The 118,390-nt window shown below is 41.6% G+C and overlaps 1 protein-coding gene across 1 annotated transcript; it reads left to right on the top strand.

The window, feature by feature from the left end:
• Positions 1 to 5,565: 5,565 nt before the first annotated feature.
• LOC111870352 (sn1-specific diacylglycerol lipase alpha) lies at positions 5,566 to 116,145 on the top strand (the record flags this gene model as incomplete). The annotated part of the gene is given in 13 exon segments (XM_023862559.2): positions 5,566 to 5,880; positions 68,005 to 68,216; positions 73,468 to 73,569; positions 82,252 to 82,429; positions 82,778 to 82,862; positions 83,190 to 83,324; positions 89,088 to 89,290; positions 92,639 to 92,864; positions 97,071 to 97,148; positions 100,649 to 100,872; positions 106,445 to 106,586; positions 115,057 to 115,289; positions 116,122 to 116,145. Coding segments are annotated over 13 exon segments (1,937 nt in total), but the record flags the coding sequence as incomplete, so codon positions are not given.
• Between the last annotated feature and the right edge of the window lie 2,245 nt (positions 116,146 to 118,390).

The following is a 118,390-nucleotide window of genomic DNA, read 5'->3' as shown; positions in this document are numbered from 1 at the left end:
CTGCTGTGTTCGGCTGAATTACGTGCTACCGACGTCGCATAGGAAGGTAACTCCTGTGTTCAGCTGAATTACATGCTGCCGACGTCCCAGAGGCAGGAAACTGATGTGTTCATCAGAATTACATGCTACCGACGTCGCAGAGGTAGGTAACTGCTGTGTTCAGCTGAATTACATGCTACCGACGTCGCAGAGGAAGATAACTGCTGTGTTCATCTGAATTACGTGCTACCGACGTCGCAGAGGAAGGCAACTGCTGTGTTCAGCTGAATTACATGCTACCGACGATGCAGAGGAAGGTAACTGCTGTGTTCAGCTGCCACTTAAGCGCATAAATAAACATCCATTTCTAATATAGAATCTGAGGTTCTCACAGCCATGGTTATGAAGAGTTACATCTTCTGGGATATAACGCCATGTAGTCCGTTGAAAGCCAACCAACGTTTCGGAAGAACATGTCGCCTCCATGTTCAGGGTGGAAGAATAAGCCAAGCAGGAAACCAATGCGAAGCAGATAGCAAGAAGCTTTGTTCTTTTGTTTCAGATCTTCACGGCGGTTCAAGTTTCCTGTTGTTATGACGTCTCATAATGTCATGGGCGTTTGCTAACGTGTAACGGTGTCATAACCCAGGGAAATATCCTGTTAATATTATTATAATTGCTATTATTATTATTATTATTATTATTATTATTATTATAACGCTGTGTGGCTGATATGCGTATCGCAGTTCGCATGACACGAACGCGGAGCCATCACTACAGTACGTATTTACAGAAATTAGCAAGTATGGAGCTAAGCCCCACGCCCGTTCTGTTACTGGTGTTGATTGCTGACGTTTGGCCCCCTCCATCGGTCCTTAGACGGAGTCTGTGAACTCTTAGGTACCTACTCTTGATTTCGTTGTTTAGTTCGGAATTGTCTCAATCTGCTCTGCTGATCACAGCAGTCACGCTGTCCTGACATCTCTTCATCAAATCCCGCGGCACACCTGAGCTTCTCTGTGAGACAGGCCGGATCCAGCGTGGATTCCTCTGAGGCATGATCCAAGGCATGACTGCGAGACTGCAGGTCATCTTTGGCATTCAGCCCACTAGGCGTTCCAGCGAAATGCAAATTCCGCCCACTGGGTGCTCTCCCGTCGATGTCTCCTAACAAAGCATGAATCCCTCGCACCGGATGCTCATAAAATGCCGTGAATTTTGCCCACTGGTTGCTCGTAACAGTACGCTAATCCCGCCTGTTGGGTTCTCTTAACAAAATGTGAATCCCCTCGCTGGGTCTCCAAAGAAGTCGGGAATTTCGCCCACTGTGTGTGTCCAATAAAACGTTAATTCCGCCCACTGGGTGCTCCCAACAAAACGTTAATCCCTCCTAGTCTATTCTCCGTACGAAACGTTAATCGCACCACGTGGATGCTCCCAGCATATTGTCACGTGTAGAGTGGTACGCGTGATGAAATTAACGGGTTTTAATTCGGATTATTGGATTTATTAACACCTTCCTTTACAAACACTCTTAAGTACAAGCAATACAGCGCTTTCGCTGATTTACAGAATTTTCATTTCACCGTTGCACACGCACTAGGTTTCACAGTTGCCATTAGTCGTCTCCTAGCAACGGATCTCAACACAGAAATTAGCAATTCAAATCACTATGAAGTAACGGGTTGCATAACTCCTTTGTTCCACCGCTAATCGGCGCGGACTACATAGAAAACACAGCCTCATCTATTGTTGCGTTTTCGACCGTGTTCACAGACCTCTTGCCTGGCAACGAGTTGATCAAGTCTGCTGCAATATAAACCGCTAGAACAAGCGTTGTTCAGCCGTTGTATTTACAGGTGACAGACGCGACTACGGTTAATAACACCAGCCAGCCTATTGGCTCCAGCACAGCTGAAGCTGACAAGTGTTTGCCGAAAGAAACAGGGTTTCGCATGTTAGCACAGTTGGACCAACTTGACAAACACTTGACTGCTAGGAACACTGTTTTCCGCCGTTGCTCCTCAACGGGGGGCCAATCATTTCCATTAAGGTTTAAGGGTTTTCGTACTATCTGTCTCAGTATTACCCCTCCACCGAACAGATAAGCCAGCCATGTAACTTCCGGAAATGGCCAGCTCAACTCTTGAACACAAGATAGGTTATCGTTAGCCTCTTACGGCATAGTTACATTGGTTGACAAACAAAATGTCACAAGTTACCCGCTCATTTCAGACATGGTGGTCAAATAACTCATGACTGAATCAGTCAGTGTTATTGCCCTATCTCGGTTTGCTCCATCAGCCCTTTAATCTTCAGTGATTATTATGTGTACAGCCTGTCTCAACATTAAAGGAATCAGTGTGTTAACACGTTGAAGCCCGTTACGGGGAAAACTAATAGTTTCCAGTTTCAAAGCTTCCCAGGCAGTGCGTCGCCCTGGTAAGCGTGGGTTGCTGGAGTGGGTGGGGGGGAGTGGAAAGTGCCCTGCAGAGCAATGAAGAACTGAGACGATTTGGAAGATCTAGGCGTAAATGAGGGGATAATATTGGAATGGATCTTACTGAAATACTATGGAAATGCGTGGACTGAATTCATCTAACAGGATATTAAAAGTGGCGGGTTCCGTAAACGGCTGAGATTATTTTATGTAGCTCAGCAACTATTAGCTTTCAGAATTACTGGATTTTGTCTAAGAACTAGAATCGTTTCCGAGACTGAATTTGTTTCTACCCTCAGGTGAGGGGGTGACACCTACTTTGTTGGGTGTGTTACAAAGAGCTAACCTCAGTCACTGGACCGACTGCTGTCAGCTCTTTCTGAGGGACCCAACACAGTAGTTATCTCTCACCCCCTCACCTGAGGATGGACACAGACCCGGTTTCCGAAACGTTGTGTGCTTTAGTTTTTAGAATACCGAACGATGGACAAAGTCCAGGAACCCAGTAATTCTGAGTGTTATACACCATCGTCACAACCTTCAGAATCCAGCTGCCAGCTTCCCAAGAAAATCCGTTCTCCATGGACTTAATTACTGCCCAGGCCACGCCATAGCTCAAGCGGTTAGTCCCTGGCTTCCAACCGCGGCGGCCCGTGTTCGATCCCGGGTCTGGTCAAGTGGGATTTGTTGTGGACAAAGTGGCGCTGAGGCAGGTCTTCTCCGAGTACTTCGGTTTCCCCTGCCAATCTTCATTCCACCAATTGCTCCACAATCACCATCACCTATCATCTGGGGCTGGTACAACAGGCCAGAAGTGGCCGCAGTACAAGGGGCTTAGTCACACCCCACTAACAATAAAAAAATAGTTACTGCTCAACGCAATAGGTAAAAATGGCTGTGAGATTTGAATCCCTCACAGTTGTGATACTGGAATGTGATCACGTATAGTCTGGTAAAAATTTACCATGAATCACATCCCAGGAGAGGGTTTCAGAAAGCAGCAGAGTTGAACGCAAAATAAAAATAGTCTAGACAGCTGCTTGTCACACGGCAGTTCGTCTTGTGGTTGATTGTGAGCAGTATGAATCCACCTGCAGTTCCCGCATTAACTGTCTTCGTCTGCTCGAACACTGGAGTCGTGGGTTCGAATCCCATTGAAGGCATGGATGTCTGTGTGCGTTTGTTTTGGGTGTAGGTGGAGTCCTACTGACTGTGTATAGGATTAAGAAATTGAAAAAGCGGCCAAGGTCCAAAGTACCAGGAATCTTCTTCGGGTTTAAAGACGGCCAGCCGGCGCGGAAGGCTGACAACCTCACCGCCATCTGTGAGTCGATTCTCTAGAAAATGTGGGACTCTCGGCGTCTCACAACACTATGGACCTCCAGGGCCTGTTACAGGGATACAAAACACTCCGTGGCTTTATTCCGCAAACGAACTATACCGACCTGCCGTTTGTCGACGAAGTTAGTGCCAACTTCAGTGGGTAGAGGGTGTAGCGTGGTCAGCGCAACAAATCCCCACGGCCGTTAATTTCGGTTTTATAGACCGAAGCCGCTACTTTCCATTGAAGTAGCTCCTCAATTATTGGGTGGACCCCCTTCCAGACCCGCTACTTTTCAGAAAATCTGGTAGCGCCGGGACTCGAGCTCAGGAACTCTGACCACTAGACCACAGAGGCGGTCGTTACAAGGATAGCTTTACCATTTTTGCAATGAGTAATAACAGTATGGGCCGGTCACGGTAGCCGAGCGGTCTAATGCGTGCACTGTCTTCGCTCGCTCGGAAGCCGGGATCGTGGGTTCGAATCCCACTCAGGGCATGGCTGTTTAGTTTGTGTGTGTGCGTTTTTCTGTGTTTGTGTACAGGTAGAGGCCTTGCGACGAGCTTATCACCCGCCCACGGAGTCCTACCGCATGTCTAAGATCTAGAAAAACCGAAGTGAACGGAGAAGTTCATGGAGGTAGGCCTAGGCCCACTGGGGCTGTAGTGCCAAGGAAAAAAATAACAGCATGGTGGGCGTACAATATGGTGAAGGAGGGACGGCACTAGCGCTAATCACTAAAATTATATCAGGCTAAAAAAGGTAAATGTATCCCTATAACAGGCCGTAAAAGCGCTTAGGGTTGTGAGACGTCGAGGCTCCCACATTTTCTAGACAATAGGCCCACAGATGGCTTGACTTTGGCAACTTTACACCCTGGCTTCCTTTATCCACAGAAAGATTCCTGATATCATTTCTGCTAGAGGCTAAGTCGACACCAGGCTCATAGTGCGGCTGGGAGGATTAGGGAAATTGGAATATCCAATGACTCGAAAATGTAATATAGGAGTAATTTGATTTTTGTAGAATGCAAAACCGAATGGCAGTCATGCATAAGTAATATATGTTACAATTTGATAGCCGTAACAAAAAACATATATAGGAATACATTACATGTATAACACAGTGACGCAGTGAGATTTGTGGACTTTGTGAAATAGCAGAGCAGTGTCTATGAGTACTGCCTGAGTCAGTCTGGAAAGCAAATGATAAGTGAAGAAGATCATATTATCTGGTTAGCGGCTAATTAAGACGGAAAACAAGTTTTTTGGGGGAGGGGGCTTACACAATACGCAAGAGACTTGGCTTGGAGCAGGATAATTTATTGCAAAATAATCAGCAAGGTGCTTCTCGCGCTCACTCTATTCCTGTGGCGTCGAGGCGCATGTGCAGACGTCAGGCACCGTTGAATGAGAAAGGAGTTTGGCTGGGGAAAGAGAAGGAAGCTAGGTAGAGCGCAGGAAGCCAGTCAGTTTCTCATGGACTCGAGGAGGAAAGGGAGGGCGCGCTCTAATTTAGACCGGCTAGCAACATAGGTTTCACAGGAAACATGTCGAATGCATTATGTAAAGGTAGCGTGAGGACGACGACACGTTTTTCAAAAGCAGTTGTTTTAAGCGAACCGAAAGGAACTTGTTACTTTCAGGAGAGAAACATCAACAGTGTGTACATGTTGGCCTTTGGTGTTTTATGCAAGTTCTTAATAAGTGTTGATATGCTTTAAAACAACTCAACTGAACTAGTAATCCTTATATGAAAAGCTGTACATTTTGTATACTCCCACCTTACTTGTTGCAGTTTGTGTGTAACAATATTGTGTCTTTAGCCGCGTGTTCTATGTCGCTGTGATAGAAGTTGCGCATTTGCTATTAAGTGACCGTCGTTTTCGAAATATTGGGGCTGAAGTATTATCTTAAGTATATGCCAGATATATGGAAAGCCATTGTAGGAAAATGATAAGTGGAATTTATGCTGAAGATGACGCAAAGGAAGTCATATTCTCAAGACTGGGTTAAAGCAGCAAGGAGCAGCGGCTGGCTGTCACCATGCCAGGCATTGTCGTGTTCAGAAGGCGGTGGGGTGTCGGAAGTGATGACCTGGTGGTGCCAGGGGTCTTCCTCTTCGTTCTGCACCTCATTTGGTGAGCAACCCTCTCAACATTTCACATTTCAGTAGAACACAGGGGTGTACAAACGCGGACGGTTCACGAAGCAGTGGTCCTGCGAGGCTCCATTGATACGAAGCGAAATGTTTGAAATTCGTGCGAGAATCACAACGGCGTTAATTGCGTAAACCTTGTGCCGGTTTTGTAGTATCAGTTTATAGACCTACCGTTCCGAGGTTTGAAGACGCGTGTTTTGGGCGAAAGTTTGGTTTGATTGTTTCGACTTCGATTATATGCTGTTATTATTGTAGCCGAGATTTCAGTCCAGTAGGTCTGTTTTCTAGACTGCGTGGAATGCAAGATTTCTATTGCGAATGTGGCACCCTAATACATGGCCATCTTTCACCGGTGCCAAGAATTGTATCTAACCCATTTAAAAGCAGAAATTCATCTACATGACAGAAAACACACTTGGTCTAGGCTACAAAGCCCAACCGGTTTATTGTGAGAATCATATGGAACACACAAATACACTCTGTGGGCAGAATGAAGAGTTTTTTAATGTTAAACCGTCGGGTTTATGTATGTTTATAAATTGTAATATGTATCAGTGAATACAGACAGGGTTCGGATTGGTAATTGGATTTACAATTTACAATTAATTATTACACTAATTCATTCACACATTTTACAATTACTCCGAAATAATCTTCTCAGTCTAGTTCCATTGTTCTTCACTATCCGTTTCCCAGCAACGGATTTATAACAGGAACTGTAAAAGTTTCACTAATTATACACTCCTGATGTCGACGTACTACAGCACATGTAACGTCACACAGTAAGTCTTATAATTCTTCTTCTGGGCAAACTGATGTTCCCTTGGAACTTCGGAACTCAAGTCTAGTCAATTCCCACTCCCGTATGCTCACATATCATCTCGGCACGGACCACGCACAGAAAACACATCCCTGTATTGTTGCATGATGCAGATCACACAGAAAACACGTGTCATGTCAGACTGCGAGTTAATTGGTCCGTTAGCAGCGCTGGATGTGGCGCGGACGACACAGAAAACACAACTTCATCTATTGCATGCTGGACCGTGTTTACAGAGCTGTTGCCTGGCAACGCATTGATCAAATCCGTTACAATATATAATATTAAACACTGGATAATACGGATTATTTAGCCCTAAAAACAAAACAAAAACCATTAGAAAACAAATAAATGGAAAATTGAATAATATAGGTAGTGCTGATTAAATTAATAAAAAATATCATTGCAGCAATTTCTTCCTCTGTCAGAAGCTGAAATCATGGGTCTTCTTCATCCAGCTCAAGCCAGTCTTTGAGATTTTCTTGCGTCTTTTCAGTCTCTCCAGCTGCCCTCAACACCGTCTTAAAGTCCTCTTCCTTTAATCCCTCTTGCCCCTAAATCCCACGTGTCTTTTAAAGCATGTACTCAACTGCGAGGAGAATTTTTAATTTTTCATATTTCGATCCGGATTAACTGTAATCGGAGGGCCGTGCCATAGCTCAGGCGGTCATGTGCTGGTTTCCCACCGCGGCTGCCCGGGTTCGAACACAGGTCAGGTGTTGTGGGATTCGTGGTCGACAAATTGGCACTGCGGCAGGTTTTCTCCGAGTGCTTCGGTCTCCCTTGCCAATTTTCATTCCACCGAATGCTCCATAATCATCATCATTATCATCATCATCTACCATCCGGGGCTGATACAATAGGCCAAATATTGGCCGACGTACCAAGTAGATTCAGTCTCACCCCACCACAAAAAAAAAACCTGATTAGCTAGGGATTGCTGTATATATATGCCAGTGTACTTTAAGCGATTACATATTAACACTTGGATAACAACAGCGGGGAATGGTACAAAACTATGCATGTTGAATCACTCACTCACTCACTCATGGAGCTGAGCCCTTCTGAAGGAGCCGCCAATTGTGCAGCTACTCAAGAATTTCCCAGCATTTTATGGAACCCGAAGGTTCATTACCGTGTTCACAAGAGCCCCCCACTCTGTGCCTATCCTGAGCCAGATCAGTCCAATCCATCCCATCCTATCTCTCTAAGATCCATTTACGTAATATTGTCCACCCACCTACGTCTTGGTTTTCGCTTGGTCTTCGCTTGGTCTTCCGGCTTTCCCTCCAACATCGAATATGCATTACACCTCTCCCCCATTCTTGTAACATGCCCTGTCCACCTCATCCTTCTCGACTTGATCATTCTAATTATACTTGGAGAAGAGTACAAGTTATGAAGCTCCTCATTATGCAGTTTTCTCCAACCTCCTGTCACTTCATTTCTCTTCGGTCCAAATATTCTCCCCAACACCCTGTTCTCACACACCCTCAGTCTATGTCCCTCCCTTAATGTCAGAGACCAAGTTTCACACCCATACAGAACCACCGGCAAGATTATAGTTTTTTATATTCTAATTTTTAAGTTTTTAGACAGCAGATGAGAGGACATAAGGTTCTGGACTGAATGGTCGCAAGCATTGCCCGAGTTCAATCTCCTCTTAATTTCCTCCTCAATCAGGTTTTGATTTGTTATCGTCGTTCCCAAATATCTGAACTCTGCAACATTTTCGAAACATCTGTTACCTATTTTTATGTCATAAGTTTGCCCTGCATTTTGGTCACGAGATAGCAACACATACATAGTTTTCTTTGTGTTTACTTCTAAACCAACTTCCTTACTAGCGGCAAATAAAGTGTGTGTGTTTTTCTTTATGGCAGCTGTATTATCACCCAGTAGATTCACATCATCAGCATAGACCAACACCTGATGTGTCCTATTAAATTTCAGTCCCACCTGGTTTCCCTGGACCTTCCTAATAGCATATTCTAAAGCAAAGTTGAAAAGGAGTGACGATAAAACATCTCCTTGTTTTAGACCATTGTGGATAGGAAATTTATCAGACAAATGTTTACCTGTACGAACTTTACCATACGTTTCGTTTAAACACCTTTTAATCAGCCTGACTAGTTTCATGCGTATCCCAAGTTCTTATCAGAATATTATACAATACGCATGTTAGAACACAATACCATAATTTGCAACCCATTGCAAGGCAGTTCTCACATGTTATCAGGTCGCGACTGCTGCTTGAGGCCGGTATTATCTCCTTCGAAATTTTGAACTTGTGTAGGGCCAAATGTGAACGAAACAGGCCCATCAGCATGAAGCTTGCTTCCTACCCATTGCTAAGTTGGGTTACCCCTTGACCCCTATAACGTCGTGTAGTCCGGTATAACTTCATTGGCATCTAGGAGGAACGGTCTGCGTCCATCTTCAGGATGGAACAGTAATGGAAGCCGGACTGTGCGATTAAAAATGGTTACTATGAGAGTTCATCTTGTTTTTTGTGTGGAAGATGATTTTTGTTTCATTTTTGAGCATTTTCCCACGGAAGTTCGCCCTCCCCCCCACAATTGAACCCAGTCTATCCGTGCATAGGCCTATTCTTATGGAGAGCAGCGGATTCTGAAACACGACGAGCGAAAGTTCGGCGGCTAGGAAGTACTTGTGGCTCATGTCTTTTTTGCAGTGCTGAATTTTACATAAAAATAGGTTGATGAAGTCGATGAAAAGAAACGAATACAAGTGACCGATATTCCGAAAATTAAACGCGACTAAATATAAACCTAACATGACCTTGAACATAAAAGCCCTGCAAGAATGAGGGAATATCTTGTCACCGAAAAACATAAAAATTGGTCATGTCCGATTTAAGTTGTACAGAGTGGAACAGAGTATGCTTACGCCAAGAAAACAGGTCACTTCACACAACTAAAATATTCCTAGTATGGCACGTAGTTGAGCACTATTAGTAGATAATATGCAGAGGATAATTTTTATGCCGTAATTTTAATTGAAGATGGTATTAAACAAGGAGATGCTTTATCGCCATTGCTTTTCACCTTTGATTTAGAAATATCATTAGGAAAGTCCAGGAAACTAGGTGGTAGTGAAATTAAATGGGACACATCAGCTGCTGGTCTATGCTGATGATGTGATTCTACTGGGAGATAACATAGATACCACAAAGAAAAACAACTCTAATTGACGCCAGTAAGGATGTTGTTTTAGAAGTAAACGCAGAAAATACCAAGTATATGCTGTGTCTCATCACCAGAATGCACAGCAAAATCATTACATAAAGATAGCTAACAGATGCTTTGAAAATGTGACACAGTTCAAATATTTGGGAACAGTAACAAATACAAATTTGATTCAGGAGGAAATTAATAGGAGATTGAATTCGGATAATGCCTGCTACCATTCAGTCTAGAATCTTTTACTTCTCATGTGCAGTCTAAAACCGTAAGAGTTAGAATATAAAAAACTATAATTTTGCCTCTGGTTCTTTATTGATGTGAAATTTGGTCTTCGACAATAAGGGAAGTGAAAGACGCTTGCATATAGGATTTTGGTGGGAAACCCAGAAAGAATGTGTAACCATTCATTGTAATTTGTTGGACTCTTTCGTATTAATTGAAATTGTATTAAGATAAGATCACGTAATATACAAACAAAGATCCGGCAGATGGCCACCTTTTTTACACTGAGAAATGACATAGTTAAAGTTTTGCTATGTGGACAGGAAGTAACATCTGGTACATTTCCTGGAATACTGGCAGTTTCAGCAGAGTCGGAAGGCCTTTGAGAATTCGAGAGCTGACAGTTTGGAACGGCTATAACTTAGAAATGGGAGTGCCTGAGTCTGATCCCCTGATCTTAATACATCAAGCCGCTGTCAACTTAAGCGTTAGGTCAGTAACTGCCAGAATCACATAGCAAAGCAAAACGATTGGAAATTCACCAATTTAGGGAACCTCCTAGTTTTAAACTAGACCAGTAACACATGTTTAGAGGAGTGGATTTCTCTTTGATGCTGTGGTTCGTGGACCTCAGGATTTAGAGAGAGATCATTCTCTCTGGAGAGTCTTCATCCAACTTTCGACTAAGTCAGAAACAAAACTACGTTACTTCCTCTGGTGTTATAAGCTAAATAAAGTTGAAAGTTTAAGCGTGAGAAAATTTTGGTTGTCACACACAAGTATTTCTTTTTTGTGCAGTGTAATTGACCACGGCATTTATATTAATATGAATTCAATTATCAGTAATTGGCACACATTACATATTGTCACGTGCAGGATGGTACGCGCGACGAAATGACGGGTTCTAATTCAGATGATTGAATTTATTGGCACCTCGGTTACAACCTCTCTTAATCACACCTAAATTATCGCCACCGTTGATTTACACACACTTCATAATTCACTGTTACACACATACACTAGTCCTCTCCTGGTAACGGATCTCAAAACATAAACTAGCGCTTCAAATCACTCCAAATGTTATACATAATTAAAGTCTTCCAGTCACACTTTAAATCCTTACAGGCCGACTTCCATTATTCTTCTGTACTGTGGTTCCACTTCGCTCCGTTCGCGTGCTTCCGCCGCTACTATTTCTCTCTCGTAACTGCTCCCAGCTGAACTATGGCACTCACTTGTATAGCCGCCAAGAAACCTACGTCGACCAACAGTAAACACGTATCACGTGACCCCTATTCACCGTTGCTGTGTGACAACGCACATCCGCAAGCTAACGGACACGCAGGAAACATGTCACGTGACGGCTATGTACTGTTGTGTTACTTCACAGCGTGCGCTTTACATAGCAACGGTCCGTCCGCGGACACTGAAAACACTGTTCCTGTCCTGTTGGCCGCGTGTGTGTTGTGGGCATTGTCTAGCAACGGCCGACGTTTATAGATTCACTGCTTAGCAACGGGTTTATGCGCCACAATATTATAGGCCCATGTCTCATCACAGCCAACACTGCGGCGTGTATTAACTTTTTAATATAAACGTGTAATTGCAATGTTATGATCTAGAGCCAACCTCTGAACATATTATCTTTTTAACAAGTCAGGTTAATATAAAATTAAATTGTCAGCTTATGAAAACATATATATCTACTTGTAACAGAGAAGTTAGGTTCCTGTGTAAGTATATCCGAACTTTCCGTATGAATACAGCAAGTATATTAGAAAAACATTATTTTATTTTTTCTAGTGGTGACGTAACGGGCTGCGTCACTGACTGATAACGCAGCCTTATTCCCGAGGTAGGTCTAGTTGTGATAACATATAGGAACGCTTGAAAATGGTGGGACAGATGGTGGCGTGTGCCCAGCGAACTGTGACATGTTGGATGACATTACAGCGTACGTATATGTGCAGCTTTGGTTGTATGGCGAGTGTACGATGTAATAAATTGGTTTTATGTTATGTGCTTTGTAAGCTAGCTTGCTGTGCGTTGAGGCAGGCCTCGCTAGTCCGTCGGACTAGCGGACGGATGAATTGATGTGAATCAACCTGATACGCGCAAATCTCGGCAAATGGTGCATATAACGGTTCAATGAAGCGCTGAGTTACGACCGTTAAGAGAACTGAAGTTAAAGGAAACTGATCGGGTCGCAGGCCGACGTTTTATGAGTCTGGCAGTAGCGCCGTCTGTATCGCGTCAAGTGCTATAGTGACTAATGAATACTGACTTGAAAAGGATGTGGAAGGGACCGGCCGTGATCTGATTGGACGCGCTCTCCAACACTTTTCTAGAGGGACTGAGGAAGGCAGGGAAAGTCAGTCTTCATGCTGAGGTTTGAAGCCAGAAACTCTCAGACACAAAGCAAGATGGGTACTCACTTGATAGTCATGAGAAGAGACCATTTTTGTGGAAACGTTTGTAACGTATATAGAAGTGATCAGAGATTCATATTGTCACATGATAGATGACTATAGACTGGGTTTGGAATAGTAACCGGATTCATTGCACACTTAAACCACTCGTTGCTACACTTCACAAATCACTGTCGGTCATACTAGGTCTCCTCAGTCTGTTACAGTCTTCATTAGCCATTGCTTGTTAGCGGCTTGTAACTGTTTTCTGTGTTGTCAGTGCGGAAGCTACATAACAGGAGAATTACCAGAGTAACCAGTCAGTTGCACCCCGTGTGGAGGCGGGGTCGAATACCTCCACCGTGACCCTGCGAGTCGTAGGAGGCGACGAAAAGGGAAGTCTCAATTCTGAGACAGTAAAATATGGTCGCGAGTCCCAAGGGACTCGGACCCGAGAACGACTGCGCTGTCAAGGGCCAGCAGCATGTACAAATAACAGACCCGTCCTCTCGTCAGAGAGAGTGCCCCAAAAAGAAACAAGACTGTAACTGTCAAACAGTAATATATCTGGTCATGAGCCCCAGATGGGGTTCGACACCGAAACTTACTGACTGACTGATCGTCAATCGCAATGTGACGTTGACTTTGACTCTGATTACGGAACAGTACCGAGATTGCAGTTAGAATAGTAAGAGGTTGGTGGGAGATGGTCAACAGACTGCGAGGACATGATACCGGGAGCAGAGGAGCGTCCATTGTTGGAAGCCGCTACCACGCATCACAGTAAAGACCGTGATTGAGAACACTAGCTTTTGTATGATAGTGATTTGTAAAGCGTAGTGGCGAGTGTAAATATCGAATAAATCCAGTTATCAATCCAAAATCTGTCTGTAGTCACCGTGTCGCGAGACAGTATTATGTTGACATTTTTTCAAAATTTTTAATGGGCAACCGCTAGATTTTTTTATTGCTGGTGGAGTGGGACTTAAGTCCCTTGTACTGCGACCACTTCTGGCCTATTGTACCAGCCCCTGATGATAAGTGAGGGTAATTGTGGAGCAATTGGTGGAATGAAGATTGGCAGGGGAAACCGAAATACTCGGAGAGAAACTGCCCCAGCGCCACTTTGTCCACCACAAATCCCACTTGACCAGACCCGGGATCGAACCCGGGCCGCCGCAGTGGGAAACCAGCGACTAACCGCTTGAGCTATGGCGCGGTCCAACCAGTAGATTAGTTGTTTAAAAAACACACTATAAAGTGAAAGTTACTGTTGCAGAGTACGTTAGAGCTCAAGAAGAATATCCGAGAAAATAAAATGTTGATGTCCCTGAAGAATGTGAAATTGTGACAAATTATAAGTTGAGTGAACAACTCCAGTTTAACCTTTTATAGACTGACTTTCTTCTGAGTAATGTATATAAATTCAGCTCGTACCTCACAGTAAACACATTATGCCTCCGCTACAAAGTTCAGCCGGTTAATGCTGTTTAAGGAAATACTCGCTGTTTACTGTGAGAACCATAGGGAACACATAAATACACTCCTTGGGCAGAATTCAGAGTTTTGGTATGTCAAAGCTGGTGGTACGTATGGTAACCACTGGACTTTAATGGGTTAATAAGATTATTAACCAGTCGTACAGAACCAAGTTAGTCGTGAACCACACTTTCACTGCTTCCCACTTGAAGCGGGAACACAGCCCTGCTTCATACACCCGCGTGAACAACCAGCGCTCTGCAAGTATGGCGAAGCAGATCAAAGGACCATGATCCATCCACTTTCGCCTCGTCGGACCGCGAATCTCTCATCTACGGCATCCTATTGTGAGCCACCATAACGTAGTTCAGTAAAGTGCCCCTTAACACTCCGCATGTTATGAACGAGATATCTCGTTTAAAAATCCGACTGAGTCTACTTGGAATGTCATTCCGATGTCAACAGTGTCTCTCAAACGAAAGTTCATCTGCAATTTCTTGCAGTTTCTGAAACACTGGTTCCTTATAACGAAGAAAAGGCGTATCGGCTGAAGTCAGAACTCTGCCAGAAAAGGGCCGATGTGAGACAAAGCGAGCGGAAATCAGAATGGATGCGCAGAATTTGCTGTAGATTTGGTGATTGAGTTCCGAGGCACACGTAACGGGACTCGTGCTGTCGCAGGAGAAATGGCTGCCTACTCTTGCCATTCGAGCACATTTCGATGACAAAGAAACACGAGCCATTATACTTCCCACCCTAAATCTGAGAAGCCTGTCAATGATGTAATCAGACATCTGCCTATCGACACCCGCGGAAGACATCTGCAACGGATTAATGGAACTTCAAACGTAAACCCATTTTGGCAAATGATCGGAATATTATTTTGGTGTAGTTAAGTTTAAAATCCTTCAGACAAGAAAGTAATGGCTTTATTTGTCTTGAATGAATCCGAAATTTTGGCGCCACAATGCCCCACTCACCTGCGGGAAAAGGTGACGTGCTGGATATTATGGGCCATCAGAATATCAAAGTGTCACATGGTCATTGTTTCTGGCGTCCTGGGCTCAGACCACCTACCAATTGTATTCCACACACACTGGATCATGTCAAAATTAGGAATCTTTTGGAAGCTGTTGAAAAATTCACAGATTAGGATTCTGCCCATTCATTGTAATATGAGTCTGAGGGGGCCTAAGTCCATGAGAAAAATAGATTGCCTGAATTTTATCTTCATTGATTTTTATGTACCAGCGCTCACACCACTTCTCAATAGCACTGAGACCTCGCTGCAGCTTTCTGAGAACATAACCCTCTTTTATACAGGTGTCGTCAGCAAAGAGACCTAGATAGACTCCAGGTGTTTGGGGCGTATCGTTTATATATTGACTTTACAGTATGAGGGAGAGAAGAGAACCTTGTGGCACTCCTGCTTGGTGTAGACATATCACCTTTGGCTGAAACTCTGAATTTTCTTTGAGAAAGGAAAGAGCTAATAAACTTGATTAGACTTATCGAAAATTGTAATGTAGGTAATTTATATAGCAAGCCAATGTGCCATGTTGTATCAAAAACTTTTTCAATATCCAGGAATACAGCAGCTGTAGATATGTTATTGTTGAAATTTAAGGTCAAGTGGTCCATAAGCCTCATACATTAATGTGTCGTGCTATGACGGGCATGGAAACCAAACTGTCTTGAATTAATTAGGCCTTTTTCTTCAATGCGCCTTTGAACTATTTTCAGAATAAATCTTTCGAATGTCTTGCCTGTTGTAGACTAGAGGCTAATCGGGCATAAATTTTGAGGAAATTTTGGGTCCTTATTGGGTTTCGGTAACATTATAACCTTTGCTTCCTTCCAAGGCCTTGGGAAATGGGACAGCCAAAGGCAGTGATAAATAGATGTGTCAGATGTACCAGTGGTCTTCTTGAAAGATGCCTAAGGCATTCATTTGGAATACCATCAAGTCCACAAGCCTATCTCAATTTTATTTTTTTTGTTAATTTATGTATGGCGGGTGGTACGTATAGGAACCACTGACCTTTAAATAGTTGAGATTTATTAAAATGATTAAAAGCGGAAGACGTAATGGTCAAGATTTTGAGATGTAAAACCATTTGGATTCAGTATATGGACAAAATTAAAAGAAACATACTTCCGAAACTATTAAAATATTACAAACCGCGTGAATCAAGGAACCGGTGGAAGACATTTGAAGGGACGGCTGGACAAACGGGGCCGGAATGGCCCAACAAATTGTCTAACTGCCTGACTGGGAGTTCACTATTGCTTCTTGTTATTGTATTGTTTATTTCTATAATGTCGCTTTACATTTTATTGTGTTCTGATATTTAATATTGACCGTTACAAACAGTATGTTATGCCTTGTTTCAGTTGCGTTCGGTTGATTACATTTTCCGTTCTGTGTGCATGAGATGCATGGGGAGGGCTGCAGGAACCAAATTTCATGATTCCTCACTCCGGGTGGAACTGGTTTGAGGAAGGCTCTAGAGTCAGGATTATCCTTTATGTTACAAGTATCCGTTCCTCGTTCGGTATATTGTTACTTCTCTTGCAAGCATGACAGCTTATAGTTCCTAACACTTTAAAGAAGAAATAATACCCAAATTAAGAAACCGGAAGTTTCTCGTGTGATTACTCCACAGTGGAGCACACATCATTATCCATGGCGCTGTTCTTTACGTATACATGAGAACAAAGGAGGCCAAATTAAAAGTCTTCGATTTCCAATGTCAGTAAAATCCATGGAAAGCTATAATGTATGTAATGCGTGGGAATTTTCACTTACCATCTTCTACAAAATCGAGTTTATTAAGTATCAGCATTGCTCAAAATCGCAACTGTGCGATAGCGTTAGTGAAATTCGGTTGCATCGCATTTTAAGTACATCTGTCCAACGGTACGAATATGTGAGCTGATGCTTTGTGAATGACAGACGGACATGACCTCCACGTAAGGCATTCTTTTCTGTTTTGTAAGGAAAGTTAACAAGGAAGAATGTACATAAGGTCCAGGTCCGCTGTAGGAAGGAGACGAAAGCAAACAGTTATATATTTCTGGAGGTGTCTTGTGGGCAGAGATCAGTCCACGGCCTGGGTGAACTAGGGAGTGCATTCTGCTGATTCCGTAAGAGGCGTTCTTGGACCCATTTGTATTTAGAGCGGGGGTGGAGCAGTTGACAGAAAACCTCGGCTGTGACCATTCACTTCAACGAAGTGAATGGTCAGCAGACAATGCCGGACAATTGACGCCGTCGCAGAAGCTAACAGGACATGTTATATGGCTTGTGTGCTATGTTGCCGTTATGTAAACTTCCTTCCTAGTCAAAATGGTCCATAAGCAAAAGTTCTAAGTAAAGACATTTTTTACGATCTTGAATATTGAGATCAAGGTTTTTTAGTTGTGATCCTGTGTCACATGAAATGAGATTCTTTTACGCGAATACTAAATCATAAATGATAAGTACACCAGGATATTCAGGAAGTTTCCACTTGTTCAGGCCTCGGAAGCTGAGCCTTGCTTTCAATCCTCAGTTCGTGAATTTCAGCGCGTTTACATCGGAACGCTTTCAGCCGATCCAGATGCCCCCCTCCATCCTCCTCTGGCTCCTGGCGTTGTATCGACCCGCCTGTGGGATGCTGCATTCAACTCTGACATTTCGAAACGCAGGCTAAACTTCCGATTGAGGGCATGGCGAGGAAAACTGCAGCGAACTTGGAATTTTCCGAGGTTATCCTGCACGTTCAGCAGCCCCTCTGGGGACAGCAGGCTTTGAACTTTGAGGAGGAGTGGTGTCAGTTGCTGCAAAACAGTCTGTCCCTTTGAAGGATGATGCGCAACTAAACAGGACACATTCAGAGATGTCGCATAGTGTCGCCATTGCGAATGCTGCTAACAAATGCTCCGTTCTGTGCAACGAAACAGTCACTGTTTACTATGAGAATCACACGAAAGACATTGCAGGGGCAGAACGCAGATATTTGTGCTGTGAAACAGCTGGCATATATACTCTTAATAATGCCTCTGCTTTAACGGGTTGACTAATGTTCAGGGACATTCTTGTATGTTTAAATTGGCCTTTAGCAGGGAATTGCACCCCCCGCCCCCAAACAGCAATTATTATTTTGGACATGCGCCGTACAGTACAAGTTGTGCGCGGAATTTCAGTCCGCTGTAAAGCCACTGTGTGTAGGGGCACTGTCCAAACTTCTTGCAGTCGGAGAAACGAATTTTTGTAACTTACGAAACAAAGCAAATCATCATACCGAAAACAATGTAGGATTACAGAACCCACACCATAAATTCTGCAATTGCTAATTTAAAAATTGTCAAGTAATATATAATTTGAAGATTTGTAGTTTTCGTGCTGTAAATATTTATATATTTTTGTCAGTGGGTTCGATTCCCAGTGCTACCAGATTTTCTGAGAAGTAGTGGGTCTGGGACGGGGTCCACTCAGCGTCGTGAGGATAATTGAGGAGCAGTTTCAAGGAAATAGCGGCTCCGGTCTAGAAAACCGAAATTAACGGCCGTGGAGATTCGTTGCGCTGACTACGCGACACCCTCTATCCGCTAAAGTTGGCACTAACTTGGCCGACAAGCGGCGGTCGCTCGGTCGGTGTAGTACGCTTGCGGACTACAGGGCACGGAGTTTGATAATGACACCTCGCGGCCAAGTAGGTGTGCTGCAGGAACACAGTGGCTCCTCCGGCTTGTGTTGTCGAGTACTGTTGTGTTGCCTAGCAGCGCGTTGTAGCACTGTCCACAGAGAACACGGCTCATATTCTTGCGCGTTCGCTGGAACGTGCACACAGCAATGGGTCGATGCATCACAATATTCTAATTTTTGCGTTTTTAGACAGCAGACAAGAAGACAGAAGGTTCTGAACTGAATGGTAGAAAGCATTACCCGAATTCGGTCTCCCCTTAATTTCCTCCTGAATGAAATTTTGATTTATTACTGTTGATCTCAAATATTTGAACTGTGCCACATTTTCAGAAGATATGTTAGCTAACTTTTTTTAGTTTGCCCTGCAGTCTGGTGACGAGACAACGACATATACGATGCTTAGTTTCCTCTGCGTTTACTTATAGATTAACGTCCTTACTAGCGCCAATTAAAGTTTCTGTAAGATGTAAAAGTTTGTGACGATGGTACATAGCACAAATATTATGTTTTTGAACATTATCCATCGTCTTGTCTTTATCTAAAAATCGTCCTGTTCTTCTTTGTTGTATCTATATCATCTTCCAATAGATTAACATCATCGGCATAGACCAACAGTTGATGTGTCGTATTTAATTTCAGACCCACCTTGTTTACCTGGACCTTCCTAATGGCATGATGTAAGCAAAGTTGAAAAGCAATGACGATAAAGCATATCCTTGTTTGAGACCGTTTTGAATAGGAACTCACTCACTCATGGAGCTGAGCCCTTCTGGAGGACCCGCCAATTCTGCAGCTACTCAAGAATTTCCCAGCATTTTATGGAACCCGACGGTTCATTACCGTGTTCACAAGAGCCCTCCACTGGTCCCTATCCTGAGCCAGATCAATCCAATCCATACCATCCCATCCTATCTAAGATCCATTTTAATATTCACCCACCTACGCCTTGGTCTTCCCAGTGGTCTCTTTCCTTCTGGCTTTCCCACCAATATATACGCATTCCTCGTCTCCCCAATTCGTGCTACATGTCCTGTCCACGTCATCCTCCTTGACTTGATCATTCTAATTATACTTGGAGAAGAGTACAAGGTATGGAGCTCCTCACTGCAGTTTCGTCCAACCTTTGAATAGGAACATTATCAGACAAATGTTTACCTATACGGATATCTCTATATGTCTCATTTGAACACATTCTAATCAGCCTAACTACTTTCATGTGTGCCCCAAACTCTTATCAGAATATTGTACAATACTTCCCACCTAACTGAATGATAGGCTTTCTTGAAGTCTACAAATAGCTGATGTACTGTCTCATTGTACTCCTATTTTTTCTCCAGTATCTGACGAATGCAAAAGGTCTGATCAGTAGTTGTTCTGTTATGTTGAAACCCACACTTAGTTGTTCTGTTATGTTGAAACCCACACTGATGATCCCCAATAATTTCATCTATATATGGACTTAACCTTGAGAGAAAAATGTTGGATACAATTTTGTATGAAGTTGATAGCAGTGCTATCCCCCGATAATTAGTACAGTCAGTTTGATCACCCTTCTTGTGAACTGGTACAATAATACATAGATTCCTTCCATTGATGAAGAAATTCTACCTTATTCCAAATAGAATTAATGAGTTTATGGATCTCAGACCTCAATGTTTTACCTCCAGCTCGAGTAACTTGTGCCGAAATTTGATAGCTACCTGCAGATTTATACTGTATTTAGCTCTGTCTGCCTAACATCACTGACCCCATGTACTTCTTCTTCTTCTTCTTCTATGGCGCAACAGCCCGATGTCGGGCCTTGGCCTCCCTTATCAAGCCCCTCCATTCCTTTCTATCCTGCGCTGCTCTCTTCCAGTTCCTTACGCTCATTCACTTCTTTGCATCTTCTTCCACCACATCAATCCATCTAGTTCTTGGTTTCCCCGCGCGTGTCCTGCCGCCTGTTGTACTGTATAATATTTTCTTTGGGATACTCTCCTTATCCATTCTCTGTACATGCCCAGCCCATTGCAATCTTTTAAGCTTTATCGTCACTGAGAGCTCTGGCTCCTTGTATAATTTGTATAACTCTTTATTATATCTTATTCTCCATATCCCATTGTCTTATTGGTCCATAAATTCGTCTTAGGATTTTCCTATCGAATGAATTGATGACTGATTCCTCTTTCTTGTTTAGCGTCCAACCCTCACATCCATAATAAAGCACCGGTCTTATCATTGTTTTATATATTTTTGTTTTAATCGCTCGGTGTATATCCTTTGATGTAAAAACGGATAGTAACGAGAAATATACATTATTCGCTAGTTTTATTCTTCTTGTTATTTCACGATTTTCCTCTCCGTTTTTGTGGAACTTCGATCCTAAATATATGAAGTCTTCAACTATTTCTATCCCATCCCCTTCCATGTTAATTTCTCCAGTTTGCCTTGGATTCCTTCTGGAGTGTATCAGCATTTTAGTTTTATTTACATTCACCTCTAAGCCAGTTGTTTTTGATATGGCTTTTATTTCTTTATATGTCTCTTTCATTGCTCCTAGGGATCTCGATACTATAATAATATCATCCGCATACGCCATTCTTTGCGTTTGTTTACACGCTCTTGTGTTCCTTGTGTCTACATTACATTTCCTAACTATATATTCCAATACCAAATTAAATAGTGATGGTGCCAAACTGTCTCCCTGTTTTAATCCTTGATTTGTCTTAAAGCATTCCGTTAACTGGTTCTGGATTTTAACTTGATTGATTGTTTCTGTCATGGCTAAGTTAATTATTCTACTTAGTTTTGTTGTAATACAAAAAGTGGACATAATCATCCATATTATTGTATCATATGCTTGTTTAAAATATATGAAGCATAGGTAAATATCTGTATTAAATTCCCAGCATTTCTCCGGTATTTGTCTCAGGGTAAATAAATTGTCTATTGTTGACCTATTGGGTCGAAATCCTGATTGATATTCTCCTATTGTTTTTTCTATATATGGATCCAGTCTCTTTTTTTAGTATCCTTGTTAAAATTTTATGTGCTGTCGGTAGTAGTGATATACCTCTATAGTTACTACATGCTAATTTATCCCCCTTTTTAAATATGGGACATATAATGCTCTTTCCCCAATCTTCTGGTATCTTCTCTTCTTCCCACACTTTATTTATGATTCTGTGGAGTGCTGTTATTCCTTCTTGTCCTCCTGCCTTCAATAATTCTGCTGGTATGTTATCTCCTCCTGGTGCTTTATTTAGTGTTTGTTCTTTTAATGCTTCTTCCACTTCTTCCTTTGTTGGGGGCTCTATTACCTCTTCCTCTTCCCCTTCTCCATCATCTGTATTTTCTTCTTCATTGTCCTCGTTATCTTCCATATTCTGATTTTGATTTAATAATTGTTCAAGATATTCTTTCTATGTTTTCATGATCTCTGTTTTATTATTTATTAGAAGCCCTTTTTTGTCTCGGATAAATTCTGTTTTTGGTTTGAAACCTTCTTTGATATATTTGATTCGAGCAAAGGCATTTTTTGTTTTGTAATTTTTGAAGTCTTCTTCCATTGCAGTAATTGCTCATTTAGAAAGGCCCGTTTCTTTTTCCTGCAAATCTTGTCTGCTTTCCTTCTTGCTTCTTTATACGTCTCATTTCTTGCTCTTGTTGGTCTTTCCATATATTCCATATATTTCATATTCTTGAAGTTTATACTCTCCCTACATTCGTCGTCGAACCATTCTCTGTTATCCTATTTCCCTTGATATCCCAGAGTCCTGTCGGCTTCTGTAATTATTGCGCTTTTAAAATCTACCCATATCCCTTCTACCTTTACTTCTTTATTTGCTCTACTGTCATTAATTTCTTTAATTTTATTTTGAAATGCTTCTCTCTTATCACTCTCCGTAATCTTGTCAATATTAAATTTCTTACATTTCTCATACTGCTTAGATCTTTGACAACTTATTTTACATCTATATTTAACCTGTACTAAGTAATGATCACTATCACAGTTGGCCCCTCTTAATGTTCTTACGTCCAGGATATTCGTCGCAAATCGCTTCTCTATGAGGACATGATCTATTTGATTGAAGGTTACCCCATCCGGTGCTGCCCATGTCCTTTTATGTATATTTTTGTGCGGGAAGTATGTACAGCTGATGATCAAGTTCTTAATTTCTGCAAAATCTATTAATTTTATTCCATTATGGTTGGTTGTATCATATAAACTTTCTGTCCCAATTACTCCTCTGTATTCCTTCTCTTTGCCTATTTTGGCTTTAAGATCCCCTAAAATAACCTTTATGTCATTACTTGGTATTGAATCATATGTCCCTTCCATTTGTTGATAGAAATAGTCTTTGACCTCCTCCTCTTTTTCTTCTGTAGGTGCGTGCATGTTCATCAACGTCATATTGAAAAATTTCGTTCTAATTCTCAAAGTGCAAATTCTTTCACTTATTGGTTTAAAGTCTATTATTGCGCTTTTAAATTCTCGTTCTATTACAAAGGCTACACCAAATTCCTTATTGCCTTCTGCTTTACCACTGTAACATACAGTATGTTTCTTTAAGTCCATGATTCCTTTACCCAGCCATCTAATTTCCTGTATGGCTGTGATTTTCATATTGTACTTATCTGTTTGTTCTAGTACCGATTTCATGGCACCCGGTTTATTGAGGGTTTCCACATCCCATGTACCTAGAGAGTAGTCCATATTCTTTGCCAAAAGTCGTCTTCCATTCTGTTGAGGTTTCCGAGGCTTGATTCCAGGTTTCGAGACATTTGTATTTTTTTTACGGTGAGAGGTCGTCAACCTCTCGCCCAACCCCCAACCTGGAGGACCAGGTTATCTCTTTTAGTCCCGGTCATCCCCTTCTACCTGTCCGGCATGGGTGGCCCTACCAGTAGCTATGCTACCGCCGGCATAGCTCCCAGGGTCATTTGACCATGCAAGCCCCTCCACTACGTCAAAGTAGACACACCATCGGGGGGGGGGGGTGGACCCCATGTACAGTATATTCAATAACTGAGAGAAGTAGCTCCTCCACCTATTCAAAATTTAGGAATCTGCAAGCAGATCAGCATTCCCATCCTGTGCTAAGTTGCTTCTAGGGTGGTAATGTAAACAGTAATGTTGTTCCTATGCATGTATAGTTAAACACTATACGATGATGACGTTTCGGGAGTGATCTGTAGTTCCGCCATTTTTTACGTCGGCAGTAGATGGAGGAGCTTCACGCCTCGGCCGCATTACCCACGGGGAAGAAGCCCCCGGTACCCATTGGATAGGATCATGGGTGAGCCGCAGAGAAATACAATTAATCACACACAGGAAAGGCTCCTTCGCTTGACCCCGGTCACACGCCTGTCAGAAAGAATTTCGGAGCAAACCAAACAGCCGAAACAGAATTAAGAGCAGTGTATCCACCAGGATTTTACACGACGAAGCTTCGCTCGAAAGAAGCGACAGCGCTGGAAACCAGTGACATTAGGAGGTGAAGAGGAAGGGGCGCACAATTCGATTAAAAGATGGGGTGACGCGAGCCGTATTAGGAGCGAAGGAAGGGCAGGAGTGTGTCACGCCGCGGAGAACGGAGTGGCTAATGGCTTTACGAGAACAGGGGGTCGAAAAAGTCTTAAGTCTACAGTAAGTCCTGTATCATCACAAGTCAAAGGGAACGAGTCCAGCGTAATGAGACGCAGGTGATCTCTCCATTCTAATGCCTTCATCATCTCGTAAGGCCTCTGTCATCAAACACCAGGTGGTATATGTCCGCTTTCAGGCCTCTGCCATCACAAGGCACGAAGGAAAGTGCATCGTCAAGTAAAGACACGCCGTTAGGCCTGTGTGAACACAAAACACGATGAAGGATCCGCCTTGAAGTCTCTGCCATCAGAAGACACCGGGAATGAGACAATATCATCTTATGATACGGGAAATGAGCCCACTGTAAGGCCTCGATTAACGCAATATGTCGAAATTAGTTCAACGTCAGAACTCGTTCATAATACGTACATCCACCACAATGTCTCTCTGTCGTCGACAGATGCGGCAACCAGCCCACAAAACGACTTCAGTCATCACGCGAGACGGAGAATGCGTCCACCATAATGTTTCTATCACAAGAACCTTGAAAAAAGTCCACCATAATTGCTGGATCATTACAAAAAGACGGGCAATCAGTCCACCACTAAGGTGAATCCGAGGAGAACCATATTCTTTTGAAGACAAAAATTACACTAAATCGTATTTAAAAAGTCAGACTGCATCTAAGGAGATACACTGTATATCCATCACATACACGAACCGGTTAATTCTATGTTGGTAATAATCGCTGCTTCGTGTGAGAGGTTGGACATGTAGAGTTACCAGTGTGCTCTGGCAGATAAAAGGAATAAATAGCTGTTGTGAACGAGTTCACAGAACGAAACGACGGCCATTCCAAACCAAGGAGTTGATGGCCTCCTCCCTTGATTCACTTCCTAGGCGCAGTTCTGGTTTATGTGATCGTGTTTCAGTCTGCATGCGCGATGTCCCTCCGTCGTGTGTCCCTTCGACACCGCCACTGAAACGCTTTTGTCCTTCAGGCTAACGCGAGGAATAGCAGGATACGGGGTCAGCTTACGTTGGTAAAGCATGTGAGTCTGCCTTCGTAATGTTATTTGTCCGATTAATGGGCGTGGATAGTAGTGTTGGAAGACACCAATATTTTCATAGTTTCCTTTCACGATTTGTATTTTATGCGTCCTAAAAGCAGACAAATTATATTACATTGGATCATCTTCGATATAAATGATCAAGAGTGTAATATTTTAAAATGTACACTTTGCGATAAAAGTGAAAAACTCAGATCGTAATTTTGGAGCCCATGTTACACAATGAAGAGCTTCATAACTTGTACTCTTCGCGAAGTATAGGAGTGATTAGAATGATCCAGTCAAGGAAGATGAGATGGGCGGCCCTTGTAGTACGAATGGGGGAGAAGGAGAATGCATGTAGGATTTTGGTGAGAAAGCCAGAAGTAAAGAGACCGCTAGAAAAACCTAAACGTGGTTAGTTAGTTAGTTAGTTATTTAGAGAGGGTGGGTTTCCCCATGCACCGCGACCAGCTTGATCTATTGTGCTTCCCTCTATGATATTCTACCAGTCTCTTTACCCTACCGATAAATGGTGCGTACCATCAGTCCCGCCGAGCAAGCGAGTTCGGCCACTTGCTTAGCGGTGTCTATAATGCTTCCCCAATCTATCAGAGGCCTTAGAGACTGTTGTTGGGCGGGAAACGTCCTGAAATTTGGCTCAGTGATCCCCTTTGGGGAAATGAGGTTCTTTTACGTGCCGTAAAGTTACGACACGGGACACACAGCTTAAAGTCCCTCCCCGAGGACTTGTTCCCTGAATTTTTCCGCCCTTAAAAATTCGACGACCTCCGCCGGGTATTTGAACCCGCGTACCACGAGTCATGAGGTGGGAACGTTACCTCTAGACTACGGAGGCCGCTAGCCTAAACGTAAGTGGAAGGATAACATAGTCTCGTATAGGGGGTACACGTGACGAAAATATATTGTTCTAGATCAGATAATTGGATTTCTTGGCACTTCTATTACAGATTTTCTTAATCACGCTTAATTATAACACTCTCACTATTCTGCACACTTTCAATTCACATGCATTGGGATTCTCCATCTTCACTAGTCGTCTCCTGGCAACGGATCTGAACACAGGAACTAGCACTTCAAATTACTATGAAGTCTTCTTGTTATTTTGTCTTCAGTCACTCTGTACTCGTCCTTATACTCTCGAATGCTGAAATAATCTAAGTCAAAGTCACATTAAAATAATCTAAGTCAAAGTCAAAAGTCAGAGTTACTTTACGACTGGCGGTTTACCGCCAATGAGTAGTTCGTCTTGACGTCAGACCCCTTGAGGCTCATGACCAAATTTTTTTTTTTTAAGCTGAACAGTTGCGGTAATAGTTTTTATGTAACGTCCTCTCTGACAAGAAGGGGTTTGTCTCTTATGGATATGCTTGGTTTTCTGTCAAGTGTATATTTTGCACATATGACATGTTATTGAGAATTCTTGCAATACACACAAGTCCTCTATCAGTACAGGCTTTACAGAGCAGACCATGCCTAACTTACTTATGTTATGCTACAACGGCAGCTTAGTCATTTAATTGTCGTAAGCTTGACCACCACCAAGTTTAAGCCTCTTATATTTTCGATGTCTGGGTTCACCTTGTCCTATACCGCGAACATGTTCATTCTCATGATTTTGTATGAGTTCTGTTTCTCGCCTGCACAATTTTGTTCTATAATCGTATACATACGGAAAGGTACAACACTACATGGGGGGGGGGTAAGAAACTATATCTCCGATTTTTTAAGGTTCCCAGGTAGTGCCCGCTTGTCCTTCTGGTAAAGATAGAGCATATGATCGGATTTTTTGTTTGTTTTTTGTTTGTTTTTGCTAACGTTGGGAGGGCTATATTAAGGCGAAATTTTGATGTTAACAATGGGAGGGCTGCATGTGAGGCATGCAGTGCAACGTGGAATTTGGGTACCAACTCAGCATTTGCTCTAGTACCGAGGAAAACCACGGAAAAGAAAAGGTACAACAGGCCCTCGTTATGTACATATAGGCTCCGCACGGACCACACAGAAAACACAAGTCACGTAATTGCTACCCTCTAGTTCATTGGCGCGCTGACTGCTGCATAGAAACGAGCTATAACAGTCGTTCACTGAGACACAGTTTCCATTGTTGCGCGTTGGAACTTCTTTATCGAGCCTTCGCCTAGCAATGCTTTGAACAAATCCGTTACAATGTGCAGGACTTCTCTACTCAAGACACCTACTTAGAACAAATTTACTTATTACTCCATATTGTCGAGAGTAGATTGTAAATATGCTGTTAATTAAATAATAAAAAGAAAATATTAAGATGGATGTTTCCTATAATTGGAATGATTAAGTCAAGGAGGATGAGGTGGAGAGGGCATATAGCAAGAATAGGGGATACGAGGAATGCATATAGTAGGATATTGGTGGGAAAGCCAGAAGGAAAGAGACCACTGGGAAGACCAAAACGTAGGTGGGTGGACAATATTAAAATGGATCTTAGAGAGATAGGATGGGGTGGTAGGGAATGGATTTATCTGGCTCAGGATAGGAACCAGTGGAGGGCGCTTGTGAACACGGTAATGAACCTTCGGGTTCCATAAAATGTCGGGAAATCCTATAAGTAGCTGCAGAACTGTCGGCTTCCCAAGAAGGGCTCAGCTCCATGAGGTTATTTGTGTTACTGACGAGAAGTGCAATTAAACCCTCCCGTATCGAATTCCCGATTGAAAGCTGCATTGAACGTCCGTGTTTCTGAAAAATCAGTAACATGATCGTGCTGTGCATGTGTGGCGGGCTTGCCGTGTCTCTAGTAAGGATGACGAAGGATCGCGACAGACACTGGTCTCTGAATAGTGACACCGTAACGAGCCTGGAATAAGTTCCGTGTTATGGTTTAAAGGCGTGTTTCGTGTAATATGTCTCGCATTTATCATGTTAATGATAGTCTCTGGAGGCCTAATGACATAGCCAGTGCCTACAACTCTTGCCCCTTACTCGGATTTCCTAGGTTCAAATCTCATGCCTAAAATTGGCTAACATGACAAGGATTTCGGGTTTCCAGCAACCCATTGTCGGGATGTTACTTCATCGCTTGCTGTGAACGCTCCCTTCCCCATGCTTTCCAATTTAATATTCAGTAATCAACTTATCACTGGACCTGCTGAATAATAAACAAACAATATGGCGGTCGTGAGATAAGTTCTTTCGCTTGCGGGTTGAAGACGATAGCTAACGAACCACTGGAGCTAGGCTCGCGAAATTTGCAGCCAACACGCCCACACATTAAGCATACATTTTATTATAATTTTAACAGTTATAAATATGGCGACGGTAAGGAATTTTGGGGTTATATCCGACAAATTTACCGCATGAGATTTCAGGTTCTCAGGCTGTGACACCGTGTAGTCCAGCAGATGGGTGCCATTGCTCTCTCTACCTTCCGTAGGGAAATCTGTGCCCAGAAAACATCTTCAGGCATAACGTAATCAGAATCTGTGCTTATGTGTTCAGTTCGTCATAAAATTGGCTTGAAATAGCAGTAATAAAACATCAGAAAATTTCAGCTCGAGGCAACTTCTGCCATTGACGTAGAACAGGCAGACATGAGCGTAAAGGCGCGTATCCACACGGCCTATGTCGTGCTGTTTTCTGAAGGACTCGAACTTGACTTCAACTGAAACAGAGCAGACCCTCGCTAATCCGGATCGAAATATGAAAAATGAAAAATTCTGTTCACAGTTAAGTACGTACTTTAAAGCGACACATGGGATTTAGTAGCGAGAGGACTTTCAGACTGTGCTGAGGGCAGCTGGAGAGACTGAAACCAGGCAAGAAAATATCCAAGATTGGCTTCAGCTGCATGAAGACCCTGGATTTCAGCTTTTGAAAGAAGAATAAATTGTTGCAGTGACATTTTTTATTTATTTTCATCAGCACTTCTCATATTATTAAATTATCATTTATTTGTTTTCTATTTCTTTTTTTTTTTTGTCTTTTAGGGCTAACTTCTGCTTCAGTAATCCCAGTTAATCCGGATTAGCGAGCTGGTGGAGGCGGGTGTAGCCTGATTGCTCGATCCGAAACGAACGATGCCAATGCGTTCCGTTGCGCGACGCGTGCGACCCGTGTTTCTCGCGCGGCCAACACTGTGCTGCTACAGGGAGAGAGAGGGTAGCACGCTCGAAGCAACTTAATGAGAAATTACCCCTTAAGGCAAATACGCTAAATCCCCCAACACTGTATTTAATATATTCTACATGCAGAAGGGATGTCTACACCCATCAACCCCCTCATAATGTTCCATCCCCCCAGAGCAGACGAGGACGTTGATCTAGGAGACAGATGAAGGCGCGCACAATGCAGCCAGCGCATTCCGCCATATTGCAGTCGCGATCAGAATATAGATGCGCACATTTCACAGTATTTTCGGCGCCGTATAGTCTGATATACAGATACCAGCTTTGTGGAGGAACTATCTGTCTCTACTTTGAGGGTTTGTAAATACTGTAATATAATAATAATGTAGACAGCTCCTTGTTTTTCGGGTTTATTCCGGTAACCCCCCCCCCCAGAGATAGTACGGTGGCAGCGACCAGTGCAAATATGCTAAATTAAGTGTAAGCCCTTCCTGACCCTGAAAGGTCACCGACTCTATACTCAGGCCCCCCATACACACACAGTTTGGCCTTCAGATCGACCTTACAGGCAAAACTGTGACAGTTTACCCCCTCCCTTTCCTCCCCATACACGCGCAGATAAAGCGGCAGGCTTCATGCCACAATCACGGTCTTCCAGCCTATAATGTTGAGTCACACACGTCACGTGCTACGGTCCTGCAGTCAGAACTGACGGACTGACGGGTTTCCCACAGGCCAACAGTCCAAACGATTGGCCGGCCGGCCGCACCACACACATCAGTTTTGCCTTTCAGTCTTCAACTGTGCAGGCCGAAGTGGAGGCCAAACTCTGTGTGTATGGGGGCTCTCACCCTTATGAGAGGTCAACCGGCTAGCGGGGTAGAGAGAGCAGCTAAGTAGAACAGGGAGCAGACCTCTCAGCTATAGTCTCGAGGTAGCTCAGATACGCCGTACCCGAGGTGTCTCCATGTTATTGCCCATCCACCAACGTAGCCGTTACCTCTTCATTGAAAGCGCTGCTGTGTAACGTTAGAAGAACCTTTTATATCCTGAATATGAAGACGAAGGTTCATGCAAAACAATGATACGTATGTACCAAACTACGCGGCGGCACATCCCAGTGATAGGGCTACTCATCTGCATGGGAATGTACTGTGGGTTACAGATTTTCGCATTCCTCTTTGACCCGACGAACCGTAACATGACGCTGGTGGGATGCAAGGACACCTGTACGAACAGGTGGGGCGGCGCCCCGACAGACCTGTCATTGAGTTCCCTGGCTCAGCAGAAATTCCAAATACGTGTGTATGGCTCGTGTAAATTTAAACTGCTCTAAGTTTCCATCATGTAAAAGGCAAAAGTATCCCTATAACAGGCCGTTGAGGCCCGTAGAATTGTGAGACGTCGAGGCTTCCACATTTTCTAGACAGTCGGTGCACAGATGGCGGTGAGCTTATCAGCCGTACGCGTCAGCGTAGCGAAGATTCCTGGTACTCATTCCTGTTAGAGGCTGAGTCGACCCCAGGGTCATAATGCTGCTGGAAGGATTAGGTCAATTGAAAAATCCAATTATCTCATCGGGAATGGAACCGACGACCTTGCGGCTTGTAGAATAGAGCCTAACCAAGTACGCTACCGCGTCCCCCGTTCTGCCACCTAACAGCATCAACATGGCAAGATACGGTGGATTTATGGTTCAGTTCTTAAGCAGGTTCTAGTTAAGGTACCCTGCAGTCTCACAGCTAACAACACATATTCCTTGGTGTGACTGTGAAACCCTATTCAGTGGTGACCCAACTTTTACGTTGATCTACGACTTACAGGAATAAAACTTTTTCGTTTTAAAAAATCTTCATGCATTCCATGAACAGAGAAATGATTCAGATATTTGTCACGTGCCCCCTTATGTTGCTTATCATGCCCCCTGAACTAACAGTCCCAGTTTATAACCCTGATATGATGTCATGGTGATACTGATACGATAATCACAATCATGCTACTACTAACTGCATGGAACTGAGACCTTCTTGAGAAGCTGCCAGTACCTCAGCCATTCTGGAACTTCCAAAATTTTACGTTATCCTAAGCTTTATTATCGTGTTCACAAAAGCCCTTCACTGCTCTCTATTCCTATCCAGATGAAACCAATCCATATCACCTCATCCTATATTAGTTTCATTTTAAATCATCTTCCCATCTATGTCTAAGTCTTCCTAGTGGTCTCTTTCCTTCTGGCTTTCTCACCAATATCCTGCATGCACTCCTCTTCCTTCATTAGTTTTTTGTTTTTCTTTATGTTATCACTTAGTAGATTCACATCCGATGTGCCCCGTATAATTAAGAGTCCCACCCGGTTTTCATAGCCCTTCCTAGTGGCATATTCCAAAGCAAAGTTGAAAACAATGAAACAATGACGATAAAGCACTTCGACTACTAGTCTGAGTAGTAGTAGTAGTAGTAGTAGTAGTAGTAATAATAATAATAATAATAATAATAATACTTAATCATGGAGCTGAGCCCTTCTTGAGGAGCCGCCAATTCTGCAGCTACTCAAGAATTTCCCAGCATTTTATGGAACCCGAAGGTTCATCACCGTGTTCACAAGAGCCCTCCACTGGTCCCTATCCTGAGCCAGATCTATCCAATCCATACCATCCCATCCTATCTATAAGATTAATATGCAAATACCTTGTACATTTCGACAAAGACTTATTATAATTGTCATTATTGTTAGTTCTGTAATGTGTATCGCAGTTAGCAAGTCTGAGGTACTTGCAACTTCACGGCAAGTTAGCCAGAAAGTTGAGCGTTACAGGACAATACAAGTCTCCATGCAGTTTCACTACACCCCCGCCAAGCTTAAGAATTGTCTAAACTCTAGCTTCGTGCCACATTTTATATTCCTAGCTGCATTACTGTGTCAGTTGTCGCTATCAAGTTTGGAGCTAAATGGAAGTTTCGCAAAATGCCATGTTGCTTCGTTGCATTCTGTGAAAATGTACCCTAAGGGAAATTATATATGTAAAAGATGCGGTACCGTACACAGTTTCATGAACCTGTAGCAAGTGACTCTGGTGTTCGTGCGTCCGCCATGTTGTTTATTGGTATAAGGAATTGAAAGTATTCGATTGGAGTGGAGCCAGAGGAACAGCCGTTGCTAAGTAATGCCTGCAAGCAACAATAGAGGAGGTGTCACGATACAAGATGTGACGCGTACAACCGTTGCTGTGGAGCGAGTGGGTAAGCACATTTCCGCGGAGTTTCACGCAACAATAAAAGAGCTGTGTTTTCTGTGCGGTACGTACCGAGGGGTTATAAAAAGGACAAAGAAGACCGTATAAGGCAGTAGAGTTCCGGAGTTGGCAGTTGCAGCAGAGAATTGACGGCATCTCCGGAGTTGGCAGTTGCAGAATAATGGCAAGAAAGGAATTAGGCGGTGCAAAGAAAACTTCACGTGTGAGTTAAAATGACTGTGAGACTATTAAATCCGTTGCCAGGAAGGGACCAGTGCACAGTGTAATACACTGAGGACACTAGTTTGTGTAACAATTAACTGTAAACTGTGGAAACAGCGATAGCGCTATAATTAATTGTAGTTCCAAGTTGAGTATATAAGGTGTCAATAAATACAATCGTCCAATCCAAAACCCGTCTATAAGTCACGCAGACCTACACGTGACAGTATTAAGTTTCATTAAAATCAGTCGCCTGGTTCGAAAGTTGGAAGATGAAACACAAAGAACATGGAGATACAGTAAGCCTACTTTGGGCCGCGCCACAGCACAAGCGGATAGTCGCTGGCTTCCCACCTCGGCGGCCCGGTTTCGATCCCGGGTCTGGGAAAGTGTGATTTGTTGTGGACAAAGTGGCGCTGGGGCGGGTTTTCTCCGAGTATTTCGGTTTCCCCTGCCAATCTTCATTCCACCAAATTTTCCATCATTATAATCACCCGGTACAGGTACAATAGGCCAATCAGTGGCCGCCGTACCGAATGGACCCAGCTGGATTCCACCCCCCTTCCCCACTAAGCGAAAATCGAAAGCCTACTTTTCCCCTGAAGAAAAGAGAGATGAGCTAAAATATTGGAAATAGAGAAAATGAAGGAGACAGGATGAAACGAGAAAGCCACAAATGAACCCAGGGGAGGAATGGGGCGGAGAGAGGCTCGTGGGGTCGTGTTATGTTGGTTCCAGAATAATCGCCGAGTTAAGTGTATTTTGACAGCCTGTGTTTCTCTTGGAATGAACTGCACGCACATTGTCGAGGCTGCCAACACCAACACTTGCGCTCCGTCATGAGGCGGCTCCTGCTGGAAACACTTCTGTCTCCTGAGACGCGAGGCTAACATGGTGTTAGCTACGGGACGTGACGCCGTGTAGGCTGGTATATAATTACCAACATTTTGGAGCAGCTTTCCGTCTGCATCTTCTGACCTGTAGATGCCTGCCGCAGCGTCGTCAGAAAAGTTGGCACCTCTCTACCAAACTTCATATCACATCCCAGTCCACCATAACCTTCATGGTTTTTCTTCTGTTTTCATCTCTGTCTAGGGCACGCGGTAGCGTAGTTGGTTGACACAATATACTACAAGCTGGAAGGTCGCGGGTTCAAGTCCCATTGTGGTCATTGGATGTTCAATTGACCTAATCCTTCCATCCGCACTGTGGCTCTGGGGTCGACTCAGCCTCTAACAGAAATGAGTACCAGGAATATTCTTGGAATATTCTTTGGGGTAAAGAGTGGCCGGCGCGTAGGGCTGACAACCTTGCCGCATCTATGAGCCGATCGTCTAGAAAATGTGGGAACCTCAACATCTCATAACCCTATGGGCCTCCACGGCTTGTTACAGGGAAACCTTTACTTCACTTTACTTACTTTCATCTCTGCCTTCCCATGTTACTTTCGCATATAAGTACGCGAACAGTATGTCAGAACATACTGTGTTGATGGATCTAGAGGTTTTGACGAATTTGCACGCTTTCAGCTCTCCTGGACAGGAATAAGTTGCTTTTTCAATACCGTCTCTGTCTTCCTCTCTGTCTGTGCCCTTTGCTAGCGCCGGAACGGTTGAACGGTTTTATTTCCACTCGGTATTCAGTAGTTTATCTACGAGTATGTTAGCTCAATGCCGGTGAATGTGAATATCCCAGTAAATTCTAAATCGTTCTCACGATAGCGCTAACATAGGAATTTCTGGGTTTTAGGACTTTGTGCATCGTACGGTATTCTAAAGAGCACGATGTTTCAGAAACTGGAACTGCTTTTTGTATATGTGACAGGAAGACAGACGAGTTTCATCGAATTTTGTCAAATATTTTTAAGGCCATGACACAGGAGCTCATGGCAACCCATTCCTTCACGCGTTACTGCCCGTGATGCAAAGGTGACAAGTCATACTGGCATCTGAGATGGTAAACACGTCTAATAAACTGCTGGATTTCTTTTTGATTGATGTGTTTTAAAAATATATATCACTTTATCGAGTTTAAATTTGATGTATAATGTAAGATAGTAACGCTGGCGTACTTACTGTACGCAAGAACTGTTGAGCCACAGAAACAGCCGTTGCTAAGTAATACACGCACGCAACAATAGAACAATCCGTTTCAAGGCAACGGCTCGGTAAACACATTTCCCTGTATTCGACCGTGCTATGCAACGCGGTGACGTCATCAACAGTACGGATTGTGTTTTCCATGGAGTCTCTGCGGAGTGCTTATAAGAGAAGTGAATTCACAAGCTAGGAGCACTTGAAAGTACGAGGGCGAGAATGGAGCATGTCCTTAGTGAACTGTGAAGATTAGTTGAGTACAGGTCAGGTCAGAAGAGCATAGAGTGATTGAAAACAAGAAGACTTCATAGTGATTTGAAGTGCTAGTTTCTGTGTTGAGATCCGTTGCTAGGAGCCGACTACTGGAAACTGATAATCCTAGTGCGTGTGCAACGGTGAACTGGAAATTGTGTAAACCATTGATAGAGCTGTATTAATTGTAATTAAGAGAGATTGTAACCGAAGTGCAATTAAATCCCATCATCCGAAAAGGAACCCGTAATATTCGTTACGCGTACCCCCTACTTACTTATTTACTCATAGAGCTGAGCCCTTCTGGAGGAGCCGCCAATTCTTCAGCTACTCAAGAATTTCCCAGCATTGTATTGAACCCGAAGGTTCATTACCGTGTTCACAAGAGCCCTCCACTGGTCCCTATCCTGAGCCAGCTCTATCCAGTCCATACCATCCCATCCTATCTCTCTAAGATCCACTCTAATATTGCCCACCCACCTACTCCTTGGTCTTCCCTGTGGTCTCTTTCCTTCTTGCTTTCCCACCAATATCCTATACGCATTCCTCGTCTCCCCCCATTCGTGCTACATGACCTGCCCACCTCATCAACCTTGACTTGATCATTCTAATTATACTTAGAGAAGAGTACAAGTTATGAAGCTCCTCATTATGCAGTTTTCTTCAGCCTCCTGTAACTTCATTCCTCTTCGGTCCAAATATTCTCCTCAACAGCCTGTTCTCAAACACCCTCAGTCTATGTTCCTTCCTAAATGTCAGAGACCAAGTTTCACACCCACAGCGTACCCCCCTTCACGTGACATAATTATTTCACTATTACTGTATGTGAGCCGTGATAGCTCAGCAGGTATAGCGACTGCCTACTGCCTGAACGACTGATGGGTGGAGTTCGAGTCCCGGTGGGGTCAAGAATTTTCACTTCTCCGCGTCGTCCAGACCGACTGTGGTGTCCATCCAACCTCCTATCCAATGGCTACCGGTGGCTCTTTCCCCGGGGGGTAAAGTGGTCTGGGCGTGAAGCTGACCACTCATCTTTAACTAGTGCCGAGGTCAATACATCCACCCCCCACACGCCTTCATGGCGTAGTGTTTAATTAGTTAAGCACAGGAACAGCTTTACCTTTACCTATCTTCAGATAAAACACTGATTGGCTGATAACAGAGTTTGAAGTGAAGTGTGTTGCCCTCTTGCGTTTATCAGCAAACGCCACTCGACCCGGGCAGTAACATGGTGTGGCCCATGCATCACCCAGTCACAACACAGTACACGTGACCTCTCCGACGACAGCGCCAGAGCACCGAACGTCGCGACGGTCGAGTCATTATACACCTCCGCATTTTGTAGGTGTCAGGTTCAAACCAGGCGGAAGTTTTCATTATTTCCGTCCTGGAAAATGCGGGAATATCTCAAATCAGGCCGCACCGCTTCCTTTGACATCCCTTTCAATTCATTGTTCATTTATCATTCTACAGTTCGGCACTATAATGCGAGCTATTTCAGTATCGTTAAGTAATTCGTTGCTTTGACCATGTGACACCCTCTATCCACAAAAGTTGACACTAACTTTGCCGACAACCGGCGGTCGCTCGGTCGGTATAGTTCGCTTGCGGACTAAAACCATGGAGTTTGTTTTTTGTTTAAGTAAGCCATTTTCCGTATTCCGTATTGAGGGGGTGGGTTTCCCCATGCACTTAGACCGGTTAGTGGTCCATTGTGCGTCCCCCTTTAATTTCTACTGTCTCCATACCCTACCGGTACTGGTGCTTACTATCAGCCCCTTTCTGCCAGCAAGGTTCCAACCTCCTCTGGCAGTGGTACCTAATACTTCCCCCCTCTACCGGAGGAATTGGAAACTACTTGGGCAGGAAATGTTGCCTAATTTTGCTCAGAGCTCTCCTAGAGACATGAGGTTCTTTTACGTGCCGTAAAGCTACGACACGGGACCCACGGCTTAAAGCCCCTCCCGGAGGACTTGTTCCCTGAATTTTTCCGCCGGGTTTTTGAACCCCCGTACTACGAGTCATGAGGTGGGAACATTACCTCTAGACTACGGAGGCCGCTTAAGTAAGCGATACTAGTAAGAAAAGTAAACACATCCCAGAAGATTTTTGTCTCTACGAATTGAAGGTTCCGCATTGTGTCAGGTTCAGAATACGGAGACTGCACAAGTCTTCAGGATCAGTTATTATCATACGTAAACCGGAACTCTGTTCTGCATTGGGAACGTGCTATTTCACACTGAAGCGTAGGGCTTTTTTTGAAGCTGTTTCCATAAAACCTTTATGTTCTGATGGTGCAAATAAATGTTCATCCCTTCACATACAAGAACCTCCGCCCCATTCCCACTATTAATTTTATGTTATGGCACGAACCCCCCTACGCGGCGTGTCCGTTATTATGGGGCCCATGTACTGAGCTCCCAACCCTTCGTATCCTCCCCACCCGAGACTGTAGCCGACATGCAGGGGCAGCAGGGAGAATGCTTCTTCGCTGCACATTGCTATTCTGCCACGTTCACTGCAAATGTATCCGTCTTTGCAGAACTCTTTCAAGACTCTGACATCAGACACTCCTGCCAGAGTTTTCTTCTAAAAATTTTCACTGAAATTTCAAAGAGTTTTATGACATTCTGTAGTTCAGCGTTTTGTGTAAGTTTACAAGCTCCACGGTCAGACGTGTGAGAATGTGTCCAAACTGAAGACGGCTATTTTGAACATTTGAGAAGCTGAATTTACTGTTTTTTTTAATGAAACATTATATCTCCACAAACCATCTTGAAGTCCAAATATCTAAGGTTCCGTGACCGTTGAGAATTGTATGACATTTCTGAATAGGTGTGACCTCGGAAAGAAGATATTGAAGTATTGGCATAAACTCACAGGCACCCTCTTACGTCTGGGATGATTAACTGATATGGTTATATTAGAAGTACAGCTGAGTGTTTATCTATATAAAGGGAATCATTTTTGGTGCGTTCTCAGCGGAAGTTATGAAAATTCCCCTATTCGCTTAACTATGTCTGTCCGGATGTAACAACTCAACTTCGGATGAAGAATTTGTTATTGAATCGATGCCGGGTAGTCTCACTAAAAATAAATAGACACGTTCCAAGTTTGGTTAAAATCGAACAGCAGTAACGGGCTCTGTACATGAGGATCGTGTACGTTTTTTGGACGCATCTTGAGCCTACCTCGCTAAACACTTATGGGGGCGAATACTGTTTTGAACTGAAGTCGCCGAGAGGCATTACACACATGCTGTGCACCATATAGTGTTTATCTCAAGTTTGGCTGTTTGCGAGACCACTAAACACGGGAGCGTGGGAGTACACCACAAGTTATGACATTCGCACCCTTCCTAACGTGTTCTGCCTGAACCAATCTTTATGAAACGTGGTATGTATATCATGACACCTGAGTCTCAATTGCATACTTCATAATTCCTTCCCATCTGTCTGTGTGTCTATGTGTATCCCTCATATCGTTACTAAGCAAATGCTAGGTAAACACGTTCGCGCGGCAAAGAATACACGCAACGGTGGAAGAACTGTTGGACGTGTGTCTATGGGTCGGCCTGTATATTTCCCTATCGTTTCTTGGTAACATCTCGTAGAGACGTTCCCGCGGCAACTAAATATTGTTTAAGGCTTCGTTCTCTATGTGGACCATATCTTATAGGAAAGTCAGGTTATTAGTTCTTCCCAGAACTTCTTGTTGTTAAAGGGATAACTGTGACATACGATACAAAATCAATTACGTGAGTTTACTTGTACGTATAATGCACGCTGGATTGATTGATTTATTAGACTGATTGGTTTATAATCGATACAGCTGGAATTATAAAGTTGCATTAAACTCTGAACTTCAGCATCTGAACCCGTTTCTGTTAGTCTCATTAAACTTCACCAGATGTAATGATTAGCCTTCTGGAACTTAAATAAAATGGAAATCTGTCATAGTTCGATTGTCGGAGTCCCCTATGAGCGGTTCATCTAAAGGTCATATCAGCTGTAAACTGTGCATGATGCATTGCAACAGAACGCACTGTACGATAATCATACAGCAATTAAGATGAGAACAGAAATATTTAATTCATTATTCCATCTTCTCTTTACATTAAAGCCCCTGATACGTGTAGCATGTAGAGCCGTTGCTATGCAATAGGCGAATATACGACTGTTTCTGAGCAACGGATTCTTAAACACGTTCCCTCGGAAACGAATATGCTCGTAACAGTAGACTTACTGTTGGAAACGGGGCGTTTTCTATGTGGTCCGTGCCGAGATATTATGAACAGGACAGGTTTAAGCAACGAGTTCAAGACCCGTCCTTTCGTCAGAAAGGGTGCACCACAAATACAAGACAGTAACTGTCAGGCAGTAATAAATATCTGGGGCTCGCTACCGAGACTTGCTGACTGACTGACCGTCAGTCGCAATGTGACTTTGACTTTGACAGCGAGTTCAGTTGATCTCTGCATGGGAGGCTATGATAGCGCTGTAATTGGGGGTTAGTTGTCAGTTGTCACTTGAATGTTCGTCTGTGAAGAGAGGGCTAGGAGGTAGGTGTGTAATGGCCGCCAACCTGGAACCCAGTTGGCGGACAAGTGTTCTATACGGGAGGCTGTGAATTTGCAAGTGCGGCTGTGAAAAGAAGAATTTGTGTGTGATATTTGGAGTCTGTAATTCAGATAGACTGTTATAGTTCCTGTGTTATAAATCATTTGCCAGGAAACGGCCACTGGAGACTGTAATACACTGAGGACCATAGTCCATGTGTGTCAGTGAACTGTAAAGTGTAATTAGGAGTCATGTGTTAACGTGGTCCATAAATCCAAGATCCGATCCAAAACGCCGTCTATAGTCACTCCTAAATCGTAACAGTATGAATATATGAGTGACGAGACGCAGGAAATTTCAATATTTACGAAATATGTAAACGGATTTTAAGTAAGACCAGAGTAACGCCTGTTGAGAATTAATCAGATATTCTCATAATTTTTAGCGTACTTTCCATATTTTTAAACTGTAAAAGGAGGCTCATGAGGTCACCTTGCTGCCCGTGTGCCCTGCCCGTAACGACTAAAGCCCGGAGTAGTGAAGCTAGAAGAGACGGCCTTTGTAGAACAAATGTTGGTCGCGGTGTCTTCTATGTGGTTCGTGTTGTAATCGTACAGTCCTCGCCTGAAGGCATTTGTTATTGTTTATGATAAAAATTACACGCATATGTCTCCCATGGAGTTGAAAGGATTGTGTATTCTCCGTAAGCTTTGAAATATTAATGTTATGTAAAGTTAGATTTTATTTTATTTTATCTACCATTATTCTTTTATATTCAAGAGATTTTCTTGGATACAGACATGTTCTTCGTATGCCTTTGTTGTTATTCTATGAAGGGAACATAACTGGTGCCATGAACATACACAATTTGTAGCAAAGGGTGAGAGGTCTATAGTTAAGCCTTGCTATAAATATGTGACAATTGTCGCATAGAGTGGACCTTTCAAGCAAGGAACGGAAATGCAGGCGTTTATAATTTCAGAAGTTAAGAAATGAATTGGGCGGAACAGGATGTGACTTCAAAGGAGCTGTTACATGGAAGAGGAAGGACCCTTTCACTAGAAATACGTATGAAATTTCATAATAAGGAACGTGTGTTTGAAGATTAACTTTATTTCCTGGCAAGTTGGACGAATGTCCATTGTCAAAGCTTGGCCATGAAGCACACCCGAGAATGGTCCCCATTGAGCCAGACATAGAGGGACATCTGGATGTCAAATCGTCCTGATTGGAAAAGGATGAGTCGAATTTCGACCCGTAGCCTCGAACTGTGCACTGCAGGACCCCAATAGGGAATTAGTGATATCATTCTAGGCTGTTTAGGGGCACGGGTGTTCAGGTGAAACGTGCCCTCGTGAAGATTCTTATGTCTTTGGGAGTGACGTGGGAGGGAGTTGTGGGTGGTTGATCGTAACTACGGAGGGTGAAGGTGGAGAGAGGGTTAACGAGATGGAAGGAAGCTAAAGTAAGGAGATTTTATATGTGAATGGGACATTTTTTAAATGAGAAGTGGCGAATCTACAGGTGTGTAATGACTGAGATTTCAAAGCTCTACGTGAAATACAAGTCAGACCTACGTGTTTAACAGTGTAACCTACCCAACTCCTGCCGTCCCGGTCGCTGAACGACTCAGAATTTTCTGAGGTAAGAACCTATGTCTGCTGACTAGGAGAGGCCACCTGAGGCAGCTCGCGTGAAAGATGCTGGAGGCCGGAGGTGAGCTGAAGATGGCGGGACAGTTTCATTGTCATTTCAAGAACTCAGCATGTAAAAAAAGGTAAATCTGTCCCTGTAACACACCTTGAAGGCCCATAGGATTGTGAGACGTCGAGGTTCCCACGTTTTCTAGGCATTCGGCTCACAGATGGCGGTGAGGTTGCCAGCCTTACGCCCCGGCTTGATCAGCTTTTACCCCAGTAAGATCCCTGGTACTCATTTCTGTTAGAGGCTTAGTCGACCCAGAGCTATAGTGAGGCTGGGAGGATTAGGTCAATTGAAGAATCCAGATCTTCTCGCTGTATAAGCTCTTAACTCTCCTTGCTTTCCCCTACATTCCTTTACGAACCAACATGTTATCGACTGATGCATGGAAGCTGGCGTTTAACGGCGTCTCCCACGTGTGACACAAATAGTCACCCGTAAACCGACTCTTCTGCATACTCTGGCATGTCTGCTGAAAGCCAGAATTTGAAGCCAGCCGAGACACCCGTTGCTAGGGAAGAGCTCCGTAAACACGCTCTTCGCTAGGCGATGGCTCAGTAGCTGTGACGGGAAGGCCGCAAGAACCATGCACATAACATTAGTGGACCTGCTGGAAACGGTGTTTACTGGGCGGCCCTTGCCGAGGCTTCCAACCATCTTTGTGTATATAATTACTTAGTTACTTACTTACTTACTCATGGAGATGAGCCCTTCTTGAGGAGTCGCCAATTCTGCAGCTACTCAAGGCGTAGGTGGGTGGACAATATTAAAACGGATCTTAGAGAGATAGGATAGGATGGTATGGATTGGATTGATCAGGGTCATGATAGGGACCAGTGGAGGGCTCTTGTGAACACGGTAATGAACCTTCGGGTTCCATAAAATGCTGGGAAAGAGGGGGCTGGAGTAAACTACAGAATGAGGAGCTTCATAACTTATACTCTTATCCAAGTATAATTAGAATGTTTATACGATTATGCGAAGGAAAGTCAGAAGTTATCCGCACTTTCACCATAACACATCTTTAGGTTTGTCACACTGCCTTCTGCGCACCCATGCTTAGAGTTGGTACTACTGTGGTCACGTGATCGAAGTTTGACCTTGATCGCATCATTTTCCTTGATGTGACAGTGTAAACATGGCCGCTCCGCTAGCAATGTGCACCAAGGAGGAACAAAGAACAGTGATACGATTTCGCTGGTTGGAAGGTGTGTCAGGGGCTGAAAGTCATCAGAGGCTTTCAGCACAATACGGGGACACTGCTCTACCGCGTAGAAGTGTGTATGAATGGATCGAGAAATTTAAAAGTGGCCGGAGAAGCGTGACGCACGAAGAGGGAGCGGCACGCCCGTCAACTTCCACCACTGACGAGAAGAATCAGCAACCTCGAGAGATGGTACTGGCGAACCGGCGGGTTACCATCGATGAGGTAGCGTGTTCTCTGCAGATTAGCCATGGTTCTGCCCATCAAATCATTCACGACGAGCTCGGCTTCCATAAAGTGTGTGCGAGATGGGTGCCAAGAGAGCTTACCGCAGAGCACAAGCGGAAACGTGTTGAGATCTGACAACGCTTACGCGACCGCTACAACAATGAAGGCAAAGAATTTTTGAGCAGAATGGTCACAGGAAATGAAACGTGCGTTCATCACTATGAGCCAGAATCCAAATGCCAGAGTATGGCATGGGAAGCACCAAGGATCGCCAACGAAGAAGAAATTTAAGCCTCAATCTTCCGTGGGAAAGGTGATTCTAACCGTTTTTTGGAAATCAAAAGGGCCTATACTGGAAGACTACCTGGAAAAAGGGTGTACGATCAACAGTGCAAGATACAGTGATTTTCTGGCCAACAATCTGAAGCCAGCAATTCACACAAAACGCCGAGGCCTATTGTCTAAGAAAGTGTTGTTAAATGGCAATGCACGCCCACACATGGCCGGCCAGACCGTTGGAACCATTAACCATTTGGGTTTCGAGGTGCTGGAACACCCTGCCTACAGCCCAGATCTCGCCCCTTCCGACTGTCATCTCTTTGGACCGCTCAAAGATGCTTTACGAGGGCGTCGATTTTCTACGGACGAAGAAGCGGTGCAGAAACGGTTGCGCGACCAAACAAATAGCTTCTTCTTGGAGGGAATACGCAAGCTTGTGGAGCGCTGGACCAAGTGCATCGAAAAGGAAGGAGACTATGTAGAAAATGATGTACTTGTTCAACCCCTACTTTTGTGTATATAAATTGGAAAAAACAAGAGTGCGGATAATTTTGACTTCTTTACGTACAACAAAATTGTGCAGGCGACAAGCACAAGTCATGCAAAGTCATGAGAATGAACATGTTCGCGGTATAGGAGAAGGCGAAGCCAGACATAGAAAATATAAGAGGCTTAAACTTGTCGTTAGGCAAGCTTACTATCATTAAATGACTAAGTTTTCATTGTAGCATAAGATATGTAAGTTAGGCATGATCTTCTCTGTAAAACCTGTGCTGACAGAGGACTCGTGTATAGTGCAAAAGGAAGAATTTTCAATAACGTGTTATATGTGCGAAATATACACTTGACGAAAGGCTTAGCGAATTCATAAGAAACAACCCCATCTTCCCGTTAGAGAGGATGTTACATAAGGACTATGACCGCAAGAGTTCGGTTGAAAATAAAATGTCCACTTGTGTGTCTCAAGGGTTTGACGCCAATACGAACTGACTGGTGGTTAACCGCCAGTCGTAAAGTAACTTTGACTTTGACTTTACCAGAGAATCGAGAGAGAATCTGCAGGCAGACAATCAGTTGAAAGTTGCTGCAGCTGCGGCTGGGGACAGTTCAGGAACCCAGAAGAAGGTTAACTTTCGCCATTGGAAACCACTACCAAACAACGCAGCGAAGACTGTTACAGAGAAGACAAAGCTGTGAAATGTAATCACGAGTTGTTTAGGAGTTAAATAAATCCGATTACCAATCAAAATCCCCTCTATCGTCACTTATCACGTGACTGTAGATTAGTACATTTCACATACGCTTACAGTTGTCACATACATGCGCGGCACTGAAACAGAGTACTGCTTGCTCTTTCGTGACCTACTACGTAACTTCTGTTCATGCAACATATTTAAGCTATATAATTTATGGCCGTTGTAACCCGAAATATACAAACTGCCACAGGCGCCGCCTCTGACCGTCTGTAGTGTCCAGAGCCCAGGAGAGGGGTTCCGTTCCGCTGTTCGCTGTTTGCAAAACAAAATGAATGCATAGTGCGGAGGCTTGTCTGTCCGTCTCCATATTTCAGAATCAATCTAGTGGATGGACTTGAATGAAATTTGGCACTGAAGATATGCACCAGGATCTGTGGTATCTGATAGCGTCCGAAGCAGAAATCAGATTTCCCAGTAACAGCTGCTTTTTTAAGGGCGGAAAAATTCAGGGAACAAGTCCTCCGGGAGGGACTTTAAGCCATGGGTCCCGTGTCGTAGATTTACGGCACGTAAAAGAACCTCACGTCTCTAGGAGACCTCTGAGCAAAATTAGGCAACAATTTCTCGCCCAAGTAGTTTACAATGCCTCTGGTAGACNCCGCTTTACACCGTGACACCCTTCACCTTTAAATGTTACTTGGACTGTTGTTATTTCAGTGGCCAGTCTTTCGTGAGGTAGAAAAAGTCTGGCGTGTCTGTTGCCTTTGATATCTTAGACTGACCAGTTTTACGGTTTTTTTATTGTAAAAGATTGGATCCAATTTGTGTTTACTTCTATGTCACACTCGTAAGTTTAACCTCATCACAAACGTATGTTATCCACTTTTTTTTTGTTTATTTCTTATTATACACTACACATTTCGACAATAAAAATTCGGCATTAGTTGATGCAGTGAATAGGCTTATACACTGTAAGTAAGAATTTTGTACGATACAGATTAGTGGGATGTAGTTAAAATAAAAATGAATGTGGTGGAATCCGGCTTAATTTTAAACATATATGAATATAAAGACGGCAATATTTGTCTAAATGTAATATGGCATGTAGATCCATCGCTAAGCAACGACCACGAAATAAGTAACCCCTCCGCCAACAGACGCGAACGGAACAATCCCGCGAGAGCAACAGAAAGCAACAATAATGGAAAGTGGTGTTTTTAAGCGGCCCGCGCCGAGCAGCACGAGTTAGCTAATTAGAGCCCAACCCGTGTGGAGGCGGGGTTGAATACCTCCACCGTGACCCTGCGAGTCGTGGGAGACGACGAAAAGGGAAGTCTCAAATCTGAAATAGTAAAATATGGTCGCGAGCCCGAAGGGACTCGGACCTGAGAAAGATTGCGCTGGCAAGGGTCAGCAGCATACGAGTATACAAAGAACAGACCCGTCCTCTCGTCACAGATGGTGCCCCACAAAAACAAGACCGTAACTGTAAAACAGTAGTAAATATCTGGTCATTAGCCCCAGATGGAGCTCGACACCAAGAGTTACTGACTGACTGACCGTCAGTCGCAATGTGACTTTGACTTTGACTTCGATTAGAGAGGGGTCGGTCGAGGAGTATCTGAAAGCTCCCAGAGCTATCAGGGAGTAAGATACGCTCGTGGGTCCCGTGAGACTCTTAACCAAGAATAACTGTGCTGGCGAGGGCCAGCAACAACTTTTTAGGCAGGCAGCTGATTAGATCAGTAATGATTTATTATTGCGCTGCCTGGGAATTACTGTTGCTGCACCCCGCAAAACAAGGTTGTCCGCACGACTGGAAATTTTCCAAGATTCACACCGGTCTGTTGTTCAGGCAACACGCAGAAGTCATACAGAATCATGAGAATGAATATATTCGCAGTAGAGGACAAGGCGAAGCCAGGCATAGGAAATAATAGGCTTAAACTTGGCGGCGGTCAAGCTTACGACAATTCAAGTGACTAGACTGCGGTTGTAGCACGAGATAAGTAAGATAGACATGATCTGCTTTTCAATGCCTGGACTGGCAGAGGACTTGTATTTAGTGCAAAAACGGAATAATATTCAATAACATGCTGTATGTGCGAATCGTACACTTGTACTATCTTCTCGTCAAAGAGGATGTTACACAAGGACTATAACCGTAAGGGTTCAATTAAAAAAATCTCTGGTCATGAACCTCAAGGAACTTGTCGCCAAGACGAATTGATGGGCGGTAAAGTAACTCTGACTGACTCTTACTCTAACTCTGAGTCAGTAAAGAGTTAGTGAAAGGTTTGTTGGTGAGTGAGTTAGAGGCCCGCTACGGTTCAGTCATAGTGAGCTGTTGCTCTTAGAAGCTGGTAGCTGAGGCACGGGGACAGTTCGAGGGCCCAGAAGAAGGGGAACATCCGCCGTTGGAAGCCGTTACCAAACAACGGCTAGTGGAGACTAACAGATTGAGAACACTAGTCTGTGCGTGACAATGATCTACAAAGTGTAGCAACGAGTTGTGTGTTAAAGAATTAAATAAATCCTAATACCGTCTATAGTCACTCCGTACACGTGACAATTGGTCTACATAGTCACTAAAAATCACGTGACAGCAAGTACTCTCCAAAGTACACAGCTATGTATTTATCTTCCTGTCCTGGTTTTTTAAAATCACTTGGCACTTTACACTCGTGTTATGATTTACTTTTATGTATCCGTCGTGCTTATTCTAAGTTGAATTGCAACTTTTTAACTTCACATTTTTTTCTTGCGGGTACCTGAAATTGTGTGTTTTTCTGTTGGAGGGCAGGAGGAGGTGTCTAATGTAGTGCATCCTGTATGTTTGAAGAAGAGGTGGATTCTGATGCGTTTGTGCGCACCCTCCGTTGCTAGGACGCCATGTCAATACGAGTTTGGCACATGGTCTCCTGGCGTACCAGATGCAGCAACTCTCTGTGCCGTTTTCACTTTAGTCTTTTTATGGGAAATTTAACGACTCTGTGACGATTGATTAACGATGAGTTGGAAAGGATCGGGAAGGATACCGGAAGTTGCCTGGAGGAGCTGAGAATAGCGGTGTATTGTCATAGGTTCGAGCAGAATACCCCGACACTGCAAATACAGTGCGTTCAGATAAAGAGGAAACTTCGCAACACCGCTGAGCAGGCCCAACATTCCTCACAGATTGCTGCTGTAACTGCCGATAGCAGAATGAGTCATTAGCCCTGACAAACGCGCGCTGTTACAGTTACAGCAGCAATCTGTGAGAAATATTGGGCCCGATCAACGGTGTTGCGAAGTTTCCTCCTTATGTACACTTAGCTTTAGGATATATCTACCAGTTATGTTTCTTTTTCATATTATGGTAATGTTCTTTTGGTTGGAAGTGTGATACATGCCGCACCCTAATTTTACTGATGTTACCCAAAGTCCTGTTGTGGAGATATTGCACTTATATACGATCGAAGCGGCCTCCGTAGTCCCACCTCATGACTCGTGGTACGCGGGTTCAAACCCGGCAGAGGTCGTTGAATTTTTAAGGGCGGAAAAATTCAGGGAACAAGTCCTCCGGGAGGGACTTAAGCCGTGTGTCCCGTGTCGTAGCTTTACGGCACGTAAAAGAACCTCATATTTCCAAAGGAGGTCACTGAGCCAAATTCAAGGACGTTTCCCGCCTAACAGTAGTCCCTAACGCCTCTGATAGATGGGGGAAGCATTATAGACACCCCCAAGCCAATAGACACCGAACTCGCTGGCTCGGCGGGACTGATGGTACCCACCAATATAGGTAGGGTATAGAGACTGGTAGAATATCATAGAGGGAAGCACAATGGACCAATACTGGTCTAAGTGCGTGGGGAAACCCACCCTCTCCAATAAATAACTAACTAACTAACTATGTACGATCGACGTCTTCCAATTGACCTAAAGTGAAAAACAGAGGCCCCTTCGGTGGAAGGATCCTCATCCTGTCATAGGCGGGCTTATTAGCCCAGTTATCACAATAGCTTATACAATACTGTAATTCTGATTGCTATTTAAGTAAAAAAAAGTACGATGGTCGCTGCTTTCCGTATGAAATAGTACGTCGACGTTTTTCCATTTTGTTAGCAACCAGACACGCTTTTTCAGTGTGTTCACACACAACACGTGTACGTACTTTTGTCATACGTTTCTGTTCGAATTCGCTGAGCTTACCCGTTGCCCTTATACTCTTATCATAAGTCTTAACAAATATTTTCACATTTTCTTCACGAGTCTCTGTTCCTGTTACTTTCAATATTCATCGTATTTTCTTCTTTTCCACAAGATATATGACACGTTTCACTCTATACTTTGCTTTCAGGCGTGTCTAGATATGTCTTCTCCACACAGGAGGCATTTTCCTCTTTCAATTCTGCCTCTTAGCCAGGATGAAGGGCAGGAAATAGAGGTACGAAAATTTATATTCACTAAATCCTCACTAATCCGGATTAATTAGCGGGGGGGGGGGGCAATGCGGACGAATGAAGCAAATGATAGTCCTAAAAGACAAGAACTTAGAAAACAAATAAATGGAAAATTTAATAATATAGGCAGCGCTAATGAAAATAAATAAAAATATAACTGCAGCAATTTCTTCCTCTGTCAGAAGTTGAAATCCAAGTTCTCTTCATCCAGCTCAAGCCAGTCTTGGAGATTTCCTTGCGCGGTTTCAGTCTCTTCAGCTGCCCTCAACACCGTCTGAAACTGCTCTTACTCTACTCCCTCTTGCTCCCAAATCCCACGTGTGTTTTAAAGCATGTACTCAACTGTGAACAGAATTTTTCATCTTCCGAACCGGATTAACTGTAACCGGATTAGCGAGCGTTTACTGTAATCTATTCTCATTTAATCTTCACGGCTGTTACATTAGTCTGTTTAGAACCCGAATTCAAATTAGCCCTGTGATGCGTTTTGCAGCGACTTGTCAGAACGTTGCAAAACTGCCTGTAGATGCTGGGCGTGAGGCTTTGCACACGTTAGATCGATATACGGAGGCGAGATGTCTCTAGGCTGCTGGAACCAATGGGGTCGCGTTCTGCAAGATGAGGGCGCCACTCAGCAGCGTCCTATGGCCCTTTAGGCTGCTCGCGCCTTGTCACTCGGATGCACTACACAACCTACGTAAATCACGACACTTAACTGAGGCGTGAACAGCCCTTCAATGGATTTGATATTTATCTGATTTCTCGACCATCTGAACGTGTTTATTAGGCACTCTGTCAGTATGTGTATATCCGCCATTATTGCTAGGCAACACTTCGGTAAACACGTTCCCGCCGCAACGAATGAACACACAACAATAGAAGAAATGTTGAACGCGTCGTTTTCTATGCGATCCGTATAGTATCAAAGGAAACTATTTGCGTGTGTCTGTATGTGTACGGCTCCATTTCGTTGCTAAACAACGGTTCGGGTATCCGATAAACATTTTTCCGCTACAATAAGATTTATTTGACGTGTGTTTTTATATGTAGTCCGTGTCGTAACAAAGGAAAGTGGGCGACTAGTTCATCACCGAACTCCTTGTTTCGAAATAAGGAAAGTAGGCTGGAAAAGGTGGACTTGTCCCTCCGCTTAATTAAGGATCGTGCCACAAAGACGTGTCAGATAATAGAGATAGGCTCTCGGCAGCTGGAAGTCAGTGGTCAGCTTCACTCTTCTTAGGTTTGTCACCGTGAAAAGTCCCCTCTAGCTCCGTTGGACAGGAGGTTGAATGAGTCATTCACTCTTGTTTGTTCCCTGTAGAGAAAAGTACTTCAACCCCTGCCTGGAATCGAACCCCGATTAATCGGCTGTCTACACGTAGCTTAGTTGCTATACAGACTGAGTTGTCGCTGTAATTCCCACATTAAACACCGATATTTCTCTAAACTGAACTTTTTTTATGTAGTCTGAATGAAGAAATATTAGTTACATAAGTTTACTCGTCTAAGAGGTAATGGAATTCTACCTAGGACTGTTTAATGAACATTCTAGTCAAACTACGCATGTTACTTTAATAGATTTTAATGTAAACTTGAAAGGATTCTGACGATGGTATATGCTGTACAGAATTATTTGGCTTATTTTTGACTCTATCTGTACAGATTTTAATGTGTTCGAAACTCATAACCTTCGTCGCTCTTATTGCATGAAGTATCAAATCGAAATAAAAGTGAAGATGGTGATATTTAGTAATATTACCTAAGTGTTGATAGTAGGAACCGGTATAGCGCAGTCGGTACAGCGGCTGCCTATGGGCTGGACGACCGAGGGGTCGGAGTTCTAGTTCCGGTAGGGGAAAGAGTTTTCTCCACGTCGTCAAGAACGGATCTGGGGCCCACCCAGCCTCCTACCCAATGACCTCTTTTTCAGGATACACAGACAGCAAGGCGATTTCCTCTTATTTTTCAAAGTAAGGACAGTAGACTGAAATTGAGAAAAATAACGTCCAATAATAGGACAGTAAACAAATCGGGAATGGAATAAGAAGGGACGGGTGATCCAGAAGAAAGTAAACAGAACAGAAATAGAATAACATAAAGGAAGAGCCCGAAAGATAAAGCAAGAAGAGGGGTGAAATGAGCTGGCTGAATAGGAGGAGGAGCAGTTAATTTATTAGAGGAAGTGAAGCTTATGTAATTTTCTCTTCAGAAAAGCACTATCTCCCTATGAAAGCTGCTGACTTAAGTCGCGAAGAGTTAAAACTTGCGGCCGCTCTCGGATGGAACTTCTAAAATGAAAAATTAATATTCAAGGCTGATGTAAAATTAAACTGACTGAGGAAGATCTAGCCAGTTTGGCGAAATGCACCCACGCTCCGTAAGTGTCCGTGTTATCCTACTGCAGTCCTTCGCACGGGTCTGGACCGTATCTGCCCTCATCTGTGCAAGCAACTGTTTGTGTATATGCCGCTGCGCACGCGCACACGCGCTTGATTCGTTATAGAACTGTGGTGATTTCTAGTGCTGGCATTTGATTTTATTTTTCTGGAAGCTACTGATGGTTGTATTATTCTGTTCCACATAATAAGCTTCTAACCAATTTGAACGGCGTTTAGATGCATCCATTAATGTGCTCCATCATCATCATCAGTAATCTGTCAAGACGACAGGTCCACAGTCTCTTCCAAAACAATTCCTCCACTTGATGCGATCTAGAGCTTTCTCCTTCAAATGACAGTATCCTCTTCTGTCCCCAAGGTCATCCAGCATCTTCTTACGTCTTCTTCCTCGTCTTCTTGTCACTTCTATCCGCCCATCTATCTTTCCTTCGATAACTTCTTTTAGAAGGCAGTTTCTGCGTAAAACATGACCAATCCAATTAGCCTTCCGTTTTCTTATTTCGTGTAGGATATTCCTCTGCTCACTGACTCTAATTAACACTTCTTCATTTCTCACATAATCGGTCCAACTGATCTTCTCCATCCTTCTCCAACACCACATTTCGAAACTTTCCAGATGTTTCTGATCTACTGCCCTAAGTGTCCATGTTTCAGCCCCATACAGAGCTATGCTCCAAATGTAGCATTTCACTAGTTTCTTCCTCAAATTTAAGTCCAATTTGCTGGTAAAAAGATTCTTCTTCTTGCTAAATGCAGCTTTTGCCATGGCAATCCTGGATTTAATTTCACAAGTACACCTTCCATCATCTGTTAACAAGCTACCCAAATATTTAAAACATTTCACATTCTCCAGTTGTTTTTGGTCTATCTTTATTGTGACTGGGGTTGGTTGTCTCGAAATTTTCATTACTTTTGTTTTCTCCACATTCATTTCCATGCCATAGCACCTTCCAATTTCAATTAGTCTATCAATCATGCCCTGTAGCACAGTTTCTTCCTTAGCCATTAACACAAGGTCATCTGCATATTTCACAGTTTGAATAATTTGCCCTCCTACTTTGAAGTCTCCGAGCCCATCCAGAGCTTCCTTGGTAAGGCATTCGCTGTGCTCCATGACAGAATAAACAATACGTATTTTGTTATTTGAGTATGCACCCCTCTTGGCAAGAAAACTGCAGGCCAAACTTCTGGCTGACGTCCCAGTAGCTAGACTATATAGAGGATTTCCCAGTAGGAGAGGTCAGTATTCTTAGAGGTCAGAATATCGGTCATTATAATAAAAAATGTACATATATTCATGTGTTATATTTCGAACAGTTTCCAAGATAGATCTATATCACTGTACAGTTCCAAAATAGTTGATAAGAAAGAGATATTATGTACTGTTTCTAATACCGGTATTTATTGTTCAAGTGACAAAGTTAGTACAGTTTACTTAGTACAATACATTTTCGAAATTTCCACCGTCAACATCAATGCTCTTTGCAGCTCGTGTGAGGACATGGCATGTTGCTCGTCTGTGCTGTGTATTGTACAGTGAAACAGCTCTATCTCTGAAACCGTTCGGAATAGGACACGTGTACATATACACCTTTTTGCTTAGAATGACCGATACTGTGACCTCTCAGAATATTGACCATTCCTACTGGGATAACTGACGATTTGGGAGGGAGCGGTCGTGGGCTAATATAGGTACCATGCAGGCGTTTGCCTCAATGAACTGAGGAAAACCACGAAATCCTCTTTTAGGATGGCCGGTGTTCCGCCCAAAATTTCAACCTAGCGTCTCCCGAATACGAGTCTAGACTAGCTGTGCCGCTACACCGACGCTGTCGGCGTGACGCTATTGATCGGCGTCAAGTTGCTGCCACGTGCAGACTCGTGTGAGGCTGATGAAGCCATGCGAGAGACACTCCGCAGCTTTGTGAGCCTGTTACTGTGACCTTGGCGGATCCTGCACTTCGCCACCCCCGTGGAAACATCCTGGCATCCCTTCTCTCGGCAGAGTCCACACAACAGAGACACTTTCCTGAACCTGTGTTGGAAGTTAAACACTGCGGCGCCGTCGTGACAGTGTGAAACAGAACGCAATTTTCTGGCGCCTTCTCACGTGTCAGATTTAGGCCCAGTGTTCTGATTGTTACCGTTTTTTCTTGTAACATTTGTAGCCGTTTTACCTCTTTCGTTATAACACTTCAAACCTCTTTCTTTCACTTCGAGGTAAGATCTAATTACATTCGATTACTAAGCTTTTCGACTTCATCCAAATTCCGGGATTCTAAAAAGAAAAGAACCACGACGATTCGGTAACTGGACGCGCTTCCTACCTCATGCGAAAGTGTGGGAGGTTCCTGCTTTCATAGATTCATTAGACGGAGGCGTCTCAGTCACTGTGCAGTCTATGTCAGTATAACTATATGTATATATGCATCTGATATCACGTTTTGTTAAGGAGATATTCATTCATTCATCAGTAATCTGTCAGACGACAGGTCCACAGTCTCTTTCAAAACAGTTCCTCCACTTAATGCGATGTCAAGCTTTCTCCTTCAGTTAAAATATCCTCTTCTGTCCCCAACGTCATGCAGCATCTTCTTACGTCTTCTTCGTCTTCTGGTCACTTCTATCCGCCCCTCCTGTTTGTTTGTCTCCAGAGGAAACTTCTCGCATACATGGTATCTCTGTTTTTGGAAAAAGACTATCCAGGAAAAGTGATAATGTGGTAATTTTTCCATTTGCTTTCCACATCGCAGTACAACAGCCGTTCAAACCACTCTGGTCACGCCTGTTGCTATACGAACTTGAACCATCTCGAGCATCATTTGCTCTGTGCTTCAAGTTGCTGATGACGCTGCTTCCGGCATCAGTTTTTGGTTTTTGGTGTCTCTCTTCGTCTGATGCCTACCCTTTGACCTGTCCAGCAAGGGAGGCCCTGCCAGTAGCTACGCTACCGCCGGTATAGCTCTCAGGGTCCTTGGCATACTCAAACCCCCTCATCACGATAAGGTGGAGACACCAACGAGGGGGAAAGAGAGATGACAACAAAAATTGCGGACATGAACATGAACGCTTAAAATTAAAACAGAAAAGTAAGTGAAAATTAAATGCATCAATCAAGGCCAACAATTAAATCCAGAAACAACAATGCAGGAGAAAATCTAATGAATTTTTCTGTACAGATCCACATATCTTTGTGACGCTTGTGGAACAAGAAAACTGAATCCCGAAATAGATAACTCATGAGAAGTGTCTCTGATCATACTGGGTTTCCCTAAACGTTTCCAGACTTTTTGCTGATAGGGGAATCCAAATGGGAGAAATTTTGAAACTTGAATGGCTGTTCGAATTTCTTAAACACAAGGACTGAGGCCATGTGGATTGTTTAAACAATCCGATCAGGCAACCGAATTTTGTAAACTTCTGTGTCAGACATTGAGTGTTCGTCGGGTTGTGTTAGACACACTGAAATACATGCAGCTGAAACATTTGTAGCTGAGCCTATTTTGAAGATGTTATTACTGTTGTAAAATTGTAAAAAGGATAAATTATAGGCACTGATAAAATTCCGGCATAACTAATTCAAGCGGGAGGTGAAATGTTGCGTTTTGAGATCCACAAGCGCATTCCGTTACGAATGAAAAGTAATCATTAGAGGACGAAGAAGCCTGACGCTGTATGGAGCAGTACCTTCTTCACGCAACATTTCATTCTATTATATTCTCTCAAGGTTGACTAACAGCGCACGCAGGGGGAGTTATTGAGCATCAGTGTGGGTTTCATCATCAGAAGGAGAGACCCCTGGGTTCAAAGGATTCCGTATTTGGAATCTTATTTTTAGGCTTTTGTTAGGAATCCTCGGATATGGAGTCGACTCGCCGCAAGGCCTGTACCTGTAGAAGAAACCAAATCACAGTAAGAAGGAGACATATGTGCCCCGTGTGGAATTCGAACTCAGGATGCCAGTGAGCGAGTGTTAGAAGACAACACGTTACGGCAGTGGGCCGCAAGGCAATTTGTCGAACAGGAGCAGAATATGGTAGCAGTTTTCCTCCGTGCAGAGTGTGCTTAGGCGCAATTGCAGTTCCCACCTATACTGACAAAGAAATCTAAAGCCTACCTCTAGATAGAAGCAACGCTTTGCATGCAGATGTTCTGTGAAGTTCAGTTTACGAACTGCTTTATTGAGACTGATATATTGGGTTTTTGGACTTTATCCATCGACCTGGTTTTTAAGATAACTAATAAAAACACGACGTTTCGGAAACTGGTTCTGTTTCCATCCTCAGGTGAAGGAAAACGCCTATTCTGTTGGGTCCGTTAGAAAGAGCTAGCCTCAATCACTGGATTGAGGCCCAAAACCCAATATATCAGTGTGTTATACACCATCGTCAGAATCCTATAGTAACTACTTGCTTTATTGAGGTTAGATATTTTTGGCTAAGTTTGTTTTTGTAGGCAGAAGATTCTTCGTGTGCACAGGTTCCTCTCCCAATACATTTTATACCACAATTTTCCGTTGAAACGAAAACTGCCCTAAGGATTATGTTCGTGTGCTCATATAGTGCTTGGTTCATTAGAACGTGTGTGCAGTATAATGGTACACGAAGGCGTAGCCTAGAAACAATATTAATCTTCTCCATCGTGAAAGCTCTCAGATCTTGTAAAGGCAGACGGAATTTTGTACACATAACCTACGTGATCTACTCATGTGCAGAGCTACTCACAGTTGCAATACATTTATATCTATCGGTGTTAACCTTCTAAAGCCCAGTGGTCACTATATGTCCCACCCGCTTTAACATCCTAAAACTCTGTATTTTTTTCCGCAGAGAGTATTTATGTGTCCCGTATAATTCTCACAATAAACAGTTACTCTTTCCCCAAACAGCTTTAACCGGTTGGGCTTTGTAGCGGAGATGTAATGTGTTTACTGTGAGGTACGAACTGAATTCTTATATATTATTTAGAAGAAATGTCCTCTCGTGAGAGAGGGTGCCCCACAGTAACAAGACCTAAACTGTCAAACAGTAATAAATATCTGTTCATGAGCCCCAGATTGGGCTCGACACCAAGATTGACTGACTGACTGACTGACTGACCGTCAGTTGCATTGTGACTTTGACTTTGACTTGTGTCATAGAGAGAACGTCGTTCCTCAAATGGGGTAGACGAGGTCACCTGGTTACCTGCCATGCTACTTATGTGGCTCGGCGGCAGGTTATTTTAACTGAGGGATTTCGTCATTTTCCTCAGTCCTCCATGCACTCTACAGAATGTGTTAAGTTAGGACACAACACCTTCCCAGTTCATTATTCACTGATCATGTTCGACACTATGTAATCTGATGTTTTGAAATTGTCATTAGAGAAATACAGCGAATATACAGAACATGGATCAACCGACGCCTAAACAAGTACGCGAAAAGGAAGTCCAAAAAATTATTGAAGAAAGATGGATCCAAATTTAGGGAGCTTAACACTTTCGAGATGGGGAGGCCCCTGGCGCCGCCGGGTCTGTTGTCTGTATGTGGAATGCTCGGAAGTCGCGACGTACATAGGTGCTTACTGTACGCACACGAAAAGTGTACACACAAAGGAGAGGATCGAAAAACAAATCGACCACTAGTCTTTAAATAGAAGTTTCCTGAAGAAGGAAGTTCCCTTCATGTGTCCCAGTCCGTGTTGTTCCTAAAACAGTATCCGTCAGTCACGACCCTTCGATAGCGCAGATGTCTGCCGTGGTAACTTCGTGACATCTGTCTTGAATGTTTCAAATCGCCGTGGAATCGGGGACTCTGGGCATAGAGTGAGTGCGCGTACGCAATGTCACATAGGTACTCGAATAGCTTCAGGAGAGGGGAATGGAGATGTCTTGCGGCAGCCATTTTAACCGTCGGAAATTATACGTTTTGTCGTTTTTTCCATACAAATTTCACGTACATCCATCTGCTGGGTCACGCCGACCTGAGCATGTCATTTTTCTTTATCTCTCTAGAGCGAGTACAGCACTTTTATCATTATATGGCACTGAATTTTGTCTACACATTTCAGAGTTGAGTTTCATGAGGTAAAAAAAAAGATGTAAACATATTCCTGTAACAGGCCTTGAAGGCCAGAAGGGTTGTGAGAAGTCAAGGCCTCCACATTTTCTAGACAATCGGCTCACAGATGGCGGTAAGGTTGTCAGCTTATGCGCCGGCCGCCCTTTACCCCCCCCCCCAGGAGGATTCCTAGTACTGATTTCTCTTAGTGGCCGAGTCGACGCTGGAGCCATCTCACATTAAATGGTGGTTTTATCCGGTTGGTCTTTGTAACGGAGACGCATTGTGCTTTCTGTGAGATAGGGAATGAATTTTTGAACGCTATTTAGAAGAGCCTCAGGCTCCAAAAGGCTGCTAATAACGGTACATGGTCTGAGTTACCGGCGATAGAAGGTTTAATATTTCTCTTGGTAATGTGTTTTAGAAAATCTTTAATTTTGCGAAATGACAGAGGTTGTATCATTTTAACCGTTTTCAACTTTGATTTCTGATGACTTAGACTGCTTGTATCTGTAAGCCCATACGCAGTACAACAAAATCGTTATCCCATCTAAGCCAGAGCCTAAGGCACACAAAATATTATGACCTGGACGGCGCAACCCTCGGTAAACACCCCTCCTCCAGCGGTGACGTAACAGCATCGGAGCAACTGCCGCTGCTACGTTAACAGGCCAGTCAACATTCCGTCCCCCTCCCCCACAGTGACGTAACAGGGGACACCGCGGTTACTACGCAGCAATAAACAGCGTTCCCCAGCAACGCCTGTAAACACGACGTTACGCAACAGTGGTAGCTATCACGTAACTGTTTTCTGTGTTGTCAGTGCGGAAGCTACATAACAGGAGAATTACCAGAGTAACCAGTCAGTTGCAGTCTAGCATTCGCCGCAGTGAATGGAAGCAGGAGAAGTATTTGTGGTACTGCAGATGGCAGTAGTGGTGTAATTGTGAATTGTGTAATTGTGCGAGCTAGTGTTCAATAAATTCGCTATTTCTAATACGGCGTGAAGTTACTTGTCGCGTAACATATACCCAACAAGTGACAATATCTTATCAGTAGTCGGTCTGCAAACCTAAACGACACGCTAATGGTCTTCAGTGTCTCTTGTTCTGCAGATGGAGTTACTCTTAGGAGAACAATATGCAGTCTGCATGACGTGCATGCAGATTAAACTTCAATGTGAAACGCACACGACCGGATACTAGTATATGTTTCGATCGTCTGGATCTGAACCTGGTTCTTCACTCGCGGCTCGCTCTTATTGCTGCTTGCTAGGCTTTGTCTTAGACTCTGAAGATTGAGGCAGTACATTCATTCGAAACGTCGGTAAATTTCTACCACATTGCATGCCGCCACACTTACATAATCACCGCTGTAGGGATCATAAATCCAACATAATTAATAAGAGAAGTATAGCTTATGTACATAAGACATAGAGAGGGACTCCAAAGATGTAGGCACACTTTAACGTACAAAATATCTGATTAAATAATTTATTTATATATCTTTGCTTCACCCCTGAAAATAGCTACATGTAACGCCTATCACGCACTTTAATACAGGTTGTCTACAGACATTTTTGAAGTTCAACCGAAGATGTACCGACAAATATTTTAAAAGGATGTTTTGTACGTTGAAGTGTGTATACATTTTTTGGGCCCATTTGTATTAACACTAGTCACAATAAAACTTTTTTGTGTGTGTTCCCCGCCCACGCGCTCTCTTCCACATTTTGAGAGCGAGCGGCCTGCTGTCCACGGGTCACAAGATGGTACGTGTCCGCCCTCACACGCGTCAGGACCGCAGCGACAGCTTCCTCAGACTTCGTCTGTGAAGCCTAAACATGCGACCGATTCCACTCAGAAAATGCTATAAACCGGGAAGAAACATCAGCTTCACCTCTTAATGTTATTTGAACTGAAGGAGGCTGTTAAACCTTCTAAATATTTACAACAGAAGAGGATCTGTTGAAAGGAATTTCTGTTATTTCACTGTTTCAGAGTCATTAGTGCGACTGATTTAGTATGCTACTTGATGTAAATCATTCCGTACGGTATACAAGAATGAGTTGCCAGCCTCAGGAACGTGGCTGGACTTTCGTGCACAAGAGCCCCAAGTCAGAGGCACTGTGTAACATTACGTAACATGCCGGTCTTTATATTGGAGTCATACTCCTATCTGAGCCCCAAGCTGGAGGATCTCCTACACTCGGCCGTCCATGACTCTTTATTCAGTATATTCACAGCTACCCTCCATACCTGGAGGGCGTCTCTTCCATCCGCAACCTGAGGACGCGACATGCCGTGACGACAGGTGGTCCACGTAACATGGAATAAGGTGGGTAAATTAGAAATGCTAAAATCAAGCATTATCCACTTCGTCTAGGGCCGTGTCATAGCTCAGGCGGTTAGTCGTCGGCTTCCCACCTCGGCTGCCCGGTTTCGAGTCTAGGTTAGGTCATGTGGGATATGACACTGGGGCAAGTTTTCTCGGAGTACTTCAGTTTTCCCTGCCAATTCCCATTCCACCGACTGCTCTACACATATCATCTATCATCCGGGGCTGCTACAGTAGGCCAGTTAGTTGCCGACGTACCAAGTGGACTCGGTCTCACCTCACCCCAAGAAATTAAAAGAATATACGCCTAAACTGGTTTGCGACACTCGGTATTTACGTTCCTGTCACGTAACAGTGACACCTTCCCCGGTTCTTTCGTGATTCACCCATAAGGGAGCCATATGAATCGCCTCAGGCGTCAGGATCGAGAGATGACACTGGTGAGAGTGGGCGGGAAGTCGGGACCATGAAAAACGGGATGTGATTTATGTAGGCGGAAGTCGATCCTCGGACAAGGGTGACGAAGTCCGAACTGAACGACGAACGATTAAAATGTTTGCATGGTCTTGAACTAGCGTGCCGGGGTCAGTCAACCATGTTACTCGGATTGGCGGGCTCCAAGCGCGCCCGATCCGTTTCGAGTTGGGACTTCAAGTGTCACCAGCGGAGATGCTGCAGAACCCCTATGTATATATTATGAGAGGGGGTGGTTTTCCCCATGCACTTAGACCAGTTATTGGTCCATTGTGCGTCCGCCTTTTAATTTCTACTGTCGCCATACCGTACCGGTAACGGTGCGTGCTATCAGTCCCCGTAGAGCCAACGAGGTCGGCTCCCGGTACCTTGATGCTTCCCCCATCCACCAGAGGCATTGGAGACTACTTGGGTGGGAAAGGGCCTGTAATTTAGCTCAGAGGTCTCCTAGAGACATGAGGTTCTTTTACGTGCCGTAAATCTACGACACGGGACACACGTCTTAAATTCCCTCCCGGAGGACTTGTTCCCTGAATTTGAGGGAACGTTACCCCTAGACTACGGAGGCCGCTTGCAGAACCCCTAACTCCACATCTGGTTACCTTTCTTCGCAAATGTGCATGGAAGTCCTGCCCAGGAGACTAATGGTTACCCATTGCTGTCAGACAGCCGTCTCGATGTCACCAGTGAACTCAAGAAAATTCCCAAAGAGCAGCGCCCTCTCATTTTCGTTCGTCATTGAGTAAACACAAATTTAGAACTTCGAGGGAGTGCAAATAGATGGGTAGATGTGTGTTGAATATGGCTTCCATCAATATAACAAGATTACAAGAAGGATCGGCGTCTCCAGGCTGTTGTAGTGGCAGTGCTCTGTTCGCCGGGACGCAGGCTATCCTGACAGCTTTTTCGTAGTTTTCCTCAGTCCCACAGGCCAATACCCACGTAGAACTTCGTTTGCTTTACTACTGCTTCCTTCCAAATTCTATCCGTTTCACCATTCATCAGTGATCCTGCCATGCGTGTCTATGTAACCTGAGTCACTGACAGCGTCATAACACTTGACCACAAAGAACTCGGTTCCGTGCCATTCGAAATCAAAACTTGCCCCTCTGTCCAGCAAAAGACGAGTACTTATGGAATGTAACAGTAAAAAATACTTTAATTGTACATCTCTTGTAGCTTGAAACTAGTCTGAATAATATGTAAAAATTCAGTTCCTACATCGCAAGGAACGCCGTCCATAAACTACGGACACTAACAGGTTAACGTTTTTTGGGAAAATTATCGATTTTTACTCTGAGAACAACGAGAAACACGTACAGGATGTAGATGGAAACACTAGCCCTTTGAATTTCTTATTGTACAGTTCTCACTGCAGTCCGTTTGAAGGCGATTTTATTTCCGCTCGGAAATCATGATTCCTGAATCCTTTGTTACATTCTCGCAAGATTTATCTTTTACAGAAAAGCCCATGCGTATGTTGAGAAGACTTTAGTGACTGTCGACATGTACCTAGATCCTTTATTAGTTTCAGATATCTCCTGTATTGAACAAGGATCTGTTACTATGAAATGCGCCTGCCATAACTCGTATGTAACGCTGATAGTAACATGTCTCCGCGTATAGCTTCCCCTAGCCGGTTTATCTGTTTGTTTGGCGAGATCCGCCTCTACCCGTGAACCACTGAATGCCTTTGTGCAGACCGTGCAGACTTCCATTCGTAACTTCCACGCTCCACCTTTAAACCTTTCTGGACGGCTTTATTGTCGGTTTCGCTTACGGTTGGTTTCTTTTCGGCATTGAACACAGTTGGAGCTCAGCTCATTAGGGAATGTTTGTACCCCGACCATTTCTATAGAAACTAAATATGCATAAATAGCACATCCATGTTAACACAAATTTATTTTTCCAAGCATAAGGACGGCATATTTGTTGAAAGGACACTTTGTCCGTTACTTAAAAATCAAATGCTTAAAATGACGATGTTCGCTGTTGTTTATAAACGCTTTGACATGGTCCTTAACCGGGTCTGAAGGAAAACATTACAATTTAATTATATAGAAATTTAATGAAAATTTGGTTTGGCCCTTAAAAAATAGCCAAATAAGTAATTTATGCTTAACGTTTCGACTGGAAGTAACCTAAGTTAACGATGTCATTTGGACCGAAAGGGTTACAAATATTTCTTATCCTTTTATCCTTCCGGCCGCACTATGGCCCTGGGGTCGACTCAGCCTCTAACAGAAATGAGTACCAGGAATGAATTAAATAATTTTCCTGGGGAGTAAAGCTCGGCTGACGCGTAAGGCTGACAACCTTACCGCCATCTTTGAGCCGATTGTCTAGATAATGTGGGAGCCTCAACGTCTCACAACCCTACGGGCTTTCACGGCCTGTTACAGGGATAGCTTTACTTTTTTTACTTTTTTATTTTCAAAGTTATACTCATTATCAGTCATAAATGGTAAAAATTATCTGACTGTTGATTTTCACCTGTTAATAATACGTTTGGAATTGTATCTGTTTGGCCCTTTGTAACAATATCTCTTGGTCCGATTGTTTCAGCTGTATTTGAAAGATGTTTGCCTTTAGGATCACAGATGATTCTAATTTGCTCAGGTTTTTATTGCTAACAACGTAGTGTTTGTCTGTGGCATCAGTAAATCTGACCACGCTTATATATTTAAAGGCAACACGTTTTTTAAACGCCTATAAATGCATTATTAACGTGGCCATCTTCCTTCAAGAGCATTTCTTTTCATTTACAAATTGTGCAATTTTCATTTGGTTCCGATGTTTGATGAGGTTTTGATGCTGTCCCCAACTATGTCTACCCTCTTTTATTATAGACAAAATATTTTTATATTCATAATTTTCTATTTTTAGGGATTTCATCCTGTTGCGTATATACAAAGAACATATATATATAAATTTTACCTTCAGCACAAAAATATTTTATTATTTATTCATTTATTTATATAGCACGCTCTGTATGTTTCGACCTCAAATGGGTCGTCTCCAGGTGCTGCAAGTTTCTTACATACTATTACTGAACTAAAACGCCAACATCTCCATTCTTCTGAATGGGTCGTACAAATTAGCTTGTATTCACAATATAGATAATCTAGACAAAACTTAGACTAGACCTTGGTTAAAATTAACAATAAACTACAATAAAATGAGAATAAAAATCAACATAAAATCGTACATGTGATACATTCTTATACATAACAATAGGTTAAACCAAATTTAAAAATAAGGCTATCCTAAAGCCACAAATTGATATTTAAAATTATATAAAATTAATCTTTCAAAGTGTTATAAGCTGCGAAGAGATTTGTGTTTGTTACTGCAGTAGACCACGCACAGGCTTCGTCAGATTTCTTCTACTGTTTGCTGCATTGGCTCGCCGTGTGAATATCGTTATGTTACCATTTCCCTAAATAATAGATCCCGCTTCTTTCATGTTGTCGGGAGCCAGTGGTTAATATGTTCTGCCTACATTATGCTGTTCCTTGCGCTGCGTGGTTCCAACTACAGTAAGCTATTTCGTTTAAGCCACCTGGGTCGAAGTGGACGAAAAATTTGGTTATTTAAACGAAGTGTTCTCTCCCACACAAAAACCATTCCCAACAACACAACTGGATACACCACATCAGTAGAAGTAACAAAACTGCACATGAAGAAGAAACCTGGAAACAGCGCCATAAACAAAAATCCAATACGTGAAAGCTTACTAATATAAAGAACATGAGCAGCGAGGCTGCCATAGAAGGTCTGAAAGCACAAACCACTAAACAGCAATACAACACGAGGCTATCGAGGACCAAATATTAGGAATACCACATTTTCACCCCGAAACAACACATGGGCGACCAGTGGCACAAGCAACAACACTCATATAATACCCGCGCCCCCATAAAAGACAAAGTATCGAAAACACATCATATCCAGTATACAGGTGTCCCAGGTGTTTGGTGCCATACTTCAGGAGCGTACTGAGGGTTCCCTATAGAACAACTTTTAAATAGGGACCCATGTCCGCAAACGTAAAATAGCGGCGCTAGGGCGGCATTTAATATCACTTTGTTTAAACTTGGCGTCTCAATGTCGAAGAGCATGCGCAGGCATATTACCCCCTCCAAACTCTTAAGACTCACCTGCTAGAGTAGATGTTGGAATTGGCGCCCTCCATTTTCAATGCTTGCGTTACATCGACGAAAGAAACTTTGGCGCACCCTTTCAAATATTCCAGGTGTCTCACGGATCACGTCACATGCAACAAGTATTCTGGCCCAACAGCTCGAATTCATTATCCACAGGCGTGTCGTAGATCAGGCTTTTCACATGGCCAGACGAAATAGTCCAGAGGTGTCAAGTCTGGGGATCGGGGTGGCCAAGGCACTGGGCCTCCTCTTCCTATCCAACGACAATGAAAAGCAGCATCCAGGTAGTCTCGTGATACAATGCTGAAGTGTGCCGGCACTCCGTCATGCTGCATCCACATTTGCCTCCGCACATTAGTGGCACGTCTCCTAGCAAAGTCGGAAGGATACGTTCCAGCAACACCTTGTAAAAGGGCCCATTGAGTCGCGGTGGTAGGAGGAAAGGCCCAATCAAGTGATCGCCAATGATGCCCGCCCAGACATTGACAGAAAATTGCGCCTGCTGGTAACCAACTACAGTAACGTTGGGGTTTTCGTCAGCCCAAACGTGGCTGTTTCGACTGTTGAACTAGCCATCTCTTGTAAACTGCGCTTCGTCTGTGAATAACACGTGATTCAGGAAGTTGGCCTGATGTAAACACTGGTTCAGTATCCACTGATAAAATTGAACTCCTGGCACGGACATACGTCGTGTACTCGCGTTGTATGACACGGATAAAGCTGTTGGTCGTGCAGGATCCTCCAAACACTTGATTTTGATGTCCCGACAATCTTGGCAATGGCACGAGTTCAAGTGAATGGCTGTTCCTCTATGCAATGCTTNGCGACTGCATCCGTTCTGCGGTGGTATGACTCACGGCAAATTGCAGCCGCGGCGCGCACTTGATTGTACGCACTGTATTATAGGATAACTTTTAAGGAAATAACAAGAACTTTATTTTAAAGTTTCTTATTTAGATACACATTTCAATATATTTAAATATTATAATTCTACGTAAAAATGTGTACATGACAAGAATAGCAGTAATTGATCCATTGCGACACGCAGTCCAGTAACAAACGTATATGTATTTTACTGTTTATAAACCCCTGATGATGGCCGTTAATGACCGAAACATGTAGCATAATAAGCAACATCTTAATAAACTAACTGATTTTGTCTACATTTGTGCCTATCAGTTATTCACTGGACGTGTAGAATTGTTGTGATCGACGGACAAATTTACGTAGTAGAGACATACGAATGAAGATTACTAAGTAAATTGAGACAAAATTATTTTGTTTCTGGACATTGTCCGTCGTCCTGTTTTTGTTTAAAAGACACAGAGTTTCGAGACTGGTTCTGTCTGTCTCCGGAGATAAGGTCTAGCTCTGTTGATTGTCTTTCTATAGTTTTTAAGTCAAGGCTTTACAGTGATATTTCTTTCTTTATTTATTTTCATTAGAACCATTTATATCATTAAATCTTCAATGTATTTGTGTTCTAAGTTTTTCTCTTATCTTTTACGATCACCTTTTGCTCCACTATTCCGGATTAACGCTTAATCCGAATGACATCTCCCTCCCAATTAATCGGCATTATGGCGAGCGTTTACTGCCTGCCAACTAGTCGATCACATGACCTTTCCAAACGTATTTTTCTGGAAGTTTTGTTTACTTCCGAATAGAGAATTTTGCAGAATTACTTCTCTGTGTGCTGCTTACTGAGTTCATTCACTGTTTACCATTTATTTGATGCCATATAGGTTTAACAATAGCTTTTCTATTTATCTGGATATAGTTTTCTTATGGCTGGGTTATTTTTATGAAGAATTTAGTTTGTATTTAGTAACATAATCACCGTTACGAGTTAGTAGATCGGGTAAGCCATCTGGAACTTCGTATCGCTCTCCTTTAGCAGTAGCTACATCTCCATCACAACCAATTTCCATAGCACCGAAAAAATGTCTGGCTCCATTTGGTTGGGAAACTCTGGCACCCCGTAGACTGATAGCCCGTCTGTGCGCTCTCTACAAAGCATACACCAGGAGACCGGCTTGGGAAGCGATAGGAGGTAGCCTGCTTAAACCATGCTACCTGAGCAGGGACGATCATAGTTAGGAATAGGAAACAAAGAACAGATGTTGACAAATATTCCTTTGTAAATAGGATCATGTTCATGGAGTTAGGCCTAGGCCCACTGGGGCTGTAGTGCCAAGGGGGGGAAAAAATAGGATCATAAAGGATTGGAACAATTTACCTGCAGACATACTAGCATTTTCCCCTGTAAATTAAACACTTTTAGAAAGAGGGTTAGGAAAGCTGTTGCAAGTACAGAGGCCTTAGGCGAAGTTGAATGAAACACGTGAAGTAATGTGAAGTGTCCTTGTTCGAGTGCAGTGAAACGAACACAAGCACGTGCCCTTTTATAACTTTATATGTTTGGATTTGCACTATGTGTACCCTGCTTATTGTATGTACTTTGTTTTGTATTGTTCCCTTTATAAGTTATAGTCTTTCCTGGTCTGTATCAGTGTAAGATCTGCTGCCACCGGGTGAATACCCAATTGCAGTAAAATAATAATAATAACAATAACAATAACAATAATAATAATAATAATAATACTCTTGTTCTCTACTATTTTTCTTCTTTATTGCACCGTACTCTCTTCCTAATACGTATTTATGCGTTGAAATTTCTAATTCTTTTGTCCAAAATCTGGCTCCTCCAAACATTTATTCCTTCGCACCTCAGTGAGTGGATCAGATCGTTGTTTTGGGGCACATCCGCTGTCCAGTGTTTCCCCTGACTCCCTCCAATCTCCAAACTCCTATGCCCAGCAATACCATTCATCTCCTGTCTGCTCCTTCAATATAGAGACCGTAGGCCGGTGTCCTGTGCAGAAGAACGCGTACCGCGGCGCTGTTAATACGAGGAACTGCGAAGTCTACTACATCCTAATTTGCGATGTCTGTTCCCTCCCTCGTTCCATCCCCCGGGGTGCCCTTTTCTACAGCAAAGAAATGAAAAAGTAAGATCAATTTAGAGAGGAAGACCGAGGGAGCCCAATCACCGAAGGGTACGGAGGGGTGATTTTAGCGCGAATGAGATTCCACTTTTCCCTTTTAATGAAAGCGCTTCCAAGGAAGAGAACTGCGCATGTCTACGTTTTGGAGACTGTCGCACATCACGAATGTGTAATGAAGTTTGGTACGTCTAGTAAAGCTGTCCTTGTGGGTAATTAAGCACCACGACTTGAAGACACACGGAGGGGGAAGTTTTAGGCACTATATGTGGCTGAATTCTCCCCAGGGGAAACAGTACCCGGTGCTCGATGAATACAGAGGAACGTTCCCTCAGTCTTTTTGAAACCTGGATGAGAGGGAAGTAATTGCCTCTACAGGAGATAGAAAGCAGGCTTCTCGGTTTTTTAGCCAATATCCTAGGCACTGAACTCACTGAGCTATGCCGGCTGCTAGCATGATAATGAGTCCACAATTGGCACACAATCTGAAAGCTCACTGTAGCTCTGTATGCGGTGAAGTGAGATGAATGAATGTTGTGTTCAAGAGTAGAGGCAGCGGCACTGCGTGTTCGCCACATTCACACAGTGAACATAATGTCCTAATTGTCAGTGGGTACAGACAAATGTAGTAGGGATCCGATCGTCAGAGCCTCGTTTCGAGGAGATGAAAAGAGTATGATAATGTTTGTGCTCTGTTCCAGGATTGTTGTGCTGTGCGTGATGTTGGCTGTTGTGGAGTTCGACCGCTCCGTGAGGTGTGTAGTCCTCCTGTGGGAGCACATTCTAGGGTACCTCGCCATATTGAGCGGCTCCCTATTGGTCGAGCTCTTCATCTCCGTGGTTGCCATGCGCGGCAGCATCCTCGATACAGAGGCCAGGGCGTCCATGAAGTATCTTCTCTACGTGCGACTCGGTAGGTAATGTAGACTCATGCATTTAAATACAATGAGTTCTGGGAAGACTAATCGCCTACTTTCCTTTCACTACATGTTGAGTATTTGATACGACACGGATCGCATGGAAAATGCCGCGTCCAACAGTTCTTTCATTGTTGAGTATGTATTCATTGTCGCGGGAACGTGTTTACCGGTCTGTTGCCTAATAACAAATACACAGACAGCAACATGATTTCATAAGCTTCTTTTTATTTTCTCGAAATAAGGAAAGTAAGCTACCAGAGCGGAGCCTGAATATCTCTGTCGGTATATAGGCTACGGCTTAGGGCCCCCATACACACACAGTTTGGCCTCCACTTCGGCCTGCACAGTTGAAGACTGAAAGGCAAAACTGACGTGTGTGGTGCGGCCGGCCGGCCAATCATTTGGACTGTTGGCCTGTGTGGGAAACCCGTCAGTCCGTCAGTTCTGCCTGCAGGACCGTAGCACGTGACGTGTGTGACTCAACATTATAGGCTGGAAGACCGTGACTGGGACATGAAGCCTGCCGCTTTATCTGCGCGTGTATGGGGAGGAAAGGGAGGGGGCAAACTGTCACAGTTTTGCCTGTAAGGTCGATCGGAAGGCCAAACTGTGTGTGTATGGGGGGCCTTAGACGGCCGAATCTAGGGTCCACCTGGCCTTCTATGTAATGGGTACTGAGGTCAAATCGGCTGGAAGCTTGAAGCTGACTGCTTACCTCCATCTAATGCTGAGGTTAGTAGCTATACCTCTACATCTCCATAAGTCTTCATGTTGCGATTCTTGGGTGATTAACCGCAGGTGTAATATTTTCTTTGCCGTAATAAAAACGTTATATTTGATGTCACAGAACGTGTTGGAAGTGACCTTCATTGTTCTCAATACACACACGTTGCGAATGTGCACCCTGATGTGAAGTAAAATGTTTTCTGTTATGGAGGATCGCCCAGCACCTGAACGTAGTGTATTATTGTGCATTGCTTTGTATCGTAGTCGTATCGTAAGAACGAAAATATTTCGGAGAAAGATTTAAAGGGGTTTACCATTCATTCTGACTGATATGTTGCATGCTTTGCATTGTCCGAAGTACTTTTTCAAACCATAACGTCGCGGAAACTGATTCTGTTTCTTTTATTAGGTGACAAGATGAAGTAAGAAATCATCTCAGACCATGCAGCTCCTTACTCTATCTTCTCATCTGAAGAAAGAAGTGTAACCAGTTTCCAAAATGTTGTGGCTCGCAATTATTGTGACGAAAAGCAATATCAGCCTCTGTTTACAGTCAGAAGCCATGGAACCCAACTATAAGATTTGACGTTTGAACTGCGAGGATTTTTCATATCGTGGTCTTCTGAGCTGTGTCTTAGCGTAGTCTGGCAGGTGGTTGTATACGTTTTCCGAACAACACTCTCTCCGTCTTCAGAATGGAAGAATAACCTGGATATGGAGGCAGCAAGTTCCTCCGAAAGTTTTTCACCTATGTATCAAAATACACAGCGACACATCTCAGAAGGCCATAATCTTGGCACTCATCGCCACCGGAAGCTCATCTCTCTCAAGTATGTATCCTCGTCTTCATGTCCATACAGCTTCCCTCACATTTGTCTCTGTCAGCAAATATCAGCGCCCAAACAAGTATATCGAATTTAATGAAACACTGATTTTGTTTGCGGGGCCTTTGAAGGTCTGTTTTAATATTTAATTTAATAACGGATGTAAATTGCAATAATGTTCTCAGTAGACCAACCGTATTACTATGGAATCAGTTGTAACATTTCGGAAACTGTTTCGCCTGCCATAATTACTGAATGATATTGTCACGTGTCCAGGGTTCCGTGACTAATAATAACTTGTTCTGGATTAGGCGATTTCATTTATTGACACTTCTTTACAATTATTCGTAATTACAATCAACTACAACAGTTCACAACCAATGATTGCCTAAGACTCGCTTCATTCCTTGTTGGACTACGAGTGTCTTCCACTGTGACTGACGTGGTTCTGATTTACGAGTCGGTCACTTCTTCAGCTTCCGTTGTCCGCTGGTTAACTCTCCACAGTTGAACACTGAACTATTGAACTGCCTTCTGAATTATCTTAGGACTGACTGACTAAAGCCGAACGACGACTCACTTACGACTGAACTCTCGAATCGAATCGAGTCGAGTCTTATGTTATGACCGGCGGTCAGTCGGCCAGTCTATCTTGTAATAAAGCACCCATCTGGTCTTTACGACCATATTTTTATTACTGTCAGACAGTTGCGGGTTTTTGATGTGGGTAGTTCTTTCTGACGAGAGGACGGATCTGTCGTTTACAATTGCTGCTGTCCCTGGCCAGCGTAGTCATTCTTGGGTCCGAGTCCCGTGGGACTCGTAACCATATTTTAGTATATTTAGGATGTTACAGTAGGAGTTGGCATTTACGGATGAACATTTTCCCGACGATGAAGCTGTAGAAAGGAAGTTACCGCCTGGTTCCGACAGCAGCCCAAAGAATTTTATGCTGCTGTTTTTCAGGGGCTTGTGAAACGCTGGGACAAATGCCTCAGTGTACAGGGAGATTATGTTGAGAAATAAAAGCATTTTTCAAATCAGTACTCTTATTTGTTTAAGTTCTGTATCCACTTGTAACTTACATATTGACTGACCCACGTAGAAGTCTGGAAAGAACAAAAATATGGTAATGGATCTAAACGGGCCCCAAAACCAAGAACGACTGTGCTGACGAGGACCAGCAACAGTTTACTGGACTGCACATAAAGACTATGACCGTAAGAGTTCAGTTGCAAAAAAAGAACTCTGGTCGTGATTCTCAAGAGGCTTGGCGCCAAGAAGAACAGACTGACGCAACTCTGACTTAGTCTTTAAAGGTTTAACGTATGATTTTCCGGCAGGGGGCTCCCTGCTTCCCGCTATGGCTCTAAGGGCATGACAGTTCCCGCTTTCACATACCGCTCGATGTTGAAAACAAGAAGACGCCTCTGCATTGCCATCCAGAGGGTGCACTGCACGTTGTACAAGGCATTACCAAACAGGGTGGTCTAGCAATAATCATCTGGCTTTGTATTCGGGAGGTTCTCACGTTGAATCTCGACGGAGCTACTGGCTACTCTGACTCCGGTTTTTCGTGATTATCCTCTGTCCCTCTATGCAAATTTCTTTGTGTGCCTCAGTTAGGTCACGACCACCTTCTAAATTTTTCCCAGTTAATCGTTCCTCTGTTGTCCTATCATTCGTTGCTGCGTAGTATCCAGTATTGAAAACATCATAAAATGGCCCACTAAAAGAAAGTAATACAGAATATTCTTGAAGTCTCGACACACAAGGAAGCGAATTGTGTTTGTGAATTTGTTGTCTCCTTCCACAGAACACTCATGTCGCTTACCGGGAACACAATAATTGTATTAATATGCCATTGTCACAAACTCTTAGACTTTACTTACGTAACCACTATGGACCTGGCATATATTCGAAGTTTAGGAAATCCGAACGTGTTAAGATACCTGAAAACGGAGGCAGAATAATCTCCGAAACGTTTTGTGTTTTAAATAAGAAAAAACAGAACGACGGATAATGTCCAGAAACACAATAAGTACGTATTAGTATGCCATCGTCACAAACTTTCAGGCATTATTTGCACATGTTTGTTCAGTGAGATAGCCTCTCTTCGTAAATTTAAAATATAATTGGCCATCGAAAAATAATTCCAAGGGGGGACGTGTGAGCTGTGGTGTTTACTGCATAGCAACTGTATTACCAGCGTTTGACCGCCCACTGTACGTTTCATTTCCTTTTCCTGCTTCTCCAGACTTCATGGTCACTCTGTATTTAGTACTGTCAACCCTGGAAGTAAAATAAGAAGTAAAGTTCCCCTATGTTTACTTGTGCATCTCACCTTGAAAGTGTATGGGGAAATGGAGGTATGAATCTACGTGATTCTCTGAAGATCTGTGACAATGACCGAGTCCAGTATTCTATTTGACGTTGCCCATTGTCTGGGATAAGACGTTTCGGAAAATGGATTCTTGTCCATCAGAAGGCGAAACGGGGAGGGAGGTACCTACTCCATTGAGTCCCTGGCACAACAGGTCCAGTTTCCGAAACTATATGCAAGTTGAGTGCAGTGTGCAACATGATATTCTTAACCTCGGCACTGGATGGAGGTGAGTGGTCAGCTTTACGTCCCGGCCGCTTTACCCTCTGAGTAAGAGCTCCCGGTACACATTGGATAGGAGGTTTGGTGGGCCCCAGTGCTGGCCGTTGCGGAGAAGAGGAAGATGTCTTGTCCTTTCGCAATTCGGACCCCAATGCCTGAGATGCTTAGCCCATAACCTAGTCAGTCTGGTGGCTCAAGTGTCCCTATTCAAAACCATTACCACCGTTTAAGTTGATAAGTGAGATAAGATCCAGAAAGCAATGACTGAAGAGTATGTATTCTGATGGATCTCTACCGACGTTTAGGAGGAACTTACTGCCACCAACTTCAGCGCCAAAATGTTTGCCGAGTAAGTGACAACAAACACATACCGAGGGAGATGTTCCTTCCGTGTGCTTGTTGCTTGCCCAACTTACTCTCTAACCCTGAAGATGAAGACACTGCTTTTCTCCGAAACGTTGGTACAGTTCTACGACAGCTGCGTGGCGCCACATCCCAGAAGGTGGTAGTCTTATAAAGCGAGATGTAAGATGCATTCAGGCCTAATGAGTGACCCGATGCTGATCGAATTCAAGAATCGCCAATTACTGACTCCTGTGGACCAGAGGCGTACGTGTTGCAGCGGGTGGGGAGGTTGGGATGCTCGACTGCACCCCAGCCCTTAGCATGAGGAGGCCCAGTGTGTCTTCAGGCAGTCCCAATATGAATGTAAATGTTAATTTTGTAACTCATTTCTTATTTCTGCTTAGTGTCTGTAGATTTGTGTTGTGCTTGCGGTGGAGTTCCAAAAGAGCCTCATTAGATTCGCCACGCATCTCTGTATAATCCTATGTCGGTCTGTAGGTATGACCATCGGGAACCGTTAAAGATTTTTTTTTATGAAATGTTACATTATCTCGTTTCGAACATTCCAGTTACGATTAAAATTAGACGTAAATAATGGACATTTACCATGAAGACGTACATGGCTTTCTGGATTCATCTCGAGGGTGAGTCATTAGTCTTTTACTGGAACGAAGAATATTTCGATCAGATGTTCAAGTACATTTTTTTCCATGAGTCATAATATTAATGTTTTCTTTGCCGCAGGAATTATGTTGGTGGAGATTGTGTGGCTCGTGCTGGGAGTCACGTGGCTGACCTACCACTATCGGGACTGTCCCGTTGAGGGCGCCAAAGAAGCAGTTCTGGGTAAGGGGCAACATAATCTCAGAGGAGAAACATGTGGCATAGTGTGTCTTAGTGGAATTTATCAGGGCAGTCGATATGAAAACGATCATCTTCTAGGATTTCACACCATCTAGTCTGATATGATACATCGTTTTAAATGTTTCGGAAAAAGCTGCTTCCTCCATCTTCAGTGTTGAAAAATAAGGCGTACGTTCTTTCTCCACTGACAGTCTGCTTTTCTTCCCTGAAAATGGAGCAAGCAGTGTTTTATCTGAGGTCGCGGTACACATATTGTGAATCTGGACCTCTGTCAGGCTATTATTTCGGTGGCATTTGGAAATTAGTTGAAAATGTTAAGGTGCGATTATTGAGGGAAAACCTTTGTCAGTATGCACTGCTGTTGACCTTGTCACAGGTAAACACTCATTTCAGACTGTACTTTTAGATGGTCACAGAAGTGTATTTCCAGCTACCAGTGACCTGGGAAGAATAATATGACGATGATACAATGACTCCTTAAGACAGGGAAACCGAAAATACTCTGGTATGCTACGTTACAAGAGATTTCTCTATCGAATAAACCTTTAAAAAAAGTATGAGGAAGGGGACATACTCGTACATAGAATAAATCCAGTTCAGACTCTCACACTGCCAGTCGGCTTCAGTGTGTTGATTAGTTCGAACTTCTGCTACAGTCTCTCTGGAGCTTCAGTAAGATTTGTTAACCTGTACCACTTCTACACCCAGTAAAATGTACATCAGTTTTGTACAACTGAAGATTGTTCTTGGACCGTGTCACTCTTAAACAGTGCCTTAACCGGCAGCTCCACAGACACTTGCAACATCTGCTTGGAGGCAGCTCTTCCACGCCAAGGGTCAAGGGCCCAATGAGCTTCTGGTCAGCAGGTCCCTCCGAAACGTCGACAACAGTATGACAGACTTCACAGCGTCGGATTCCTGAAGCCAGTTATCTAAACTATTGGCAACTCGTGGCCCTCTGGACAAATGGAGGCAGGGTCAGTTAAATGTACACCTTCCAAATCAAAATGTAAATTCATTCAATAAAGTACTTACTTCAACAGTAGGTGCATTTCCATGGACGTTTTGAACAAGGAGGTTGTGCTTCGTCCCACCTCCCACCCACGCTACATTAAGTCAAACACATTGTCGTTCTTGGTATAATAAAATCCTTCATCCTTTGAGTTTGGGGGGAGGCTTGGAGCCCCTTTACCCCAACTCAATGCATACAGACGAATGGACATACTGTAGGGATGCATATTCTCATAACCCTGAGCCAGCCTGCATACATTTTGTACACCTCGCTTCCACAGAAGTAATCTATATGGCATGAACACTTCAAAATTGACCTTAAATTCTCTTCTGTGCTGCTTTGCATGTAAGTCTGTCTGTTCAGAGCCAGCACTGAAACTGTAGCTGCTGTAAATATTAACCTTCTTTTTGGGGTAGATGGACAAATTTGTCCTGTCGCATTACTGTAGGACTATGCCTAGAGCTTTTTGTAAGACCTCTGATACAGTCTGAGGGGATTTTCTTTTTATTAAGATTGTAACACCATCTGCATATTCTGCTGTACAATAATCATTGTCATTAAGCTACCACAGAAGTTTGTCCTCAATCAGGATCTACAGCAGAAGTGAAAGCACACCTGCCTGCAGGCATCCTCTAGCTGTGGACACCCTCAAGGTTTCTCCTGACAAGGCAGTTATTATGTTCCTGCTTTCCAGCATGGAGCATATCCACCTACAAATGTTGAGCTTGATTCCGTGCCTTCCAGCAGCTTGTGTTATTACGTTAAATGTCGTTCTGTCATAAGCTCCCTGTGTATCAAGGAATGATCCTAGGGCTATTTCCTTGTATTGAGTAGCACTTTTTCTGCATGTTACCACATTGTGAATTGCAGTTTAGGTGGATTTACCAGTTTGGTAGCCATATTCGTTTTGATGCACTAGATACTCCTTCACTACACCGTCCCTATTATATTTATCCATTAACATCTCCATTGTCTTCAGAAGGAAAGATGACAGGCTGATAGGACAAGGAGTCTTAACCTCAGTATACTAACATTTGCCAGGCTTCGGTATAAACGTCACTCTAACCTGTCTCCAAGCCATAGGTATACTCATATGTCCCATAAATATGGGGCACAGGTGTGGGTCTTGATGTTCCATCACTTGCTGCAAAAGTCCTGGTACAATCTCATCTGTTCCCGCTGATTTGAATGGCTTAAAGGTGCTTAACACCCATTTATACTTAGGTTGATTGATTTAATTTCTGGTCAGGTTCCAGTCTCCTTGTTCCTTCTGTGTCTGCATGCGACCAGGTTTTGCTGGCGGTCTCCGTCGTATGAATCATCAATCAGTGTTGGTTCAGAAACAAATGAACTCTGAATAGCTCTTTCAGAATCTCCCTTCCAGTTTGAGTGCCCTGCCTATCAGGTAGCTTCATAGTGCTGACCCTGTTTGTTGCCCATTTCACCATTCTCTCCATGAATCCGACACTGCCTGGTACATCAGTGATTTCCTGGAAGTATCCCCTCAGTGATGACCATTGAGCTTTCCTAATCCTTTGTTGTAACAGGAGAGGGCTTCCTTATCAATGTTCCAGTGACCTGCTCTTTAGCTACTCTAGATAGCCTTCATGCTTTGGCGCTCAGTTACTTTGCTTCGTGAGCGAGTAGCCTTGTATGGATAATTATTATGATAGGACGAGGTGATGGCCTGCTATAACCGGTCAGCAGCCAGATCTGTGTCTCTTATCATGCGTATACTTCGCGATATGACCTCAAGATTTACCCTTAGATCATCTTTATATGATTCCCAGTTGGTTCTCATGGGATCCCTAAAAGTAACTCTAATTGTAGCTATGTTACCTGTCTGAAATTATATGTATGTATGTAAGTAAGTATGAAGGTATGTACTTGTGGTCTGACAAAGACGGCTCATCAGGTACATGCCAGTTACTTCGCAGGTTACCTATTTTATTGTTTCCTAATGTCAAGTCAATAACCTTCATGCTGCAAACTGCATAAGTAGGCTCATTAACTTGATTAAGAATATTGAGGTTTGAACTTATCAGATATTTCCTGAAGCTTTCTCCTCTGGAATTAGTGCCAATGCTCGCCCATGATATGAGCTGTGCATTGACATCACACCCAGTGGTGAGTTACTTTTCCTACTGAAGGAGTAGTCGATGACATCCTTCAATTATTTAGTTGGCGGTGGTTCGTCTGATTCATATGTAAGGTACACTGAGGTTGTGATGAGCTTCTCACAGCTCTCTGACATGTTTAAGTCATCCTCACCCTTGTTATGTCCCTAGAACACAGCTCCAACAAAAGCATGTCATTGATATGGTTGCTGACATGTTTTCATAAGTTTCCATAAGCAGTTGGTATGGAGGGATACTTATTGCGAATGTGAAGAACTGCTTTTAGGCTGTGTACCAGTGAATCAATGAAAAGTCACCACTTATTGGTTTTTTGATCTTGTCTTAATGGAGCAATAATCTTATCATTATCTGTAGAGTAAACCAGATCAACAGCTGAAGCAAAATACTGAGCAATATCGTTTTGCTGATCAAAACATTTGTGTATCCTTCTGCAGCAGCCTTGTAATCTAAATCCAAAGAATTCAGCTTGACAGATATCTTAAAGCCCTTACTAAGTCATTGAGCTCACCTTGGGAGATAAGATGTGGCTCATTTGATGAAAAGTGCTGAAAGTCTGGATTAATGAGATCCTGTTCCATAGGGCCTGGCTTGTCATGTTGCCATCATAAGTGGTCCATCTGTTGGGTGGTTTAGGAACTGGCATATGGTGATTGAGAAGCAGTGGTCTGACAGCAGACGGAAATGATGGGTATTGTATATACTATCACAAAGTCAATAGAAATTAAAAAAAAATGTATATACTATGTTCACATATCAAGGCAATTCTGGATCTTAATTAAACAGATTTAACAGTCTGTCAGATTATCTTTTTGTTCTCGCCAGACATATGGAACAGCTGATGCCGTAGACTTCCAAGAACCTTTCATCAGTCCTCTGAAATACACTGCACAGTTGGGAAATACAATGTGAGGAGCCAAATGTTTATGCTGATCACATATTTTGCACCTAAAATAGAGCTCATAGGTAAAGGTAAAGTTGTCCTTATGCTTAACTAATTATGCACTACACCAGGGGTCTCCAAACTTTTCGAACCATGGGCCACATTAGGTAATTCAGCACTTTCAATGGGCCGGATAAAATGAGAAATTAATAACTCTAGGTATATGAGTTTTATTGAAAGCACCGAATTTCATAAACTAAATACAAAGTACATGAGAATAAATTATCGTATATTAATGACAACAGACAGTAGCAGCAAATGCTCATATGTATTTTCATGAATGATGGAACTCTTTTTGCATTCTTAAAATCTGATTAAATTGAGGTTCAAATTTTGAAACCCTTATCACAAGTAGCGACTTTAAATGTTCATTGGATAAATTTGTCCTGTATGCTATCCCAGTTTATAAGCCTGTGAAAACCTGCAGACCATGTTAGAGGATGCACTGTTTCCTGACAGTTACAATCACCATCTGGCCACTGGCCAATATTTTCAGTGACAGCTTAAGTTGTCATTCGGCCTTTCAATTTAACTGTTCTTAGGGAAAGGTTCATATCCATAAATATTACTAGGAAATGCTTTTTACTGTACTGAAGTGTACTGAAAGTTATTATTCTTGACTGAGGAGTTAATTTCTGCAATTGGTGAGTATTTGTTGAAAACGATGATTGCTTGGGAATCCTTCATTTCAGAATTACTGATTACTGATATTACTCAATTACTATTTGGTATTTTATCAGCTCATCTTCTTAATATATTCCAAACTCTCTAGGTTCTGGACTCATACTTAACTGTGTTCCAGTTCTCCAGATATAGCTTTTTCAGGGACCCAACAGAAAGCATCACTTCCACCAGATCTTCTATTGTTACATGACATAGCTATTGGCTTGGACCCAAGAGAACACATCATTCCTGTGTTGATGTGGGTAATGTGGTATCAGTTTCATTGTAGCAGCACTGTCTGCCTGGCCCCAGAGTGCCTGGCTAGACAACTTCCTGCAGCTCACCTGTTGTTGCATGACATCACCACTCTTGTGGAGATGGTGTCTTTACCAAACTACTGCCTAGCACTGGCCAGCTCCCTGTCTCCTCTCTTTCGCTCTTCAAGTGTCATGTCACGATACATTACTTACTTACTTACTTACTTATGGAGCTGAGCCCTTCTTGAGGAGAAGTCAATTCTGCTGCTACTCAAGAATTTCCCAGCATTTTATGGAACCCAAAGGTTCATTACCATGTTCACAAGAGCCCTCCATTGGTCCCTATCATGAGATAGATCAATCTAATCCATACCATCCCATCCTATCTCTCTAAGATCCATTTTAATATTGTCCACCCACCTATGCCTTGGTCTTCCCAGTGGTCTCTTTCCATCTGGCTTTCCCACCAATATCCTATATGCATTCCTTGTATCCCCCATTCGTGCTATATGCCCTGCCCACCTCATCCTCCTTGATACAATTAATATGTTGCTGGATATTATCCATCATCTTGTCTGTTCTTAAAAAACCATCTAGTTTCTATTAAAAACACAACGTTTCAGGTTTTACCTGAAGACGGGGACAGATTCCAGTTCCCAAAACGTGTTTTTAATAGAAACTAGACGGTTTTTTAAGAACAGACAAGATGATGGATAATGTCCAGCAACATATTAATTGTAACAATTTACCATCATCACAAACTTTTAGATCTTATTTTCTTCCTCCTTGACTTGATCATTCTAATTTTAGGAAACAAAACTTGTGTGTATCAGTCTGGCAAAACACTGAATATGTTTTAGTCTTGTAGAGGGGAGAGGATGATAAGTACAAAAGTTATGGAGGAACCTACTGCCTCCATCTTCACGCTAGGCGAGTTATAACCTTTTAATTTTTTTAAGTTCCAAAATTTACGGCATTAAGATGAGATACAGATATTGAATTTGAACAAATGGATGACCAAAATAATCAATTTATTTTTGAGCTCTTAGTGTTTGAAAGTTCTATCCCTAAATGTGTTGAAGTCCCTATATTAATTCTGATGTTTCGGTCATTCTGACACTTCCTATGATGTTGGATCTGAAGTGGCTGTGCTGTGCCTGCCAGTTATGCTGGCTCTGACACGTGAATTCTGTGTTGAACTAAGGGAAGTTCCTGGAAAGTTGAGCTTCAAAAGAGTCATATTTAAAACATGTCATAAAGGCTTGGAGTTTAGAACATGACAAAGTTCAGGAGATACTATATTTTTGTAATCTTGTTTGTGCCAGTTGCAGAGTTTTTATATGGCTGTTGTTGTTATTGGAGAAATGATATGAGCTGATGGATGTGTGTAGTTTCTGTCATTTGAATTTCTTTTAGCACATAAATAATTACACTTCAGGTTCTGTTAACTGTGTAATGTTTGTCAGTGGATTTTAAAAATTAATGAACTTCCAAAGGCTGAGAATTTATGGTTTTGGCATTGTTTCCTTGAAGGAATTTTGGGTTTTTCTATCTAGCTCTTGGTTATTTTATTACATATTTATCCCTTCATATTATCAGCATCAGCATGTACAGGGAATATTTTTAGTAACTAGACATGCTCATGGCTCTGTTCTTCACTGCTACTGGTGCATCGCCAGCTGCGAAGGGCACACAGTTTCTGCCAATGACTCAGCATGCTTGACGGCTGATAACGTTTGGAATGAAGGAAAATAATTAACTTGTAGACGTCTACACAGTATTATGTTACACAGAGGGTAGTGCAGTTCATTTATGGGAGTTTGTTTATGATTTGTGAGTAGTAGGCAGTAGTTACCAGCGCCATGACCCCTTTGTCCCAGTTACCAGTTAGTTAGCAGTGTGGCACGACATGGTTCACTATGCTTATAGAAACGCGTATTTCTGTATGATGCCTATGTGAAATATAGATCTGCTGGAAAGTGTTGGTGAAAATTTTGACGCAAATTTTGTGATGAAAGAGTTCCCAACAGACAAATAATTCATAATTTGGTGAATAAACTTAGAACAATGGCACTCTTAATAGACAAGGAAACAAAACATAAGCATCGAGGCCTTACTGAGGAGAAGTTAAATGACATAGGGGCCAGACTTGAACACACACCTAGAAAATCACTGAAATGTGTAGCTCAAGAGGCTGGAGTGTCAAAGTCTAGTGCAAGAATAGCAACATCATTGTTGAAGGTTTGACCATATAAAACAACAGTAATCAACACCTTGCAGCTGAGCAATCCAGCTAGCAGGGTTCATTTTTGCAGTTGGTTTCTACAGTCTCTTGTCAAAGGTGAGATTAATCTGCAATTGGCCTTCTTTTCTGATAAAGCATGATTTCACTTTCAGGGATACATAAATACACAAAATAATCACTACTGGAGTTCACAGAATCCACATCTAACCCATGAAGACCTGCTCCATCCACTGAAAGTTGGTGTCTGGTGTGCTTTAAGTGCAAGAAGTGCAAACCTGTGTCATTTTAATGAAACAATTATTGAGAAAGATATGTACAGGTTGTTTTCAGGCAGTTCTTTCCAGAGTTAACAGAAGAAAAGATACTCTATGGCTGGTTTCAGCAAGACTCGGCCACTGCCCACACTGCAAATTTATCTGTGCAGGCTTTGTCCAATGTCTTTGGGGACAGAATTAACGGTAGTGATATCAGGCCAGCACGTTCACTCTATCTTACTCCTTGTGATTTTTTCTTTTGGAGTTGTTTGAATAACAAAGTTTATAACAGTAATCTCCTAACAGAAGCAGAACTGGAAGAAAACATTCATAGGGAAATTTCAAATATTCCTGCAGAGCATCTTCAGAAGGTAAATTGAAGCCTTTTCTGCCTGTGCGAGAAGTGTTTGTGGCAGTGAATGGTCAGGTTTTGCATTACTAGTACTTCTTGAGAATTTTCTTCTTTGCTGCACACACACATCTGCACTAGCACTGGAGATCATTCACCATCTTATCAACTATGTACAATGGATTTTTTCCTCCATACCTGAGGTGGTTGAAGCTTGAATCTTGCCTCCATCTAACACAGAGTTTAAGAATGCTTTACTTGAATGTCCTGCAGACAGGCTGGGTTCGCCATATGCATGCTAGTAAAGGAACCTGCTGTGGTGTCATGCCCCCAGCACCCCTCTCTTGTGACATTCACTGCAGGTTCAGCCACCGGCTTGGGCAGATTTTCTGAACATACACACTGCTGAAAGAGACTTTTTCCTTCTTCTATGGGGTGTCAGTACCGTAGTCTGGACCTACCCTAATCACAGTTCACTGTCGAAAGTGTGCCATACTGCTAATAACAGAAAACATGAAAATATCTCTTGTATTACTTTATTTGTGACGAAGTTATAAGTATTCTGTCAAGGAGCTGTATGGCAAATTGGAAACATGTAAATCATTCAAGATAAATTGTATAACTGACTGGGAGTACACAAAAATTTGTTACTGCATTGTGGCAGGAACTTCTGAAATCTGCTACAGATGCAGATTCACTGGTACAAGGTTGGTTATGTCTTCACATGCGGATATGTATTTTGATTTTGTAAAGTGGTGTAGCTACTGTAAAACACTCTGCACAGAGCTGTATATGTTGCTGTGCAGGAATTGTGATATGCAACTGGTGTGTGATGCTGAGTATCCTCATTACTGTCTGGTGCACATTTGATGCAGCTGGGCGATCATGGGTGAAGATGAAGAAATACCAGCGCAGCATGCGAGAGGCTGAATCCAAGTTCCAATATAAGAGATCAGGCACTAGGCACCGCAACTGGAGGCAGAGGTAGGTCACTTAAGGTTTCAGGCAGACAGTATTGCAATTGGAGTTTAAACTTGTGACTAAGTATTATAAGTATTCTAAGTATTCATATGCTAGAGATAGGAACTGACAGTAAACATGATGCTTCAAACTTTATACTTGAACTGGAATTAAATTTCACTGAATTTAGTGAACACTTGTACTGCTCACATATCATTTGTTCATGATGTTGAGGTAACTCAACCTTTCTCATTCTGAACATGAAGAACACACACATATTATTGTATCCATGGTGCAGAACTTTTCTCTTCTTTTGAGGTCAGGCAAGTTGTGATACTCTCCTCAATTTACATTGTTTGTCACTTATTTCAGAAAGGTGATTCGAGCTTATCAGGACAGTTGGGACCACAGATGTCGGTTACTGTTCTGCTGTATAAGAAATTCTGACAGAAATAGAGTGAGTACAAAGTGGCAAATATATACATGTATTTCAGTCTGAAGACAGCTGTCTTCAGGAATATAATATTATCACGTGATTGACTATAAATGGGGTTTGGAATGGTAATGGGATTTAAACAAAAATCATTATTGAATTGCTGTACTGTACCACTGAAAGAAATTGCACTGAGAGAGATGACTCAGGAGTTGTAGCACAGTATCTTAATAATATAATGATAGTTGAAATACCAGAATGATAATTCTCAGGATTACAGGTAATGCATGTTTCAAAATAAATCATGATAATGCTTTCACATTAATATCTCTAATTTTAATGTGTCCACAGAATTCGTTTACAGACATAGCACGACTCCTCTCTGACTTCTTTCGGGACCTGGATGTTGTTCCATCAGATGTAGTAGCTGGATTAGTCCTGCTGCGCAAATTCCAGAAGATTGAAAGGGAAGCCATAGTCAAGCAGGTGAGCAGTAGATTTTGAAAGGTTTCTGACACTTTTTCAAACCGCCATATTGCTCTAGTTCTTAATTCAAAATATTTCAATGTTATTGCACATTTCATCATGCACGCTAAAATACGTTTGTTTGAGGACATAACTCTTTAACTTTTCCTGTGATATTTTCCTCTTGTGTCTTCCATGTTTTTGTGTTGTTTTATTTAGCCCATGAACATCAGTGTGGAGGTGTTATCGTTATTTTTGTGTGTCCTCTTAGTGTGTATGTTCCCATTAAGCAAATGTATGTCACTCTTGTTGCTTTTTGTGCCCCTTTAATATGTATTTTCCTACAAGTCAGGTCACTAAGGGAGCACATAAAAATAACAATAATAACAACAACACACTGGTATGCATGGACTTAATAAAACAACACAAAAACACAGGCGCCGCAAGAGGAAAATAGCATGGGAAAGGATAAAGAGATGTGTCCTCAAACAAATATATTTTAGTGTGAATGATAAAATGTGCAATAACATTGAACTATTTTGAATTAAGAACTAGAGCAATGTGGTGGTTTCAAAAAGTGAACATTTCCCTGAGGATGGCCAAATAAGGCCAAAATATGTAGCAGTTGAGTATGATTTTAATGTTGTTTTAGATTAAAGAGAGACTGTGAACAGAGTTACATTAAAGATGGGAGTAAATATGTAGAGTAGAATCATCCCTTCATTTCACACTGTAACGTTCTTTTCATCATCATCATCATCATCATCACTGGCACGACAGCCCTCTGTGTACCCTGGCCTTCCTCATGATTGCTTGCCATTCTTCTCTATTCGATGCTACATTCCTCCAGTTCTTTACACCTAGTAACGTTCTTTTACCTTTCGTAATGTTGTAGGAATATGCACTTAGATCACCATTCTCCTCCTTTACTAAGTTAGGTCTAGCTTGGTAACCCTTAAATTTATTCATTTCTTTATAGTGGTCTCTAATTCTGTTATTTTTACTGTGCATTGCAAGTTCATTAATTCTATCCTTCAAATATTCCCTCTCTCTGTTCCTCTCTCTTACTCATCTTGCATTGTTCAGATTATCCCCATTTGTTTGTCTTGAATCTTTTAACCACTGCAGTTTAGCTTGTTTCCTGTTATACAAGAATTTTGACTATGCTTCATCGAACCATGGCTTATGCTGCTTCAAGTCATAATAACCTAGACTCTCTTTGGCATAATTTTTATTTTCTCTCTAATAGTTTCCAAAGTTGTACCCTATGTTTGACACCAGTTGTCACATGTTAGTGACTAGAAACAGGGTTTGGATTGATAATTGGATGTAATAAACGTCTACATCTTGTAACTGTAAATAATTACAAGAATTTTTTGAACTAACTGATTTCCTGTTTTCCTTTCAATGGAATTTGAATATTTGACACAAGCAGAAAGAAAACTTCAATATGTATGCATAATGAAGTAAAAAGTACACTGTTGTAAGAGGTTGTAGTATTGGTATTACTGACCAGTGATTTATGACAATGCCATTCAGATGACCTGGGATGGTATGCTCATTTTTGTCCAAGCACATTAGATATTTAATTTTGAAATGCACAGTGGCAGAGTTGAGTTGGGCAACACAGCACATCTTTTACTGGCTAGTTACTTTATCAATGGCCGCATCTCAAATGTCAAGAGATATGAACCATACTATACTTTCTCTATACCCAGTCAGTTACTTGTGTGGATAATGTCTTTCACTTCAGCAACCAAAGAATTGTTTCTTGAAGCTGAAGGTTGGCTCAACCTTTCTTTGTCACATCCACTGTTCATCTGTTGAATTTCTTTTGCATTGGAAATATTTATGCCATTCATTGAACATTGTTTTACTGCAAGTCTCGTTGCCATAAGCTTCACACAATCTTTTGTGGATTTCTGCAGCTGTTTCTTCCTGTTTTCCACAAAATTTCCTTCAAGTTCTTTCCTCCTGTATGGATGCCATATCATAGGGCAGCAAGACCAAAACCACACAGTCATGCTTGTAACACTTCAAAACATCAGCCAAGCTGTTTTGAAGAAATTGCTGTGTGTAGGTTATAGCTATGACTATCAGTCATTCTGTTCATGTCCACATGTGCATAATTGGTGGAGTTCCACATGGTCATTCTGGAAATTTCTGAACCAACCTTATATGTGGGTCACCTAACAGCCATGTCTTTCTGTCTGTCTCTGCATTCCCAAAGTTTCTTACACTCAGTTCTCTTCCCCCCACCCATCCTTCTATGTGAAATTTTTCCTAATCTGTTGTATCTACCTGGGTCTTTATTTTTATTTTGTTCATTTTCCATTCACTTTCATGTTAAAAACCTGCTATGGGTTTGTCTCTTCATTCATTCTAAAATATTCCAATATTGTCATATTCTCTTATTTACTAGTATTTCTGTCCCAACAAATTTATTCTTAAACTCTTTGTAATATTTTCATTTCTTGTCCTCTCCGTCATGGTTTCCCCTCTACTTTTTAAAACTCTTATCTCAGCTGCTGCTAGTCTTCTAATATCTGTCTTTGGTCAATGTCCATATGTTGAAATTGGGATATAGTGATGTTTAACTAAACACATTTTTTCTGTTCTTTGATATTTTCCATTTCCAAAGTCTGTATCTATAACTAAATGATAAAATGTTGCTGCATTTTTTAAATCTTTCTGCAGTATCTTCATGCACTGTTGTGTCACTGTGTTACTTCCAAAGTATATAAAACAAATGTTATCTTTTCATTGTCGTCTCTGGAGCATTTCCATAACCACGTGCTTATGTGTATTGACATATCCAACATCTTCACACTTTTTAACAACCTTATGAAATTTCACCTTCTAAAGTTCTTCCATTTACTTCCTATAATATTTTCATCTGTGCAAGCCATAAATTGTAGTGTTCCATTGTACTTTCCTTCTGCCGTTCTTATTATTATCGTATCCATGACTATACTGAACAACAGTATGGATGAAACATTTCCCCAGCTCACACCTCTGAATGTTTGAAACCATTCAGATTTTTCACCATCTATGACCACACCACTGTTGTGACATTTGTCATAAATGTTCTTTATTCTTGCAAATATTAATAGAATATTATGTGGCTATTGTAACCATGGACTTTTATCTTGTATATTGTAATGACTGATGATCAGTTTAGTAGCTTTGATTTATTTGCCTTTGAATGCATTTTCATTATTGTAGTGAAAAATTGTTTGTGAGAGAAATGGTAAATTTCATAGATAAGGAGGATGGAAATATCAATAAATGAATTGTTCACTGTGATCAGTCATGTTATAGTGACAACCCAAAGAAGCCCACTCTGTATATCTTCTCTTACAATTAGTACACTCATATTATATTTAAGCATCCTTATATATTTTTCATGCACAGTATATTCAGTCCTCGATGAAACTATTTTCACTTTTATTTCACCTCCTTACGACATGTTTCAGCCTCAGACAGCCATCATCAGGTGTTTTGTTTATGCCAAAACTGTTGCGCTATATAAAATGTTCACTTATTTACACACCTGCAAACGTGATGTTTCTTGTTTAATTTACTTGACATTTATTTGCACTGATTAATTTCACTTAATTTCTAGTTTAATTTTGGTTTGGAATTTCTCAAAATTTCTTAAAATTATATAATTGTTGCACCTCTATTAGGGCCGTCTTCCACTTGTCCAAATTAAATAGTTCTATGTTGCGGCTTGGTGTTCGTGTGTTGCTTGTGTTCATAAGCCCTTTCTTTGTGTTATCTTCTGTAATATGTAAACATTCACATTACTACCTTTTGATTTACTCTCTACGGTGTTATGTTATGTTGTTCGCTGCCCCTGTGTATGATGATGATATTAACTCTTGTGTGTGGATATTTAAATGTGTAGTGTGCTGTCTTCCATGGTTATGTACTATTAGGCAGTGGGGGGGGAGGTTGGGAGAGGGATGCACTGTTATTCGGTGTAATATAGGGTTGTGTGTATTAATATGTGTGTCCTTCATATGCAGATTTTTCCTACTGATTTCATAAATGTGATACTTTTGTTCCAGTATATACAAATATTTTCCCTTCTTCCCTTTTGTTATAATTTCTGTGTTATTTGCTATCGTTCCATATGCATGTCCAGTATTCATTATGTGGTTTGAGTATCCAGAGTTACTGATGTTAGTTTAATGTTGTGAATATGTTCTTTATATCTGATATCGAATGTTCTGCCTGATTGTCCAATCTATTTTAGTGAACAATCCATGCACTCTACTTGTATTTGATAGATGCCACTTATATTGTATTTATCTGTTTGTGTCTGAGGCTACTTTTATATGCGAGTCTCAGGAAAGTACACTGAAGTGTACATTTTCTGCACTAGATATGAGTAGCCAGTAGTCCAGACATAAATGATCTGAGCCCACATCAGATGAAGAATTTGTTGAACATATTAAAAACTAAAAACTATCAGAGTGGTGAGGACCGAAATTTATCCAGATTATGATGTTTTCAGAATAAGTTCTGGAAAAGGAATGTCCCTCAAATCAATTCATACACAAAATGGCAAAAGAGCTAATTTATCTTGTAATATTTGATATTTTCACGGCGGTGACTTTGAAGAAAGCAGTCTTCTGGGATGTGGCACTGTGTAGATGTGGTGTTAACCGACGTTCCGGAGGAACGTATGGCCTCCATCTTCAGGGTAGAAGGAAAAATAATAAATCTGCAAGCGAAGAGACCGTGAGAACCGGTACAAGTAGACTGTACCAGTTCTCACGGTGTCTTCACTTGCGGATTTCTTATTTTTCCTTCTACCCTGAAGATGGAGGCGATACGTTACTCCGAAACGTCGGTTAACACCACATCTACACAGTGTCACAATCCCAGAAGATTTCTTTCTTCTAATTTATCTTGGTTGGTTGCAGCAAATGTAACCGTGACAGCCTGAGAAAAAACTCATTTTTGTGCTCTTCTTAATTGTATGAAAACTTTTTCTTATTAAGGCATGAGTTACTTTTAGAGGCTCAGCTGAGCTATAAGATATTTGTATTCTGCTTTTAGAGTTTTGTATCTTGTCAAAATTATCACATCAGGAATGACAGAAAAATGTGCGATGCTCAGCCTGCAGAGAAACAAACGGATGATTGGTGTTTTTGTCTTTCTTTGATAAAGAAATAAGACAAAGTAAAAATGTAGAGAGCAGTGTCTTAAACAATCAGAATAATGACAAATGCAAGGAACATTGTCATTCATGAGCACTGGAGACTAAAGTAAATGCAATGTTCATGAAGGAAAACAGAAAACAAAAACACAATTGTTCACATCATTATATTTCCATTTTATTAGAAGTGGAGTTTAATTTATCAGCCATATTGCTGAATCAGTAGTGCTCTATGCTAGTGTTTGGGAAGTACCTGGTTTGAATCTGGTTACTTGTTACCATGACTGAGAAATTTCATGGTTTCTGTCTCTCTTCCTAGGTGAATGCTCCTTATGGTTGGTTAGTTATTTACTTGTTTGGTTAGTGTAGTAATCTTAAACAATTAACTTATTCACATTTCATTTGTTATGTCAGAATTCCTGGAGTTGAAATAATTTTTTTAAACAACCTAAGAACTAGATCACCATATTTAATTGTAGTGAGTTCAAAAACGATGTTACACACATTCAGGGTTCAGAAAATGACGTGGAGCGAGATGTGTAGTATTATCACAAGCGGTGGGTCCTTGTCTCCTATGCAGTTTACAGGTTACTGATACTTTTTGTTTGTTCCAGCATAAGTATGACACATATGAGTACTTGTCGGGAGTTGCAGTGACATCACAGACCCAGTTCCTGGCTCTGAATGATCCAGAACATTTTGAGCACTTTCAGACTGTGATCCATTACATGCACTTTGCTCTGGGAGCATATGGCTGGCCCATGTTCCTCATGACACACAGTGGCTCTGGAGTTTGTCAGCTGTGCACTAGGCTCAGGTAAAATCACCATCAGGTGTTCTATTTATGCCTTTTAGTTCCTCATCTGCAAATTTAGAAGCCATGAAACCGCATGTAAATAGCCCAGAAGGTGAAGCTGCATGGTGAAGATTAAGGAGTCGCATCTACTTAGGTAATTTTTTTGATGTTAGCATACCCATGAGTTGTGCATGTTATTAATAGGCCCTATGTAATGGGTTTAATTGGGGATGTGAAATAATAACGCTTCTGCTTTCATTTAGGAGGTGCCTTGCTCAGATCTTAGCTTGGACACGGACTATTCTGACGCTTGGATGGTACCTCAAATTACATCATGAACACTTCCTTTCACACCCTTTACAGTTATGCACTAATTATCATACCATTTGATTCTGTATATCCTGAGCTACAGGCAGCATTCTTAAATGCTCCATAAATAAATTATGAAATGCATGGAAGTGTATGAACACCAAACTAAGTGTTGGTATAAAGTTTGAAGGTTGTTACTTTTGACATTGAAAGTATTATTATATGAAGGTGCAAATAGAATGAAGCTATGAGGAACAGAAAATATAACAGTTTGTCCATAAGTAACAGAAATTGTAACAAATTGTAATTATTGATACCTTCGCTACTAAGTAACCGATTTTCTGTTGTTGATTTTGTTATTTTGGAAATATGCTGAGCAAAGCACGTAGGTGGATCTGGACATATTGTGAGTGAAATACAGTGATATGCGAGCTTCTCAAAAATGCAACCTGTTTTGGTCCATCACTTACGTTTTAGGAGTTATGACCATTTGTTTGTAACAAATACAGCTAATTTGATTCCAGTATTTAGTGGATGATACAATACTATAGGCAAACTGCCAGCATATTATGTCATGCACTGATGAGATGTCTGCTGGTAACAGTTGTGCTGCATATATGAGAGAGTATACAGGAGAAGGAAGCGGTTAGAAGAAGATAATTGTAATAAAGCACCCCAACAAACAAAGTTAAATGCTGAATGACAGCGTGAATATAGAGAAACACATAAACACTTGCCTGCTGAATTGTAACACTCTATAGATTACTGTAACTAGCACACAAAATAAAGTCTTCAATGTCTGCTTGCTAGTCATTGCTCAGTAACGAATCTTACCTGGTTAACACTTCACAGCTCAATATTCAACTACTGAACTGCCTTCTGAATTCTATTACGAATGAATGAATTGAATTTACGAAATGAACTCCCTTTTATAAGCTCAGGAGGACTGAATAGAAGATATTGGTCTCCTGCATCTGTTGTAGCAGAAACACCTGGTGATCCCAAGATTCCTCATATCCATGGAGACCTTTGCTGATGCTTTGTTGACATGAGAATGAGTTTTAGCAAGCCATTGCCTAGCGAACAGACTTCTGCTGCTTCATTGCTATTCCGACTTTCAGACAGTGTTTACCAAAATGTTGCCTAGCAAACGATGGTTGGAACATTTTATACAGACCCCNCCCCAGTACAAACACTACAACATTATCCAACATTTTTAAATGTGGATAACATGCCTGAACTTATTTATGAATTAGATGAAATCAACCAAAGTTTTCAATGTTAATCCTGGAAACCAAGGTTCCCCTATCATTTTTGTGACTCACGTCCTTATACACAGAAAGTAATGTCCCTATACTTTCATTGGAACATATTCATGATCTCCTTGTCAGATACAATGTCCAATCTGTACTTACAGTTAGATCCAGTATCCCATTTAAACATAGTGCTATATTCACCCATGTAATTCTCCCATCACTTGTACCAGCTGCAGCCAGGACACATCATAGCAGGCAGTAATGAATTTCATAGAGAATTTCACTACTCAATATTCTGCACCTTCAACAAACCTTCATGCCAAAATACAGATATGACACAACTTACTCTTCACTCCACATCCAGGATACATTACTTCCACCAAACCATCAACTACATACTTGCTCACCATGTTTTATCCACAGTATACAGGATTTTTCACCAGCATAGCATAATGCACTCTGTATAGTCCCATAAATAATATAAAATGTTAAACTATCAACAGATACCCCATTACTTCTGTCACAACAATGTAGTGTACACAGTTAACAAGCCCTGTGTTATACAGAGTGAGCCAAAAGTCCCTGTATGTTCAGACAGATCCTGTACATTAATATAAATACACTTCTACACTGCACTACTTAAGTTAACAAAAAAATGCTGGAACTGGCCCCCACCTGCATGTGGACACACATCTTCACATCTGATCTTGTTTACAAAGACACAGGACAGTTCAATCGGAGCGATATACTTGATGAAATTTGCCATGGCTTCCTTTCAAATTCTTTTGAATTAATTATTGATTAATCATCCCACCATTTCCTTTTATATTTTCTGGATACTGAGAACTTTGTTAAAATCCACAGAAGGAGAGAGCCCTATTTCTACCATCAGTAGTCTTCATCCTGGGGATGGAGGTTGCTGACCATTCCAGCACACAATTAAAATGCACAGTAACTTCAAATAGCTGTTTATTCATGGTTAATGGGTTCGTTATTACAGTTGCAGATTTTTGAGGAAGCAGTGAGTAAGTGGTTGCTCACACAATGGAGAGCAATCACGTGTTATGCGACATTCAGCATTAGATAGCTGCATTGAATTTTCCACTTTGATACAGAAAGCTTGGTCAGCAGTATCAAATCCCAGACTGATAGGAGTGTAATTTGCAAGACGTATTGTCAGTTCCCTCAAATGGATCCATCTGGATGTCTTTGCAGGCTCACAATTTTGCTCTGTACAAAGTACTCAGGATATTTTAGCCATGAAGGAATGCAGTAGGCAGACAGTGCATGATATCAGGTCTTGTGATTTGCACTCTTCTGATATTATTATGGTGCTTTAAATGTGGTTTTGATGACTTGGAAGTGTTCCGTGGGTGGATGAAGGAAGAAATAGATAGATAATTTTGTTGGAAGGCCAAGAGAGATGTGGAAAGGATTCAAATAGATTAGAAGAGCAGGTTCTGGCCATGAGAATTGGAGAGAACTGCCAGTCGTAAGCTTTCCATTTATCAGAACTGAACATTCAGGTTCTGCCCTGAAGAGTTAGTTGTGCTGAAAGAGTTATAATTTTCAGTGGTTCCGCTGACGAAATCTAAGAATTTTCCAGAAAATGTGAATATGTTAATGTTTGTTTGTCAAGTGACCAGTGACTTCAAATTATGGTCTTGTGGGATTTGGCTCCATATAGTTTGGTAAATGTGTACCTGTCTACCAAACTGCACACTGCCATATCCCAGAAGAGCATATTCTTAATGCTTACCTCTGTGAGAACCACAGATCTTGATAACTGTGTCACTGCCTACAGATGTATGTGTTTCCCTTGTTTGGGTGCCCATGATGGTGCGACAATTGTGTCTGATAACTGCTGCCATTGTAACTATGCGGCCCTGCGCCGGATGGTGGAGATTGGTGAAGTGGAGGTGATCTATGCAACATACCATGTGGATGTGGGCGAGACGCCATTTTTTGTAGCTGTCGATTTCACACGGCGAAAAATTGTTATCAGCATCAGAGGCACATTGTCCATGAAGGTTGGCTTCTGTACCATGTTTGTGCTGTTAATTATGTACTGTAGCCAAGAAACAATGATCTTATGATTTTCTATAGAGAGTATATAGACTTTTTAACCAATTTTGCCCTGGCTTAAATCTGAATTTTGTTTCGGTGATTCAGAAAAACATCTCTCTTTCTTCAGAGCCTTATTGATGAACTCTGCATGTCTGCCTGTCTCATTATTCCATTAGAAATGATCACTGTTGTAACACTGTGTAGTTAACATCAGGCCCAAGCCTAAGACAAAGATGACACTGGAGGCCACACATGTAACTCTAATCCACAGTGCTAACATGGGAGCTGTGTGCTGTTAAGGTGGCAGCAAAACTGATATTATTTATTGAAGTTTGCTATGTTATCTGTTAGAAAAAATTTGTTGCCTGTTTTAAAATAATGTTTTAGGAAACTAGGAAGTTTTGTGTTTCCTTGTGTAGTTGCACACCAGTTTTTAAATATAACATTACAGATCCTGTATGTTTCTTGTAGTGTGTTCTTAACTAAATAAATAGTTAAAAAAAAGAACCTAGAAACAGGACATGATGATGTATTACTTTGATGGGGCTGTCACATACCTCAGGGGGCGGTGATACATGAATGTTGAGAAATGGCAGCATGATGATTGGCAAGGAAATCTGAAGAAACTAAAAAAAAAAAACACCTGCTCCAGGGCCCTTTTTTTCTGCAAGGAATCTCATGTGAAGTAACCTGGGATTGAACCTCAGACATTAAAAGAGATCCCACATCTAACCACCTGAGCTGATGCATGCTCCCTAAAGTAACTAAATAAATAAATGAGTTACCCTCATGTACCAGAGCTCAGAAACTTGGCATCATCACCGCAAAGGCTTGTTCAGCTCAGCTGAGCTCCCATCCACACAGCTTCTCTCCTGAGTTGGGACAATGTAATTGATGTGGAGTCAGGAAGGCATTTATCCATTTCACCTGTTCTGCATGCCACAATGTTTGAAACAGACATTTTTACAATTTTATCCTCAGCAATGGAGTGATAGAAATGATATATACATATTTAATTGTGCTCAGGTAGCCATGCAGCTTCATGGACCCTTAAAAGACCTTGAGGGTGACATTTAGCTTCCCTTGGAATATCAACATGCAGACTATTCAGGGCAAAGTAACACTCCCCTGGGCCCCTGATCACAGTAGGATATAGGAGAGTGAGGATGCAGATGCCCTCTTAAGTCCTGATTTTGCTGTTCCATTTCACCATGTGTTAGTAGGCTGAGGCTTAAAGTATGGCTGAAGATCAGGCACACACCCAACACTGGGCTACCTCACCAGTAGATGCAGTTGTAGTTCTTCATTGGAGGGCCTTCAAATAACCTTTTTAGGGACTTTTCGGCCTTCGACAGGAAACAGTGTAAGCTGATAACTGGCTTCCTGATAGGCCGCTGTACACTAAGGTGACACCTAAATACGAGTATTATGGGCCTCACAGAAAGTGCCATATGCAGGAAATGGCAACAGTAGGAAGAATTCTCCTACCGTATGACTTTGCAGTGCCCAGCCCCAGCTGTACATAATGAAAAATTTTCAGCTCTGGATGGTGAGACCAGATATATATGAGTAAGGCTCTGCTTCTAGCTTTGCGTTAGTGCCCTTTGAAGGGCCATAACAAGATTAGGGATGCACAGTGAACCTAGTAACAGCCTGAATGCATGGGGCAACTAAGTTAGTTGTTCCTCCTAAGCCAGTGTCAGTAATAGTACCAGGGTACAGCCTAATGTCATCCTGCCAATTCTTTCATGGCTTTCCAACCAGACATTTTTGGGTGGTATACCCACCCAAATTTGTTTGTGCATTCCTTGTTACCCTATACTAGCTAAGTGTCCAGTGCATGATAGCCTTCATAACAATACCGCGTTGCCTGTGTAATCAACAAAGTTGCCTGTTATGTGAATTGCTCGTTGAGATCTGGGCACTTTGTTTTCACACACTTGTAATTTATGTTCTTCTCCAGGAGTTAAAAACTTACTTGCATGAGGCAAATGGATTAATAACCTGGTAAGTATGAGAGAGAGTCAGTAAATAGGTCACAAATGGAAGTAAAACAGCTGTAATGGATGTAACAAGTTTTCTGTGTATATCACTATGTAGCAGCACAATCCAGCTTCATGAAGACTAGGTAGCAGATGGGCATATGCATGTTGAGAGGCTGGTTTAAGTAGTCAAAATGGCGACCGTGCTTGAGGAGTTCACTACTGGATAACAGCATTCTGTTTTGTGTTTTTCTTTGTGGACAAAAGAACTCAATGCAAAGGATATTCATAAAAAAAAATATTTTTTTTTGTTTATGGTGGGAAGTGTTTGTTGCATAAAGCAGTTCCTAGCTGGGTCGAGAAATTCTCTCAAGGACTTTAGAAAGTCACAGATGATGCCCATCCATGTGTGGAAGTGGCTGAGACAATAGTAAAATGACTTCTATGCTGTTGGTTTTGATGCACTGGTAAAGCAATGGGAGAAGTATATCAATATTTGTGGAGAATATGTTGAGAAATAAATGTTTTTTTAAGGTTAAAATATCACATATTTTGTGTTTTGTATCCATTTGTGTTCTATTTGCTGACTCCCTGGCAAAAATATGCAGTAATTTCTTCACCTTATTTTCCCCTTTTAGTTCTTCCATATTTCTTGGAATTTTTGTTTTTTGTTTTGTCATTGTTTTAAGAAGTTTTTATTGGGCTTACTTCCGGTTTTTAAGAAAGTGTCCTTGAGTTTCCAAAGAGAATACCTGATGTTGAGCCATGTAAAAGTACATTTGCAATTGCCTCATATTCCTTAGAGATGCTTGAATATACTGTAAGACCAACGGACAGAAACATTTTTGAGATTATTTTAATGATGGGAGAAATTCATGAACTTCGTCTGACTGACATAACACAGGCAAAGCAAGGATCAAGACAGAAGTAGACTCAGGGGTAGAAGTCATTAATGAAAAGTTTTCTCATACCATCATCTCTGGAGCAACTGCTGACTGTCCTGTATTTGGCACTGATACTAGGCTGACTGGTACTGAACCGAGAACATCCAGTGACTCAAAAAATAAAGACTTTAACCATCTCATTTCAGTTCATTCACTTGAGGAGGTTATGCAAGGCATCCTCAGTGAGTGTGTGACACAGGGCGATGTGCCATGGGATGAAACTTGAGGACTTAACTGAAATCTGTTTTGTCGCAGGAAAATGGATTTGCATTTCTCAGCAAGGTATTGGTGACAGTAGCAACCCTCCCAACTTCTGTAATATCCTGTGAAAGAGGATTTAGTGGGATGAACCTTATATAGAGTAAGCTTAGGTCATTGTTTTATAATGATAGCTTAAGCAATCTGCTAATCTGCTGATGATAAAACTAAATGGTACATCATGTGATATACTCTAACAAAAACATGTGTCAGTACTTTTTCAGCAAAACTGTATGCCACATAAAGTGTCACAGATGTCATTTATATTGAGACTGCTTTGTGCAGGAGGAGTTAGTATGAAGCTTGGTTTGTAGCAATTGCAGAACAAAGGAGATTTACATACATTTCTAGTAAGAGTTTATATATATATATATGCCTCACATATTGGATGAACATATCACCTCCATCTTCAGGGTTTAATACTAAGCCAAGCCGGAATCCAGCAGAAGCAGGTGGCAAGCTCATCTTGGTTTACTCTTCAACACTGAAGTTGCAGTGATATGTTCCTCTGAAAGTTCGTCTCTCGCTGAACTATGCGATGTTAAACCCACAAGGCCATACTCTTCAGAATAGTAACGGTTTTTGAATGCAATTAATAACATACATTTCTGGAATTTACTTGTGTGGTTTTGTCATGAAACTCATTTTTGTTTATTGGTGCTGATCTGAGAAATTTAAAGTGTGAAACTTTCATGCAAATAAATTGCAGGTGGAGAAGCCACAGTGCAAGAATCAAACTGCCATAAGACTCAACATGGCTACTGTTGATAAATCCTGAAAGACTACTTGTTAATACTTGATTTCGCTGATCTGTAAGGCTCAAGTAACAATGGATCCACCATTTGTTCTTCCTTGTTACAACGTTTACTCTCCCTTGATATTCAAACTGAATGATCTTGCATCACTGCAGTGTCAAATCCTTTGTTCCCATTAAACTTTAAATAGAGGTTTCATTTTGTATATAAATTATGTTTTGTGTTCACAGGATGTGATTACTGACCTGAATGCAGAAGGAGAGACATTGCCTTTGAACCCACCAAAAGAAGACTGGTTAGGTCACAAGGTAGCCACAAGACTCAATGCATGTTGTATAATAGCTAAGGACTTGCATGATCCTTCTGCTGAGGATTCTCTGACCTTCCTTGGTCCCACCCACCTAATACCATAACATTACCTCAAAGCAGACTGCTGCTGCTTCATCCCATGCACCTTGTCATCATCCTTTGGTTTCCCATTCCGCTGCAGTTATTGCTGATTGAGTCTACAGCCGTTCTATAATGGCATGCAGTTGGAACCTAAGCTCCTTTTTATGCACTTCAAAGATTCAGTATCATTACAGATGCCTGTATTTTGACACTTGGAGTTTAATTCAGTTTACATCTTCATAATGTATCTCTCTGACATCCATTATAATGGTACTCTATTTTGAACCAATGCCCTTCAAGTGCTCTCTCTTCTTGCTTTAATCATCATATGAATATTAGTCTAAAAACACCTCATTATGCAATTTATTCAGTCTCCCTGTCTCATAATTTTTCTGTATGCAAGTGCTGCTTTGGTCCTTAGTTTCTTTCCTTTCTTCAGTCTGAGAGACTACATTTCATATGTGTGTGAGGCAGTAGGTCAAGTTACAGATCTTTTGGTCTAGATGTAAGCCATCAGATGTCTGTACCAGCCAGATTTAGCACAAATTTGGCTGTGTCTGTCTTAGGGGCTGTTCTTCTGGCTTCCACCTAACAAAGCATTTAGTCTGAAAGGGGATCCTTGCAATGGTGGAAACAATTCCAAGGAGAGAATAATAATCCCTCTGTTAGCCTGCAATGCTGACATGACTAACAAACTCCCACCTTTACTTATGGATAAGCATGAAAACCCTCGTTACATTACAAAAGTCAAAAAGTTGCCCACAAAATATGTATCCAGCAGAAAGCACAGGTTACACAGGCTGTGTTTACTGGCTATTAAGGGACAGTGGATGTCAAAATGTGTTCCCAAAATAGAAAGATTTTACTTTTTTGTTAAAGATGTGCTGCTCATCCCCAAAGCACATATTTCCTAAAGAATGTGAAAGTTGTGTTTTTCCCCCACAAACTGCACCAGCATTCTCCAACCACTTGACCAAGGAATAAACAGGTTGTTCTAACATTGTTACTGCAAGCAACTTGTAAGGAAAATTGTATTTGTGACTGATCACAAGTTGCTTCATGATATAACACTCTTGAAGTTAAATGTTATGGAAGCACAACATTTCATTTTAAAATCATGGCACTATGTTATACATATGATGGTAGTGAACTGTATTCAGAAATGTGAATTCAATTTAAATTGGACCAGTGATGCTTGAGATGCAACAGAACTTAGTGTAGCTGAAGATGACTGGGGCTGCGTGAAAGCTGGTGTACCAGTTCAAGAACATGTATCTTGTGGTAATGATGTTATAAGATGTGAGGTGCAAACAATAGAAAAGTTTATGTCTGATGTGTCTGAGGAGGGGGAGGAGGAAGATGGTGGTAGATAAATAATTTTCAGTTGCCATGATTTTACTTTTATGTTAATTAGTCCTTTCAGAAATGTAAAATCCAGGTTTCACTGCACCAATCTTCCATCCTAGTTTAAAGCCCACATTAAGCCATAGGTCCATCAGTCGACATCTTAAAAGTATATTCTGAAATCTTAAATTTAAAAGTAAACTTAGAATACCATAAATATATGTTTTTGTCCTGTAATCAGAATGGAGGGCAAGATTGTGCTATCAAGACAGTGGTGGGAACAACAATAAGAAAACAAAATTGAATTCAGGAAGAATGCAAAAGCATATTAAATTCTGGAAGTGCTTGTTGCCATTCAGTTGAGAATCTTCTGCCTTCCTCTCTGTCATCTTCTGCAGATACGAGTATTTGTTTAACAAACCACTGCATAGCAATGGATGTCTTAGCGACATATCTCTGATTCCAATATCTTTACTTTTAGCCAACATCTCACAATGTTGTCACATGACAGCTAAAAGCCATAATAATGGGACAAAATGAAGTGGCTTTGTGAGGCAGTGGTGTGGTAAACACGTTTCTTCAACAATGAATAAACACGTAACAATCTACAAACTGTTGGAAGTGATGTTTTCTGTGCAGTCAGTGCCTAGGCTATATAATGAGGACCAATGGGAAAAGTTAGTTGGAGGTCAGAGTTGTCAGTTGCAGTCATGAGTTGCAAATCAGCAATGGTGGGTTGTGGTTGGCCATGAGGAATCTCCAGTGTTGGCAGCTACTGGTTAGCAGTGACTAGTGGCAACAGAAAACCAGAAGACTTGGTGCGTGCTGTAGTTGTAGTGATTTACATAATATGTAAATTTGTGAGACTGTTATAATAATTAGTAGTTACAAGTTACAAGCCTCCAGTAAATGTAGTTATCAATCCAGACCCCGTGCCTAATCACTAACATGTGACAATATTTTCTGCTTTTCTATAGCAATTCTTACATGAAACAATACATGACAGAAAGCATGAGGGTCTGTAACACATGGCGCAGTTCATGTAGTTTCAATACTTCTCAACAGGGAGCAACTGTAAAGATATTTTTTAAGATGCTGCGCACAGCTACCTATACATGTACACCTGTTGTAGCGGCAGGGTACAGAGCAGTGCCTCTGGGTACCAGGAACTGGCTAAAGGGGTTACCGAAACAAACGCTTTGCTTAGAATTTGTTTCAGTGTGCAGTGAGGGAGACTAGCTCTTTCTGATGGACTGAGCTGGGGGTACCTTTCCTCCCTTATACCTGATGATGGGAACAGAAATATTTTCCAAGCAAAATTTTAGCTTTAGAAAACTCAAAATGATGGTTTGTGTCCAAAATAATAGTCGTATTTGCCATGGACCACATGCTGTTGTTCTCTTATGTAATGAATTAGGTGTCTATAATTTTGCAGTCCCATTGAACTAACCATAAGAAAATGAAGAGCAGAAGAGTTCTGTCTTCTGGCATATAATGCTTCATACTTTTTCAGAGGAACATGTTGCCTCCATCTTTGGGATGAAGAATAAGCCAAGCAAGAAACCTGCATTAAGTAGGTAGCAAGCAGACATGTCCCTGAAATATATCAGTTTACCTCCAGCAGACCACACAGTATTATATCCCAGATGATATAATCTTTATAACCGCTGCTGTGAGAACCTCAGAGCCAAGAACTGTCTGCATAACCATAAGTAACATCTAATGGTTATGATACTTCTCCGTTCACCATTACATGGTACACCTGTTTCTACAGATGAGGCTTGCATAGTACACGTAAGCCTGGACCATCTGTAGGGGAAGAATAACACACACTACCTAATTTAATGGTGAATTTACACATTGCATCAGTTTTGGGGAAATGCCACTATCATATTTTAGATTTCTTACTTTGAATAATTTATTTTTGATTCTCAGTTGAGCAAATGGATGCATCTAATGGTAACAGATGGATCAACAATCCTAGCGGTCAGCCATAATCAATTTCACATTTTAAAACTGCATTCATTTGAGTTCCATTAAATTGTATTTTGAAAGAGAATGATGCCAACTGTAGGGGATGGTTCAGGCAGCAGAATACATCCGGGACAAACTGGAAGAAGAGGCAATACTTGCACGAGCATTCAGCCATAGTGAAGAGCGGGGGACACAGGACTATGGTCTGGTTCTGGTGGGACACTCACTTGGTGCTGGTACAGCTTCCATTCTTGCCATCCTCCTGCGCCAGGACTACCCCACACTGCAATGCTTTGCATACTCACCCCCAGGAGGATCTCTGAGGTAAGGGAAAGCTTTGAATTGTTGATATTAACTGACTTATGAAGCGGAGTCCTTCTTGAGAAACCAAGAATTTCACATCTACTTCCTTTACCATATTCACATAGACCTGTCACTGTCACCATCATGATGCAGATAAATCCAGACCACAGCCTGTCATCCTATTACACTAAGATGTTCACTCCCACCTTCAACTGTGGGTCAGATCATCATCATCATCAGTAATCTGTCAGGACGACAGGTCCACAGTCTCTTCCAAAACAATTCCTCCACTTAATGCAATCTAGAGCTTTCTCCTTCAAATGACAGTATCCTCTTCTGTCCCCAAGGTCATCCAGCATCTTCTTACGTCTTCTTCCTCGTCTTCTTGTCACTTCTATCCGCCCATCTATCTTTCCTTCGATAGCTTCTTTTAGAAGGCAGTTTCTGCGTAAAACATGACCAATCCAATTAGCCTTCCGTTTTCTTATTTCATGTAGGATATTCCTCTGCTCACTGACTCTAATTAACACTTCTTCATTTCTCACATAATCGGTCCAACTGATCTTCTCCATCCTTCTCCAACACCACATTTCAAAACTTTCCAGATGTTTCTGATCTACTGCCCTAAGTGTCCATGTTTCAGCCCCATACAGAGCTATGCTCCAAATGTAGCATTTCACTAGTTTCTTCCTCAAATTTAAGTCCAATTTGCTGGTAAAAAGATGGGTCAGATATATATTCCAATATCTGTTATTCCAAATCGAAATTTTGGTGGGTAGCAAAATGCCTGATCATTTCTCATCCCAGTGATGGTTATATCACATTGTTAGTAACTATATTCATAGGTAGCAGATACACAGTGTGACAGTTAAGTTCCCAAACTGACACTATTACAATAATACTACTAATGCCATCTATTGGGGATGAATTGGGCTAGTTAGAATGAACGTTTACTTATACGATGTGGAAGATTCAACTGCTTTGGTTGATGCATATGAGGATTACAGTTGTTCTGGTGAAGTTAGTTTTTTTTTTGTTGTGTCACAGGTTTCAAAATGGAACAAAAAGCAGTGATTAAGTTTTCTGAAAAATGAAAGAAAACAACTTTGCAAACATTTGAAATGTTGAAAAGTGTGTATGATGGAGAATGTTTATCAAGAAAAAGTGTGTTTAAACATGTAAAAGGTTCAAAAAATGACAAGAACCGTTACAAGATGATGAATGGAAAGGCTGTCCTTCAACTTCTAGAACAGAAGGATAAATGGAAGTCATTCAAAAGTGTTTGGCTGAAGATAGGACTTTTGAGTGTTTGGATGTTAGATGAAATAACAGGGATCAGTAGAGAGACGGTGCATGAGATATTAGTCGAAGGTTTGAAAAATAAAAAAGTGTGTGCCATTTTGTTCCTCATTTGTTAACGCCAGATCAAAAACATCAACACACTGTGTCATCTGCTGGATTTCTTGAAATAATTGATGATGATAGATATATTTTAAAAAGGATTGTAACATGTGGTGAAAGTTGGTGTTTCATGTATGATCCAGAAACAAAACGTCAGAGTGCAACTTGGTTGAGTCCAAAGAAACCAAAAGCGCAGAAAGTGAGAATGCAAAAATCACAGGTGAAAAGAATGTTGACTGCATTTTTTGATGCTAAAGGTATCATTCATTATGAATTTATTCTGGAAAAACAGATTGTAAATGATAAATTTTATAAACAGGTAATTAAGAGATTGAGTGCTTGAGTTCATCATATTAGGCCTGAGTTTCAGGAAAGTGTGTCCTGGTATCTTCTGCATGACAGTGCATTCTTTGAACATTGTCTCAGAATTTTTGGTGAAAGAGGGATCCCCATGTTATCCCATCCAACTTACTCCCTTGATTTATTACCAGCTGACTTTTATTTCATGAATTAAAAATTGATATGAAAGGGATGAGATTCGAGGTGGTTTCATTGAACCAACAGACTGATGAGAGAACTGAAGGTGATATGATAAGAAGAGTTTTCTCAGGCATTCGGTCCATTATATTAGCGATGTAAATGTTGTGCAGAAGCAGGGAGGAATGTATTGAGTGATGGTATGAATACGTTTTATAATCTATTTTATGTGTTTTTTTATGGCCTCAGTTCTGGAACTTAATTATCACACTGTGTATATCAATATTTCCTCAGTCCTAATCATATATTTCACAGTCCCTTTCAGTTGTCATCTTAGTTCAATAAACAGTCAGTGTCGGTATATTTATAAACTGATGATATATGAGGTCATACTACTTCTACAACCAAGCTACGAGAGCTATGCCAATGATGTGAATCAACAGGGTGATAATTTAGATACAATAAAGAAAAACACACAAATTTTAATCGATGCAAGTAAGGATGTTGGTCTAGAAGTAAACACAGAGAAAACTAAGTATATGTTGCTGTCTCGTTACCAAAATTCAGGGCAAAAGCTTGACATAAAGATAGGAAACAGATGTTTTGAAAATGTGGCACAGTTCAGATATTTGGGAACAGTGATAACAAATCAAAACCTGATTCAGGAGAAGATTAAGACGTGATTGAACTTGGGTAAGGCTTGCTACCATTGAGTTCAGAACCTTTTGTCTGTCACCTCTCATCTGCTGTCTAAAAACTTAAAAATTAGAATATAAAAACTATAATCTTGCCTGTGGTTCTGTATGGGAATGAAACTTGGTCTCTGACATTAAGGGAGGAACACAGACTGAGGGTGTATGGAAACAGTGTGCTGAGGAGAATGTTTAGACCGAAGAGAAATGAAGTGACAGGAGGTTGGAGAAAACTGCATAATGAGGAGCTTCATAATTTGTACTCTTCTCTATAATTAGAGTGATCAAGTCAAGGAGAGTGAGGTGGGCAGAGCATGTAGCACGAATGGGTGAGATGAGGAATGCATATAGGATATTGGTGGGAAAGCCAGATGGAAAGATACCACTGGGAAGACCAAGGTGTAGGTGGGTGGACAGTATTAAAATGGATCTTAGAGAGATGGGATGGGATGGTGTGGATTTGATTGGTCTGGCTCAGGATAGGTACCAGTAGAGGGCTCTTGTGAACACAGTAATGAATCTTCAGGTTCCATAAAATGCTGGGAAATTCTTGAGTAGCTGCAGAATTGGCCGCTCCTCAAGAAGGGCTCAGTTCCATGAGTAAGTAAGTATATAATGCCAATTGTATGACCCTTCAGGGTACTGTGTTCATAATTCTGAACCTCCATTTTTGACAAGGGTACACAATGTATATGGGCAGATATTACAGTAGTGTCCATATGGCAAAACAGTTGCATGAACAAAGTACAGTAGTAGTCAGAATAATTAACCAAAACAGGTGCATACTAAGTCATCTCAAAGATCACGAGAAGACACTGAGGAAAGGTGAAATGTAAAACTTAATCAATTGGGCCCGATTAATTGAGTTAGCCCCTACTTCTGAAGTAGGTTTTACCTAAATACAGAGACAGAATCCAGTCAAAAAAACGTGTTTTTAAATATAAACAGGACGTTGAATAATGTCCAGAAACATAATATTATGACGAATATGACGATTTGCTAGGCAATGGCTCGCTAAAACGCGTTCTCATGTCAACAGATTCAACAAAGGGTAACAAGGATACAAGGAATCAACAAACAGGGTTTCCATGGGAATAGATTTTGTGGGATCACCAGTCGTTTCCACTGCAAATGATATGAGAGACCAAAAGACAAATTGCTTGGTGTGGTGGCCTCTCGTGGGTCCTCCCAAAGTTATAAAAGAGAGATCATTCGTGAATTCATTTATTCATTCATTCATGAGAAGTTGAGTGTTCAGCTGTGGAGTGCTAGCCCACGAACAACAGAAGCTGAAGTAGTTACTGAATCATAAATCAGAACCAAATCAGTCATGTAGAAGAGAAGACACTTGTAGTGCAGTAAGCAATGGAGCAAGTTTTGAACAGTCACCGATGGTGAGCTGTTATAATTGATTGTAATTGTAAAGAAGTTCCAATAGATTCAATCATCTAATCCAGAACATGTTATTATTAGTCACAAAAACCCTGAATACATGACAGTATTTGTACTAATGTACCAATGTCACAAACTTCTAGAACTTATTAACTTTATTGTTTCTCCAACCACAACATGATTTGATCAACTGATCATTCTTGAGTACTTTTATGATCAAATACATAGTTATATGGCTGCAAGTAAAATGAATCAATTTTCACAATTAAAATGTTTTTTATGAAGATCCACTTATTGAATATAAAAATGTAAAACTCTCCTGAAAGTTAGGGTGTCAAAACTCTGGTATTCCTGGATGTGTGTCACTGTAATGTATTCTTTTTTAATTTTTTGTGCTTGAGTAGGTTTGTATACTTTATTGTGTGTGTGCGTGTGTGTGTGCGTGCGCCCACATGTGCATATAATACATTATAGTGGTGTGAAGACCTTGTGTGTGATGGCTTTGGATAGTGGCTTGTCTGCAGTAACTGTCTTGTGGAGTAGTATCTGACTGGTATGTTAGATTTGTTGTTGTTAGGCTTATGGGAATGATGGCATGAGAATGCTTAGTGTAGAGTAAACTTTTTATCTTGTTGTAGTGTGTTTCGCTGTTACTGGTTGTATGCTATGAGTAGGCTGGATCATGTGACCGGACTGTTAGTTGTTGACTATTAATTTAATATTCAATTGTTGATTGTGCAGACAGATCTCCACAGCTTAACTTTCAGTGTAGTTGGGAAGGTTAGAACAGTAAGTAGTGACATTTTTCAGAATTATTCTCCAAGTGACTCTCTTCAGTAAGAACTGAGGAGTAGAGAACTTAAGAATAAGTTAACTCCCTTACTTAGTTCACAAGCTATGCATAAATTGCCATGCAGTTGTATAAAAGTGTAGTAACACAGGTGAAAGAGACTTCTGTGCAGAAAGTGGTAAATGTGAAATTTCTTGCATGGTTGCACAGTGCATATTGTGTATATATATATATATGAATTACACACATCACAGAAAACATCTTTCAGACCAGATGCATAGCATAACTGGCTCATGGAAATGATAAGGAAACAATTTAAAACGTTTGAAATCATAACAAATGAAAATAGGTACTGAAAGTAAATGTGTGTGAGTGTTATATTTTGACATTCTGAAGGTCTGTGTAAGCTGACATATGCTGTACCTCTTGGCTAATAGCACAAGGAAATAAGTATGTTATAAATCATGGGCTCTTGTTTTCTGTATGTTAGCAGTCAGAGGCAGTAGGAGTTACAAATATGAGCTGAAGATGGCAACAGTATGAGGCTGTGATAGATGTGTTGAGTCAGTATAGCAGTATTTTGCCAAAATGTGTCCATGGTGTACCTCTGGAATAGTAGTACTGATCAGTGCATTTTGTTATTCTGTCAAGTTTATTACTGTCTTATAAATGTAGGTTACTTTTGCGAACTTTTTGAGCTCATACCATGCGTATTCAGAGAAATCATGTTTGAAGTGTCCTTCAAGAGTTTTAATGCATAAACATGGATCACAGTGTGACCAAGTGTGGTGTTGATAATTCTATCAGTTTCCATAACTAAATTCTAATACATCTGTTGCAGCATGCCAGCTGTGGAATACACCAAGTCCTTCATAACTTCAGTGGTTGTTGGCAAAGATGTGGTACCACGCATTGGACTACATCAGCTGGAATCCCTAAGAGCTGACCTCATTAACACCATCAAAAGAAGCAAAGACCCCAAGGTGCATGTCATATCATGTATATCACCAAGCAAGTTGGCACAGTCATAATGCAAGTGAATTACATATGAGAGGTGTTTGGTTCGAAACCCAGCCATTGGATTGGCTGGATTGGATCACTGATGTTTGACTTGAAATTAAATGTTTGTATTAATTTGTTCAGAAAAAAATTCAATGCCAAAACGACCATATTTAGTTACATAATTTATGCACCCCTACATTTAGACAGGAATTTCGTAAAAGAGAAATAAACACCGTATATTTACTCTTGATAAAATTGAATTTCTTGAGAAATATAGTTTAAGTTGAATGCGTTATGGAAACATAGTACATGGAAGTCTTTTCTGCATTTTCTTTGGTAAATTATGCATTATGCATTGATTCTGATGATGGAGTGTAGCACTCAGGTAATTACTGAGTTTCTGGACTTGTCCAGTCTCTGTATTGCAGGGAACACAACGCTTCAAAAACGGGATCTGTTTTCATCCTGTGGTGAAAGGAGTGTGAGATACCTACTCTGTTGGGGTCATTAGTTAGAGCTAACTTCATTCACTGGACAACCTATGTCAGAATGACTACATTTTGTATACACAGAGTGTTTAGCGACTTTTTGGCCAAACTGCAGAAACATGTTCATTTGGAGTGAAAAAAATGCCTAGCAAACTATAGGGTCATTCAACACTGTTATTGAGTTAAGTGATAGCATAATTTAGCACTGAATAAAAACGTCTTTTCAACTCACCTATACTATCATCGTTTTGAACACTTACAACACTTAAGTGTAAATGTTATTATAGCTCATTTTAGAAATGCCCAGTATTAATCTCAATGGTTGCTGCCAATCATGCCACTAAGTGTTGCCACTGCATGCTTCCCAATTAGTTTCTCATACCAATGGTGGCTTCATCTTTGATCTCTAGTGACTAATGCCTTGCCTCTGGTTTACCACAATGGTACACCCTCCACTTCATGCAAGCCCACACAAAGAAATCTAGTGGATTTAAGTCAGGAGACCAAGTGGGTCAAGCCGCAGGTCCACCTGTTCCTATCCATCTTCCTTCAAAATTTTCATTCAAAAATTCCATTACCACTCTGCTGACGTGAAGGAGCACCATCATTTGGTAGCCACATTGAGCTTCATGCTGCAAGAGGTACATCCTCTAAATTCACCTGTAATTCATTTTCCAGAAATTTTCTCTAATACTGAAAAATTAAATGTTCATCAATTACATGAGAGCCCTTTACATTATTGCCTAGTACTCCACACCACACATTAACTGAAATTAGCGTTGAAAATTACTTTCTGCTAGCTTGTGTGGTCTTTTGTTTGCTCAAGGGTGCAATTTCCTTGTGCTAGTAATACCATTCTGGGTAAATTGAGCCTCATCTGAGGACAGATTGTCATGCAGAATGTGTAGTTGTGGTTGCAGCCATTCACAAAATTCTACATGGTGGTGTTATCTCCCAGTAAGCAGTAAGAGGTGTTGTACTTTCTGATGGTGATACAGATAGAAACCATTATGGTACAAAATAATCCAGACCTGTGTTTATCTTGGGAATTCTGCATATGCTTGTACTTGGGCTTCACTGCATTGCTGCCAGAACATCATCATCTCCACTTTGTAATTGCTCACATTTTGCATTTGCTCATGGAAGGAAACCAGTCTCCCTCAAAGTTCTGCATTCACTCTAAAATTCTTTTCAATGTGAAATTATCTGAAATAGATATCATTACCAGTTTCCACCATAGCAACCCTACCATTCCTATTGCAGAAACCATATACAAAATAAATGTCAGCATATTCTTTATATGTAAATAATTAGGCATTTTTACTATTACCGCACTACAACACAACATGGCCACACCATCCTAGACAGTGTACAAGCAGGAACTCAGTCAAGCTATAGCAGCTCCGCCTCGCTTCACTAGGACTTTGTATTATATTTCAGCATCCTGTTGCACTGAAGTATCACTTCTGTTTTTGGTCTGTAATGCAACAAACTTTTTATTTTAGATGACACCACGCTTTCATTCAATTCACTAAAATGTCAGTTAAAATGTTCCTAAAATGTCATTAAAATATATTCTATGTCAGGCTACACGTTTTGGCCTCACAAGGCCATCCTCAGGCAACATGCTTTGATGGAACCTACTGCATTGTTCTAACTTATGTCAGTAGTACTTGTTTATGTATGTTGGCATTATTCTCAACCATACACAGCAGTAGGTTCCAGCAAAATGTGTTGCCTGAAGATGGCCCTGTAAGGCCAAAACGTGTAGCCTGACATAGAATATATAATGACATTTTAACTGACATTTTAGTGAGCTGAATGTAAGTCTGGTGCTGCCTAAAATATAAAGTGTGCTGCATTATAGACAGAAGAGTAAACACGAATGAGGACTTAACTTGATAATGGTGTTGGATAGACCTATGGTGTACCAGACATTTTTTGCCCTAAATGACCTCCAGGACATGCTCATGAAGTTTGGCCTAGATGTCACAGAACACCTGTATATTCCTGAGATCATGTTTTGTTAACAGGAGATCATATGAAGATTTACAGTACAAATTGTGAAAATTTTTATTAAGACTTGAAACTAAGGCTGAAAGGACACTTGAAAATAAGTGCATGAAACAAAACCATCAATAAAATGCAGAAATACCGGTGCAGAAGAAAATAAAAGTTTTCATGTTATGCATGTACAGTACCCACCTACCATTGTGCCATCTGTGAAGTAAAATTGCTGGTTGAAAATGTGTTCTGTACCCACTCTCTCATTGGAACCTCCTAACAAAATGTTCATGTAGTATGTAGGGAAATTTCCGAACACATGTTCTAGTTCCATATGGAAACTGTTCTTCATATCGTCAGTATTATTGTCTGTTGGGGCAGAATGTTCAGAACGATCTAACACCAGCAAACTCTTCATATTATATACAACATTCTGTCACTAACAAATCCTATTCTCATAACTGCTGATATGCTTCTCTTATATACTGAAAAATCTTATCTTGAATTCATGATTCTCATTTCGATTTCCATAGAAAAATGTACACTCACCTGTTGGTTGAGTGTCACCCCTGTCCCATCTGACCTCTTTTACTCCTGCTAAATCAAACTTGCACTTCACTATTTCTCTTGCCCCTGTTCTCACTGAATCTATGCCATAGAGACTCCATAATTCTAAGTTCCAAATCTCATATCTGTTTTATATAAATGGCAGAATTGTGTAAAAATAAATTTGGAACAATATATTGTGGCATGGCAGCCGAAAGACCAGAATAGTGAAAACAGAAGTTATGGCTCTTCCTAGGGAACGGCCGATAAACTTGTCTCCTTGGCAGCAGATACACAAGCACAATAGAAGAACTTTTGGAAGAGGTGTTTTCTCTTTGGTTTGCCCTGAGGCATCTAGCCAATTGTGGCTTGGCAGTCAAGAATGTGAGGACAGTTGCAGCCATATAGAGTTGTGAAGGAGTCACCAGCCAGTGAGGACATGAGCTATTTAACACAAAAGATGAGGAAACTGCATGGTTGGGGGCACTTGTCAGGCAACCACTACTGAAGACAGACTGATAAGACTTAGTGCATGGTGTCGTAAATTACAGAGTGGATGCATTATCGAGACTGCTATAATCACTTGTATCTACGATTTGTAAGAGTCCAATAAATCCAATCCAAACTTCATGTTTAGTCACTAATGTGTAACAGTATCATGTATTTAAAACTGTTTATGATATGATGAAGAAATAGTGACACTTTCATATATGCTTGATGATACAGACATGCAAGTATTAAACTATATAAATGTAAGCATATTGATGAAGCATGTGCAGATTTTGTCAATCACATCACAGATACACTGTATGTCTTACTTGCAATGGCACATTTGATATGTTGTGGAAAAGAAGCTGACTGTGGAATAAGATTATGTTTCAGCATCCTGATGCATTGCTGTATCATTTTATACACTTACTTTCATCGTTAATGCAGCGATGTTTACAATTACTCCTTAACTTGAAATAATATTAAAATTAAGCTGCTACATATTTCAATGTTATTCCATTTTTGTCATTCATTTATTACAATACATTTGCTTGAGAGCATCAGTCTTTATCTTTACATGTGCCACCTTCTTGCAGCTTCCATATTTCTTGTGTTGTTTTGTGCAGCCCTATAAATATTGGTGTGGTGTTATTGTCATTGTTATTTTTATGTGCCCCATTAGTATGTATATTCCCACACAGTTGCTCTAGTTGAGTGATGACTGCATGTTCAGCCATGACGTCCAGACTGGAAAGAAATTTGCAACAGAGAGCACATTGCATCTACAGCACTCCCTGTGAATGTGGCAGAAGCTACGTTGGTGAAACAGGCAGACCACTAGCCATGCGTCTTGGCTAACAAAGGCACAACCTCAGATGTTTATTTTAGAAAAATAATAGCTGCCCAGCATGCATATGAAGAAGGTTATAGGGTAGGTTGGGATGAGGCCAGGAATTTGGAAGTTGAAAATAACAGCAGGTGTAGAAAATACAAGATTTGGTCCATGTGCCATGTTTAACAAATCCAATAAGCCAACCTCATTTGGAAATCTCGCCCCTATGGATTCCCCCTATTAGGAAGGAGATTGGCAGCTTATATGGAATGTCGATATAATAAGACATGCATATCTGATTTCAACTTCTGGATTCAGTTTTTGTTCAGTGAGTGACAGTAACTGTAGGTTGGTTTGCTTAGAATGAAACTTCACCTACTTCTATCTTGTTGTTTATGGATTTGGTTTGGTGCATTTATTTTCAGCTTCCTTTATATCTTACATCTTCATATGGCTTTCCAGAATGTTTATTATTGTCTCTGTTCACAAAACCTGATTGCAGATGTATGTACAGGGTTACTCTTAATTACATTTGATATAAGTACTATGTTCTGCACTTGCATGGTCATCTAAATATATGATCCTGATGGCTTCATTAACAAAATATGCCAACATGATTGAAAAGCATACAAATGACATAGTTGCAGATAAAGACTTTATAACAATGAACAGAACAGCATCTGGTCACTTAGTAACGGTTTACAAGAGGTGTTGAAATGGACCATCATTAAAGTCAATGCCAGGAATTCCTGGTCCACTGAAATACATCAGACATATTGCATATTGTTATACCAGCTGCTTCTGTGGCATTCCACATCTCATCTCATACGAGTATGTGACATTGCTGAGCATAAACAGTGCTCTTCAGATGACCAATGCAAGTGGAAGTTGGTAGGAGTGAGACTGGGTGATTGTGAAGTCCACAGAGCTGGTCCATTTCATCATTTCCATTGACCTGAGCAGTGGCTGTTTAAATACTGTGTGACATTGTGAGAATAGAACGAATTCCTTGTCATGAAGTACCCACATTGTCTGCCATGTTTGCAATGGTTTACTGCCTAGTAGTTCTGGTAAATGTTTAGATAGGAAATGTAAATAGTCATGGTAGCAGCTCATAAGGACCCAAGAGGAGGTCGCCAATAATTCCTGATCAAACATTTATTGCAAACTGCTGTTTAAGTTATTTATCTTGAAAGGAATGTGGATTTTCATCAGCCCCATCCCATTCCATGTGAAGCATCCATCAGAAACACATGCCTAAGACAAGCTGAAGACTCAGCACCCCATTGCAATAGCTGTTCACAGAACATTTTTCAGTGCCCAGTCTCGGATACAACTACTGATCATACAACACCCTCACCATCATTCACTGGGAAATATGGTAATGATGGGCCCACTACCAGGCACTTGTACCTGGGGATCATTGTAGATCACATAGAACATCTTCCATATGGACGTTTCTGCAACTTTGTGGATTACCAGCATTTGTCATACTGGGCTGCCTACAACCAGTTTCTAGCAGAATATTTTTCAGAGAAATAAATGTGCCTTAATTCTGAATGCCATCACTGCAGATAGCTTTTAGGGCACAGATGTGCAGTGGTTGCTCTGATGGACTTTGCTACTCTGTACAGTAATATCATATCTGTGAATTAATCAAATGAATACTTTGCATTCTGCACCACTCTAGGATATGTACAATGTATGCTGTAGTGAACACCACAACACCAAAATAAGAATGACATTGACCTTGTACAAGTCTGTGGAGTAAATGATTGCTTCATTCATTCTACAGTGCTCCCTCGTATTAGCACAAACAAAGTGGTTATGCCAGTATATTTATTTGAACGTTTCTGCTTGCCTATAAGCATAGTATGCTTATGCTTATATTTGAGGAACATAATTGAGACTCACTATAGTAGATGTGGACTTGGGTTTTCCAGTGATTGAAGTTAGTTCCTTCTAATGAACACAGCAGAGTAGTTGCCTCTCATTCCTTTAATCTGCGGGCAGAAACAGATCCAGTTTCCAAAACTTTATGTTCTTTGTAATGTTAAACAATGAAATGAGTCTTAAGAACTCAGCAGTAGGGATATCAAGGAATGTTTTCATCTGAATGTAAACAAGCATATTGTATGGTGGAGTCCATAGGTGCAAATGTCCATATCATGTTGCCACATCACATTCAGATTTAATTACATTTTATACAAAAATTATACTAAGTCAAAATTGTATCAAGGGACATCTTCCCCTCTGTGTTTGACCGTGAATCATAGTGTGGACACCATGTTTCCATGCCACATTCTGATGTAGTCATCTAAGTTGGAAATGAAAAACTGTACTGTGGACAGTATTTTTTATTGCTAGTGGGGTGGGACTAAGTCCCTTGTACTGTGGTCACTTCTGGCCTGTTGTACCAGCCCCAGATGATAGGTGATTGTGGAGCAATTGGTGGAATGAAGATTGGCAGGGGAAAACAGAAGTACTGGGAGAAAACCTGCCCCAGCGTCACTTTGTCCACCACAAATCCCACTTTACCAGACCTGGGATCGAACCCAGGCTGCTGCGGTGGGAAACCAGCGACTAACCGCTTGAGTTATGGTGTGGCCAAACTGTGGACAGTAACATATGCATAGTTTGTGCATCACAACCTTCAGACACTATTTTATCAAGTAAGAAAGTGCTTAAATTACACAAGTAAATTCAGTTCAGGAAAAAGGAAAGGAATCTTTTTAATGTAAATGAAAATGTAAGGTAAAGCTGTCCCTGTAACATGCTGTGGAGGCCCATAGGTTTGTGGGATGTTGAGGGATCCACGTTGTCTAGACAGTCGGCTTGCAGATGATGGTAAGGTTGTCAGCCTTATGCACTGGCCACCCTTTGCCCCCCAGGAAGATTCCTGGTACTCATTTCTGTTAGAGGCTGAGTTAACCCCAGGGGCATAATGTGGCAAGAAGGAATAGGTCAATTGAAAAATCCATCACATCAGGACTCAAACCTGCAACCTTCTGGCTTGTAGCACAGTGTCTCAACCAACTAGGCTACCGCATGCCACCAATAAAATGTACATATGATCATTTGGTATACTACGGCCTGCCCGCTGACCATGGCATGTGTTTCAGGTCACTGTATTGTGAGGTCTTGTTTAGGATCTTCTTTACTATTAATGTGGAAGGTGAAGGTTATGTTTTTACTGCCATTAAAATCATTCCATGGAGCTATATAAGGGCACAAAAGAATGTTCCATATATTCCAGGTTTTGGCAGTATATAGATTGGCAATCAGCCTCACACTTCAGTCATTCTTGCAGCAAAGAGCCCCTGGTTTTCATTTGATGAGGGGTTCAGTGGGGCCTAATTCCTTCTGGATGTAGTGGCAGAGAGAAATGAGTATTTCTCCCATTAAGCAAATGATACATTTGTAACTAATTTTTTTCACAAAGAAATCCTCTTCACATCAACTCCAACTCAGTATGGGAGGGGGGGATTCAAATCAGAAAACCTCACTCTAAACACAGCCTAGCTTTGCTTCCTGTTCTATCATGACAGGCCTCCTAAGGGTAAATTCATAACTAAGACTTTGAAATGTGCCAATTAGCTCTGCCATGTCTGTCTGCATATAACAAGTTGAGAACTGCCAAACTGATTTTCATCAAATTTGATACTATGGAATTTTGATAAAATGTGAACACATTCCAGTTTTGGTTAAATTGTAACAGAAATATTGGATACTTCATATGAAAACCCAAAAGTCTGAATGTGTATTACAGCAAACACTTTTCAAACTGGTATTACAGAGAAAAGTGAAATACACATTTTAAACCTAATATAGTTTTTTCATAAATGTTGTGGTTATGGAGATAATTTAAAGGTGTGATTTTTATGCTGTGTCATAACTGAAGAACATTTGGATTTATTTTGATCGTATTTTATATTGTAGGTCCTTGCTCATCCTTCCTGCTTGTTTTACATTCTCTGTAAGACAGCATAAGAAATTAGCATTCACAAGCTTAAAATCTGTAGTGATAATAATAAAGTGAATGTACCACAACTGTCGGGCTGTGTATAAATTAATTGCATGTGTGTGTTGCAGTGGAAGACTATAGTTTGCAGTGTTGTATGTTGTGGCTGTGCGTCACTGCCAACTTCAGCTGCTGAGTTGAAATCTGAGGACAGTCAGATGGCAGAGTACCTGAAGGCAAAAGAAGTTGCCCGTGAAGTGGCTGTCCACCCCTCAGACTCCAGTATTGCACTGACGCTGCATCAGCCCCTGTATCCACCTGGACGCATCATACACATTGTGCGACACCATCCCACAAAGGGAGAGTAAGTATCTGTTAAACTGTCTGCAGACTCTCAGTTTCCCAAAACAAACAAAATTTAAAAATGCATGCTTAACACACACATTCCAGAGACTTTGAATGGAAGGTCAGTTCTCCAAAACAAAAGTGAAGAAATACTATTTTACTGAGGAAACAAATGACTATCAAATTTTGTAAAGAAATTTTGCTTACTACAGTCTGTTGAAGTTTTATGGTTATTGTAATTAATCATCATTGTCATCTTAATTTTTGTCTTAATTATTTTCTTTGTTGTATCACTACTACTACTAATTTTGGAAAAAGTTTAAATAAAAGGATGTTCCAAAAATATGTGACTTACTGTAAATATGGATGTCTTCAAAGCCATCATAGAAGTGTAACCAATCAAATGCTGCAAAATGTAGGAGTAGGTACCAAGTTTCTTACAAGTGCAGCAGTTCTCCCTCCCTCCACATCTGCCCATTAAACAACATTCATTACCAGTGTTCATCCCTCATGGTTCCGCTATGTATACATACTAAATGCAAAGCTGAATTTAAATTTGTTGTTTAATCGAAATACAGTGTTGAATGTACATATACATCCATAAATGTAGGTGTTAGTTTGTTATTCTTCTAAACTAGATAAAAATTAACAATTGTAGCCATGTTAAGAATTGGTGTTATTGTTCAAAACTGGAAAATGTTACAAAGACTTTGGTACATTAATTTTCTCCTTTTGGGTTGCACATCTGTAACAACAGTTTAGAGAAGGAAGCAAAACCTGAATCACACACCAAATGCTTAGTATTGCACAATGACCTTTCTTACAACAGAGCATTGATTTCTTTCTTGTAGGCAGAAATACGAGAAAAGATGGAGGTATGTAGGCAGTATAAGTGTGTGAAATTGGTGTTGTCATGTTGGTATCTCTGCATAAATCTGATTCCTAAGTAGGCTGCTTGATCTCCTCTTGACATCTGTGGCTGCAGTGTAATGGGTCCATGACTGGACATGCTGAAGTTGGTGGATTGGCTTGGGTGCTCAATGACAAGTATTACCCAGTTGATGAGCTCTCTCTAAATGAATCAGCAGTTGTCCCAGCTATCACTGGTGAAAGCATCAGTTCTCATGTTGTGTTACAGGGCAAGGAGTTACTGCACAATGGGCTGTGCTATGTTAGTGATAGTCAGCTTTGTTGTAATGTTGCAAATGGAACAGAGCAAAGTAAGTTCCTGGTCTTACACAGACTAACCATAGAAATGGTTTTCAAGGGGCATCATTATTTCAGGTGGAAAGCAGCCATTTCAGTATGTTAGAAAATATAAACAGCAGGCATCAGAAGCTTGCCATATGGATTGTATCAGTGCAGCATATTGTTAGTGAAGTACAATAGGCAGTATGAAGTTTTGGTCACCAGGTAAATCTCAATAAACAAGAAAACTATGACTGTCCTGAATGACTGTGATGAAAATGTATTGCTGTGTAATGTACTGCGGATATGATAGGGAGAATTTCCTGCAGCAAAAATAAATTGGTTGCAGAAATTAAGGAAGATACAGAAATCAGTGATAGCATGTCCATGTGTCCATATTAAGGATTCTGATTGGTTTCACGATGATGAAAATGACCAATTGTAAATACCAAAAAAGAAATATCGTTACCAATGTCATATAGGTTTTAAGTTTTGTCCTATTTTATGGTGTATTTGAGGACTTACTCTGTAACAGCTGGCAAGACATCAGGATGAAATGTTAAGGGCCCTAACAGGAACGGACATTTAAACGCAGAGTAGCAGCGAGCATTTAAATAAACTCCGGACAGCTCACTCTTACCACCATTTCAGAAGTCCGTCGTTTAAAGGTTAAATAGCTGTGTAATATCAAGGGTGGCCGGTGGCCTAGAGGTAAAGTGTATGTTTTAGAAGTTACGTGGTTGGAACACATGACTATTTTTGTGAAAAAAGAATGTAAGAAATTTGTGCACGTAGGAAGCAAGTGGTACTATATGAGGAAGGTGAGGGTAACTAATTTGTATAAATCTGGTGGTACGTGGGTAAGACATTGGCTTAGAATTTGGAAGGTACGGGGTTCTAGACCACGGTGTGTTTTGTCAGTAGAAATTGGAAAGTGAAAAGGTAAATGTGATTTTTCTGCAGCTATAAACGAAGACGTATAATATAAGGACGATCGCAGACATGTACGTCATACATGTTCTGGTGGTCTTGAGGTAAGGCACCGGCGTTGTAAATATAAGATTCGTGGTTCGAAAACAGAAGTATTTTTGTAATGAAATTTTTATGGAATTATATAGCGAAATGTAACATAAGAGGAAGATTAAAGCTCAAAAATTTCCGTGGCATCGGTGGCTTATTGGTAAAACACCGGCGTAGTGAACAAGAGGTGGAAGGTTCGAAACCAAGTATAGTTTTGTGATTTAGAAAGTAAGTTAATTGATTTTTCTGGAATTATAGTCGAAGATGTAGCTTAAGAGGAAGATAAAAGAAAATAAATTTCAGTGGTGCTGGTGGCTTGGGGGTAAGACATCAGCTTAGTGTTCAGAAGGTCCCTGGTTCAAAACCAGTAGGATTTTTGTGAAAAATAAAATGGAAAGANAATTCTATGAGCGAGATTTAGCAAGAAAATGTAATATAACAGCAGCGCATTCTGTTGACTAGAACCTCATGGAAAGCCACGAAGTGAAGTAAATAACGTAACATCATAGTTTCTTACGACCTGACTTACTGTGCTGTGCCAAGCCGCTCCTCCAAAAATTCATTTTATAGGGCTAGGGCGCCAGTCACCGAGGATGAGATCGTGGAAGACTGGCAAACCACCCATGCCCACCCTCATGGTCATGCAGCAATTTAAATACTTGAAACAAACTACATCCGCGAGAGTTAACACAAAATTAAATAACACTATAGCGCCATCTGTGGATCGAAACCTGAACATTCTGAATATTACTCCACAGATGGCGCTACAGTGTTATTTAATTTTGTCTTAACTCTCGCGGATGTAGTTTGTTTCAAGTATTTAAATTGCTGCATGACCATAAGGGTGGGCATGGGTGGGTTGCCAGACTTCCACGATCTCATCCTCGGTGACTGGCGCCCTAGCCCTATAAA

Source organism: Cryptotermes secundus, unplaced genomic scaffold, assembly GCF_002891405.2.
Source record: "Cryptotermes secundus unplaced genomic scaffold, Csec_1.0 scaffold391, whole genome shotgun sequence".
Lineage (NCBI taxonomy): Eukaryota > Metazoa > Arthropoda > Insecta > Blattodea > Kalotermitidae > Cryptotermes > Cryptotermes secundus.
This window is presented reverse-complemented; position numbering and strand designations above follow the sequence as displayed.